Genomic DNA, 110,463 nt, shown 5'->3' with positions numbered 1-110,463 from the left:
ATAGGGAGCCACTGAAGAGAAGCTAATATAGGAGAAATATGATCTCGTTTGCTAGTTCCTGTCAGCACTCTCTTTATCCCAAAATACAATAATCCTCTTGTAAAAGTAGAAAGTTACTGGTCATCCAGGCCTTTATGTCAGTCAGACATGCTTGAAGTCTGGTTAACTGGTTTATGTTATCAGGTTTCATAGGTAGGTACAGCTGAGTGTCATCTGCATAGCAGTGGTAATTAATAAAGTGCTTCCTAATGACATAGCTTAAAGGAAGCATGTATGAGGTGAACAGAATCGGTCCTAGCGCAGATCTTTGTGGAACTCCATAACTAACTATTGTGCGTGTGGAAGGTTCATCATGGACATGAACAAACTGGAATCTGTCTGATAAATAGGACTGGAACCATTTTAATGCTGTTCCTCTGATACCAGTCACATGCTCCAGTCTCTGTAATAAGATGCTGTAGTCAATAGTGTCAAATACAGCAGGGCAAGTATAGAAACGAGTTCATTATCTGAGGCTAGGAGAAGCTCGTTAGTGACTTTTTAACAGAGCTGCTTCTGTACTATGATGTGCTCTAAATCCTGATTGAAAATCTTCAAATTGTTAATTCATGTGTAAGTGGTCTGATAGTTGCTCAGCAACAGCTTTTTCAAGCATTTTAGAAATAAATGGTAGGTTGGATATTGGTCTATAATTAGCCAAGACTCCTGGATCAAGACTAGGCTTTTTGAGTAAGGGTTTGATTACTGCAAAGGCCTCAGAAATGTAGCCTGATACTAGAGATAAATTTACCAAGTCTAATAAAGATGAGTTAATTAATGGCAGGGTGTCTTTAAGCAGTCTAGTTGGGATGGGGTCTAAGAGACACGTTGACGGTTTATATGAAGCAACTACTGATGTGAATTCAGAGAGATCGATGGGAGAGAAGCAGTCTAAACATAACTGAGGTCTTACAGATGATTCAAGAGTTACTGTAGTAGAAGATTAATTTATTGCAGCTATAGGAAGCATCTGCTGAATTTTATCTCTAATAGTTGTGATTTTATTTGTAAAGAAACTCATAAAGTCATCACTGCTGAGAGCTAAGGGAACACTGGGCTCAACAGAGCTGTGACTTTTTGTCAGCCTGGCTACAGTGCTGAAAAGAAACCTGGGATTGTTCTTATTTTCCTCTATTAGTGATGAATAGTATGCAGTTCTGGCTTTACGGAGAGCTTTTTTATATGTTGATAGACTGTTTTTCCAGACTAGATAAAATTTTTCTAAATTTGTGGAATGCCACTTCCTTTCCAGCCTTCGTGATGCTGCTTTAAGGTACAGATATGTCAACTGTACCATGGAGCTAATCTCCTCTGATTCACTAACTTCTTTTTCAGAGGGGCCACAGTATCAAGAGTTTCACACAGTGAGGTTACAGCACTGTCAACAACATGATCAATTTGGTGATGACCTTCTCAACTACCTCAGAGAACTCTGCCACAGATGAAATGAAATTTGCCATGAGTCCTCCTCAGATTACAGATTATTTGGGTTCAGGAGTACCTCTTATATCCTTCCACTGCCTGAGGTACAGATGGTATTTTCAGATACAGCCTTTGTCAAGCCCTGCTTCTGTGCTGAGTCATCAGATGGTTTTCCAGAACTTTCTTGCGGCCAAGTCTCAATAGCCTGTTTAAACTTCTCCCACACCAAGGTTTCACAGCTGCATCTCTTTTGACTCTTTTGTTATTTTTGAATATCTCAAAATCTTGAAGATAATGAGAAAAAACTTGGTAGGTCTCTTCCTTGTGGCAGTCCCCACATGATGTCTGTGTCTGCCCCTGGAATTTCATGCTCTGAGGACAGTGGGGGGTGCTACAGTTAACTAATATACAGTATGTTTAAATGGGACATCCTGTTGACATTAAAAGTTTGATAAACCATAACTCATCAACGGATCCTTTTATTTCAAACAAACTTGGGTGACTTATTACATTTCTACTGTGTTCAGTTATAGCAGGGTGTCATGCTAGCTAACATGTAGTGCTGAGCAATAAAAACTGTCATTATAAATCATTGTCATTATACAATCATTATATACTTTATCATAGTTGCAAATAGAGAAAACCAAGGCAGTGGACAAAAATGTGCGTTGCACAGCTGAAAATCAAAAGGACGTAAGAGGCTCTCGCATTATTGTGTTCTGTCAGTGCAAGCACAACTAAGCAAGGAAATATCTCGCCCCAAAATACTGGTACCATTACCACTTGTCTGAGGTTATTTTCCCTGTTCAGATAGTTTAATGTGAATTGTTTCAGAGGCTTGAATCATCTGGCTCTATCCAGTGGCTAACTATTCTCCTTAAAATAAAAGAAGATAAAAAAAAACAGCTCACAGCAAGAGAGGAGGCACTCCTTGTCCAGGACATGGAGCACTTTTCATATGTATTTACAGTATTGATAGAGCCATCCATCCATTCATTTTCTATACCTGCTTATTCCTAATCAGGGTCACAGGGATCTGCTGGAGCCTATCCCAGCTCTCTTTCGGGTGGAAGGCAGGGGTCCACCCTGGACAGGTCAATTCTTAAAATGACAATCGTAGGTAAATAGATAGGTGAAGATGTACAGTAGAGAGTAGCAGAGTATTTCTGCCACCATAAAAACTTTTCTTGTTATAGCCAGATGCCAATTTATTCACTTTTCCAAAAAACATATCATTATAGCACCACTATCTTGTTATATCACACAACTTCTCTCTATATTCCAAAACCTGTGTATCTCATTAAAACAGATATTTCAGATGTGATTCATGTCTCTTGTTTATTTTGACCATTCTGTCTGACTTCATCCAGTCTGTCATGAACTGATCCATGTTTTGTCATTTCCTACATTATTTTGAAATTTCACTCATCAGTCATAGAGATGTCAAGTTACTTCCTGTCAGTCTATTATCCACGTGGAGCTAGTTATGCTGGTCCAATTAGTGTCAGTCAACCATATATATATATACAATAGCTCAGATCCATACCAGTTGCCAGTTTGCCTGAGCTGTTACTTATGTTCAATCAGCTTACCAGCCTTCCATAGTTTCGTCAAGATTACTTGTGTATGACCTGTTCTCTCGTATTGGATTATCCCTTTTGTCTTTCGTCTGGATACTTTTGCCTGTTGGACTGATATTCTGGTATTGAACATTACTGCCCGATTTTGACTCTCCCTTACTCGTCTTGTGGACATTAAATCTTTATTATACCCAAGTCTGTCTGGCTGTGCTTTTGGGTCTGTCTGGTTGTGAGTGCTAACAAAGTCATCAGATGCCCTTAATCTTTTCTTCTGGTTTGTGTTTTCCTACTTCCACTTCCCCTGCTGTAAGCCCTGATCTTAAACGCCTACTCACACACCTGTTTTTAGTTTCCTTGTTATCTTCTCAGTATTTATCTTTGTCGCTTCCATCTGCATCCTGCTGATGTTTGTGTTTTGCTTATAACTTATGTATTTGCCTAATTACCCAAACCTGCCTGCTGTCTTTCCCGTTGGCTCATACCGGTACCATGACATAGGCAGGTCTTAGACAAGCACTGTGATATCGCATTGGTGCTAATGAGAGGCGCTCAAATGAATGCACATTGCCCTAATTTATCTGCCTGGTGCATGCTACAGTGTCTGGAGGTGGTGGGTGATAACCCATACAGGTGCACAGACAAAACAATAGCAAGCAAATTGCACAGCAATACATAAAATAACGTTTTGATTATCATGCTGTTTGTTTATTAATCGTCTTAAATGACTACTCAATGCTGGATAGTCCTAAGATTGACATTGTTTCTCATTTTAACACCATATGTAAGTTTGTGTATTTTCATTATATGCTGCTATACTGTACATAACATATAAGTTAAATGAATTGTTAATAAAAACAAATATCTGGTAAAATAGTAAATAATTTATGTAGTAAATGTAGATTCTTTTCTGCCTCCTCTGCCATTTCCCTCAGTGCCCTCTTACACTTCTTGCCAGATGCTCCAGTGTAACCTCTGCAGCCAATTTCCACTGGTAAGGTGAGGGCCATCCACCTAGCCTGGGAGCACGCAGCTGCCAGCTCAAATGCGGCCTCCAATCCCTCCTCTCATGGTACAGTCAGTTCAACCATGAAGACTGTCTTAGCAAGGGTGGACCAAAGGATGATGTCAGGCCGTAAGGAGGTTTGGGTGATCTCAGCGGGGAACTTCAACTGCTTTTCAAGATCCGCTGCCATCCTCCACTCCCCTCCTGGTGATAGGAACGACCACTCCTTTTGGCTGCTGCTTCGACCCTCTTCCCCTTGCCGGAGAAAATGGATCCGGCAGGAGCAGAGCTGGCAGCTCTCCTCTGAGCTGTACCACAGGTGGATGTTCTGAGGACTGGGAAGGATGTCATATGTCACCCTTATAAGGAAGCTAGGTCTTGCCTTAGGCATCTTCCACATGTTAGCCTATGTGATATTCCTCTCAGTGACCGCCTCCCAGGTTGTCCATCTACCTTGTTGGAACTGGCTCAAGGCTCTGACCTTATACCGCCCGTCCTCCATTTTCATCACTTCAGTGATCACCAGGTCTTTCCTCTCCTTCCTTGATGCTTTGGACCACATCCTGGGTGCAGTTCCCCATCCAAGGCCTGTCCTTCCTGACTGGGGCCACGCGACTATCTCTCGGTGGCTTTAGTTGATTTGTGGCCTGGTCCACTGCCTGTGAACCAGGACAGGTTGATGCACAAGGAGCGGGATTTCCTCACCATTCACCAAGAAGATGTTGTTGTCATTCCTGGCACCCTTACGTATTGAGAGGCTGCGCGATTTAGCTGGATTAGCCGCTTGAGGAGTCTAGTGGTGCACGCAGCCATCTGCAGGAGGGTGGTGACATCGTCCATATAGCTTCTCAGGGCTGGGAGTCTATGGCCCGATTTGAAAACAAAACATTAATTTAATAAATCTAGTTAAATCAGCATGTATATGCTGAATAAGTTTCATTAAAATAAGGTCTATGTAATATGCTGTAACTGATGTGACATATGAAGTTAGCTTTTATCATGTATCTTTTTCTAGTAGCCATTATTTTTTTATAAAGTGATTCATTTTAACATCAATAATGTCACATCATAACACACTGACCACCAATAAAAATATCATTCAGAACTTATTGATTAAAAAAAACTGATCTCTTGACTTTGGTAACTCCAGAGATATTATTGCAACTTGTTGCTGATCATAGACCTCTTCCACTTTACCATCTGCCTTGAAGTGTAAATCTAACGTTTATTCATATTGTCTTTGGACATATTCCCATGTTAGTTAGGTCACACATCATTGGACTGACAGTAGATTCTAAGTAGATGCACCAACTACAACTCTACTATAATGCAATATCCGATCAGAGGAACAACATAAATGAACAAATCCAGTACTTACTTTTTCAGTATGTGACAGACACCATAGACAGGTAGAACTGTATGTAATGTCATAATATCCAAACACCTTTTTGATCACCTGTTGATAAACCTGTTTTGAGACAACAGCATGATAAACTGCTGGTTTAACCTGCCACAGACACCAGTAACCTGAAACGTTTCAATGCATATAAAGTAATAATTCATCGCTGCATGGTTATTTATACTTTTCATGCCATATGATAGGAGAAAACAGTGAAAATGCTGTTAATCAGGGATCCACACACTGCTCTCCTGTCTGTGACTCTTATTTTTTGTGTTGTTCCTGTGGTCTCGGTATTGGTTTTCTGTAGCTTTATGTTTTCATTGACGTTTATTGCTTTCATCTGGTTCTGGTTGGTTTTTGTGCGCGCTGTTCCTTGTTTCCCCTCCCCTCTTCTCTCTCTCCATGCATGTGTATATGTTCTGTGTTGACTGCCAGGAAATGAGACACACCTAAATCTCATTGAGCCATCAGAGGGAGCCCTTATAAGACAGCACTTTACAAAACACATCTTTGCCAGATTGTACTGTGACTTTGGATGGTAATGGTAGTCTTGCCATGCTCCCTGTGTTCTCTAGACGTTCCTGTTGTTCTGTCCCATATGCCTGTTTCCCAGTGTGTGCTACTCAGCTGTTCTGTGTTTTCTGGATCCCTGTTTCCCAGCTCCTGCCACTCACCTGCTTCTACTCCCACAGTGCAGTGATCACATGCCTAATTCAATTTTCATTTTTGGGAAGATTTTAAAATGACAGAACAAATTAACTATAATTTTGATATATTGACTTAAAATAATTTACATATTATTTACTATTAATATCAATGGAACACATGTCTTTTATAACTGTCATTAGAGTTTTCTGTCTGGGCCAATAATCCTTAACACCCATGTTTATTCATCTTTTGCTCATGTTTAAAGGCAGGCATGCCATCTATTAGCTGTATCTGTGTTCTCTCATGCTGTATTATAAGATTAAAGTGTAATTACATGTTGTTTGGCCGTCTAAAAATAGTTTATCTTCTGATGTGCCTTTTACAAGAGGAAACTCATAAATGCATGTTTCCTGCATTCCAGTGGAAAGAACTGCTCATGGGTTTGTCCTGTTGTTCAAGTGAAGAAAGGAACAGAAGCAGCTTATTACACTTTAGTCCTTAAACTGTAGGTTTTTTTAAGTATAAATCTATGAAATGAACATTTGAAACAGAAATCAATTTCACACATGAAGCACAGGTGTATCCAAAAGTTTCTGTCAGTTTGAGCACAGCGGAGATGATGTTTTCGATTCTCACTGGACCCACTGAAATCTGTGAATGTGAAAGAAAGACTTTTTAAAAACGTTTTTCTGAAATAGCATATTTTAGGGCTATGAGTACACACATCTTTTGCTTACCTTTCCTCACATGTGCTGACTGACAGCAACTGTTTTCAGGTCGGATGTAAATGTCAGACCAAGATATGCCCGTGAAATCGGTGTGTTTAAGTATATACATATATACATATAGATAATTCCCTTTTTAATAATATATTTAGCAAACATATGATGTAAACAGTTTTGTAACATGGAGGGGAGCTGTGAAATGCTCTTGTGGCAAAAGTACAGACAGTCTGTTCTCTTTCCCATAGCATCAGATACAAAAACTTTGTCAAGGAGCCTTTTATTCCCATACAGACACTAAATGCTGTCTTTGGCATCTGCATGAGATCCACATTGTGTCTGTTCCTAAACTTAAGTACATATTTTTTCCTCTAAACTATTTTGTGCATAAATCCTAACCAAGTAGTTATGGGTATACCTAACCACAAAGACTTTTTTCTAAACCTAACAATGTGTTTTAAACACATGCACTGACACTTTGTTTTGTTTTGTCCAGTAGCATCCTTATATGATACCGTGGGATAAGAATGTGTTGACTTAGATGTGGTCTGCCAATCTGGATGCAGTGTACAGGAAAGGGCAGAGCTGCCTCTTCTTCTTGAGAAGGCTTGGTTCCTACATAGTCTGCAGTGACACGGCAAGGACACTGTTCTATGTTGCTGCCTGCTGGGGGAGCGGCATTACAGACAGGAACTGTAAGCAAATGGGCAAATTGGTGAAAAAGGACAGTTCTGTGCTAGGCAGAGGGCTGGACCCTCTCAGAACTATGGTGGAGCATCAGATATAGAGGAAGCTGCTGGCTATAATGGGCAATGATAAACACCGCCTCCACGACATCCTGACAGGACAGAATAGCAGCTGCAGTGGGAGACTCTCCTCACTGTGCTGCAGAACTGAGAGGTTGAGGAGATGCTTTGTCCCCACAGCCATTCGGCTTTTAACATAAACTGTTGATATTGTGTATAGCAACATTTTTGTGTAAAGTAAATATAAGAGCATTTGTGATGAGGATGCCAAAGCTGTTACTGTAACCTAACCTACACCCAATTCTATAATTAACCTTAAAGTCTTAACTTTCACACAAGGGTGTGAAAAAGCTAGTGTCCTCATTCTCCCAAAGTAGCATCACTTCAAGAGTATTATGCTCATGCTGGTCCTCTCAAAGATAGATACTGTTGATAGAGTGCAGTCAGTTGTTTCTAAGGTATAACGAGTGCTACAGATAATATGCACACTTTTATGCACTGATATTCAGATTATTATTATGTGATTTAATGACTAAAATTTGCAAGTAGCGTAGACTGTAATTTTAAATCGTTAAACAGAGTGTATTTACTTCTTGTTTCCGATGTGCCTGGATAGGTTGCAGCCACTTTGCAACCCTGCACAGAATAAACATGAAGGATGGATGTAATAAAGTGACAGCTGAAATCTCATACACCATATAAATAATCTCAGCATAAAATATTGATTTATGATTTTTTATTTATTTATTATTTTTTTATTTGAGGGAACTTGAAGTCAAAACAATGTCCTGACAAAACCAACTGTGTGCAGCGTTAAAATGTTTTCAGGCATCTGAGGTGGGTACAGCCAAGGAGGCTGATGACTTTGACAGTGGGGAATTTAGAGAAAATGGCTGGCCTAGTGCTTTCTCCACAACTGATGGATTAGACAAGCCAGAGCTGTGCTGTGAAGAAAAGCAGCCCATCACACACTGAGCAAGCCTCACTGCATGGTTCATTTTGACTGGGAATGAAAGAAACAAGGAATGTGTGCATTTTGTGTGTGTGTGTGTAGGGGTCTGCCTGTGCATGTGTGTGCATAATTTTGCTGGTCTGCCTTTATGATTGTGAGCATAAAGATGCACTGCTTGCAGAAATTTCCTTGCAGCCCCGGTGTGATGATGGCACAATAAAAGTTTCCGCAGTCAATACCCCAATTTAACCCAATAATTTGCACAGGCCCAAACATTACTGGAAGTATCTGAATTAATAATTGCCTGTATAAATAAAACCAGCGATGGGACAGTCAAGGAAATACATTGCAAGTGACATGGAGAAAGCGCTCTGCTCCTTCGGTGGCAGCAAAATTAATTTCAGTTTATGCTTCTTTGAACGTCCAAACACACAAACTGGTGAGAGTGTATCTGTGTGACGGAAAGTGCAAACTTAATCCAGAACCACATTCCTCATGTAAAAATATGCAAATGTATATTTCTACCACCTGCAGCAAAATGTTCTCTTCCAGCAAAATTGATCCTGCCACCTGCTATCAGCTCATTTTACGGCACTGTCACCACTGATGGCAAATGATCTTTGCCACAAATCAAATTAAAAAAAACAATCTAATTAATGATGAAGTGTTTTGCTAGTAGAAAGTTAATTTAAACACCCTTCTGGGACCTCTAAGGGGCAACACTGTCTTCAAAGTCTCTACAAGGTCTTTCTCAATTCAGGAGAGAAGAGGAAAGAAATGATATGGCAGGATTTGTAGCTACCTAAGACTACAACTGGTGAAAAGTAAGAGTTTAGCCAGATTACTTTTATATTTTTATTATAGTCTTTTAGTTAACAGATAAGAAGCACAACCTCAAAACTAGGTGGACTCAGCTGAGGGAGGACTATCTATCTATCTAACTAGATAATATCAAAAGTATTATCTGATCAGAATGGTCACACAGCAAAGCAGAGAGGAAGGCTACTTTCATCCATCCATCATCTATACCTACTTATTCCTTAACCAGGGTCCCAGGGATCAGCTGGAGCCTATCCCAGCTCTCTTTGGGTGAAAGACAGGGGTCCACCCTGGACACGTCCCCAGTCCATCACAGGGCCACATAGAGACAAACAACCTCACACACTCACACTCACTCCTATGGGCAATTTAGAGTCACCAATCAACCTGACATACATGTTTTTGGACTGTGGGAGGAAACCAGAGTACCTGGAGAAAACCCACACAAGCACAGGGAGAACATGCAGACTCCACACAGAAAGGCCCCTGATGGGTTTCAAACCAGGAACCTTCCTGCTGTGAGGCAATAGTGCTAACCACTAATGCACCGTGCTGCCCTGCTTTTCATCATTCGTTTTTTTACTCTATTTTTTCACAATCAGTAAATGAATACCACTGGGTAGATTTACCAGTGAGTTTCATGAAGAAGTATAATTATCAGCTTGTGCTTATATGCATGTTTAGGTGCACATCTGTCAACATATAATAGAAATAAAGGGTAAAGCCGTTTTAAGGAGTTTACCAGGAAAACCATATAAAACTCTACAGATTAATTTAAAAAAATTTGTCTGCAAGTAAAATATTTCAGAAACATAGAATGTGTACACATCAAGAACCCCTACCTCGCTCGTAAAATCAGTCATTTGGGAAGGTAAAATGGGTCACCAAATCATTCAGCTTAATAAATAATGAATAAATAAAAAAGTCTATGTATATAAAGTCTATGTATATTGTTATTTAGGTTGGAGAATTTGTTACATCTTTCATTTTCTTGGCTGTGTAGTGTTTAACGATCCTGAATACCTTGCACTTTAGGCCATGTGATAAATTATTTCAACAGGATGAATGAATGAATCAATCAGTGTGAAGTGTTGAATCATGTTCTGCACTACTTCTAGACAAAGAAAGTATTGTGGTAAAAACATATTAAATGTTACTTAAGAAGATCCATAAGGGTCAAATAAAAGCCTTCCCTTTGCCCCCTGATTAACAAATATTGAAAAGATTGGCTCCCAAACAACAGGACCATGTTTTACATGAGCAACATCCTTTAAGCTGACTGCCTATGGGTGTCCCTGCAATAATTTCCATTCTTTCTTGTAGATAAGAAAACAGATATAGGCACTGTCAGAGATACAAGCAGGGAAAAAACATGTCTTTTAAAATCAGTAATTAAGTCAGAAAGTTGAATTCAAGGAGAATCCTGGGAAAAAAAACATGCAGCCAGTGTCAATGGGTGTGATTAACCCTGTGAAGTGTAAAAACATGAGGAAGTCAGGATATTGTCAGTGTCAGAGAGGGATTTGCAGAAGTGAAGCATTAGTGAATCAACAACTGTGTGCACACACTCCTGCAGCCCAGGGAGGAAGGAAGCTGTTTTCACCCAACTAGACTGAAGTTCAAAGAAAAGGATGAGACCTGAATGGAGGAACTGAGTGCTCACCATTGATGAAGTACACCATCTGTTGTTTATTCTCCTTGTTAGCTCGTGGGCATCCTCTGTGAAGAAAATGAGGCAAACACATGGGAGCCACTATAGCCATTCACTTTTCAAGCCCTATTTTGCTTCTGTTTCCATCGTCTGATGAGCTCCTGGTTAGTTTGCACCTGTGAATTATATTTTGAAGTTAGCAGCAGCCACAAACATCTCAACTTTTTTTTTTTTCATATCACATCAACTTGCCGCGAGATTAAACACTGAAAAAACTGTAAGCAGCTCATGATCGTTTTGGCAGTCTGCCCTCCTCATATAAGGCCACAGTGAAAATTTGTCTGCAGGTCTGTTGGTGATTGGAACATGTTGTGCCTCAAATTAGACTGATGTGTGTGATGATTTGTGATGTGTTCCCATGATGGGTGTGTTGGTAGAGTATATAAATAAGTGGGAAAGTGAGGATCACCTTTTCCTGCACTAAAAGCAAAATTAAATCAGATAGTCAGGGTGTTTTAGCTACTGTGGAAATGGAATTATCTCAAATACATGACAGAACTTTAACTGATTCATACATGCACGAATTTAGTCCACAAAGATTTTATTTTATGTATTTATTTATTTTGAGCCCACAACCAGTCATTTTTAGATCAAACCATCGTGGTTACTTGAAAATACCCTGATTAAGATCATTGTGAAAAAAGAAAAGACAAAGTGGATGGAGGTGGAAACAGCACGGAGACGTCTCCACCATCGTCCAGGTGGGCAGCAGAGTTTGTTTCACGTGTGGATGCCAGTCCCAAATGACTGGAGGCACGAAGAGGGGATTTGACCCATAGTGATAGCCCAGAGGGCTGCGCACCAATGAGACAGAACCAGGGAGGACTGCAATATGCATGGGTGAAAAGCTGGAGACTGTGGTGGATCTAGAAATGTATGCTCTTTGAAGACATTCTTAATCTTACACAATAGGAACAAAACCAGTGGGTGAGCTAGTGGGCATGTTGATGGTGTTTCTATCATGCAACAAAGAGCAGACACCAAAAATATCTAAATTGAGAGACAACGAGCTCTACAAATTTTTGTTGAGAGAGCCAAACACTTGCATTCTGACCTATGGCCAATAACCCTAATCTGCATATGTTTGTACTGCATGTGCTACCATCCTGCAGTTCAACACACAGGATGATTAAACAAACTGAAATATGACCACATCAGCAAATGACCTCCACTTGCTCATGTGATCCTCATAGACATGGGATCAGGATGCTGGCGTTGATTGTTCGCTGCTTCTCTGCGCTACTCAATGATATTGAACTGTTGTCCTGATTGGAATAGTTGCTGTTCTTCTGAACTACACAGAAAGCTTATGCATCCAACGGCTGTCAATTTGCCACATTTTGTCTCTGACAACACTACGCTGTTGGTACCGTGTCCGGCTAAGACTAGCATTAGCTGCTGTAAGTTGCCTCTGTCTCCTTTGACGCTATCTTCATGCTCTGTGATCCCCTTCTGTGGAGACAGGGCTCTATTCCTGGGACTCTTGGGGTGGTCCTGTTGCTGTGGTCACCCCCAATGTGCGCCACAGTCGTCCAACTGTGTGCACTGGGTCAGTACACAATTCTACCTGCTTACACCAGGACTACATTTCACCCATCCGGTGCCATGCTCCAATATTCACCATAGCAGCTGCTGGAGCTCAACAACTAAAGCCTCCCACTTGATTTTGAAGTCATTAAACAACTGGGACTTCTCCGTCGACCAAAGAGGCCTATTCAGCTCTAAATAAGTTCTGTCCTCCTGGCTACACTTACCTCGAAAAGGCCTGTAGCATTGGCTGCGGTGGGGGACTTGCTGTAATCCACTGCTCTGATTTGAAACTGTCACCCCTCCCTCTCCCTAAACTCTCGACCTTCAAATGTGTGGCACTTAAATGTAGACACCCACTCTCTATAGTAATACTCCTCATTTACCAGCCACCATAACAACACCCAGCTTTCATTACTGAAATACATGAGCTTTTCTCAACTTCCTGTACATCATCTTCCAGGGTACTGATACTCAGAGATCTGAATATCCATGTGAATACACTCTCAAATCATGTTGCTGTAGAGTTCTTAGAACTTCTGGACCTCTTCAACCTGAAGCAGATTGTTGAGGTCCCCACTCACCGAAAGGGCCACGTCCTTGACCTAGTCATTATCGACTATCCCTATAGAAAATCTCCAAGTGTATGACCTGGCTATTGCCCAATCTCCAATCTCCTCTTTCTATCAAAAGTTTTGGAAAAGGCTGTCACCGCCCAACTACAGGACCACCTCAAAAAACAGAATTTGTTTGAAAAATTCCAGTCCGGCTTCCAGTCCTCCCACAGTACTGACACAGCCCTGATCAGGGTCACAAAATGACCTCAGGATGGCTGCTGATCGGGGCTTCCCATCACTAATCATCCTCCTGAATCTCACAGTCACAGTATCCTCGACCACAGTATCCTCCTCAGCCGTCTTCAGCACATAGCTGGGATCTCTGGCACTCCACTTGCTCATGTGATGGTTCCATTGAAATGCAAGTGTGGGTAATGATAATAATAATAATTAGACATTAATAATAATAATATTAATAATAATAATAAGTGTGGGGTGGATGTACTTGCTTACATGTAACCTTTGTTCTGTCACAGTAACTGATGCCTGGTGGATTTTCAGTATATGACATTCAGATGAATATTTCATTCATTCATTCACATTCATTAAACTAATCTTTTTCTGACGGTCAATGACAATTCAAGGGCTTGTTTAAGAAGCCTTTATAAGGAACAGTTTATTTTTCTGAACCTTGTGCCTGAAACACAATCTGTATGGACTAAATGATGCAGAAACTAAGTGTAAAAACAAATTGTAAATACATACCTTTGAAGGTCTTTGAATGGGATGTTTTTAATGCAGACACTGCAGTGGGAGACACAATGGTCACTTTATCCTTTTGAATTTAGACCAAAATATGTGTCAATTGATGTTTACTGAATGAGTTTTCTCACAAATTAAATTTAAAGGATTACACCTAGGCTGAGTGGTTATCCCTGTTGCCTCACATCAAGAAGGTTCCTGGTTTGAAACCCATCAGGAGCCTTTCTGTGTGGAGTCTGCATGTTCTCCCTGTGCTTGTGTGGGTTTTCTCCAGGTACTCTGGTTTCCTCCCACAGTCCAAAAACATGTATGTCAGGTTGATTGGTGACTCTAAATTGCCCATAGGAGTGAGTGTGAGTGTGTGAGGTTGTTTGTCTCTATGTGGCCCTGTGATGGACTGGGGACCTGTCCAGGGTGGACCCCTGCCTTTCACCCAAAGAGAGCTGGGATAGGCTCCAGCCTATCAGCCCCGTGACCCTGATTAAAGAAAAACGGGTATAGAAAATGGATGGATGGATGGATGGATTACACCTACTCTTGAAAGTAAAAGCATCTTGGTTTGGTATTTAAAATAATGAGTCATATACAGCTAAAACTATATGTTTATTTCACTTCAGTAAAAATAATGAGAAACAAAATGGAACCAAACAAAAATAATCAAAAAAGTAAAAAAAAGAAAGACATTTTAGCCGCTTTCCACAAGTTTATCTAGTACAGCAGTTTCATGAGGTAAAGTTGGAGGTCAGCACTGTTGCCACACAGCAAGAAGGTTCCTGGTTCGAGACCGAGGCCTTAACAGTTTTGCTGCAATTCCAGTAGTATGTCACATTTGCTACAAGGAGACACTAATAACATCCCGTTTGTTGCTTCTATCAATTTCTGTAACAAACTGAAGTACTCTTCTTTTATTTCCCCCTAAACCACGTCTCATAAAATGAAAAAAAAAGGTATCATGGGGGACCATACAAAAAGGCTGTAAAATTAGTGAAAAATTAAGGAATCGCTAATGAAAAACTCCTAAAAAAAAAAAAGAAAATATTGGAGCTGAGAACTTGTTCTTTAGGCCACCTGTTCCTGGCACACGGGGGGATGAGAATCACCCAACGTTAGTGTACTAGGGTTAAACACTGCATACTTTGTGTAACTGTTAAATTTTTTTTAATTTTTCTTGTTATAGCCATGGAATTAAGATGCCACACAAAACACAATTAGCCTCTTTCTTTATTCTTGGCAACATCAAACTCATCAGTATTAATAGACTGCTCAACTTTATGCACTTCCATTTACCTTAAAACAGACCGAAAATTACCACTTCCACAATATTTACATGACATATTTTTTACATGCCATAATCCATCCATCCATCCATCCATCTTCTATACCCGCTTTTTCCTGGTTCAGGGTCACGGGGATCAGCTGGACCCTATCCCAGCTCTCTCTCGGGTGAAAGGCAGGGGTCCACCCTGGACAGGTCCCCAGTCCATCACAGGGCCACATAGAGACAAACAACCTCACACACTCACACTCACTCCTATGGGCAATTTAGAGTCACCAATCAACCTGACATACATGTTTTTGGACTGTGGGAGGAAACCAGAGTACCTGGAGAAAACCCACACAAGCACAGGGAGAACATGCAGACTCCACACAGAAAGGCTGGGATGCGAACCCACGACCGTCTTGCTGTGAGGCAACAGTGCTAACCACTCAGTCACCATGCTGCCCACATGCCATAATCACATCATGTAAATCTCTAGGTTATCTTCATGAAGAAAGGAGGAATGATAAAGATGCACTTGATGTGTAATAATCTTACTAAACATTGTCTCCTTACAACAAAAGGCTGATATCTCAAATGAAACAGTCCACTTAACTTTCTCAGTAGCTGCGGCTAATTTCAGGAAACATAAATGTCATTCTCAAAGTTGCATTTTTCACAACAGATGTTCATCTGCAAAAGCATATACCTTACTCAAAACACTCAAACTTATGTTTCAAAATAAATCTATTTCAGTGAATAAGCCTACTATGTCATTGTTCAGCTGTAATTTCAATAATGTATGGAAAAAATTTCATTTTCCTCCAAATTTAGCACAATACAATTTAGTAATACTGTAAAATGGAGGCGAAAAAACCAAAAGAGAGATTATACAGATTATGCTGTCATATCAGAACTATAGTTGTGCATTTGTGATAACATTAGGATAGAAATTAGATAGAGGTTTGAATTAAATCTTTAAATTCTTTGTAGTCATCTACCAGAAGCTTTAACTCTGCTGGAGTGGACTTTGGATGCCAATGAGAAACCATCTTGGTCATGGTCTATATCCTAATCAATAAGATAAGAATGTGCACTTATCTTTTGTAATTCACAGCTCAGGTAGGGGTTGAAGAACCAAAAAAAGAAAAAGAAAAAAAAGGATAACCTTTGCCAGCACCAGAAAATCCAGCATTACCCATTTGATCTTGGAAGAACAGGGACCATGCCTCTGCTCACTGATACAGCATTAAAGGCTGACTTCAGCAAGTGGTATTACTTTAAATGAGACCCGGCAGGATTAGGTGCTTTACTTCCCCTGGCAATATCTGTTCTTACTCTGTGCCTGCCTCCGTTGTCAGTGCAGCATAACTCACTGCTACTGATGTCAAGGTGCACATCATTGTTTACATTTTCTGTTTCTGTCATAACTCCTCATTTTTTCCTAAACCTGCTGAACCCTTTCTGCTCAAGATTAGGCGTTTCGCACAAACTAGGGAGGACAGGTTTCCTCAAATGCAACAAAACCATGCTCGGATTATTCTGACACCTCTTCAGCTACAGGCTACATACTGGTTTTTAACTTAGTAGTATGGCCATGTCTCTGGCTCCCTTGTGCCTCAGAGTGTCTCCTGATGACCAGACAACTAGTCCAGTCTTCTTTCTGACACACACTCACACCCACTGGGAGGTGTGACTGCACCCTGAAAAGCAAATAACAGGATGTGTACTCAGTGCTGGACCCCAATATGGAGTGAGATTATACTTTATCTAGGTACTGTATCTGTATATTAGTTCAGGGAAAAACTTTTGGGCAAAGATTCTTTTTTGGTGCTGGGAGTGCCCTCAGTTAATCATGGAGGATCTGGCTCTAACTCTCACTTTCACTTTGTTATTGTGTAGCCTGAATAAAAAGTTGTTTTCATGTATTTTTAACCCTATTGAGTCATAACTGTGATAATCTCCCAAAATTCCTGCCTTACTTAAAATACAGTTTTTTTTTATTTTGAGTTGAGTTTTCTCTGATTTCTGTGATCCACACAGCCTCAGAGCAGAATTGCTGGATACCTCGTTTTTCAGCCACTTGCCAATATGTTTCCTGGTTGACTGTGTGGGTGGACGTATTCTGTGTATGGCTGTGTCAGTGTATTGGTGTGTTTTTTTCCATGTCAAACCCTGTTGTTTACACTACTAAATTTAAAAATGCTAGTTACTGGTCGTGCACTGGCCTGGTCAGTGTTTCATGAATTAATAAATGCATAAGTACATATATGTACAGCACTTCCTATGGTACTGGAAAAATTCCTACTCAAAGTCGGAGATAAAAATAGTCCCCCAAAACAGCCTTCTAAGAAATATTATAGTCCTCAGTTCCGGTGGTTCCTACACAAAAAAGGGGAACTTCATCTAAAGGTACTAAGAAATATGAAAAGGTTCTGGAAGCACCCGTAGTGAAGAGGACTCAAAAACAACTGTGCATTGTCTCAGATAGTATTTGAATAAAGTTGACTGTTCCTCAACTTTCTGCAATAGTGTAGCTGGGCACTTTTTGTACCTGTTGATAAGGGGGCGTGTATCACCCGCTATTGAAGGCTGAAGACTGGATTATCCTTATACCATACTTCAGAGTTCACAGCTGAGAGCTGCATCTCTTAAGCCTTTAAGTAACTGGTCTCAGAGGACGGTTTTCTCATTAGGTACATTTGTTTCCCTACAGAACACAAGCTCTGTAGCAATGAATCAGAGTACTCACCGAGACTATCATCATCTGCTTGTTTACAGCTATAAAAGCTGCGAAGGCTGTGTAGTGCTGCGGTTTCCTTTTTCAGTTGCATTTCTCAGCTAAGAGTACAGATCACTTGACCCCTCATGGACTTTGTCAACGTTGTCAACGTTTGTCAACCATTATTTTTTTGCATCAATCTTTCACCCATCCATACGTAAGTTCAGTGTTGCACTGTTTCTGTGTATATACATTATGTCATGACCCTCTATGGAGGTTCAGTAATCCTGAACATATGCTGTTGCATAAATGGATGATGTGGCCTGTCTTTTTAATAAAATTAATTGATTTGATTAAACTGACAAGGCACATGTAACATAATACACAGAAAAAAACTTCATGTATACTGGTCTAATTTTTTTTTTTTTCCTTATCTTCCTTCCTTACTGTTTCTACACCAATCAGCCATAACATCTTGACCACCTGCCTAATGCTGTATATTCCTAGAGACCAATGCACAGTATTTCTTATTCAACCAGTTTAACAAAGATCCAAACCAAACAAATTCTTTTATCAAAGGATTAATGAAATTTAAAAGCTCAATCTACAGCTGGTCAGCCTCGTCATTAGTGAGTCCTGGATGACCATGATCCTGTCACCAGTACTGTTGGTCTGGACCAACTTTTGGTTGGCACTAACCGCTGCACACCAGGAACACCCGACAAGACCTGCAGTTTGGGACTTGGGACAAGGACTTGCTGCATAATATATCCCACACACTGACAGGTGCCACTATACCTTGATAATCAGTTATTCACTCTACCTGTCAGTGGTCATAATGGCTGATTGCTGTATGTATGTATGGATGGATAAAACTTAATATACCTGTGTATTCAGACATTCATTCAAAACATTCACACTCAGATTCAATATTCTCAAGTTTCATTATTTGAACATTGACTATTTCAGAAAGTAACTGTCAACAAAAGACTTACATGATTTTGTGTAACCACCACAGTTGCTATCTGGAAAAGTCGCATCCACATATACTCTCTGTGGTCTGACAAAACTAAAAAAAAAAAAGAAAAGGAAGAAAAGGAAGATTGGTAAATAGTCCTGCTGTGGTGCAGCCATATTCCATTCCTGCTCTGATTTGACAAACACGTCATAGCTGCCTGCCTCCCACACTTTCACTTTCCTTCTAGTCTATTTGTATACTTCACAGAAGTCCTGGATACCTAATATGCTGTGTGCCAAGCTCAATTAGTCAGATTCAGCTTGTGCTATCATGCCTCACTTTTCTTTTCTTAGTATCAAAACACAAAGAAGCTTTGGAGTACTTCTCCTGGGATGAAGGAAAGAACCAAACAAATTGGCTGCTGCCAAGAGAGGAAGCAGCAGAGATGGTCAGACCAACAGGGGGCTTTTTCTCTCCTTTTTTTGTATTTATTCCTCCAATTAAAATCCATTTTCTTGGATAACTGTAGTTAACACCTCTTGGACTATGTGACCCCACCCTCCATGAACACATCGCCCGTTTTCAGTTTAATTTAGGCTTCAAAATGAAGGTGTCACTCAATGTTGTTAATGATAAAATGTTGAAAGCAGGCAAAGCGGAATGCAGACTCATATTACCATATTATAAATGAAGCTCAAAAGTCAGTGCCGTGGGAGTGCAGGTTAGTATACTCCATGCTTGTTCAGTGCAAATACAGGTTATCATCATCATCATCATCTTTCTCACAAGGTTCTGTTTTTTTTTTCCAAAACTAATGTGCTCATACATGTCTAGACATCTAACTACAGCGCACTCTCGCCATCATTTTAACCAGAGTTAACTAATCAACTTTTCCAACTCAGATCTGAGTGACTCTGACATTTAAGGGCCAAATTGTAATGGTAGATGACTGGGTCAAATTATCTCCTAAACACCAGGTCCTTTGTGAGTGTTCCCAGTCTGCAGTAGGTCACTACCAGGGACGAATGAACTGTCAACAGGGCGAAAGGCATCCAAAACTCATAGAGGCACATGTAGAGTGAAGGCTAGCCCATAGTAGAGCTACTGTGGCACAAATTGCTGAAAACCCTAACACTGACTGTCTTACCCAGGAAAGAGATATAATGCGGTGGGGAAACAATTCAGATCCATGCAAACCCCACTTAATAACTTACAGGACTTCAACTTATGTTTCAAATATCATCAGAGATCTTCAGCTTTACTGTTGCAGCTGATTAGTGTATACCTCCCATGTAGAGACAAATTGAATGACTCTAATATTCATTTCAGCAAGGTTTTGTCGTACTGTAGGGCTGGATGTTTTATTTTATCCATTTTGATGTAATTTTGAATTTGGTGTTCCTATAACTCATAAGGGGAACATCTAGTGGCTGTAATAATTATGATATGAGCACAGGAGGAAGTTAGCTAATGTAACATATAAAGCAAGAACATGGATGTTAGGATAAGGATAAAAAATACAGGACTTTCTCTCAAGAGCCCAGAGTCTGACCCCAGTGTGAGGCTTTGTGTTTTTATTCGATGACCATTTTCACAACTGTAATTGTTAGTTGCAATCATGCCAAGTAAGGACATTTAAATCTGAGGCTTTTTTTTTACACCTAACAACATAGTTTGAATGCCTGAACATAACCAAGATGGCTACAGCTAAAAAAATTATTATTATGCCTAAACTGAATGAAATCGCAGAGGGTCCATAGTCACAAAATGAAAAAACCTAATTAGCAAATGATTGACAATACTCTGTTCTCTTCTTGTAGTGGGAAGCCTGACAAAAGACATTTATGTTAAAGAGCTGAAGCAAGAACAAATCATCCCTCACTCATGGGGTGATCTGGGAAGAGGGCAAGACAAAGATGCAGAAGAGAAACAGGTGCGTCAGGGTGTGGAGAACAAAAGGTGTGAATAACATTTGTATGAGAGAAAGGAACAAATGTTAGACTGAAGGAAAAGGGATAGCGAAAGAATAAGAGCTGCACTGCATGGAGAATAAAAAAAGAAAGACGAGGGGAGAGAGATAAGAAGAGATCAGGGAAAGAAAGCCCGGCAGCAATTTGGCTTTGTATAAATGTTTCACTCTCTGTGACTCCACATGTCAGATGGGTTGGACCTGTTCTCTCTCAGGGCCTGGAGTTTGCCTTTCTTTCCACCCCTCAATTTCCAGCAGAGCAGAGTATGTTTTTCCACTTCACATTAGGGGATGATTCACTGGGTCTGCTGCGGTTTACCCTCAGCAGGATTAGAGCTGGAAGGCTCTCTTACTATCTTCTTCTGTTTTAGCTCCTCTGTCTGCTAGAAAGAGCAGTGGAGCTTAAGACAAATTACCCCCTCAGTGCCTTTCAGATGGCACCGCTCTGGCCTGGAAATGGCTCTGGGAAAGCCTGGCAATGGGGCAAATGGGAAGCATTGAGGAGAAAGAAGCTGCAGTGGGATGATTTTGTGAACGCTTAGGGTTGTTAGGATTTAATTTATGCAGCAGAATAGGGCAAAGTGAAGAGAAGGGCACTGAGGAGGAAATAGACTGGAGCTCTATATGCTGACAAATGCTCTTGACAAGAGACTTACAGAAAAACTGAAAAACTGAAAGTCAGAGCTTTTATAGATCCTTCTTGTCTTTTAGGGGAAGTGTGCTGAAGGAGCGCTGGGAAAGTTTGCCGATCTATAATGTTCACAAAATAAAGCGCTAAAACTCTCTTGGGAGTGTCTTTCACAGAAAGGGCTGGAATGTCAGTTACTGTATTTATTTATTTATGTTTTGTAGACCAAGAGGAAAAAAGTTAGCAGTTGTAATTCATTAAAAACTGAGCAAACTGAAAATAGACAAAAATTGCTAAAAATATCAGAAAATATATATACGAAAGCCCATCACTTTCCCAGAGTTCATTGCATTTTGTTCCAATGTGTTGTTTTGTTTGCAAAAAAACTATTAAAAAGCTTTTAGTTCATAACAATATAAAATGGACCAAAATTTAACAGTGTTTCTAGTGGTTGAAAAGATCAGTGAAGACTATACAGATTTATTTATATAATTTCTGGAAATAGAGAGGTAAGAGTTGTTTGGAGAAGGTTCACTTACAGCTATAATAATTAAAAATATTATAGTAAACCCACCAACCGGTGATTATCTAACTTATCTTTATTAATAACTTTTCTCACCTTTTTTCACCTTTTCTCTTCATATATATTTTTTAGTTCACTCTCTCTCTGTCTGTCTATAGTTGCCAGCCCTGGTGGTAAAAAAACTACTGATATTTACATTTATATAAAGTTACTCCATTAACCCTGCACATACCGTTAAAGCACACTGATCCACAGCAATATGAACATGGTTCACCTTTGGCTGTTTCTGCACGTTCGTTCCAATTTCAGGACCTACATTTCCTGTTCCTATTTTTTTGTCATTGTGTGCTGCTGCTTACTCACTTAATTCTCCTTGTCCTCCATCACTTATCATTTAACCTTTAGTGACCTCTGTTATAAACAGTTATTGTATTTTGTCTCCAGTCTTCCATCTTCCATCTTACTGCAGACTTATTTTGTTTGTTCTTATTTGATGTTCTCCTTTATTGTTCGTTCACGCCTTGTCAAACTCATCTTATCATTACCTTCTATTCTTCTTCTCCTTCTCCTTTCTTTCTCTTTATTTGTTTTCATCCATAGCTGTAATGTTTATTGTATTTAATATTTCAGTTTGTATGTATCTTCCTGTTTTATTGTTTTGTTTTTATGTCTGCTCCAATTATTATTTTAAGTTTTATTTTGAAGTGGCCAAGAAAACTAGATTATTGTTTTCCTAATGGGATTTTCATACCTCTGTACAAGATCTTTCCTCTGTTACCATAGAAATATGTTTATGCACTAGTACTCACTAATATTCTTCCTTTTTCAGAACTAAAATAATCTAAGATAAAAATAATCAGCAGTGAAGCCCTCTATGATTTTGACCTAATGATATCACAGTTAATGAGTTTCATTTGTGAAAAAAATGGAAAGAATTTCTGAATTTCTTCTCATTTCTGAGTCATTTACACCAAATAAAAAATGGAAAACATTGGCAAGTTTTTTTTAATGTTTTTGCATGTTTTATGTTTGTTATTATGGAGTGAACTGGTTTTGATATTTACAATTTCTTTCTGACAAAATAATGGAATTAAAGACAATGCAGTATTTGCTCTGACAAATGACTGGATGCTTTTGGATGAATTCAGACATTTGAATTTCTTGACATGTCAGAATGTCAGTCTAGTTGGACAAAGCAAAAGAAATCTCCCGCACATGAATTGCAGCATTATTTTGCTGGACTAAAGGAGAAATAACTACGGACAACAATACCACACCTTTCGAAGCCAGGTAAACAATTCCTCCAACCTCAGTGACCCAAACCGACCATTTCTCTTTGCCCTCTAATGAGATCCACAGGACTATCTCCTTAAATAGCGCTCCAGTGTCAGAGGTCTTGGGGGGGTAAAACAGTTTGTGGCTTCAATTTTACATTAAAGCTTGTGTATTTAATATCTATTTTTAATGTTTGTACAGCTTTCTGGTAAAGGAGTATGTCAGTCCATAGATGACTTCCTTTGTGAAAGTCAAAGTCTCTTGTTCTTGTCTCTCCCAGCCAGTCTCCTTAATCCTCTGTCCTTGATCAAGGAGCCTGGAATGATAGTGTGTGTGTGTGTGTGTGTGTGTGCGTGTGTGCGTGTGTGTGTGAATTTTCATGCAGTAAACAGTCCTTGAAGAGCCAACTCCTTTGACCCATAGTGATAGCCCAGAGGGCAGCACACCAATACACCGAGACAGAACGTTGGTTACGTATCATAACCCAAGATTCTGTGAATCAGGCGCAGCCCTCTGGACTGTGGGCCCCACTGGTCCCTTGAGCTGGCTGAAGAAAAGACCGGTTCTATTCTTAGGGAAGAGGTCGCCACTTCATATCTGGACGTGGACGTGGGAGCTGTGGACACTCGGTTCGGGCAAGGGGGCCCACCCTAGGTGGGCGTAAATGAATTTCTCTTCAGTGTGCAGGCGCACCATATGACCCATAGCGATAGCCCAGAGGGCTGCGCCCAATTCACAGAATCTTGGGTTACGATACGTAACCAACGATTTTGTCTATGCAGTAACTAAATTGAAGAAATAAATGGATACTGTTGACAGAGATGCTTTTTGTGTGTTTCTGTGTTTCTCCTCCCACAGTCCAAAGACATGCAGGTTAGATTAATTGGTGACTCTAAATTGCTTCTAGATGTGAATAGGAATATGTCTATGTGTCAGCCCTGTGATAGGCTGGCAATCTGTCCAGGGTGTCAGCTGAGATTGGCTCTAGCTTTACCAAAACCCTGAAGAGGATAAGTGCCATAGATAATAAATGAATGGTTATTTTTAAGTGAGAAGCCTTGCTTCTTGGCTAAATAGTTACCATTAATTCAATTCAATTCAATTCAATTTTATTTGTATAGCGCCAAATCACAATACAAACCATCTCAAGGCACTTTACAAAAACTAAAACTAAAAACCCAACAATTCCCTTATGAGCAAGCACGTGGTGACAGTGGAGAGGAAAAACTCCCTTTAACGGAAGAAACAACCTCCAGCAGAACCAGGCTCAGTTTGGGCGGCCATCTGCCTCAACCGGTTGGGGTGAGTGGATAGAGCAGAGAGAAAAGAACAGCAACAATAAACAACAAATAGACACGGCAAGTTGGTGGGGCCAGTAACTGCACATCAGCGATAAACAGCTCCAGGACCAGGGACACCTGCAGAAGGTACAGAGAGAGAGAGAGAGAGAGGGAGGGAGAGAGCACAAACTAGGGGAGAGAGAGAGCACAAGGTTAGTGACATTCAATGGTGGAATATACATGAGGTGGGAGAGAAGGGGGGGGGGGTAGGGTAGGGGAGCTCAGTGCACCGATGGTCCTCGGGCAGTCTAGGCCTATAGCAGCATAACTAACTAAGGGATGGTTCAGGGTTACCTGAAGCCAGCCCTAACTATATGCTTTGTCAAAGAGGAAGGTTTTAAGTCTAGCCTTAAAAGTACAGAGAGTGTCTGCCTCCTGAACCCAGACTGAGAGCTGGTTCCACAGGAGAGGAGCTTGATAGCTAAAGGCTCTGCCTCCCATTCTGCTTTTGAGAACTCTGGGAACCACAAGTAGGCCTGCACTCTGAGAGCGAAGTGGTTCTGGAAATGTTCTATAGATAAGTTAAAAGTATGTGTGAGGTAATTTCCAACCACCAGATGGCACAAACAAAGCACAGACTGGCTGTCAGAACTTAATGACAAGGTTAGAAAATGTTTCTCTGCAATACAGATGAGAAAACTTATGATACCACAGGGACTGTTGTGGTAAAACAAAGGAAGGCAATTTAGAAAAAAAAAATCCCCTCTGTGTAATTTAACTGTTCTGCTCAGCATGCTGAGGATATAAATGTGTTTAAGTGAAAATTATAATCCAGGGAATATTATATGCACATCTTCTGTGCAATTTCACCGTTGAATGGCAACCAGCAGGTAAGCCACAACCACTGATTTCAGAGTTATTTCTTTCTTGTTTGTTTTGACAATGGAAATGGAAATTCAGTCTCTTTGATTAATTTCTCTTTTCTTTTCCTAATGTCCTTCATTGGCATCAGTTTGATTGACATAAGGAATTAAGTAGATAATATTGTTTGTAATCAATGGATTCCTGCTCCCATTCATATGAATGTTGCAGTGAAAGCAACCATATGGAACAATTTTGTGAGATTTTCAAACTTAACGCTCAGGAACAGCATGATGAGCTTTTAATCAAAGTATTATTTCTGCAAAATAAATAAGTAAACCAAAATACTTTGAGAACACTTTGAGAAAAACTGTAATGAAATCAGAATCATCTGTAAGAACACTGTGGAGGTCAATTTGTCTTCGCTGGGAAAAGACACATTTTATTCAAAGGTTCTTGGAAAATGTTACCACCAAAATGTGTAAAACATTTTGTTTGTGTTTTGAGTCAGTGTAAACATTATTTCACTGCAGCTGGTTTAAGGATTGAGGAGATATTATTTTTACCTTTTATTTTTTTATGAAGAATACAAAAAGAATATTTACATTCATATATCACTTACTGTAGCATGATTGATCACATTTGATTTCAAGTAAGTTCAACCCAATTGAATTATCAAAACGTACTTTCAATTCCCACCCAGTTTGTAAAATCCTTTGTTTTTTCTTTTAGTTGTTTTATGTTTTGCGTTTTTGTTTTTTTTTTGTCTTCCAAAATATCTTTTTTTGTCCTTTTTACACTTGGCACTTAATGCAGATTATCAATGTCTCTTGTTCAGGACAGATCAAGCCTTGCTGCCGTCGGTCTCTGGTTGGCACGGTGGTGGATCCAAAACTAAAGGCGACTTGGTCAGTGTGCTCATCCAGGTATGGCGATGCATCTTGAGTAACATTTGACCATCTGCTGGGATATACACAGTACCATTTAAAGATTTTTTAGTCATGGCTTGCCTCTTATCATCATGAACGTATAACTGGTTTATGTTTTTTGGAGATAAAAAAAAACAGACTTACAATACAGAGGTAAAAAATGATACAAACAATAACACAATAAACGTATCAACCTGGAAATCCCACAAAGAATTACAGCATTGCCATCGGCTGTTCACGTCATGTCACATTTGGAGAGAAACTTTTTTGTTCTTACACAGACTGAAAACAGAGGCAGTTACAACATATATGAAATCTTTTAAAGATAATCCTCACCTTGCGTCAGATTACAGTCTCAATTTGATGTATCCAAATAACTTAGCAAAAAATATAAATACAGCCCATGAAACAAAGAAATAAATTAAGATTTTCCACAGATTAAACGAAAAAAAGAACACATCTTTGATTGCAGCAATGACACTTCACTTTAACTTTCACTCTCTGTTGTGCCAGAGTCATGAGCTGTATAAAAGCACGATCTCAAAACAGTGGATCAGCATTTTAATTTGTTGTCCATGCTGCGGTGAATAAGGTAGTCCTGCACTGTTGTTTTCACCTGTGGTGTAAATGACTTTACACTTTAAACCACAGCATCAGCCTGGTGGCTGGGCAAGTTAATATGTGCTTTGAAGCAGTTTCTTTTTAGGGCCCATGAAGCTGCCAATCCAGTCCATCTCTGAAGTCCCATCTCTGGGTGAGATTTAAAACCATCTCACACTGCTGCTGCTGTAAGCACCTCAGGCCTTCATGTGTGTGGAGAATTGAAGCTTTGGCTGGAACTGAAGTTTTAACAATTATAGGTGTGGATAGGAGCACATCCTAGGATTACTGTCTTCCTTGCACACATTCCATTTTCGCTTTTTGTTGGGGTATTTTGTTTAATACTTGAAAAGGCAAAGATTCTTCTGTTCTACCACGGCGGGGGACTGTTTGTGTCCAGCACTCCATACATCTCAGCAAGTTTTTTAAAGCGAGGCCCCCACTCGTTGAGATAGTCGTACTCATGGTCGGTGTTGGATGTCCCTGACTGGAGCGAGCTGAGGGATTCAGCAACAGAGCCTTCGCCCTCATAGGCATAGGTCTGCAGGGAGTCGTAGGGTGGTGCACATGGGTCCATGTCAGCCTCCAGGAGCTTCGCTAGCACATACCCATGAACGCCACCGTCCCCACCACCACCCATGACACATGCCTGAGGGATGTAGCGAGAGAGGCTCTCTATTTCCGGCAGCATGTCTTGCCTCATCTTGCCCAGGTTGGGGTGTGCCTCACGTGGGTTCCACATGGCAGCAATATCAAAGGCCTCGGTATCCTCCTCACCACCACCTTCATCGTCGTAGCGCACAATGTTCTCATGCACGTTCTCTTCCTCGTCACACAGGTAGGGCTTCTTATGATGACTTCGCAGGGAAAGCATGAGCAGAATCATCACTGTCATGAAGAAAAAATAATAACTGTCAAGGGCAGGTGGAAAAATTTTACATAAGTCAAGCTACAATAATGCATTTCTGCAAGTGGTTTTTTAATTAAAACAGTGTAAAACAGTCTAGATTCTAGTACATCTACAGTCTACATAGATTACAATCACTGGTTTAAATTTTCACCAATGCCACAACTTTGAAAATTGCAGAAAATCTTATGCCTAATGTTTAAAGATTTATTTATGTTTTTTTAACCATCAGTCCAGATGACATGTCATTACTTCTATCAGTCTGGATGATGGCCATTTTAACAAGTAAAACTTGAAAATGCGTGAATGCAAAAGAAATTCTCCACTTGAAAAACAAGATACAGCAGGAGTGTCTGAAGCAGTCAGCTGAGGCATTTGCCAGTGTGACATCATTGGTGCAGGATTAAATATGGGTTTCTTATTGCATTTTGACTAAAGTATTGCATCTATTAGCACTGGTTATCCTGTAGGAACATGCTTTTTTTTTCCCCCTGGAAGCTGATATGGACCCGATTTTATCTCTCTCTGTAGAGCACAATGGCTCAGCAGGTAGACTTTGCATAGATAAAAATACCCTGATTTGCAAATTATTATGTAAATACAATAGATCCATATCTGATGCTAAAAAGCAACTCAGAGAGCACAAAATACAGAATATAGCTGGCAATAAAAGGGCCAAAATAGCAAAATCTAAATATTTCAGTAGAAAATTTAAGTATTGTGAAGCCTACCACACTTTTTAATTAAATGTTTTTAGTCATTATTTTATATATACAAATACAGTAAAAAGAAACATGCTATAGAAATAATATGCCACCAAAATTGTGTTTTGATATAAAAACACATTTATGTTTATACAGTACATCTGTGGATCCTAACTAGCTCACTGCCAACAATAATTACTTTAGCATTTGCTTACACTTCAACAACTTGAGCAAATGTTACCCAAGGTAGTATTACAGTGAAACATGAAAACATACTTGCCACATTTTTTAGTCCATGAGCCATTTCTTTGCTCTTTGGTGCCATTCTCTGTCATTTCAGACCTGGCCACTCTGTCCTTCCCTGCAGCAACTCTGGATTCTCACTAGTTTATTCCCCTGACACCTCTTATCCCACCTTATCCACTCATCACCAATTAGTATTTATACTGCACTGTTCATAATAGTTTTCTGCAAGAATGTCTTATGTGTTTCAGTACGTGTTTCAGCTTTCTGCTGTTTTTTCATGTGTACTCCTGCTATTCTCACATAAAAAAACACAGCTGCAGGCCTATGTTCTATTTCAGATTATGCTAATGCCTGCTGGTTATTTCGCATTAACTTCTGAGTTACAGCCCTCAACTTCCCCTACACATTGTTATAAAACATTATCTTTATTCTTTCAGGCCAGGCCAAGTACTGGGAACACAATAGCGGGAAAGGCGGTCTGCCACTGGCTCATGTCCATTTTTCACCATAGAGCTCGAAAAGGTGAAAGAGTCTGATGCAAATTTGTCATGGTGAGTGAAGGGCAGTAAATTATACCATTGTCTTCCACATGGTAGCTGTGGAAATCAGCTGCAATACAAATGCCTCTAAAGTCACAGACTTTCTGGGCCTATCAGATGAACTGGCAGCAGAAGACCTCCATGTCAGGCTAAACAGTTTTACTGCACTTACCAACCATCAATTGACCCACACATGGCGACTGTCCACTTGGCAGAAAACACCAAGATCTGTCATGCAAAGTCCAACACTTCTGGCTAAAAGAACCCCAGTGTTTCCTTCACCCCAAGCACCAGAGAGGCCTCTTGAAGCTATACGTTTTGGATTTTCTTGATTAACCTCTGAAGAGAGGCAACAAAGACTTTGTGGAAATATCTGCATCTGGGCTGCCAGGTCACTATCTCACTGAATGTCCAGTAAAAGCCAGCACCCTCCCCACCCTGGACTAAATATCATTACATGACAAAACACCACTGGCTCTCTTCTGCAGATCCTCACAGCAGCATTTCATAACTCACCCAGCAGGACAAAGATACAGGCTAGAATGGCGATGAGTGCTCCTCTGCTGAGGCTGGTGGGCAGGCTGTAGGCCTCAGCATTGCAGGACATGACGTTCCCCCCCTGGTCACAGCTGCACAATCTGATGGTCAGTGTGCTGGTGCTGGTCTGGACTGGCTGCTCACTATCAGAGATGATGATGGGTAAGTAGAAGACAGTCTGGCCCTGGTGTGACCAGCCTCCACGTCGAGTTAGGATCCATGCTGTGTTGTCTGGGATCAAATCAAATCAAAATGTTATTCGTGGAACAAATTTCATACAGATTTGTGTAATTGGACTGCATTACAGATGAAAATAAGAGAATAAATGTGAAGAAAACAAAATCTGAAAACAATATGAGACTAATGCACATGGCAAAATAAATATTATCATAAAAGAACTATAATAATGCAAAATAATAAATAGAAAATAAAACAAGAGACCATGACAGAAATATAGAATATACATATATAAACAACATCTCAGCAGCTTTAACTTCATGCTCAGACTAATTTACTAGGACAAGTGAACAATATCAAAACTATGAATGAATTCACATATCGTTCAGTTGCTGTTTTTTAGTGAGCAGCATAATAACTAAAAGCCATTTCCTTATCTTCAGTGTGAACTCTGGGCATGAGTATCTGACCAGCTCCCGTAGATTTCAGAGACCTACCAGACTTATATTCAGCAAACATATCCTTGATATAATTCGTGCCTAGACCATAGAGAGACTTGTTGACCATAAGTACAGATTTAAATTAAATTCTATATTTAAGTGCAAGCCAGTACGGGGATCTGAAAATTGGAGGAAACAATTTTCTGTTCAGGTGTTGTGTTCTGGGGCCTGAATAAGCTTTTGTAAATCTTGCTTAGCCTAGTTTTTAATTTTAGCTGTCTCTAAGATGCCAAAGGCTGCTTTTTATGACTGCGTAAATATGGCTAAATTAAATTTAAATTCTCATTACAGAGATTTTGGATTTTTTTTCGATATCCTAGACACAAGTTAGGGCACCAGTCTTCTTTCCTTATTGCCAAAACAATTATTTTCAGGGAAGTTATGTTGCATCCAGTTTCATTTATCAAGGACAACTTCAAAATGTTGCAGTGCAGTGGATAAACACATTAAAAAAAAATCAGCTTTTTATTATTGTGTATTTCAGAAACTGTACTTCATGGAGCAAGTTCTTTCAGTTGTAATAATCTGCAGAGCACTGTAAATTATTGTGTATTTGATATGTTTAATCAGCCAGAGGTTTGGTCGTGCGTGATACCCTGAGGAGTTGATCAAACAAAAGATGCGTAGTACTTTTTGTTTGTGTGCGTAATGGGCCATCTGTGTGTTGTTGGAGAGTTTTGTGCGTCTCTACGTTTGCATTAGAGGTGTTCTCATTCAGAATACAATAAAAGAAATACAATCTCAGTCCCGAGTAAGCACCAAAAACTGCACTCAGCTGCCTAATCAGCATGAACAGCGGCTCACATTTGTTTGGTGCAAAAAACATTTAAAAATATACACAGATGCATAACATTGAATTTTGCCTGAGGAAAATTGCAAACAACTGTTTGCTCCAGTGCTGGCATTGTGCCTGCAGGAAAATACAGCCCTAAATCTTTCAGTATTTTCAGTATTAACCCTTAAGTCTGATTAACAGAAACACAGCTCGCCTATGTGCAGTGCACAGAGTCACATCACAGTCACTTAGTTTAATGAAAAATTAAAAATCCACTTAAAAAATAAGTGACAGAGTGAAGAAATTTAAACAGAGATCATAATCTAGCCTGTGAAAAAGGTCATTTATCAGTATAACAACTTATACATTATTTAACATAAATAATGTGAGTTTAGTACACTACTGAGCAATTAACTACGCATGATGCACAGAGGAAGGGAGTACACCTAAGGAAAAAAGCAGATAGACAACTTCAATTCATTTGATTGTAGGACAAACTATAAATTAGATCAGATTAACTTTAAAGACTTGAAATATTATATGAAATGCAGCAGGTTTGATACTGAAGGTTTTTTTTCATCCTACTTAAAAGTCCTTAAGATAAAAATTGAGGGTAACATCTGGGTTTTAGCTGTGTAAAGGGCAATATGTAAAGGGCAATATGTAAAGGGAAATTGGGTAATGCTTATAGCTCACAGTTAAGCCTGTGTGAACACCAAGAAGTGGCCCAGTCGTATGACAAAACTAATGTACCTTGGTTGTCTCTCAAAGTGAAATTGGGGTTATTGGCAGCCTCTGGAGCCAAGCTATAGTAGAAGTGTTGTCCACCCAGCGGCTCATCTGGATCCACCGCCGTCACTGTCTGGATCAGCTGGATTACATGAACACACAGAGTTGAATCCCAGTGGAAGAAAGGCACAGATTCATCTTTGGCTCTGATTGCGTCAGGCTTTTATGTTACATAAGGTCTTTTGTCAGATTGCAGTATTACAACCACTACTGTTCTTTTTGTTCAAGTAAAAATATTTATTTCCTATTTCTTATCTATGCAACTGAGATTTTCTGTTGACCTTTTCACATGACTTCAAGATAAGTATAGTACAAAGTGTAAACATATCTAGACAGCAAGACAGCAATGTGTGAGCAGAATTTAAAATTTTTAGTTGCTAGAGAAATGTTTAACTTCTGTATATACTGCATCATTAGTTCATCATAATGTGCCATATTTTAATTTTATACAGTATTTTTATGTGCAGTCTTAATGATAATTAGTACCTTTGCCTGTAAAAATGCTGTATGTTAGGTTTTAAAGTTCTGTCTTTTTCTTATGGAGTAGAGTGGAGTAGTATAAATCATCATAAAATGTACTTCAAATCTGAGTTTAAGAATATATAAATAAATAAATAGCATTCTATAAATGACTAATGAACTTTATATACAATTTTTCATGCTGTGATGTGAAATATTTTCATGTCAGAAGATTTTGTTTCTGTACCTGCCCTGCTTTGGCATTGTCACACACATAAGCCTCCAAGTAATCTGTCAGCGATGGAGGATTATCATTCACATCCAGGACCTTCACCGCCACAGATACACTCGAAATCTGTGTAGGGTTATCTGTAGGAACACACAACATAAAGTAAACACACAAGTCAGGCAAAATGAGGAAACCCAGCATTTACAACAAACTCCACCACTTTCTGTGTGGAGTCTGCATGTTCTCCCTGTGCTTGTGTGGGTTTTCTCCAGGTACTCTGGTTTCCTCCCACAGTCCAAAAACATGTATGTCAGGTTGATTGGTGTTCTTCCAACAGCAGCGTTGACAGTATATATAAAACAATGCAGAATAAGAAAAAAATCTGCTCAATCATATGAACAGCAAAAGACAGTAAAGAGTTTCAGATAAATCTTCCATGTCATTTCTATCATTTTTCTCTCTCTCTCTCCATCACATCATACCTTATGTCCTTTCTTGCCCTTTCTATCAGAATATTAATTAGACGCCACTCGGAAAATTATTTAATTAGTCATTAATTCAATTACCATCCCCTTTAATGTGTGTCTACCAAACAAAGACACAGACAGACAAACAAAGCAAAGGGGGAAGCATGACAGTGACTTTTTATTACCACCAGCTAAATGAAGATCTGCAGGGCATCTCCTGCTCTACATTACATAACTCTGCAGAAACTGTTTTCGAGAATCACTGGTTCTGTGTTTGTACCATTATAGTCATCTAATCATAGAATTACCCTTTCTGGGTAAAGTCACAAAAAAATCCTTCAATAACGTCAGATTTCTGTTCTTCACTGGGAGATTCAATATTTTTAAATACTGAAATATGCAAATGATGCCAGGCACTCCATAATTCCCACATCTGCGGTTGTCTCAGGTAGATTAAATCACTGTGTCTCATGATAAGAAGGCAGAAGGGAATACTGAAGAGATTCAGCTATTTGCTGTATGTTTGAGGCTCATTCAGACCCAGAATGATGAGGAGCCTGTTCACCAGGATCAAATACTAGCTGATGTCCCAGAGTGGTGAGTGTGGTTGCCATCTTATTTTTCTTATGAAATTAACTGTTATCTTGTAATTGGTGGCTAACACAGCCATAGTGGTTTGATACCCTGGTATATGGTATGGTATGGTTTTATACATAATAGACGCTAACAAAACCTGACAACAAACATGGACAAAACCTTTTACGTTGTTAAATTGTTGTTATGTAACTGTACAAAATAGGTATAAGCAAAATCTATAATCTGACAGTAGCAGTAACCCTAATAGTATTTTATCTGTTGACCCAAAATATAATTGACTTACAGAGAACTGGGGGACTGGGTTATTAGCAGTAGGCTAACTGTTAGCACTAGGTAGCACCAGGTCCACCTTCAATACCACAACTGAGGTCAGACCCTTGAGCAAGGCACCGAACCCCCAACAGCTCCCTGGGCGCCGCAGCATTGGCTGTGTGTTCACAGTGAGTGTGTGTGTGTGGCTGCTTTGAGACCAGTGGTTACTGGTTTAGCACCTAACTCCTGAAAATCTGCATATATTTACTGGGTGAAACAGGATTGGCTATTAAATTTGTGGCATTGTAAATTTAGTTTGTTTACTTGAGTATGATTAAAGCTAAACATCAAAATCAAGTTCATTTCTTTTGCTTCCTTAGCTACTGTACCTGCCATTGTATTGCAATACAGATAAGTTCTCAATTCCTGAAATTCCTTGAAGTAATCGAACATATCTTGGGAGCATGTTGAAATATTTTCAATGATCACTCAGTGAAAATTAGCTGTGATTGAAAAATTGCAAAAATAATTGTGTCTTTGTGTTTGAGAGCATATGACATACTCATCTCCATGGCGAGGACAGTGATATTGTGCCAGCCAACCTCCTCTCGGTCCAGCAGACGCACCGTCATCAGCGACCCAGAAGTGATCTCAATGTAGAAGTACTTCTCGGGATCACTGGACCTCTCAATGGAATATCTGGTGAAGAAAAAAAGACACATCAATGTTGAATATCATTGCACTGTTGTGTAATTAGGTAGCCTGTTATCCTAGCTGAGGGTGATATATGCACACAGCATGTGCTGCATGTATCTGTATGATAAGGCAACAGGCTGGCAGCTGAAGGCACAATAATAATAAGAGGCTCCAGTTAGGGCTTAATCAGAGTATCTGCCTTCTCTGCCAAACTTAAGCCAGGGATACACAGACCTGCAGCGTGTGCCTTGGCTCATCTTCCTACATCTATGGGCCGATTTCCAAAACGCTCTTCTGAGAGCAGCATGCAATGACAGCCAGACACACACAGATGAGAATCTAGTGAACATCCTTTTCCAGGCTGTGAAGCAGAAACCTGTTTATGTAACCATGAGGTGTCCTGTGTTTACACATGGACAGAGTTCATCTGTGGGCTGCTTCACTCTGCTCACATCTGGAGGAAGTAAAGGTGTGTAGGCTGTGTGTGTCTTATCAGTCCAAATCAAAAAAAAAAAAAAAAAAAAAACATTAGCTGGTATGATAAGAATCATCAACAATTTATTGAACAGTTGATTTATTGTTTTAAATGAGCTGATTCCTCCTTCTAAACTCTGAAAATTTGCAGCTTATATAATTAGTATTTTATTGCAAATTCTTTTTTTTTTTTTTTTAGTTTTTGTTCTTTGTTCTTCAGATGAAAGTAACAAACAAAATTGTTTGTACAAGAGTCATATCTTGCAAAATATTACATCAACCTTGTATGAAAAAATAACATCTTCCAAGATTTCCAGTGAAACTGAAATATTTTTATCTTGAAACGTGACATTGTAATCGACATTTCACGGTCATATCTGAAAAAAATTGTGTCTGTAAAGAACAATATGTTTCATTATATTTTGGCCTGAACTGTTTTAAATTCATGTATCTGGCTTTTACTCATACAGGTTTTTGATATTTTTTGACAATTAATGATTCAGACTGAAGAAATTATTCAGTCGATCTCACTAAATCTCTTCATGACGTTCAGCCAGGATGCAGAATAAGCTTTGAAGGTTTTGGTAAAACATGATATTCAGATCAGAGCTTTGGCTGCATGTGTTGCTAATTTCTCTGATTTCTGCTCTCTCCAGGAATTTTTTTTATTGTCTAGTAGTTGTCAAACAACAGCAAAAAGTCAAGAGACTGTGGAAATATATCTGGCAATGCACTGTATATAATAAATTGCATGAGCTTTCAACTTAGAAACCAATTGTGGAAAGGCTATTTGAATGGAAATATTTTGGCCAAGATAAGATAAGGTAAGAGAAGACGAGATACGAGCACAGCATTTCGCTGAAAGTGCCATATTTAGCTCTCCAATGCATACCATATATCTTAAATGAACAGGAGTGCATTATTAGAGATGGAGTTGTGTTTCAAAAGGGAGTTTTCACTCTTGATTAGGCAGAAGTAATTATTTCATTGCTGCTGTAGTTTTTCAAATCTTTCTCTGACTTGCTGATGCAAAATTCTTTCAAATGTCACTTATCTATAGAAACCAAGTGCGTTCAAGTTGTGGATCTACTGGTGATTGAATCTGATTATGTTTTTCAAGCAGAAATTACAAAAAAACTGATTAGGGCTTAGACATTAACCATTTTTAATGCCCTCTCACACCAGGCACAGACAAAACTCAGTGTAATTAACCAAGTATGTGTTTTATTGCTTTGGAATTCAACTTTTCATTTGTAAGTTATGTGTTACTTATTTTTTTCAAAGGGTGCCCAGTTTTACTGTATTTAGTTCATTTTGAGCAAACATGTTAGTTTTGACCTTACAGAAGCTCATACCTCTGAAAAGAGCTGAAGCAGCCACTGTGGCATTCTGTGTGCATTCGTTTGGCCCTAATGGAGGCTGTATAATGTACAGTTGGGACACGGTGCATCTTGAGCAACATGACAGTCACTTGCTGACACACATTGATCCTTTCAGAGGATTAACAGGCTATTTAAATGCTTTAGTTGTAATGAGTTTATGAGAGGTGCAGTCTGCAATCAGCCTACCACAAAACATGTGTTTGGTTAGATCACAGAAACATACTCTCAAATATGTCTCTGAAGAGTCTTGGTCTACCTGTTCATAGTGTATACACAAGTGTTATAGGTGCCAACTGGACCTGCTTGAGGTTTGTGAGGATGTTTCACTTGTTTGATCTTTATCAAACTGGAATAACCATCACTAAACAGAGGGGGTAGCCAATGGGACCATTTATCAGCCATTTTCAATGCAGTCCAGACACTCAAGTGAATTTAACACCCATTCATAACTTGAGTTGTCAACACTAATGACATAGTTGATTGCTGGGTTGGTGTAGTGATACACATGACCTCAGGGGCCCTCAATGTGTTAACGAATCAATAGAGGTCAAATGAGTAACACTCCCCACCACTCAGTCAAAATTGACTTTCATGAGAGGTCAAACATCAAGAACCTCAAGAAATCCAGTTTCTACCTATTGAACTTTTGGACAGTGGTGCCCAACCCTGGTTTTCGAGGCCAATTGTCCTGCTTGTATCCTGATCTACCCACTGCAGCAGTACCAACAATGCTATCGTTGTATTTCTCACTGATGACCATAGCAAGCATAGTGCATGGCAACTGTCCACCTGCAACAAGCCAACAGGTGTATGGTTGATCTATGCTACCTGTTGAGATGTGCTACTTTGAGGTTCTGCACATGCCAAGACCTACAAGTCTGGGCTCTGTTTCGCACTCAAACTTTTTATAATTATTACTGTTAAACACACTTTAATATGCCATTAAGCTCCACATACGTTATGGTTCTGTTAGTCAGTCATCTGGCAGAGTACATGGAGTGAGACATGGTGTGAGAGCAATGTAGAATGTAGAGTGATACTATACTGGGAGCAGGATATAAGGTAGTGATCTATCAAAGGACACTACCCCCTATTTATTGTTAATGATAAGAGGATCAAAACATGATCCCCACACTCTGACAGTGTACATGTAGCAAAGTTTGTAATAAAGTAAAGAAATGATGCCATCATACTGTAAGAGGACTTCATTTATGGCAAATACACAACTGGAAATGCAAATTCTTATGTTAGCAGAAATCAACAGAACAGGTAAAGAACTCCCTAAAACACTGAAACACAAACGACGTATCCAGCATGACTAGATAAGTGGATAATAGCGTGACAGAAAACTATTATATCAAAGCAATTACACTGAATTAAAGTTTCAAAAACAACAAAGATTGATTGTGGACTTGCCAGCACAAGGTTATGGGGAAAGTGAACACACTGTACATACACTTAAATCTCAGTATTCAGAGAGGCTACTTGTTAGTCAGTGCCAAATATTTGTATTTTGTTGATAACTTCCCTCCCAAATGAACATACTGGTGCAGCTAAATCTGAAACTAGTCTGGTACGTGTTACATCAGCAAATAGAGTAGACCTACAAAGTTAGTCCACTATGGATTTGCAGTTACAGAGTTGCCTGGGATGGAGTCAAACTCTCAGTTTGAGTTAATATTTCAGTCTGCCCCTGCTTCCCCCCATTCCACCCTCATCTGAGATGGTATCTTCAAGCTTCTGATAGACTGAACAAACCTGATCCAAGCAGGACAGTGGCCCTCAGAGAACATGGATTGGACACATCTCCTCTTGGACATATTCTTATAAACAGAGAGCACCTCTAGTTTTCATGTGTCAATTGTTGAATGTTGAAGCTTGGCAGGTTGTTATTAATATTATAATGTTTGTTCTCCTCATCCTCAGCTCTGTCAATTTCAGCTGTCCCACTGTGGAGCTCTGAAACACACATGCTGATTAATGTAAGTTCAATTGTGTCAATTTACTAAAGAGCCTGCAGATATCGCTTGCTATGAGAAGTTATGTTGTGATGCTGCTCCCTGCTGGTCATCGGATAATATTACATCAGTTGCATATTATTGCTCAATAAACATGTGATAAGTGTATTTTAAAAAGCATGTATTAATTAATGAAGTGATTTTAGTCTGGTGCTAAGTTTGTGTTTGAAATGTGGTGAGGGCATTTCAATGTGTTTTCTATATAATTATTTTTTTATTTTTATAATACTAACTAGTTCATTTAAATTAAAGTGAGATCAACTGCATTGCAAAATAAGTTTTTAGGACTTAGGTAGGGACAGAAATGTGTTTGGAGGGTGCAACAATTTGCAGCTCACATATTGAAGCAAAAGTGATAGCTTTGTTCCTTTTGGTGCATTTTGCTAATATTACTAATGTACATTTATATTTGAATACACAACTTTTAATTATAATGGAGTATTTTTACATTAATACATTAGTACTTCTGCTGAGGTAAAGGATGTAAATTATTCTGCCACCATTGCCTATGTTCATTCATGTATGACATTATTCATAATTATCTGGAGTTAGCTACAATAATAATTACATTTTATGGCAGCAAGAAAACAGAAGCTACATTTTCTTCTATTTTATTTTCTTCAGTGTCTGTAAGATTGCTGTATGCTTTAAACAATGCTTTGTTGTAATGTAAAATATTATGGGCGTTTAACATACAAAGTATAAATAATGAAATAAGGATCTCATTGAAAGGTTTTTTTTTGTTTTCTACTAAATACATATTACATGTAAACAAACAGATAGATAGCACACAGGTCTACTTTGCTGAATAATATATTTGAATTTGGGAACATCCTAGGATTTGTGCTTCTATATTTAGGAAATTTAATGATTTATCTGTTCTATGTACTTCCTAATTGATTTTGTTCTGTTTATAATGATTGTGTTCTAGGGCTTTGTATCGAAAGCCACAGGACAGTTGTTTGAAAACAAGGACTGAAGTTTGAAAAACCTGTATGAAACCAGGAGAGTGCTTTTTTGTTTTCCTCACCTCACAGTGTGGTTGGCAGCATCAGGATCCCTCGCAGACACCGTCTTCATCACTGTGCCGATCTCAGTGTCCTCTGGCAACTCTATGTAGTACGCTGGCAAGTCAAACACTGGAGGCTCATCCACATCCTCCACACTCACATGCACGATTGTGACATCCTTGAAGGGCCCGCGGTGGTGGAAGGCCAGGTCCAGATGTGTATTGGCACCTTCCACCTTTAGAGTGTAACTGGGTTTGTTTTCAAAGTTCAGTGGCTGGTGGGAGAAAATACACAAATCTATTAAACAGATGACACCTTTCATGGTTACTAAACTGAGTTTTAAAACAAAACAAAAGTGTAGAAATTAATTTAGACACTTTGTGTAGTTGTCAGTAAAAGAATTCAAGAAATATTTGAATTTTTCCTCCATGACTCTCTTCATTCGAGGTATATTACAGTAAAATATCCACTAAAAGATCACTAGAGGAAGTAATAAGTCATGTTATTTATTTTACTGCTTAATTAACCAAGCGACACTAAAAATGATTTGTAGACAGCACTTCATTGAGTGCGATTTTTCCACAAATGAAACTTGATTTTTGAGTCAAGTTTTGTGACCATATCCATCCATCCATCCATCCATCCATCCATCCATCCATCCATCCATCCATCCATCATCTGTACCCCCTTAGTCCTAACCAGGGTCCCGGGGATCAGCTGGAGCCTATCCCAGCTCTCTTTGGGTGAAAGGCAGGGGTCCACCCTGGACAGGTCACCAGTCCATCACAGGGCCACATAGAGACAAACAACCTCACACACTCACACTCACTCCTATGGGCAATTTAGAGTCACCAATCAACCTGACATACATGTTTTTGGACTGTGGGAGGAAACCAGAGTACGTGGAGAAAACCCACACAAGCACAGGGAGAACATGCAAACTCCACACAGAAAGGCCCCTTATGGGTTTCAAACCAGGAACCTTCTTGCTGTGAGGCCACCGTGTTGCACCCCAAACTTTTTTCTTATTTTAAATTCATGAAATAATGTCATATATATTTTTATGTAGTCTTGGTTTCCTTGTGTACCTTTTTCACTGTGATGATACCAAAAAGGTTGGTGGGGTCAGTGCTTATGTCAAAGGTGTCCCTTCCATCTCCATCAATGATGCTGTACTTCATCTCAGCGTTGACACCAGTGTCTCTGTCCTTTGCCCAGATTCGACCCACTACTGAACCCACAGGAACCGACTCTGGGACACTCATCTGGTATAGCCCTGTGGAAAAAAAAAAAACCCTGTCATACAGTTTTGTTTTATTGTCTGTTTTATTCTTCTACCCTCTAGAGGGAGCCAGGCCTCTTCCATCACCTGCACAACTATAGCTCTGCTCTTAAAATCACATCACAGGCAGCCTAAAATAAATTGCTCCATAAACACCTCACAATTGGGTTATATACTGTCTCACGGGTCGGCTTGAATTTCATCTACCATTTAACCTCAAAGAGGAAGTGACAGTTGACCAATTTGTGGCGCTCCCTGCAGTCCAAAGTGAAATGCCTGTACATTGTGCTTGACAGAGGGGAATCCCTGAAGCTCTTCACAGTCGATCAAAGTTTCATCGAAGTAATGGTGCTAATTGGTGAGAGACTAGTAATGGGAGAGGATGGCAACAGCGGTGCTGGGTGTTTTCTTTGTCTAGGAGTGAAGCTGCCCATCAGCCCTGCTGAGATGACCACAGACAACTAGCCAACCCCTGACCTCAAGAGAACAGTAATGAGAAGAGCAGAAGTGGGGATATTCAAAGAGACAGCACGCAGCGACTGGAGGCTAAAGGGAGGAGAGGAAAGAGGCCAGGGGGTAAATGACTGGGGACTGGTGGCAAGAAATGGACAGAGGGAGAAGGTCGCAAGGGCCACTAAAAGAAAAAAAGTGGATAGATGTGGTTTTGTGCAGTAGGGGATTTATTCTCAGTGGAGCTACCAATGCAAAACAGTCTGTTAGGTTAAGTCACAGTGAGTTTATGTCACTTTGGGTATACGGGTTCACACATGGCATTCAGATGCTGCAGTCCCATTTTATTTCATGATACACTGCTGCTATACTGAAGATACTGTACATGCAGACATTCCCAGTTCAAACACACTTACAAGGCAAACTGCAATTCAACACACTGTTTTTTTTAATTCAGTACTTCAGGATCATTTGAGGACACTAAGTTAAGTTTTGTCTTTAAACAGTGTTGTAGATTTAACAATGCAGTTTAAGTCAACAATGAACAGTAAAGGGTAAGCATTTAATCATTTTAACGCTAGAGTGTGTTCATAATATTTATTATAAAGGCTAAAATAAAAACACTGTGCAGGGACCATTTCAAGGCTACATGCTTGTCACCGCTGCTTACAGATTCTCTGATGTAAAGTTTTGATGCTTTTCTGTTTTGTTTAGACACCAGGAGATGGTAAAAGAAAATTTTGACTATTTTCTGACTGTTGAAAGATTATTTGATTAATTAAACAATAATTACAGACGAATCTACAATGTCATAACTGAGCATTTTTTAGTTGCACACTGTAGAATATTAATATATGGTATGTCACAATACATATCTCTGCACCTCTGGGTGCCTTATTTCTTTACTTTTGAGAGGAAGTATCTGAAGCATTTAAGGTGTAAGTACAAAGCTGGAATGGAAAAGGGTGATGTGTGTAGAGAGAACAAAGAAAAACACAAAAAAAGAGGGAAATAATGCAAAGTACAGGAAGAAGAAATTATAGACTGCCTTTACTTTGGTCAAACATGGGTGGGTTGTCATTGACGTCACTGAGTGTGATGTTGACAGTGGTGGTGCCAGCGAGCCCCCCCAGCTGGCCGCCCATGTCCTTGGCTTGGATGACCACAGTGTAATTTTCTCTGGTTTCCCGGTCCATGTCTGCCAGGGACACACGGACCATTCCTGAGGAATGAAACCAAGAGAGAGTGAGGGCAGCTAAACACAGAAGCAGGGGGTGAGTAAAAGGTCAGCAATACAATACTGGTGACACAGAATTGGGTCACATGTCCAGGCAATGGTGTCTTGGAACAAGGCAGTTGGAATATTGTCATGCTATTAAATAGCTCAGTAGGTAGTCATCATCCCACAGATTTTCAGTGTCATCATTATGAAAGTTACATCCTTAAATTTAAGCATGGCAACTACTCAGTTACATATAAACATTAAAACATGTTGGTTAGGTTTATGCAATAAAATGTCTCAGTTAGGTTTAGGCATTAAAACGTCTTGGTTAGGTTTAGGCATTAAAACGTGTGGGTTAGATGTAGGCATTACAATGTTTTGGTTAGGCATTAAAACGTCTTGGTTAGGTTTAGGCATTAAAATGCCTTGGTTAGGTTTAGGCATTAAAACGTCTCAGGTTTAGGCATTAAAACATCTTGGTTAGGTTTAGGCATTAAAATGTGGGTTAGGTTTAGGCATTAAAACATCTTGGTTAGGTTTAGGCATTAAAATGTGGGTTAGGTTTAGGCATTAAAACATCTTGGTTAGGTTTAGGCATTAAAATGTGGGTTAGGTTTAGGCATTAAAACGTCTGTTAGGTTTAGGCATTAAAACATCTTGGTTAGGTTTAGGCATTAAAATGTGGGTTAGGTTTAGGCATTAAAATGTCTGTTAGGTTTAGGCATTAAAACGTCTGTTAGGTTTAGGCATTAAAACGTCTGTTAGGTTTAGGCATTAAAATGTCTCAGGTTTAGGCATTAAAACATCTTGGTTAGGTTTAGGCATTAAAATGTGGGTTAGGTTTAGGCATTAAAACGTCTGTTAGGTTTAGGCATTAAAATATCTCAGGTTTAGGCATTAAAATATCTCAGGTTTAGGCATTAAAACATCTTGGTTAGGTTTAGGCATTAAAATGTGGGTTAGGTTTAGGCATTAAAACGTCTGTTAGGTTTAGGCATTAAAATATCTCAGGTTTAGGCATTAAAACATCTTGGTTAGGTTTAGGCATTAAAACGTCTTGGTTAGGTTTAGGCATTAAAATGTGGGTTAGGTTTAGGCATTAAAACGTCTGTTAGGTTTAGGCATTAAAACATGTCGATTAGGTTTAGGCATTAAAACATCTTGGTTAGGTTTAGGCATTAAAATGTGGGTTAGGTTTAGGCATTAAAATGTCTGTTAGGTTTAGGCATTAAAATGTGGGTTAGGTTTAGGCATTAAAACGTCTGTTAGGTTTAGGCATTAAAATGTCTCAGGTTTAGGCATTAAAACATCTTGGTTAGGTTTAGGCATTAAAATGTGGGTTAGGTTTAGGCATTAAAACGTCTGTTAGGTTTAGGCATTAAAATATCTCAGGTTTAGGCATTAAAACGTCTGTTAGGTTTAGGCATTAAAATGTCTCAGGTTTAGGCATTAAAACATCTTGGTTAGGTTTAGGCATTAAAATGTGGGTTAGGTTTAGGCAATAAAACGTCTGTTAGGTTTAGGCATTAAAACATGTCGATTAGGTTTAGGCATTAAAACATCTTGGTTAGGTTTAGGCATTAAAATGTGGGTTAGGTTTAGGCATTAAAACGTCTGTTAGGTTTAGGCATTAAAATATCTCAGGTTTAGGCATTAAAACATCTTGGTTAGGTTTAGGCATTAAAACATCTTGGTTAGGTTTAGGCATTAAAATGTGGGTTAGGTTTAGGCATTAAAATGTCTGTTAGGTTTAGGCATTAAAATGTGGGTTAGGTTTAGGCATTAAAACGTCTGTTAGGTTTAGGCATTAAAATGTCTCAGGTTTAGGCATCAAAACATGTTGGTTAGGTTTAGGCATTAAAATGTGGGTTAGGTTTAGGCATTAAAACGTCTGTTAGGTTTAGGCAAAATGTCTCAGGTTTAGGCATTAAAACATCTTGGTTAGGTTTAGGCATTAAAATGTGGGTTAGGTTTAGGCATTAAAACATCTTGGTTAGGTTTAGGCATTAAAACATGTCGATTAGGTTTAGGCATTAAAACATCTTGGTTAGGTTTAGGCATTAAAATGTGGGTTAGGTTTAGGCATTAAAACGTCTGTTAGGTTTAGGCAAAATGTCTCAGGTTTAGGCATTAAAACATCTTGGTTAGGTTTAGGCATTAAAATGTGGGTTAGGTTTAGGCATTAAAACATCTTGGTTAGGTTTAGGCATTAAAACATGTCGATTAGGTTTAGGCATTAAAACATCTTGGTAAGGTTTAGGCATTAAAACGTCTGTTAGGTTTAGGCATTAAAACGTCTGTTAGGTTTAGGCACTAAAACATGGGTTAGGTTTAGGCATTAAAATGTCTGTTAGGTTTAGGCATTAAAACAAGTTGGTTAGGTTTAGGCATTAAAACATGTTTGTTAGGTTTAGGCATTAAAACGGGTTAGGTTTAGGCATTAAAACGTCTGTTAGGTTTAGGCATTAAAACATGTTGGTTAGGTTTAGGCATTAAAACATGGGTTAGGTTTAGGCATAAAAAACGTCTGTTAGGTTTAGGCATTAAAACGTCTGTTAGGTTTAGGCATTAAAACATGTTGGTTAGGTTTAGGCATTAAAACATGGGTTAGGTTTAGGCATAAAAAACGTCTGTTAGGTTTAGGCATTAAAACGTCTGTTAGGTTTAGGCATTAAAACATGTTGGTTAGGTTTAGGCATTAAAACATGGGTTAGGTTTAGGCATAAAAAACGTCTGTTAGGTTTAGGCATTAAAACGTCTGTTAGGTTTAGGCATTAAAACATGTTGGTTAGGTTTAGGCATTAAAACGTCTGTTAGGTTTAGGCATTAAAACATGTTGGTTAGGTTTAGGCATTAAAACATGTTTGTTAGGTTTAGGCATTAAAACATGTTGGTTAGGTTTAGGCATTAAAACACGTTTTAGGTTTAGGCATTAAAACGTCTGTTAGGTTTAGGCATTAAAACATGTTGGTTAGGTTTAGGCATTAAAACATGTTTGTTAGGTTTAGGCATTAAAACATGTTGGTTAGGTTTAGGCATTAAAACACGTTTTAGGTTTAGGCATTAAAACGTCTGTTAGGTTTAGGCATTAAAACATGTTGGTTAGGTTTAGGCATTAAAACATGTTTGTTAGGTTTAGGCATTAAAACGTGTCGGTTAGGTTTAGGCATTAACGTGTTGGTTAGGTTTAGGCATTAACGTGTTGGTTAGGTTTAGGCATTAAAACGTCTGTTAGGTTTAGGCATTAAAACATCTTCGTAAGGTTTAGGCATTAAAACGTCTGTTAGGTTTAGGCATTAAAACGTCTGTTAGGTTTAGGCACTAAAACATGGGTTAGGTTTAGGCATTAAAATGTCTGTTAGGTTTAGGCATTAAAACAAGTTGGTTAGGTTTAGGCATTAAAACATGTTTGTTAGGTTTAGGCATTAAAACGGGTTAGGTTTAGGCATTAAAACGTCTGTTAGGTTTAGGCATTAAAACATGTTGGTTAGGTTTAGGCATTAAAACATGGGTTAGGTTTAGGCATAAAAAACGTCTGTTAGGTTTAGGCATTAAAACGTCTGTTAGGTTTAGGCATTAAAACATGTTGGTTAGGTTTAGGCATTAAAACATGGGTTAGGTTTAGGCATAAAAAACGTCTGTTAGGTTTAGGCATTAAAACGTCTGTTAGGTTTAGGCATTAAAACATGTTGGTTAGGTTTAGGCATTAAAACGTCTGTTAGGTTTAGGCATTAAAACATGGGTTAGGTTTAGGCATTAAAACGTCTGTTAGGTTTAGGCATTAAAACATGTTGGTTAAGTTTAGGCATTAAAACGTGTCGGTTAGGTTTAGGCATTAACGTGTTGGTTAGGTTTAGGCATTAACGTGTTGGTTAAGTTTAGGCATTAAAACGTGTCGGTTAGGTTTAGGCATTAACGTGTTGGTTAGGTTTAGGCATTAACGTGTTGGTTAGGTTTAGGCATTAACGTGTTGGTTAGGTTTAGGCATTAAAACGTCTGTTAGGTTTAGGCATTAAAACATGTCGGTTAGGTTTAGGCATTAAAACATGTTGGTTAGGTTTAGGCATTAAAACATGTTGGTTAGGTTTAGGCATTAAAACACGTTTTAGGTTTAGGCATTAAAACGTCTGTTAGGTTTAGGCATTAAAACATGTTGGTTAGGTTTAGGCATTAACGTGTTGGTTAGGTTTAGGCATTAACGTGTTGGTTAGGTTTAGGCATTAAAACGTGTCGGTTAGGTTTAGGCATTAAAACATGTTGGTTTACGCATTAACGTGTTGGTTATGCTATAAGTTGAAATCAGTCTGTTTTCATAGCAAAATTCATACAAGTTTTCACTGTAAGAAAAACTCTCAAGTACTCTCAGTCCTTGAAAAGTAATCATTGAAAAAAACCTGAGCTGGTGTCCATTGTGACTAAATTTGAATCAGAGCCTTGGTTTAAAAATGTGGTTTTGTACAGAGAAGAATGAATTTTCAACTCCTCATATAAAGCTGTGTTTGCACGGCATGTAACCCACCTTAACCCGTGCTCAACCTTCAATGAAATCTGATTCAGTTCACTCGTCCTGCTCTCTGTGCAGCATCTGTCCACTCTTATTGACCGTGTATAATTACTAAAAGCAACCATACATAGACAACAAACACCTGGCACAGTCCAAACAAGGTCAACTTATATTTTGTGTTGAAGAGGGGAAAAAAAGAGTAACACGGCTGAGACTTTGAGCTATATTTGTTCAAGTTTTACATGGCATTTCACATCAACAAAAACCTCACTGCTATGCTTCAGAGAGGTTGATTGACTAGCTATAGAGCTACTTGGGTTTCAGTGATGGATGAACCTAAAGTCTGAGTGGGTGGCTGATAGGCGACACAGCCTGTGAGATTTGGTAACAGATTTCAGTGCTGACAAACAAGAAAATGAGGCAGCTGTGGTAAACAATAGGCAGTGACTCTGCTTTTAGGAAACTGAAGGGTTTTTGGATATGATGGCTTACATTGTGAAAATTGTTACCATGTGCTCCAGTGTAGGAATTAGATGAATTATTAAAGGTTGTTGGGTTTTAGCGGCTTACACACACATACAGTATTGGTTTTTTTTTTTCAGTTTTATATTTATGCTATATATACTTTTTTTTTACTAAATACAGAAATGCATTGAGTGTGATGCTGACTGAAAAGTTGGAAAATATATTTAAAAAAGAAATCACTAAAAAGTAAAGTTGTAATTTGTGTATTTGATTTACAGTAAACAGTCCAAAGCATGCAGAATCACTGACATGGTTCTTTAAAGACAAATTGTGACTGGTCTTATATCTTTTGAATCTCTGAGCTTTCTCATATAGGGAAGTTTTTTGAACCACATCACTTTACAGTGCAGGACTGCCTGCATACTTCGGTCTTTATTTTCAACAGAGAAGTCACACATTGAGCTTTTTAGTCAAAAGGGCTTGTGTCAGAAGTTTGTGTCACTGCAAGTAACAGCAAAAGACTGCCATATTTCAAACAAGTGTTACATAGTCTTATAGCAACAACCAGAGTCATGCTGAGCTTCCCACATCCAGAGCTGGTTCTTATATACAGAGGCTTAATGTGTGGACTGTGAAAATCAGATGTGGTGTATTTACTGTTAATAAATTCTGACAATCAGTGTTAAGTTTGACTCCATCTGGTCATGTGACATCATTCATATTTATTCCAAATTCACATGGTTCCTATAAAAGAATTAAAGTGGCTGTTGAATTTGAAAATTCATGTTTATGTAATGAATAGTAAAGTTGGTTTCCCTCATTACAGACTGGGTGTTTTAGAGGATGGTTTGCATCATGCATGCAGTCGTACCGGTCTTGGCATCCACTGAGAAATATGGTTGGCCTTCCAGGATGCTGTAGACCACACGAGCACTGTTGCCATATGTGGGGTCATCTGCATCTGTAGCAGTCAGCTGGATCACAGATGTTCCTTAGTAAAAAATAAATGAATAAGTAAGGTAAAGGAGAGAAGGAGTTCCAAAATGAGAGCAAAAGGAGGAGAGGGAAGGGTAGATGGGAGATGAGGAGAAAGGGAGATGCCAATTATTTATGCCAATATAACTGCATCAAAAATGAATAAATAAAAAATATTTTGGGTGGGGTTTTTCTATCTCTGGTTAGAATAAACTATGCCTATTTACTTCAAAGTAACCAGAAAAGTAGATTTATGAACCTTGGTTGAGGCAGATGAGGAGGAGTCTAAGAACAAATTAGAATAATATCTCTGCATGACTATTTTGTCATTGTTCTTAATAGCTGCAAACTTATAGCTGCAATATTAAAACAACCACTATCAGTTTAATTTCTGTCTTCATACATCTGTGTGCTTTTATTTCTTCTTCTAATTACCTATTTTTGACATTTCAGGGACAGTTGCCTGGTAGGGTCCATCTAGAAATCTTGGCTCATTATCGTTAATGTCCTGGATCTTGACGATAAACTCAGACTCGGGCTCCAGAGGCCGGTCCGTCAGGCGATTGCGGGCCTGGGCACGGAGCACATACTGAGCCTTCACCTCTCGGTCCAGCCTCTGGATGGCATGGATGTCCCCTGTGCTGTCATCGATGGTGAACGTGGTACCTGCACCCTCACCTGTCAGGATGTACTTAATGGAGCCATCGCCTTTGTCCATGTCTGAGTGGAGCTGAAGAGATGTTTACAGAGTGAAAAAATGTTTATTCTATAATGCATATTCCCAAAGAAAAGATTCACTTTTGGAGACAGGAAACAACTCAAACATTACCAGCTTTTCAAATCAGTGACCAAACTACTAGTGCATTGGTCAAAAAAAAGTAACCGTTTTTAGAACAATGCAGCATAGTAATCCCAAACATACAGACAAGTTAACAAAATCTATATGCGGAATATAGAAAATGACCAGAAAAGCTATCCTTTAAATAAAGGAATATATGATAAGTTTAGGCTTGTTTATCTAATTAACCCTTGTCCTCAGTATAGCAACTAGTCTGTTTTAATACAGTTTGTCTGATAACAAAGTTAATAATCACATATTAAAACTGAAAATTGGCAGCAGTTGCTTCAAACCAAATTTACTGTACTGAAGGACAAAGCCAATACAGAAAAAAACATACCAATATTACAATATTTCCTATTTAAGATATTTTGTTCTTTGTTCAGCTTAATATATTACAGATATAGCTGCCTTCAGTGGAAATTTAGTTAACATTCCTTTAAATTAGGGTTTACATAATTTTTTTATTCTGAATATTTGTTGCTAATTCAATAAAAGACATACATACGATTGCAGTGTCAACATATTCCCTTCTATAGATATGCATTAATTCTAGAACCTCCAGGGTGGTGGGTGGTTATAAAGGTACCTTAACACTGTAGCTGCAAGTAGACGTCTAATCACAGTTTACACCACCTATGTTTCCATGGGCCCTGCAGTGCAATCAGAAGCATTTTGTGGCCTGTGAGAGCAAATGCCAGCCTGTTGATGTGCAATCACTCCTCACTTTGTAGTTAGAGGGGCTCTGCGTATGATGAGTACTTACTACCATCACACTGGCAGAGGGCAATTAAATGCCCCCATTGACATCTGTCTTGTATATAATCAACAGGCATGCACAGCGAGTACACCACTGAAAAAAAACTCCCCCATCTGACTCTAAATACACACTCTATTCAAATGACTTGCCTTGGCCTTTTGTCATCTGGTCCAATAAGTGAAATGCTAAAAGTTTGCAGCTATGGTTATTATTCTGGTGATAGTTCAGCAGCAATCTTCACAATAACTACCATTCCCAAGCAGCAGACAATGCAGCTTTTCTTATCTCTTCAGACAGCATGCCCACCTGCACTCTCTCTTGCAAAGTGCCATGCAACCCAGCTCTGCCCAGAATAGATTTTCTAATCAACACCCTATTGTGGGCTTTGGCCCCATGTCTCATGGTAATATATCTTAAGTTGGTACCTTCCCTTCGCCTCATCTGCCGTCTTCTGTACTGATCCTTCCTTTCCACCCAAACCAATGAAAGAAGGAAGCTTAACACTCGGGTTATCAATTATTTGCTCCGTCTTAGCCCTAGAAAGCCCTAATACTCCAACATCCCCACAGCTCTGAATACTAAGTTCCAGAGGGGGCAAGGTGGCTTGAGCTGATGGTTAAAAACCTAAGGACCAGGCTATAGTACAGCTTTCTCCTGTCAAATGGGTAGCAACCCAGTCTGTTAAAACCACCTACTTCATTCAGCTTGAAAAAAAAAATTGGATGGATGGCTGGGAAAAGAATCATTCAAGAAATGTTTAATGGGACAAAATAACAAGTAAAATAGAAGTGATAGTATGGATTTTTTTTTATATTACATTGGCATATACAATATTATATTTTACAGCTCTGGCAGCACTATAAATACATACATATATACATACATATATATCTATATCTATATAGATATAGATATTTAGATATATAGATATATATATATAGATACACTATCGCTCAAAAGTTTGGGATCACATACTTCAAGTTCTAGCTCTCAATTTTTCAAGATAATCTGATGAGATGTCACCCTATGCTTCCTGGAGTATCTCCCACAAAATGGACTGGCTTGATGGAGTCTTCCTCCGTACCATATGGTCAAGCTACTCCCACAACAGCTCATGTTCAGTCAGCTCATTCGGACTGGATAAGTGTGGTCGGATGGTAACAAAGGGAGGGAAGGTTGTCAGTACTTAAGAAATTGAACTGCCAGAAGGCAGGCGGACGTTGAGGAAAGCTACAAGTACCTTGGAATCCCACAGGCAAGAAGAAGCCACAAGGACAGCATCCACAGTCAAATACCTATAGATAGTAAGCTAAGTCCTAAGAAGACAGCTAAATGGGAAGAACAAGGTCCAAGCTAACAACAACTACGCCCTGCTGGTCATCAGATACACTGCTGTCATAATAAGCTGGCCAAAAGAGGAGATAGAGGCCACTGATGTCAAGACAAGGAAGCTCTTCACAATGCATTGAGGGTTTCACCCCAAATCCAGCATCCTGAGACTGTACACTAAGAGGACGGAAGGAGGTCGAGGACTGGTGAGCATCAGAGCCACCATCTGAGATGAAACAGTAAAAATCCGGAGGATAACCCAGAGTGATGGAATACTTAGTGAATATCTCAGACAACAGAAGCACGAAGCAGAAGAAGAGGAGCAAGAACCATCATGGCAGGACAAACCTCTGCACAGTATGTATCACCATATATCAGATATGGTCAAAGGTGAACCTACAGCAAAGCTCTGACTCTGTTTTATTTGTTTTCTATTGTATGCATATATATATATATATATATATGTGTGTGTGTGTGTGTGTGTGTTTATAAATGAATATATATATCGCATAATTTGCTCAGAAGTAAAAAGAAATTTTCCTCCACATTATACAAAGCTTTATTTCATTTGCTTAGTGTTCAGATACCACCTTCTGCTGTATGTTAGGCCAACAGCTTCATTTACTGTGCTGGCTAGTTTACGAAATTAATGTTAATGACTACAGCTGATAAAATCTGAACATGAGAGCCTTACTAAAAGTACCAATTATGCCCATTATTTTTTGGGCTCCAGCTCAAGCTCCGTAAAAATAAAATGCTTCACCAAAAAAAAAAAAAATTTTTTTGTGGTGTAATGGCAATTGCCATTGTCATTTGAAAAACCATTTGTGTCTGTCCACTGATGACGATTGGCCCCACAACTATATTGATCAAATGTTCAATTCACTTTAGAAACTAAGCCATCAAAGTGCTCCTTTGTGAGTGTCCCTCCCGTCTTCTTTTCAGACTGTGCCAGTTGTGTTGCAGATGTGCTGCCCACTTCTGTGCTTCAGGACCAATTGATCGAAGCCTCAGTTTGAGTCAAATAATTCAATCACTGCTGCCTGGCTTTGCTTTGCTTCAAAGTGAACAGAAGCTAGGATGTGTAAGTATGGACACAATACATTCAAGGAATAGGAATCTGCTATTTTTAACAGGAATTGAAATTTGCCTCTTTTGACTTATCTTTTCTTTGTCATACGTGTACTCAAAGCAGACTTTGACCTTGAGGATGCTGGGCTGCCTTATAGCTCTTTTAGTTTGAAAGCTATACTTGAAATCTATTTGCAACACCTAAATTGAGCCTCCTTTCACTTAGAGGTGCACCAAATGGAAAGGTCATGCAGCCCCAATGCTAAGCCAGAAGGGTCTTCCTCATACATTTATGTGTGTGCATATACAGAATACTCTTTCTTTTAATTTAACAATACCTTCATGAAGGGAGAGTTGATCACAGGACTGGTATATTTGACTAAATCATTTTTAGCTAGGTGTACCTAACAAATTGCCAACTGATGTATGTGTGCATGTTCATGCAGTACAGCATGTAATCGACACTGACCTTTCCAATATAAAGTGGTTCCAGTCCAGTGTACTCCTCCAGGACAAAGAACTGGTTCCACACCCAGCCTCGCTTGATCCTGTGGAGCAGTGCTGAGCTGCCTGTGTTGTCCTCCTTTGAGGACTTACCCAAAAGGCTGTGAGGCATAAGGGTCAAAACGCAGAGGGCCACAGGCAGTAAGGTACTGGTAAATGCTCGAAGCTGTAATAGGTCTCCCATTGTGAAATAAAGTTTTGAAGAATGGTTCTCTTTCTTCATGAATGCTGTCCTCTGGTTTCTTTCTTCTTGGCTGCTTTTAGTGTCCTGGAAGAGGAAAAAAAAAAACATTTAACAGTTGCATCTCAGAGTTATGTCCTTTTGGACACCTGAAGATGACACAAAGCTCTACCAGTTTTTTCTTGTGGGTCTGTGCTTGTTCAGGTGAGGTGCTTCTCTTACACTGTAGAAGTGGTAGAAGTGCATGATGGAGGAGTAATAAGCAAAGAATTGGCACATTTTCATGTGTAAAACACAAATAAGTATAGTCTATAAAACAATCTTATGATTCTATGAATATATCAGCATAAACATAATTGATTTCTTTTTGCTGGAACTACAGAAATTTGCTTAAAACTTTTAGTGAAAAGGCAACTAATGTCACTGGTTGCAGCATGGAGGAGAAATCAGAAATGATACCACCATTTCACATTGTTGGGTGATAAAAAGGGTAACAACAATCTTTTTTCTTCCTTTTCCTGTCATGGAGTGGTGAGCTCCTTCACACCTCCTGTAAAAGGCCCAGGGGTGTGATGTTCTGAGATTATGTGTTTCTGTTAACACCCCTGCTCAGCTTTACCCACATCATGCTCTACAAGTTCCTTTCGATGCTGCACACCAGTCATTACAAGGATACTGTGTATTTTTTTTAAATAAATATCTTAGATTTTGAGTGTCTCTGTGGTTGGATTGGCATAGCTGCTGAATGTTATGGCTTTAAATACTATCTATTAATACTATTACCATTTTTATACAAACATCATAGGAATCTTTAACCTCAGCCAGGTCAGTTTGTCAAATTTGTTTTCAGAAGATGCTTGTTAAGGTAACACATCGATTTAATCTAATCAGGACTTTTTCACCTGCAGTGAACAGTACCTACAGCATGCTGTCTCTGCCATCTGCATCTTGATTTTATGTATTAAGGGGACAGCCACATCTGCTCTGTCTTCCTGCATTAACGAGCTTAGGGAAAATAGACAAATTTTACGGTCAAAAGGCAGCGTGAAAGCAGAGTGGGAGTGGAAAAGAAAAGCAAAGAGGCTGTTAGCAAGTGGAGAATGGAAAGTTGTGACTGTTAAAAAACAGACAGAAAGAGAGACTGTTTGACTCATTGGTTGACTCCATTATGTTTTGTAAGAGAGAGTGCATTGTGCTGCTGTAGACTGTCTGAATGGCCAAACTCAGTTAATCATTGTTGAAGACACACAAAAGGCAGGGAAGGAGGGCGGATGTAGGGGGCTGGGGGGAGGGGGCGTGGCTGCATTGTAAGCAATAGGCTTTGCCGAGTGTGTGTGTGCATGCACTTATGTGTGTTGTATTTCTGCAGGGGCAAACTCTACAATGGCTGCTTGGCAGGATGGCTGACGCTTGACCTTGCTGCTTCCCTCTTTTCTTTCTATTCAAGCTGCCTTGTTGCAAGTATGGAGTAAAATGAGCTCTCAGTTCTTCGCTTACAGACCCCTGGCCTCCTTTCTCAGCTCCTCCCCTCAAAGGTCACAGCTTGCATTTGAGCATTTTGTTCCGTTTTGTTGTATCTAATGAGGTCACATGCTATGTAATTGTGCTGGCAAAACATTTCACACATCTTCTTTCCTGCTAATCTTCTGACATTTTACTGTTTAAAGAAAAAGCAGCTGCCACACAGTCTGGATTGAAGGGATTGAAGCTGAAGGGATGAGGAATGAGGTGGAGGGTGGAGGATGGAGCAATCACATGAAAAAGCTTTACTAAGGCGAAGAGTTATTTTCCCATCAGGTTGAAACATACCTCCCAGTTTAAAATCTGCCTTTATACTCTAAAAGAAAATGGGGAAAAGAGGAAAAGATAAAAGTCAGAATGGCTAAGGAGGTGCAAGAATATCCAAGTGTTATGTTTGTTTTGAAAAGCAGGAAAGGCAGAAGTAAGAAATGAGTGACAGTGGAAGAGACATTGATTGTCAGGGGGAGCAGGTGGTGTGACAAAATGATGGGCCATATTGTTGTATCATCTTACTCCAAGTCCACCTGCTGCTCCATTAACTGCAATCTGACAACCAACTATATCAAACTGCTGCTGCATGAGGGGAAGGGGTGACTGTTTCTTTCAAGTGGAGCAAAACAAACAGAAAACAACTGCTGCACTACGATTGACTAACCACCACTGGGCTGAGGCAGACTGGTGTGCCTACTCCACCTGTTTAGATTAATGAGTCGCTACAGCCCAAATTAACTATGTGTGTAATCATTCCTGTACCATTCTTTATGGACATTTTTTTCAAACCTCGACGCATTTAGGGTACAGATTCACACTTGGCGCAAAATTTTGGACTGAATTTCTTGAAGTCTTCACACAGACTGAAATAATGCAGGAAAGACCACAAACAATCCAACAAAAACTGTAATAATACATATAAACTTGGGCTCAGTAGCTGCTAATGTAATGCAAACGTCAAAGATTTAGATTAAAAACACTTTATTTATTCATTGAAAAAAATTGTTCACTCTAGTCTTAATGCTATCAAAAACCCACCATATATCATGTGGGTTATTTATGACAAACTGGGGCCTGAATTAGTGCTCCTACATTGGCAGGTGGGACAACAACATTGCTACAAACATTAATGACAACATATGTTGTACCAAGAAACTTACCAGACCCTCATCATCACAGAAACTCTCACAAACAATTAACAACATGTAATTGGCATGATAACCGGTTGATATAATGAATCATATTTTACAAAAGGACCTGATGCAGATATTTTAGTCCACCAAATCTCCCATTCATTGACTAAGGTTACCAGGGGTCAACTCCGTGTGTGGTACATCAGTATGGTTTCACTCTAAGTGTTAGGTGGAGCATTATTAAGTGTTAATTTCACAGTGGCAATGTCTGTACTTAACTCACCTCAGCTCTAAAAGGAGGCCCCCCAGAATGTGGAAAAGTTCCTTACAAACTGGGTGGACCCATGAAAAAGGGTTCCACCCACCCTGACAGGTCAAAACGTCATGCCCAATTTGTTAACAACAATTGATTTTGCATGGTGGAAAGTGACACGACCACTAAAACTATCTCCAACCCAGTTGAGAGGCTACATCAAAACACTTTTTTCGATGCAGAAGCTCCACATTAGAAACTGTCTTTCAGTTTTCCTAAATACAGCTGCTGGATATAATTACACTTCCTGGCCTCAGTCGTGAGCGTGACAACATTCCTCAATGAAGTGTGTTTTTTGCACTTCTGAATGCTAATATTTATTTACTTCTTTAGACATAATTTAATATACACTTTGCTTCTACACTAACTACTAATATGCAGTCTTTTAATATGGAATACTGCTATTTCTGCAATATGGCCTCTGGAATCTATTGTATGTGTATGAATTTGGATAAAGACTGAATAAAATGACCAGGTCTGGTTTCTAAAGCAAAGCCTCTACACAGTCGCTGCCTCCAGCAAGGACCCAGTTTCCTCAGCTGGCTCACAGGGAGAGATGGCAGCTTCAAGGCAGAGTCAGGCTGAGGAAGGTGTGTATTCTGACCAAACTCTCTCAAGATCACACAGTTGTTTGTGTGTGTGGGTATGAATATGAGCTCTCTGTGAATGCACAGCATGCTTCTCTGTGTGTGTTGGGCCGCTACCCTCTATCTGTCCTCATTGCTCTAACCCTGCCCCCCTCAGGACAGAGATGCTGGCATGAGGCAGGCTTTGAACCTGCCTCTGTCGAACTCTCTAATTGTAGGGAGCTCCCCAAGCCTCGGCCAATGCAGCTGTGTGAACTGCCAGTGCTGTGCCATGACGAGTGTCACACTCCCTGCGGCTCGTTTACTGTAAGGTGTTTTTAATTACTCGTCCCTGCTTCCACTCTCTATCTTGGCTTTTGTGCCAACTGAGCTTCAGATGTTTGTTCAACCCCCTGTTGTTCCCGTATCTGTGTACAGCAGTAACACATACTAAAATTAATTTTTTCTTTGACATTTTTGTCCTTTTCTCTTTGTTGACATCTATGTCAAACTTTGCACTTATATTTAGTAGTTTTAGTTTTTTAATTAAGCCTTTCTCTCCTTTTGGGCTCATTTCTCCTCCTCCTCCTCCTCAATGCACATTTAGTTCATTCATCGCTCGGTGGAGGCCATAAAAGGAGTCTTGTCATTTATGGAAAAATTAAATCACACAAACTGGCATTCATCCCAGGCACTGGTGCATGGAAATGATGTCACCATATATAAGCATCATATGGAAAAGTTTGCAATCAGTGTCACTCCACCACGAATTAAAAAGCAGTGTCTTCAGAAAAATAAATGGTTTATTTAATATTAAACATTATTTTTTTCTAACTTTTTTGCCTAGGAAGAGGTCTGGGTGGAGCTGTAGTTTTCATTTATCACACGGCTAAGACTGGTGGTGTCCTGCTCTATATTAGACCATTACCTGTGCTGCAGTGTCATTTGCGATATCTCAGCCATAAACACCATTGCAGAATGATGAAAGATTGTTAATATGGGGGCAGAGGATCCTTCATTGTTTGTCACTGACACTGATAATGGTAAGAAATGTCCTTCTGCCCTGCCAATAATGCACATGCCAGGTGTTATTTCTTGACTTAAGTTTACAAGACAGCCAATAGCTTAATGGGTTTGATGGAAAAAAAAAAAAAAAAAAAAAAAAGGATTTGTCCTCATCTTGAGAAACTAGAACCTTGGCTCAGGCTGAGGAATGAGGTCTGAATGCTAAACAGAGGTCCGTAAAAAGCAGATAGGCATTCCTCTCCTTCAGCATGACTTGTTTGAAGTAGCGACAGTGCAAACGTGCTGTGAATTGAAGCCACGCTTTGAGCCTCAGCTCACGTTCACAAAACTTTTTAATGGGCCACCAAAACCCTCCAAGCTGAAGCAGACCTCTCTGAATATTCACCGTGACCTACTTTTGACAGCCACACATAACATGTTGTTTCTGTAAATTAATCAATTAAAAAAAAAAGAACTATTGATTAGACATAGTGATGATATTGTGCTCCCACCTTGTGTCTTATTCATCTCAGCATTCGCCATTTCCAGGTTGTTTTAACACTCAGTTACAGCAGACAAACCCCAAGTCAACTTTAAATCATCATCACAATTCCTTGTGTACAGCTTTTCTAATTGACATTATTGTTTAAAAACACCACACGTGAACGTCAAAGATTAAAAAAAAATCTTACACCTTACCTTTTCAACTTTATTCCTCTTTCTCAGTTCCTCTGTGAAAAATGCTTCTTTTTCTTATCTTATCTCTTTGTTCTTCACCCTGCACACTCACTAAATTTCCCTTGTAAAAGTTGAGAGCTACTGCCTGCAGTGCATCAATTTTCCCAAAGTCACCTTGAGTCCATGCTCTCTCACTGTCCTCTTTGAAAAGTTTCCCTTCTCTTCTATATATCCTTTTGCTATCTTCTGTTCTTTCGCTGCTGCTTTCTGCTTAGCTGTGTACACACTGTCATCCCTGGTGTTGCCCGTCTGGCGAACCAATCAGACTAAAGGACCAATTGCTCCTCTCTTTACAATCAGTGGGACAGCCTACCCCAGCTCCAGCGTAATCCAGCAATCTACAACCTCAGGCACAGGAAGGAGCAGAGGATGATGAAGAAGAGAAGGAGCAGAGAGTCATAAGTGGGTGAAATGGGGAGGGGTCAATATGTTTGGAATAAATCAGGCAAGCAAGAGAAGGAGGAATGAGGAGAGGGACACATGAGGTGGTCAGTATTGAGCAGTGGAGGGAAATGCTCTTGCACGCACCACAAAGGCAATTCATTTCATCTCAGGGTATTTGCAATTGAATATAGTGAGCAGCATGGTGGGGAAAAACTAGTATATGGGGCTTTTGCCAGCGGTGCAGGGCTCTTGGATCACTTACTAGTGAAGTAGAAAATGCAAAGGATGAGAGAGAGAGAAAAAAAAATCATCCTCCCTTACATATCGTCAAACCTGCCATAATGCATTTTAATGAGCAAGTGTTGTACATGGCTGAATCTGTGGAGGGATTTATAGGCATAACAGATGAACCTTTAAACTGCATTATATTCTGCTGCTTGCCCAGTCAGAGTTAAAGCAATTAGTTTTGGCAAAAAGATCATGAAAAATTAGGTGCACGCCAATACACACACACACGCACACACACACACAAAAACACACTGGGAGATTAGTCATGGTCATGGAGATCTGATCCCTGTTCAGCACTGTGCGAGAAAATAGCAGTGTTTCATTAAAGCTATCATTGAATTAATGCAACAAAAAGAGGTTTTCAGAGTTGAATCACTTCCATATTTTTCCTCAGGAGAAAAATAAGTAGGAAAATGGAATCATATTGTAGATGTTCTCAACCATGTTTAACAGGACGGAGAATATATTACAAAGAAACAAAGTATTCTAGGCTGCCGTTGAGGTTCTTATTTTACATTTTTTCATTACATTGTCTGAGCTGTTTCCATATCACATGTATCATCAAAATAAAGTGACAGAGCTTCAGACATATGCTACCAATGTTTTGAGATTCCCACTATTTGTAGCCCATTGGGACAAACTTTGCTCTTTTTTTCCCCACTCGACAGCCCTTTGATTCTCCTTAATCTTCCTGACAGAGTAATTTGGTGTGTTGTACAGCTCTAAAAATACAGATGAAGGCTGTTGTCACCCACCAAGCCAGATGGTCAAAAGGTTGTACTTCTCTTTCGGTTCAATATGTTTTTTTTTCTCCCTTTCAATATGTCCCTTTCAATATGTCTTCTTTCTTATTTGGCAGGTCATTCTTCTTCACCACTGTGCCCACCTCCCCTCCAGAGCCCTCCTTGTCGTCTTTGTCTCTTTGAAGACCTGACTGGTTAGCGCCCCAGCCAATCTATCAGCAAATGCTTGACTGGGGCCCCAGAAAAAGGCAGGGGCTCCCTCTTTGTTGGGGCAGACTGCAGAGAGGGTGGCATTCAGGCCCACTGAACAATACCTTCCATCACTGTGGCAGAAGATAATAATTGGCAGAACAAATTGAACCTATAGGGTTTATAGAAAGACCTCTATCTGTTTTAAAGTCTGTTATGGTGGTAGGCGTCTGGAAAACAAGTCCCTTCAGGTCTCCCCACAAAGGCTTAGATCTGCCATACAAATAGATTGGATACAGTTATGTTCTGCATGTTGCTGGACTTTAGTTCTGTGGAAATATATGGGATGTTATGTGGACACGGTGCTTTAAGGCATTGGATCAAGTACGCCTCCTCTTAAGGTTGAGGGCTGTAGGTTTAAAAAAGGTCACCTCAGACTACCTTTTACCAGGACTTACAGGGACTGTCCAAGTCTTTCATTGAGAAAGCAGATTTCATGCTTGTTAGAGTTACATATCCTGTTCAGGACAAATCATTAACACTCGGAACAGTGTAAAATTTTTGGAACAGTCTTTTTATTCATTTTTTTCTAAGCACTCATTACTTAGATAGATCAGCAATGCAGTTTATGCATTACAATCTGTTGATTATGTAAGAAAAGCATGAATATATATTGAGGTATTCTGATAAAGGACAGTCAGAGTAAACCTATGTAAACTAAAGGGCAACACAAACTGACACCAGTGCTTATTTTTAAGCCTACTCTGCAAAGCATGACATTTTACTAACATTTATGTTTACAACTCATTTCTTATTTTATAAACTATCAGAAAATAGTGACAAATGGCCATTGCAATTCCATACCCCAGTGTGAAGTGTTGGAGGACAATTCAAAACACACCAATATTTAATTTACATTGGTTTAAAACAAGGTCAACAAATTGGAAAAAATGAAACAATATTTCCTTTTTTTGCCCAATAAATCAATGTAGTAATTAATCATCTTTTGAAGCAGTTGCAGGTTCTTTTTCATTCATTGTTTTCTTCTTGGCGTGAAGATAAACCTGCTCTACATTTTCATCTTTATAGTAAAAGGTAATTTGATCAGATGGGATGTCCTGTGTGTGCCACACACACACACACACACACACACACACACACACACACACACACACTCAAATCTGCACAGCCAGAGTGGCTTTACAAAAAGGTCAACAGCCACTTTTCTCCGTCTGAATAGCCGTGAGTGTCCAGCAAGTTGTTCCAGATGGATATTCCTCTGCAGTTTAGCTATAATAACTTCCCCAGACAGTTATATCTGGTGTTTACTTTACTTCTGACTCTGAGATAAGTCTAAGATTTGACTGAAATCATGTTTATTCCAAGCACCCTAAACAGGCTAACATTATTGCGCTGATGAATGCTGTTTAATACAATTTGTTGTTACATAGAATCTGTACATCTGAGGTACTTATAGTAAAGTCAGCATACCCACTTTTAGAGGAAATGCAACTTGTTTGGAGAAAAAGCCATTAAAAGTTATCCTTTAATTATTGTTTGATAAATACAGTGTGATTTTTTTATGTTGACATTGGTGATGTATTATTTTTAGTCCAATATTATTATTTACTCTGCATATTTTGTTTCACTTGTAACATGCTATTATGATATTTTCTTCAGATCCTTATCTTACTATCATTGTAACTTCTAATTTGAGTGTTTTGACAGTTTCTAACACTATTGTTGGTATGTTGGTTCACTATGGTGGTCACCAGGAGTCAGTTCACTTGACATGTCTATTGTCATTATTTTTCTGTTAGTTTATACCATGGCTGTCCCATTACATTTACTTATGATTTAATAGCAGCCCAATATGCATAAATCTATACAACATAAACAGTAAATTCAGTACTACCAAAAAAGCCTATTTTGCTCAGGTGTGTCACCACGAAAGAAAACAGAACCATGTGTTGCCACAGGAAGCAAAAAATCCTCCACTGAATAGAAACCCCTAACCTGAGATTGAGTGTTAATACTGCTGTGCATCCAATAGGCAATTAAAATAATGACAACAGTTAAATGCAATGGACTTGATGAAAAATACAGCCTAGTAAGGTAATACCCTGCCCTCTGTCTGCGCGTCTTTACCCTCACTTAAAATGTAACGGCCTTCAACCTAAACAAAGTTTAGCCAGTCTGATGAAGCGTATCGCTCTGCCACCACAACCACCACCAGAGGGAAGCATGAAAAAGAGGTAGATTTCAGAAGAACAAGATGAGAGATTGCCAGAAAGAAAGAGCAAAGTCTCTATGTCATCTAAGATAAGAGTAGCAACTCTCTGCGCTTCTGCTGAAGATTAAAACTGGCACAGAGCAGAACAAGCCTGAGTACAAAGAGCTCTTCTGTGTCTTTAGCGTGTGCAGTCAAGCCTTTTTATGTTTGATATGGCTACAGGTCCAAACAAAGAAAAATTAGGTGGGGAAGTCACTGTGTCTTTTCTTGAAGCAGACACACATATGAATTTGTATATGAAAACCGTTCAAATCAAGCAGCTGCATTTACATTAATTGGTGAAAAAAAAAGAGATGTCTGGCCTTAACTGTGAGACATCAGCATCGGCACCGTGTTGACAAAAGACTGAGGACTGAAGCATGATATTAGTGACTGTCTGGCATCATCTGACTTTCTTCTTCATGTACTCTTGTCTTAGACAAGTTTGTCTTCTAAGATCCCATTTATCTGATGACCTTTTCACCATTTCTCCCTCTCATGTCTGAGCCACACCACCTTAGCAGGGTATTGACTTTCACTCCGCCATGTTAAACTTTGCCATTCTTGTGGAGCTCATTGCCAAGCCGGTGCTGTGACAAGCAGCAGTATTCTGCTTGGGATAAAAGGCTCCCTGGGCTGTTTGATGCGGTATTCCAGCAGGGATAGGCAGGGACTTGGCCTTGATGAGTTGACAGGAGCGGAGGAGACATGGGGTCTCAGAGCAGCAGGACCACAAACCTCAGGAATGGTTTGTCTTGCTCTGATATGTACCCCTCCCTTTTCTGTCATTCAACATAGCCCCTACTTCTGTGCTCTGTCCCTGTGACCCCATACTGTTGAATTAAGGGGAAGCAGATACATTGTGACTAAAGCAAGCAGAAAACACAAATGTGAAATACCTGAATTATGAAAGCCTTCTCTCTGCAGTGTTATTTCTGCTTAATTATTTACACACAACCAACAAAAAATGAATGCAGAAAGAAGAAGGAGAAATATGTTATTCCAAATGAAAAATAACATATAATTCCACAGTAGTTCAACTCATTCAATAGTAGCAACTGGGGCGTTTTTTGTAAACTCAAATGCACATAGAAAAAAAAGTTTTTTTCTGAACTTAATTAACCTAAAGTACATTAATGACATTATATCTGTGTTTCAAAAGGTCTAATGCCCCCAATGCAACTGCACGTGTCTCATGTGAGCAGGTTTGACTGAGTCTAATTCCCTGCCCCCACTTCCCAGTCAATAGAATAACAATTAGGGGGAGTGTGCACGCTCCATTACATGTTTGGTATGCACAGGCAGCCACATCTAACCAGAAACAAACACACATGGAATAAATGTCTACTTTGTTGGTTTCTGTGTGTATGTTGATCTACATTGATGGAGTGATCAGAGCAAGAAATAGTTTAGTGGGGGTTTAAATAATATTCTTCCGCCAGTCTTCCTCCACTTTGAAATAAACCTGGATTATCACAGTGGAAAAAACTGTGGTTCCTTTCAAAGCTATGTGCATGAAATATTTTCCATCTTCTTTTCCAGCTACATAAATCTAAACAGAGGAAAGGAACAGAAGTTATAACAGGAGAAAAGGATGCTGTATTTGTACCACTATAATTATCTAAGAAGTCAACACAACTTGTTCAACACTGCAGACGCATTATTAGGAAAACTATTGTGATAGTTATGAAGTCCTCGCTCCACTTTATTCGTAAAGGCCGTAAAAGTATGCTTGATCTAATTATGCAGGGGAAGAGACATTTTTTTCTCTGTCACCTGGCAACTAAAAGCTTGAAAGGGCATACTCATCTCAGAAAGCCTTAGCTCCACAAAACTTTTGCTTTGCTGCTGGCTGACCTTATTCCAATAAACATTCAATCTGAGGGTCAAAAATCATTGGATGGTACACAGTAAACCCTTTTTACCAAATAATACGATTTTATTTATTGCACTGTTAGACTCCCATCTCAGTGACTTTACAAGGTACATATACTCATTTTAGGTGTGTTTCTCATAAACAACAAATAGCTCTTATCAGAGCAAATCTGACAAAGAAGAGAACATCATTATTAAACATCTTCTAGGAACAAAAAAGGATAAGTCAGTTTGAAGAGGGTTATACAGTGGCACAATATACCACATTACATATCAGCTACAAAATGTATGGAGCATTAACTAAATGAGTTCTGATTTCAAAAAGGTACTACCGTATCTTCTGGAGGCACTGGAATATTAGTCGCTTTTAGCAAAGACAGCCTTGTTCAAACAGAAAAAGAACACATACAAGTTGGTTTGGTGTATATACTGCATTTCTAATTATGCTATTTATAGTCTACATTAACCTATAAAGAAGGTAGACTAGGTATAACAAGAAGCAGAAGGGCATTACGAAATTCATTCACTGTGGCAACACTGGGGAGAAGGTAAAGCAGAGGGTCCACCTTCTCTCTCAGGTTTCCTGAATGCCAACAGTCACTCCAAACTTTGTTTAAGCTGCATACTTTATTATCTGCAGTTTGAAATCTGCAGTATAGCTCTTTCTTTTGGTTGGCATTTTCACTTGTGCTGTGCTAGGAGTTAGAGTGAACATGAACATAAGAATTTTTATTTTTTCAGCAGTACAGTATTAGTCACTAAATAAAGACAGTACATTATTGTACCTATAGAGGTGTGTGGGGAATTTATTTAATATTGTAATGTAATCCTTACTTAAGTTTGTGTTCAATGATAAGATAAAGATCTCTGTGTAAAAACTGAGTTTCTCAATTTATTTTTTCTATGTAAGATATATTTTGCATCATCTTCTAAAACTATAAACAACATTGAATACCTGCTGGAGGCTGTACTTAGGCAGCCTTTTGTTTTGCTCTAAATAGTAACCTGTCAAGCTTAGGTATTGGAGATGGGCCCAAATGCCGCACAAACCAGAGAGAGACAGATAAGAAGACAGAGTGCAACTAATTTTAGACAGATAATAAGGTAAGCCAAAGCCACTCCAGAGACTAAGGAACTGTGAAACAAAGCAGGCAGCGGGAACTGGAAAGAACCAGGAAACACTGGGGTAGTCCCAGACTGCAAAGGACATGGAACTGAGCTGGGAATCTGGAGACTGGCAGAAAACAGAGACCAGCACTAACTATGGAGAGTGAACAGGGAGATAATGCTCTCACAAAAGGCACTTTAGGACCAAGCTATTGTTCTAGGAACTACCCCACTTTGCAATGGACATTAGGACTACAGACCGTAAGGTCCTTTTTTCTGTTTGCATTCACACCACCAGTGAGAATGTTGAAGAAATGTAAGCCAGCTGATTGTCGGTATACCAACGTCACTTCTGCATGGCATTCAACAATGCTAGTGGAAATTTTCACATTTCCCTTTGATTTGTCAAGCGCTTCTCTGTTGTACAGGCAGGCCATAATTTGGTGTTATTTGTGGTTCCTATTATACTGAAAAATACCTACTCTGAAGAAGGACCTAAAAAAGTGAAAGAAGTCAGGGAATTGTCCCCCCGGCACAGCAACTGAGGAGCCCAAAGAGAGCTGCAATAGGCTCCAACAGATCCCTGTGACCCTAGGGATACAACTAAGAATAAGCCAGTATACATAATGGATGGATGGATGGATGTGTTGTGGACTTGATTGAGACACTCGGTTCAGACAGAATGGGGTGCACCTCAGATGGATGTAAACTATCCTTTTTCAATGCACTAGCATGGAGATGGGATAGGACCCATAGCAATAGCCCATAGTGATAGCCCAGTGGGCTGTGCACCAATGAGACACACCTAAGAAATACAAGGAGCAACTGAAACTAGGACTTGAGCTGGGGATGAGCAGAGAAATGAAGGGAGGTGAAAAGGAGGTTTAAGCTAAGGAGTAAATGGGGAGCTGGGGCAGATTGGGGATAAAAGCGAGTGATAAACGAGAAGCTTAGCAGAGGCAAAGCCAAGACTGAAGAGAGGCAGAATGGGCCTTGAGCTAATAGTAAATGATGAATGGGGAACTAAACAAAGGAAAAACAGGGCTAAGGCAAATAATAAACAGGAAGCTAATGCTAAACTTGGCAGAGAGTAGTGCATGGGGCTCCAGAGGTGAGCTGAAAATACTGACTGGGAAGAAGTAGGAGAGAAGCTGGCAAACTTCAAGCTGATGGAAGCAGGGGGTGAGTGGAGTGGAGGACTAGAGCTGAGAAGAAACCTGGACTGAAGCTGGCTTGCTCCATGGCAATGACAGGTAATCTAAGCTGAGTAGTCGGCAGGAATGACAGGGAAACAGGATAGAGGCAGGCAGGAGATAAAGGGCAGTGGCTGGTGGAAAGCCGAGTACAAAGACATGAAACAACCAGGGTGGATGGAAATACAGCAATCTGAAGCTGGAACACCCAAAAACTGGAAACAAACAACAGGGAATTGCAAGAACACTGTACTGAGAAACCATCTAGCAAAGAGGAATGGATGACTGAGATATATAAAGGGAACTGAAGAAAGCGAATAGCACACAGCTAACAACAATGACTAAAATAATGAACTAAAGTTAATCTAGAAATCAAAAGGGACAGGCTAGGGACAGGAAATTGATTCAAAAATAAGAGTCTCAAACCTGGAAGTGAACCAGGAAATGATATAACCTTAGCATGCTACCACACTAACAATGGTAATATGTTTAATGGGTATAAAATGTTTCATTTATCCTATCTGAGTATGCTAACATGAATGTATTAGCGCCAAATTCAAACTAATGCTGAGTTGTACAAATGTCATTTTTCCTGCAAGTAGTTAGTCAGAAAATGAAGTGTTGGATAACATTTAATCTAATGATGGTGCTAGATGAGAGCTAAACTAATCAGTGAAGTTGTACTTGATGGGATGTTACCCATCAAGGGTGTGATGCATTTTTTTTCCCCCCTTGTATTCCTCTGTCTTTTTCTGTGTGTGTGTGTTTTAGCTTTGATTGCAGCTCCGTCGTTTGGAGTGGTAACCTTGAAGATGGGGGCAGCCTCGCCACAGGAAGCGTCTTTGCTTGCCCAGTCATTAGAGAACTCTCCTTGAAAGGGACAGCTTTCTGATTCATGGGGGGACTGTGAATACTGCTGCATGGTTGTTAGTGTTGTGTTAGAGACTGTGTCAGCTCTGTGCATAGCCAAAAGCTTTGTTTGTTTCTTTCACTTCACTCGTCTACATATAAAATGGTAAGTTAACTAGAGGTGGGACACAGGTGAGTCTGGGGTACCCGTTACATTTGTTGTTGGTGTACGTCTATGTATAGTCACACCAGGTGTAATAGCAGTTGTCTCTTTATGTATGGTTTGGACAGGCAGCTTTTTTGTTTCTTTGATTTTACTTGTACATATTTAGTTTAGTTTCTAATTTCGGACACTGTCACTATATTTTCATTTTGCACTGTGAATAGACACACTAAGCTCAGTGAAAAAAATCACTACTTCGTCCAGCCAAAGTTTGTTTGCATTTCAACGCCGCTCAGACCATCACAAGTGCATTAAACTACACTCTTTATATTGTATCTTATTTATTCATGAGCTGACTGTATATTTAAGGTTGCTGGTAGAGGGAGACATAGCAGAGAGAAAAAATATTGAGGAAAGCAGGATGAAACAACAGTTTAAGGGGCTGTTTGATTCAGAGTCACATCTGACACCAGTTTTTCTAGCTGATTTAATAATCTTCCTATTAAGGTTACACTGGGGTTGCAACCCAGGGGTGGGTGACAGACTGCTCTGAAATCATCTCTCTCTGACGGCTCTAATGACTCTACTGATGTGCTCAGCCCAACAGTGAAGGTTCTGGGATAGTGAATCTGGAGGCAATTGAGAGTAGTTTGTGTGCTGGATAGACAGCCAAAGAAAGTAAAGGAGAATTTTAATACCTCATTTATGGAGCTGACAAAAACTATCCCAGGAATGTGGAAACATTTGGTATTGATGAAAGTAGAAGAACAGAGTCTAGAGGTACTAAAGTTGGAATTAACTGCCATCTCTGCTGTTACTGTTATAAATCTTTTTTTGAAGATGTGTCACTTCTGAGACTGATCTGGGCATTATCTGCTGCAAAATTACACCAAGCAGAAACAATTACCCATGCACAAAGTGGGGTAATATGAAATCTCCAAACTCACCAAATTGTCATCTGCAAAGTTAGTACAGACGCTGAAGCCATATCAAAGTCAGACTGACAAGGAGAATTAAGAGCAGAATATCAGGAAGTCTGTCCATTTTAAAGTTGAAAGCTGGAAAAGAAAAAGACCAAGTAACCTACAGTGCACACTGGAACTCAGAAAGCATTCTCGTTTTGATTGACATTGAGATATACTACACAGTATGTGGTAGTTACTATATGACATCACTCTTAAAGAAACATTTCAGGTTATCACAATTTTATAGTAAGGGCAGCATGGTGGCTTAGTTTTTACCACTGTTGCCTCACAGGAAAGTTCCTGGTTTGGAACCTAACAGGACTGGAGTGTGTGGAGTTTGCATGTTTGCATCCAGAGTCAGGACTAAACATGGAGAAGCAGCGTTTCAGTTTTATGCAGCTAAAATCTGGAATAGTCTTCCTGATGACGTTAGACAAGCCTCATCTCTGGCAATGTTTAAGTTCAAGCCTAAAAACTTTTCTTTTTAGCTCGGCATATGACAACTGAAAGTGTTTTATGTAAAGTAATTTAGCTGCACTCATTCTCCTTTAATTGTATTTCAAGTTTTTTTTTTACTATTTGCTGTTTCCTGTTTTGATTTATGCATATGTAGTTTTAACTTGTCTTTTATTGTTGTAAAGCACTTTGAATTACTCCGTGTATGAATTGTCCTATATAAATAAACTTGCCTTGCCTTCTCCCTGTGCTTGTGTGGGTTTTCTCCAGGTACTCTGGTTTCCTCCCACAGTCCAAAAACATGTATGTCAGGTTGATTGGTGACTCTAAATTGCCCATAGGAGTGAGTGTGAGTGTGTGAGGTTGTTTGTCTCTATGTGGCCCTGTGATGGACTGGTGACCTGTCCAGGGTGGACCCCTGCCTTTCACCCAAAGACAGCTGGGATAGGCTCCAGCTGATCCCTGGGACAATTTTGCAGTCTTTTTAGCTTTGTAGTTTTTCTAGCTAGTTAGCTAGTCATTAGTTTTAAGCAATTATCATAATCATAATTTTATTTTTATTTTTTTAATTTGATGAGAGTTCAGAACTTTCTGAACATCTAACCGCTTGTGTTCTGTGAATTGTGAGACTGTTTCAGCATGTTCCTAGACCTCAGCAATTAATGGTACCTTATAGAGTTGCTGAAAATTAAGTAACAAAGTAAAAAGTAAAAAAGTAACAAGAACTTAATAAAACTGGTGAATGAGGTTATTCATTAGCACATGTCAAGAAACAACAAATAGAGCAAAACACCAATGAAGGCAGTGTGGAAGACTAGCAAGTAAATATGCATCAAAAATGCAGGATTTTTAAAAATGATATTAAAAATGATTTGCAAATGTTTAAACTACACATCACTAAGTCCATTTACAGCCAAGTGTTAATAAATTAGAATAATTATGTTTTATAAATTATAAAAAATTATACATTTCTAAATAATAGTTCAATAAATCTTAATTAAAAGAGGGCTGTTTAATAATGATTTTTAGCCTAGTAATTCCCTGTTTTAGTCTTTAGTCTTTACTCTGCTAATTAAGCTTCACAATAATATGGCCAATGTAAGTGACACAATTCTCTGTTCAAAGGGGGACCTCATCCTGTGTAAATATAACATGAACTGGCAGCATGAGATAAAAACTTTTCACATGACAATTTATGTTGTTTAAGGGCGAGCTACGTAAAGGACTATGTAAAACTATGTAATATTAAAGCCCCTCAGAGTTTAAAGTGAACAGGTGTATCAGTAACGTCAGTAAATAATGGTGAAATAATTAAGGCCCATTGTGTTTACAGAGGAGACTTAACATAAGTTTGACAAATGCCAAATGTTTATATATCAAAATGTCTATATATTCACATGAACACCTTAGACGGAGAATGGGTGCATTTAAGTTGGATGAAGCTACTTTTAAATTATTTGCTGCCAGCTGGAAAAAACGAACATTATCCCTTATGAGTCTTTTGTGAGTTAACTCCACAAGCTCTGAAACACAACAGTTCAACAGCTCTGCCCACTGAGGTTTAACTTAATCAATGAGATTATTTCCGCCTTTAACACAGCTCTGTCTCTGCGAAATGTTCTTAGTGAAAACTCAAAACTGCTCACAGGTTGAAGTCCCTCTACAGCTGACTACGTCCATCAACATCCATTTGCACTGTCAAACTGTCCTTGGGTGAGACTCCAAATCCCAACTTGTTCACTCATGCAATATAAATCACTCTGAGCTCTGAAGGATTTCATTATCTCTATCACTGACATTATGAAGCTTAAAACAAAAGAAAAATACTGAAGCTGGAATGCTGTTTTCTCAAAAGGGCAAAGGAGTTTTCAGTTGAGTGGATATAAGGACAGCTGAACCTTTGCTAGCAGGCTTGTGTACATGGAACGCCAGACTAAGCTTTGCGCTGTAATGCAAGGTGACGCACTGCCGGAGATGAGAGAATAAACAATTGACAGAGCTTTTGTTACATCTTTAATTACAGGCCTTGTGTTTGTCTAGTTCATATAAGGAGCCTTCGGGAGAAGCAGCTCTCCCAGTCTGTTCTCTTTTTGCTTCTGTAAAATGAAAAGTCTGACCTCCTGTCTCCTGAGGAGGTATCCTTTTCTCTTTTCTAACTAAATGCATGGATGGCGAGTAGTTGTCTAATGTCAGATATTAGGTAATGCTGAGTGTGTATACACCTTCAGTGGATTTTTGCATGAAATAAACCTGCTATCCTACAACACAGACAGCGAGGGTAGTGCTTCATGGAGAGGCATGAAATGTACAAGGCAAGACTTTTCTTACTGCTGTAAACATACTCCCCCACCCTTAACTCTCTCTCCCACCACCCTCAACCCCTGCAGAGTACAGGTATGGCTCTGCACTGTTGCCAGCAGTGAGATCAACGGCTATGTCAAATGAGATGATCCACAGCTAATATACAGTTGTCTGACCCTATTACCCTCAGTGGCAGGACCAGGCTGCTGTTTCCCGGGAGAGCTCCTTGAGATTTTCAGAAGAAATTTATTCAGGCTGTAAACTGCTCTGCATTTCTGCAAACGCATGCTGCTCTCTGAACATATTTGTATGTACATGTGAACATGAAAACGTGAAACAGAAAATATGGACTTGATCTGTTAAATGCTTAAATAAATTTGATACATATATTTCCTACTGGCCGATCAAACACTGTAGGAAGAGGAGGCTTTTGTTGCAGTCAAAGGGGCCAACTACATTCATTACCTTTGGTACCTTGAGAGTGATTAATACAATGTCCCTACAATTTACTCTGAAGATGTAGTAAGGGGTGAATACAGATGGACTACATATAGGGGTGGCATAATTTAGGTGACCAAACAACCAAACATATTCTTTAAAGGGTTTTTTTTTTTCTCACATCATTCATCTGCCTCCACAATACACAATGTGTACAGTTTTTCAATCCAGCAATATTATCTGGCTTTAAAACTGTAATAATTGATTTCTGGGTCATCTGGAGGCAGCATAACAAGGTGTTTTCAAGTGAACGAATGGCTCACATAAAGAAAAACAGATGGATATTCTTGGAACTGTGTATCTGTTGCTCTCTTTCATTTTCTCCCTCTTTCCATTAGGTCATTGTCTCCTTTGACTCCTCTCCTGACTGCTGGATCTTGTTACACTGCCTTTTTCTAGAGCCACATTGTAAATTGGCTGAATACAAAGAAGCATTGTCAGAAGTCCTCCTCAGTCCCTGTCAATGTTCATCATGTGCAATGAACCACAATATCTCTGTGTAGAAACCTTATTACAGGAGTTATGATATACTCATAATATTCTTGCTGTGATGTGCTTTTTAAGTAGATTTTCTGCTGGCAGCAACAGATAAGTGGGTTTCAGCTTTTGAAAAGGACTAAGCACATATAGAGTCCAGAGTCAGGGAGATACTCAAATGTCGCCACACAACAGTATGTAAAGTTCAACTAGAATTCTTGCAAGGGAAGAGAAGCTTGTAATAGATTACTCCTAGTGCTCTGGGGTGGATTTCAAGCATTGCATACTTGGTTTAACTCAGGTGTTATCATTTGCTTCTCTGCAGCTTACACTTGGTCCACATCAAATCCATTTCAACTGTGGTTGGACAAACAGTTACAATTATCTATAGATATCAGAAACAGTCAAACAGCAGCAATAGTGCCACCATGTGGGGAGATATATGATAAAATGTGGCAATATACAATTTTGTTAATATCTCAGCAACTTTAATGAGTATTTGTATCTAGTGGTCTATCATTTCCCCAAAGAATATACATGCTAACCCTGAACCATCCCTTAGTTATGCTGTTATCGGCCTAGACTGCCTGAGGACCATCAGTGCACTGAACTCCCCTACCCTAACCCTCCCTTCCCTTCCCTTCCCCTCTCCTCATCTCCTCCCACTTCACATGTATATTCCACCATTGAATGTCACTAACCTTGTGCTCTCTCTCTCCCCTAGTTTGTGCTCTCTCCCTCTCTCTCTCTCTCCTTCTCCCTCTGTACCTTCTGCAGGTGTCCCTGGTCCTGGAGCTGTACATCTCTGATGTGCAGTTACTGGTCCCACCAACCTGCAGTGTCTATTTGTTGTTTATTGTTGCTGTTCTTTTCTCTCTGCTCTATCCACTCACCCCAACCGGTCGAGGCAGATGGCCGCCCAAACTGAGCCTGGTTCTGCTGGAGGTTTTTTCTTCCATTAAAGGGAGTTTTTCCTCTCCTCTGTCACCAAGTGCTGCTCATAAGGGATTTGTTGGGTTTTTTTTGTTTTTTGTAAAGTGCCTTGAGATGATTGTATTGTGATTTGGCGCTATATACAAGTAGAATAGAATAGAATTGAATTGAATTGAATGCTAAAGAAATCTCACTTGGTGGAGAGATGTCCCATGGGGAAGTGTTCACCATACTGTAACATGTTATAAATCTACTCCCATATTCTTGTGGCTAAAAATGTGCTTTCAGTTTTTCATTATCCAGCTAATTCATTCTCACAGCGACAGTAGCATTTTTCAGCAATCATAATGCAGATCTTCAGACACTGCACATGCTAGTTATTTGATACTTAATTACTATATGATACTTAATTGTATTTCTATTGAGTCCAAATGTATGACAATTATTAAGTATAGTTGTATGTGGAAAAACTACTGTGCACATAGACTATCAACACAACTGGTCATTTAATATTTTTATGCGGTCTTATCGACAAACAGTCTTGCCATAAATTGAGAAAATACCAAATCAGAAAAGGACAATAACTTTAAAACAACAAAGGGAGCACTTTAAGTTGATCCACAGTGTTCAGCACACAGTAAAAGACATATTCGACAAATGAAAACAAATGACAACAATAACAATAGCAGGTTTTGAATTTTATCCAAGGGTGATTGGATATTTTCTAATTTGTTGGCTTAGTATAATCTAATATGCACTCTGAGAGTATTAAGCAATTTCCATGTTTATCCCCACAACTCAGAGAGTACTAATCTGCACTCAACAGTCAGGGCCAAAAATAATGAAATTAATTGTGAGCATTAAGGCTATTCAACTACCAGAGAAAGGTAGAAATGTAATTATCCACAGTGAGACAGAAACCTCTGTCTCCCCTTTTCTTTCTGCCCTATTGTGTGTGTCTAGCTATTATACACCCAGTTCATTTATTTATTTTTTGGTTTGTAGCTTTGGTGGGCCATACCATATGTATTGGTGCACACAAAGAGATGAAGAAATGTTTTTCAGCTTTTGAAAATGTTGTAATTTATTCATATTGTAATTTTAAATGTTTCTCAACACAAATGTATAGGCTCTGACCTGCCCCATTATATTTTATATTCTTATGACTCAAAATACCTTTAGAAAGCGATGCAATTATGACCGTATTAATTATATCAGCCAACTAGCAAATATTTTTTACTTGGCTTTGGGGAAACAAGATAAGACTAAATTCAGACTCAATGACTTGTTTCTAATGGAGTTATTATGTGCTGTCCTGCATGTGGGCTACGCCACATTACACCAAGATCTAATAATCTGACATAGGGTGGAGAGTAAAGCCACTGGAGATGAGCAAATGCAGCATATTTTCATTTTTCACAAAATCTATGTTACTCAGAGTCAGAATGAGGTTTTACTGGCAAAGTCTATGACTCTGGTACAGCAGTTATGGTGGATCTACAGAGAGCATGGGGGGCAGGGGGGTGGCAGCAGCTCAAACACAGTTAGCTCACCGCACAAGTTCTTCAACATGTATGACAATGTAGATTTGTCCACTGCTATATATGTATTTACCCCACTGGAGAGCTGATATAAATACTTCCTCCACCTGATGCTGATTAAGCAACTAGGCTAATCACCAAGTTACCCCAGGAGAACACACACACACACACACACACACACACACACACACACACACACACACGCACACCCACCCACCCACATACACACACACACACACACAGGGGAAAGAAGGGACCAGGAGGAGGAGAAAACCAGGGAACAAAAACAAAACACTTGTGAAAGCAATCAGGGTAATGAAACATAAAGCTACATAGGACTAAGTACAAGGGACACAGGAAATAGACACAAAATAAAAGTCCAGCAACAGGAAGCCAGGGCATGGATCATGACACTTGTTTGAGTTTAGCAAAATATTTAGTTTTAGATTAAAATGTCTTTTCTTGTCATAGTTAAGATGGACACAGGCTTAAAGTCATGGAATGGTCTTGGATAAAAAAATTAAGTTTCACACGTTTCTTTCTTATGTTATATACGAAGTAAATGTGGGTGACACACACTTCACCTCCTCCTTTGCTCCTGTCAGAATTATTAGATATAGATATGTTGATGAAGTAAATGTTGCCCAAACACAACACTTTCTATTCTAATACTAATCTGTTCATTTCTAGAAATAAATTAGCAAATTTGATCATTTATTGCTAGATATTCCAAATTTCCTCCCTATGGAGTTGCTAAACTTTACTTACCACTAAGTATGATTTCTTAAGTATTTACCATTGCTAAAAGAAAAAAAAGTACTGATTAAAACAGTTTTAATGTTATGCACTCTTTTTAGAAGTATGTGATGGTATTAGCTCATACTGCTAATATTTGAGGCAACATGTAAGGGTAACATAAAGTCACCTATTTACAGTGTAGGTAACAGCATTTATAATAACAGCATTTATGTTTATGTTTGTATCCACCTAATAAAGTCAAATCCAATAATGACTTTTAGTTTTAAGTTGGTGTCCACCATCTGCTTTTTAGCAGTTAGATTTTCCATTTTGTTTACCTGCTAATAGCTAATTATATACTGTTTAATGTGGGAAAGCTTTTCAGTGATAAATATGTTGCATACGGCTGCTTGAAATAGGACTCAGGAGTGTGGTGTGTCTAGGAAAGAGTAAATGGGCCCTATACCCAACAAAATTAGCTGAAAAAGGCTAAAAGCATAGCTGTAGAGCTAGTTGGAGATTATTTATTTGCACGGTTTTTTTTTAGCTGAAAGCCTTTTCACATTGCTTATTACCTTTGTATTCACTGTTAATGTAAAATACATTAAATACATAAATATTGATTCAAGAGGCTTTAAAAATAGATCAAAGACTCTCTTGGAACACCTCTGCAACTCCCATCTATGTGAAAGAAATGTTGGAGCTGTAAAAAATTAAAATTCTGTCAGACTGATTAAAAATACGTAATTGCAAAGTCTTTTACAGTGACAAAGGTTAATTAAGGTCTTTTCACAAAGTTATTGACTTTTATAGATTTTTCATCATTATTTTGTTGCTTTCCTCTTGGTTCTATTTAATGCCACATCCCTAGTGGCAATTGTACATTGCGATCAGGTAACACCGGAGAGGACAAGCCTTCTTCTGTCTTACCAACCAATCCCTGGAGCTTAGGGTTTGGTTGTCATGGGAGACAGGATGTAGTGGCCTTGTATTACAGCGTGTGGCAATTGTGCTGAAACATGACTCTGCCTTCTAAAGCTATTGTTCTCATTCCTCACACCTTGCTCTAGTGGGAGATGAGCTCTGGGAAGTGGATTATACTTTCATTGGTGCACCAGCACTCAGGGATATTCTCAAGGAACACTCTCCCACTCGGACTCACTCATACACTTTACCTGTTTACTCACAAAAAGGTGCACGCATACACACGAATCACATACTTCTCTGATCCCTCCACCTCTACCTTCAGGCCATCTTGAGCTTCACAGACAAACAACTAATTCTCCAGGCACATTTTTCACACCAGCCTGACAAGAATGATGATGCTAATTCAGAGGCTCCCAGCCTGTTTCACGTCTCACATTCTCTTTTTCGAAGATATGTGGAGCACAGCACAGTGGAGTAATCTTGGCCTGCTTGACCGCAATGAACACAGGCTGCACTGGTCGTGGTGTTAATGGTCTCTCAGACAGTATGAGGGCATTGAACAGTGCTAAGGGCACCCTCTTTCTTGTTTCCTTTGTATTGTGCGCGGACACAGACGTACAGTAAATACACTCGCTCACTCTGCAGTGTTTCATCTCTCACCTGCCATTTCATTCTTTTCTAGGTCTCACAGTTAATGATTATGGTAGAAGTCTAAAGAGGGTCTCAAAATGGAGTGTATGCAAGATATCTCTTTTTAGCTGCATGTGCAGGTAATGGTAGTAGTGATGTAGTGTTTATTAAATGGCGTGGACTGTTTTTTGAGCCACCTTGTGAAACTGCAAAGAATAAGATGCAAGCTTGTTATTACGTATTGTATGAACCGAGAGAAAGGATGGGCTTATGTGAAAGAAAAACTGTGAATGCAGTTCCACATTAACTTGTTTGTGTGTTTTTTTTGCTTTTCTCTCTGAGGATAAGGAAGAGAAAGGAGTGGGAGATTGAATTAATTATGTTTTATCACCTTTTAGCTGATTGAAGTCTACCTTGCTCCTTTTAGACAGCTTGTGTTTGTGTCTTCGCCGGCGCCAAATGGATTGAGCCTGTCATCCAGTGCAGGTGCTGCCATCTCTGTTGTCAGACACTTGGACATTCAGATCTGAGTGCTGAGGCACTGTTGGTGTCTCTGCTGCTTTTGCATTTATTGTCTTCCATTTTTACTTTCATTCTTTCTTAGTAATTAATCTCCATAAAAAAGGCCCTAATTTTAACAACATTAATTTTTCATAACATGCACATGTTTTGTGGAAAGAATTGCTGGCTTTCTAAAGGTCTGTGTGACTGTCAAAAAAGGTGAGCTGCATTGCATGGTATTGTGCAAAATGTATAATCTGTCAATGTAAAAAAAAATTTCTATCAATCTAAAGCTTTTGTTCTATGAACCATATAATAAGGGAAGTGGGATGTAGCTACCTTAGTTGTTATTATATATATATATATATATATATATTTGGTGGACAAAAAAAAAAAAAAAAAAAACCTAAGGTAGCTATCTCCCACTTTCCTTATTATATGGTTCTTCATTCCTTTCTTGACCTAAAAGTCGTTTTCATCCATTACCTTTAAAACTCAAAGCTTTTATTCAAGAAAGTCAGCTAGTTATCCTGATTCAGAAGCTAAAATCAAAAGGTAAATAAAATGCTTGCACTTGTTGCCTGTGAAAATAGTAAATTATTTTCTTTTTTATGTCACAGCATTAGCTTTAACTTATTGTAAAACGAAGTACAGATACTATATTATAAACAGAACAAAACAAGTCTTACACTTCATGCACAGTGAATGGCAGTAAAGGAAAATAGAATCACAGCAAGAATGAATAATATCCATATGTAGTATAGAAATAGATGCAGCATAGATAATAGATAGCCAAGCACAATGCACAGCATCAGCAGTTTGGGTGAGGCTACTGACATTTGTCACACGTGTCTATACTCACTGTGGTTTACCATCCTGCTCTATATGTAACAGCTGAGGGTGACAATTAATTCTTCAGTTTTGAAAACTCCAAAATGCCAAAATGCTAGAAAATGGACCTTGTCTGAAGATGTTTTTGTCAAACTACCTTCTATTCTAGTCACAAAAGACGACACAGGTACTGAAGAGAGTGAGTTGAAAAAAATTCATTAACATAGATTATAAGAATACAAAAAAGAATACAAAAACAAACAAATGTGCCCCCCCCCCCCAAAAAAAAACAAAACAAAAATAATAACAACATAAAAACAAAAACTTACTAACTTAAAGAAAGTAAAGACTTTTGTACGTCAATACAATTGATTTGCTGGTGGATCACACCCAGGAATGAACTACACACTGCTAATAATTAACCAAACAGAGAGAGGATTGATCTATGTACAGCTAACCACAGAGACAGGAAAATCCTTGGTCTTAGGAGAGTAAGTAGGAAAAATCTGCTATTTGTCTGAGAGTCAAAGGTAGAAAGAGAAGAACAAAGTATAAAGGGAGTTACATAGATGTGTTGCATTGGAGGGTGATGGGGGAACAGGAAACCACCCTTGTAGTTGACATATCCCTAACTCTGGATGACACATCCCAGGTCCCAAAACACAGACTTTCTCTGTGCGCTTGTCAGTTGTTCTGCATGCTAATGTTTGACATATAGGTTCCTAGAAAATGCTGTTTACAAAAAGCTGCTGGGAGCTGGTTTCTGAATGTTTCACTATTCAAACTTGTGGTACTCCATGTTTTGCCTGTTTCATGTCTCAAAATGCACTTAAACAAATAACCGCCTTCCAGCATTACTGAAACACCCATTGTATGGGCTTGGCTTTGTCTGAATTCATTATGCATACAAATACAAAGAAGATTATCAAGGTTATATATACTTTGTTAATGTTGTTATAGCAACAACACACCAATAAGCAGCCCAAATCTGCTTTATTTTTAGTGTGATATTAAAGTGCACATTTGTCCATCTATTGTCATTAGTCTAATAAATAATGTTTGTAATACTAAATATCTCTATATATAAAATAACACAAGTTTTGAAAATAACTTAATATCACCTGTATTGTAAATATTATTTTTAATTCATATAATACAGTCCCATACAATAGTGAGTACATTTTTCAATGCACATCTGTGAGTCATTTTCTACTATGTTGGTTTAATCCACCCTTCAGTGAAACTGACATTATTAAAATCTAATGGCTATGATTAGGCAACTCAAAGCACTTACTGTTACTAGATGTTTGCTTTTGTTACTGCAAAGACAGTTGCTCATAAAACAAGAGAGAAAGGTGGAGGTTTTTTTTAACCCTCCTGTTGTCTTTGGGTCAATTTGACCCATTTAAAAAAGTTAATATGTTGGAGGAGGGACAAAAGGAAGGACAAATTTACGACACACCTTTTGTCCTCCCGGGTCAAATTTACCCGTTCTGTTTTGACTGCTTATAAAGCATGAGGTATAAAATGATCACCAATTTTTTAGTTTCACCTTTTTCTTTCCAACATATTAACATGTATTTTACACTTATAGTAGGGAACCATCCATGTCATTTTTAGTTAATTATATGGAAGAAAACCAAAGTTATCACATATTAACTTTTGAAAATGGGTCAAATTGACCCGAAGACAACAGGAGAGTTAAACCAATTTTCTTAACTGTTGTTAAGAACCGTCCAACTGTGGTTTGTTGTCTAAACATAATCACATGTAATACTGGGACAGGGTCTTCTGCATTCATCACAATCCAGTCAACCCATAGCAGAACATAGTACTTCATGGAGTGTAGCAATAGAGCAAGATTTTCCCATTCACATATAATCAGTGTAAAGATTATACTTTTTACTTTTATACCCTTAATGAAATAAATACTTCATTAATGTGTTTCAGCTCTGGCCAAAAACTGTATATTCATGTACATCGTATATTGTATTTGAGTAGTAGTTAAGGTAATGTCCAAACTGATTTGAGTGCCTGTGATCTCATTTGCATATCTAATTTTAAATGCCTGTGGAATATCAACCAAATAGGATAATAATTCTTCTTGCATATAAAAGTAGAGGAGTTTACATTTTTATATTAATCAACCATTCAACATGTCCCCTATAATGCAGACTGCAGCTTTGCTATAGATCTGATCGGACGGTTACAGCACCTCCTACATTCCATATATTCATGTTATCAAAAAATGGCACTACAGCATGTAAAATTATAAAGATATGCTCCGGTGGACTTGTTCTATGGTAGGTCATAAAGGATCAAATTATTTACATTTGCTGTGTTGTATTAAATTGTTAACTCAGTTTGAACTTCAATAATTTGCATGTCACTAATTGACATACTATAATTAAGTTGTTCCATCAATTTTTTTTCAGGGTATAAGACTGCATCAAGATTGAGAAACTCATTGAAATAGGTTTTAAATGCATGTAATTTAGCTGATACTCCTCGTTTGTACTCAGCTTTTCATATTGAACTTTTGTAAGAGGACACCTTAGCTTTTATACTGCTCTATAAAAGTCATCCTACACCTGAGGATGTTCTTCATGTAGATTATTTGGTGGTGCCCAGCGAGCCACATCAGTGCCATGAAGTCATAATCACAGTGAAGAAAACCCTCCTAGGTATTACTATGACAATGACATTTGCCAATAGACGAACAGGCAATCACTATAGATGCTTCCCTTGCAGTAAAAATGATTTATAGCTATTCTCATTGAAATGGTGATCCAGAGAGGGGAAGTTAGTAAAGGAGGACAATTAAAGTACCATGTGCATAGGTCCTTTCCAGCCAGCATGGAGCATGGTGCAACACAGCCTTGACTGGCTCGCAAACCCTGCTCCCTTGGATGACTGAGCATCCTGCCCTTCACAAAGTCTATTACTCTGTCAGATAAACGCTGCTATAAATAAAAGGGTACAAAGCCAATCACCTCTCTGTTTAAAGAGACATGCCACCTTCTTACACACAGGATCATTTGTTTGATCTAATCTCCCTAGTTTGGTTTGGGGCCATTGGGCTGCTGTTTGAGCTGGCCTGCCTGACTGATTGTTGAAGCCTGCTTCTGATGTGTTTGTTGGGAAACAGATCTCAGGCTGTGCGTGGTGTTTCCCATTTGAGGATTTTTCACTGTTTTAGACCAGATGGCCGTCAATCTTGTGTTGATCTTGAAGCATGATCTTGCCAAAAATGCCCCACAGTGGAATAAGAAGTACTGAGATGTTAAACATGCTCCCTTCCCCAAACTACTGGCTTCACTACACTACAGAGGGATTATGTTTGTATCTGGCTGGGCAGGACAAGTTGGTGTAGGTTGTAATAGAGCCCAGAGGGAATGAGGACCGGCACAGAGCAGGCTTTCAACAAAATGACATAACTAGAACTCCAAAGGGTGTCTCCTACATTACTCTTATTTCTGCCCCTCTCTCTCTCATACCAAACTAAACTGACATACATTTAAATCATTCAATCCCTTCATACATGGATGGTCACAGGATAAATCCATTAAACATGTTCTAAAAATTCTTATATTGACAATGGATCAAATAAGCACATATAATGTAAAAGGGACACTCAAATTGACAAAATCCCAGAAAATGATCAGTAACTCTGGAGATACCTGTGACACCGTGCGGCCTTAGCATCTTTCAGCTCATTGTTTTGGTTTTATGACACATAGCTTTACTGTTCAAGTTCAGTCTATTCACTGCCATCTACTGCATTTCCAGTTGCCAAAGCATATATTTAAAAAAAAAAGTGCTTTTAAACATGCTTTAATTGAACTTCAAACAGCTTAAAAGGTTTGTGAATAGCTGGTGAAGAAAGTGGAACTTTTAGCAGTCACTTATTCCTTCAGATGTTACGCTGCCAAAAGTCAGTCAAGGAATATTTAAAAATTGGTGAATTAGTGTACAACCTTTGTTAATCAAGAACTGTGATATCCAAATCTGGCAAGAAAGGTACTGAGATTACCTCATTGATCATCACGCAGTGTTGGATTGAAAGTCCATCCATCCATCCATCCATCTTCTATACCCACTTTTCCTGGCTCAGGGTCACGGGGATCTGCTGGAGCCTATCCCAGCTCTCTCTCGGGTGGAAGGCAGGGGTACACCCTGGACAGGTCACCAGTCTGTCGCAGGGCCACATATAGACACACAAAGACAGACAACCTCACACACTCACACTCACTCCTACGGGCAATTTTAGAGTCACCAATCAACCTGACATGCATGTTTTTGGACTGTGGGAGGAAACCGGAGTACCCGGAGTAAACCCACGCAAGCACAGGGAGAACATGCAAACTCCACACAGAAAGGCCGGGATGCGAACCCACGACCTTCTTGCTGTGAGGCAACAGTGCTAACCACTCAGCCACCATGCTGCCCGGATTGAAAGTCACTAGAGGCAATTCATTTTTATGACAAATTAAGTAGTTACTGATCAGCGCCTTTGTATGGCCATGAGAACTGATAGCTGATGGATGTCAGATTTTCCCAAACTTAAGTCCAGAATAGATTGTATGAATTAAGACAGTAGAACTTACTTCTTTGAACTTATTTACCCCTGTAGTTATATGAAGATGCCTGTGACTTCATCCAATATAGAGGATACAAAAACGAGGAATACTGCCACATTGAATCAGCTCTTTGTGTGTTGCAAGAAATACAATATTTACTGGTCAACGTGAGGTTTCACATTTTTGACTTTATGAATAAAAAATGTTGCTGCATTGTACATGAACAAAATCTTCCACAGTTGGTGTGAGATAGCTTTTGCACTATTCGCCCAAACATGTGGTAGCTCAGGTCACTTTTGGTGCCATCAGCAATAAAGTAGATGCCCATTAAGTAAACACTTTGGTTCTCTGGAAACTTCATGATAATGTTTTATTTCTGCCCTCATGAACAGCTTTGTCTCTGAGAAAAGGTTGTTAAACTAACAGTCTGTAACTAAACATCTGAAAAAATGACACTGAAGTGTTATAATAATACAGCCTCCTCTTTTGTTCAGCCATGATTACATTTCCACTCCTTATATAGACCTCTGTCCATTGTGTTCGTCACTTACCAACATTACTAATCACATGTTCCATGTTGAAAAGAACACGACATGATCTGCTAACTTAGCTTGATAGTTTCTCTTAGCTCTGAATTAGACATGAATACACTGCTTTGCTTTCTGATTGCAGTCCTTCATCCTATCTCCAGATACTGCACCACCAAATACTTCTCATCCATCAGTGGCCGTGGCTCTAGAGTCCACTCTGATGATGACCTGCACCTTGTTACACAAGGTAATATCCTATCTCTGCGAGGGCTTTTGTGCCCCATGGGCGCAGGCCCTAAGTTATCTGATAACTGGAGGCCTATTCTGCTACAGAGTAGATGAATCTTCCATCTCTTGCCTTCATATTAACCTCTGTGAGTTTGACAAAGAGCGGTTTGGAAAAATGTAGTAAGAACGTATTTGATCTCAATCCTCTTACAATACATCTGAAATCAACTATGGCTTTAGAGAAATTAATAAATAAAAGAAAGCTTCAGACTACAATACAAAAATAGGTTTCTAGTAAGAAAACAACATCATAATGCCTAAAAATAGGATACAATTAGTAAGAATAACAATATGTGTATTAAACTGATCTGAGTGAGTGAGTGTTCCCTAGCCTGTGAACCTACACACACATTTTTCAAATATCCAGCTTCTTCTGTATTTGAACTCCTCACCCATTGCTGCCAACATGCTCCGACATGTGCATGCATACACACAAGCACAATGTGTCGGAGGCTTGTGTTTCTTGTTGTGTTCAGTAGAGGAAAAAGATGAAGAGGAGGCAGAACAGATGTCAGGACTGATAGCAAGCTTATCTCAACATCATTGATTTTCACATGCTCTTTACTGGGGCCAGCACTGGTTGGTTTCCTTCTCGGATGCCAGCGTGTTTGACAGATTAGCCAAGAAACTTGTCAAAATGGATAAAACTGATAAGAAGATACCAAAAGCTGTCCACCCACATCTTTCCAGCTTGCTAACACACATTCCCTTTTCCTTCAGCTAGTTTTTAAAAGCTTTTAACAAGAGAATGACTGATCAGTGTGAAAAGGAAAAGAAGCAGACATGGAGCAGAGGTAAAATAATTGGCTACACCGCCCGTGTGCCCATTTCTAAACCCTGCATTGAACAAGCTCCTGCTTCTGTTAGTGTTTGACCTATCTGCCCATTTAAGAAGCTCCATCTAGGTGCATGTACACCTACCGAAGCGTGAAAACCATTACAGGCAGTGTGTTAGACGAAAACGGAGAGGTGCAAAAGGGGGCATTTGAATAGGATACTAAGCAGTGATTAACAGAATGAGAGCTGGAAAAATACTCACTTCAGCAAACAGTTCAATCTAGCAGCAAAGTCTTAAAACCTTTCTTAAAACAATTGATACAGTATATTGCGCCAGTAGGGTGAGATAATCCCAGATTTAATGTTTGAGAAGAATTAGATAATGCAATGTTGGTGTCACAGTAGGTTAATGTAAAAAAAAAAATGTAGCAGACTTTTATAATGGTGAAAACCAGACAGTTCTTTAAAGTGATACGACCATTGCTGTTTCATTTCCTAAAATGGCCCTGAAATACACACTTTGATAAGTTGTGATACCATACCAGCCTGCTTGTATTCTTCAGCAATGGAGGCATGTGCAGTGAGCTGCATCATATGTCAGACACATGTCAAGTCGTTTAAACATGGGCAGAAACATGTCACGAGGAAATTCTTTTTAATAGTTTAAAGCTGTCCAACTTGAATAATTCAGTTCCACAATCCAGTTCAATAAATTAAATTTCAAGTTAAGCAGTTCAGAATCAGTTTATTAACAGAATTAATCAAGTTGATCAATTCAAAATCAATTATTACTCAAATTCATTTTCTACTCGCACATATTTCTGCCCAAGAGAAAATGAGAAGAAATTCAAATAAGTGGCTAAATATGGATCAAAGTCCCTTGAAGCAACTTTACAGTAATGAACAAAACTCTAAAGCAAAAGCTATGATGGAATGAGATTGTTCTTAAAGCAAACAATGTCACTTCTTAATATGTAAAATATGTAAAATAATATGTAACATCCAAAGCCAGTGTTTTTAAAATTGTCACTTTCAAGATCATCTGTATCTGCAGGTAATTGTACAGGCTTAATGAATAAGTAGATCAATAGAAAATAGAAACACAACTGAAGTCTGGTGGGAAGTAACACAAAGCCCAATAAACAGAAACGTCCCAATGTCTGGTGCACACGTCTGTAAGAGTAACTGAGGTGAAAGTGACTAGTTTTGACTAGTTTTTTACATTTCCATAAGCACTGGCAGATCACAGATTTGTTTCACATAAATAGAACTTAAACATGATGACCCCTAAGATCATCAACTGCTCCTTGAAGAAGAGTCTCCATGTTCATTGTGTGTTGTAATGAAGAGGAGTAGTGCTGTGCACCAATGCCTCAGAACATAAAGCTATCATCTGACTGGCCTCTGTGTGGATGAAAATTAAATGGACTCCCCAGCGCTCCTCACCTCAAACCTAATAATGCTTCCCTCTGGAGGTCTGTCTCACTGTCTCCTCACCTGCCAGAATATTTATCATTCCTCTTCTCACATGATGTATTTAGTAGCAGTTAAGACAAGTGCTAATAGCCAAATGTCAAGGATTGCCATTGTCACCTGTTGTGATTATGTTCTCCTTCCTTCTTTCTGTTTTAGACTGTTTGTCCGTGTTGCCTTCAGGCGAGAGGACTTCTCTCATGCCCCCTGTGACATGTCCCATCTTTTAAGTTCAGATTTGACAGCACATTTGTTCAACATGACAATGAGGATTCCTCACTGCCACGCAAGATAAAAGATCCCTCTACACAGACACACTGCTGTACGTTTGTTTACATTAGATGGTGTTCGTGCTTGAGTATATGAATTTATTATTAGATTCCTTTCATATAAATGTTGTTTATTTTGCTCGCTCAAGGGTTTTGTATAGAAAAATGTACAAGACGAAAACACTTACTTTACTTGAAGTAAAAATATGAAGATCTCTAGCAATTAGCTTCTTGTTTTTATTTTATAGTGTTTTCTCGTGGATCATCAGGATTGCGAAGAAATAAAAATGGCAGTCTGGGACTAATTCTGGCACATTAAAGGATGTTTTTCTGAAATTATCCCTTTTGTTAGACAGTGAGCATGTGGACAACTGTTTCATTTTATTATGTTTTCCAGATCTGGTAATCTCAAATCTGAAAATTTCTAATAGGGGCTAAAAGTTTGGATGAATTCCAAACTGGCACATACTTTGTTCCAATTAACTATAATGAAACCCATAAAATAAAATGTTTCTCAGGGGTGTCAGTGTTGAGATTATCTGGCCAGCACCCATAATGGCCAACTTCCAAATTCGTTTATTTGCTCAGTTCTATGATAGGACATGCAATACATGATATATGTGAAATTACAAGCTCCCTTAGTAGTAAGTTTTGCTGCCAAACCTGAAGAACATAATCTAATACACTTGAAGTTGTGAATACCAGCCTCTACTAAAACCCCTTTAGAGTTTTTTTTTCATTCTGATTTCATAACCCTAAAAACCAAAATCCTCAAGCTTTTATATTTGTCTGCATGCTCATTTAGTTATATTTAGTACTTTTAAATAAATAAAAATATATAAATAAACTTTGTATTAGATAGTTTCAAGGTTGACCTCATGACATACATAAGCCTCATACATTAATGGATATAGAAATGAGGCTGGAGTGCTGAGATGACTATTTTTCCAGCTCACTTGGGCAAGAGGCATGTTACACCCTGGACACATCACCAGTCTATCACAGACATGATACACAGGGACAGACAAACAGTCACATTCACGCCAACAGACAATTTTCAGTCACCAATTCACTTAAATCTAAACTGCTCTGGTGAAAATCTCCACAGAATTGGGGAAAACATGCATCTTCACATTAAAAGCCCCCTTCAAAATGAATTTCAAACTCAGAGTCTTTTAGCTTTGAGGTGACAACCACTGCACCAATGTGCTGCCCAAACTAAAATAGTAAACACATTACTGTTTTATATATATATATAAACATATTAGCATGCCAGTGTAAAAATGTAGTTCCAAGCAACACCAAGCACAGCTTCAAAAAGCTCATAGCATGGCTGTAAAAATATATATTTATTACAACAATGTAACAGTATGTCTGCCCAGTAATACTGTGTTTACTTTTTGCAATAAGTCTCCCTGAATAACACCTGCAACAAACAACCAAGCTGCAACCTTTTCAGTTTTCTACAACTTTTGAACCTGAACTGTACCATAGTCAGTTCATTTCCTTACTGAACCGGCAGGATCAGGACAAAGCAGAGCAACAATGTTCCTGGACAAAACTACACCTGATTGCTCACTGGACCCTCATTTCCTTTTAGTGGTGCTGGAGAGAAGTCAATTATGAACTTAAATAGCCAGACTTTAAAAAGTTACCACTTACGTTGATTGCATGAGCTTTCCATTGTTTTTAGAAGAGTTTCCTGGGGTATTATAATTGTCTCAGTAATATGCACAGCCTTTTTATCTCCCTCATAAAAGCCATGTCACATTAATCAAGGTGTATTGGTGATGGTGAGCTATATGAAATGATTGGGACAATAAGTGGTGCGTGTCTTTGAGAGATGCGGGGTTCTGAAAGTGTAATCCAAACCAAGTTCCCAACCATTAAACGTTATGACTCTATCCATTAAAAGTCTGGCTATTACTCATATCTGAGCCTTGGAGAGGGAAAATGATATGTTCTGTGAAGTTCATTGCTTGGTGTCAATCTCACACCTCTGGTAATTGCTGAGCAGATCATGTATGGTAGAAGGAGAAGGGAGGGAAAATAGCTTCCTTAAAAATAAGGGATATTTAATTTGTCAGCTTGGATGAAAATTGGCCAGTGAAGAAAACAAACGACAGTTACACGGGCCGATGGTACCAATTCGTCAGGGGAAGATTGAAGAGGCAGTCTAGAGATAGCTCACATCTCTATAAATCATCTTGACAATTGACTTGAAGTGATAGAAGAGGAGGTGTCCCATAAAGTGAGCCTGAATAGGCACTGATATAGGATGTCTCTCTCCCACTGCCCAGAAATAGAACAACAGCTTGATACATTAAGGATGGCCCATGATGGCTGACTGAAGAACTGTCTGCACACTCATTTAAAGCGGGTATTGCTTTCTGTCTAACTTTGAGCACCATCTTTTGTGGTATGTCATGCCATCATAGCTTTGTTTCTGTATTGCACATTTTAAATGTCACAGTGTTTCTTCAACTATCCAATCCCTTACAATTTGTCCCTTAAGCTTCCAGTTGATTTAGGTTAGCTTTTTTTTTTTTGTTATTATCTATGGTGACTATTGCTGTACCAAGCAGTTCTTCTGTTTTGTGCAAACAAATGAGTTTTGCTGCTGTGAAAACGGACCAATTCCTTACCTTCTGTAATTGCTCTGACTCTAGCAGTGAGAGTAAAAACCCTCTTTAACTAAGAGACGTCAGTCCTGGACTGGAATTTGAAAAGATTGCCCAAAAAAGTTTAGATGTAATGCAATTACATTTTGTGCCAATTTGATAGCAGATTGTAAACAATATCAGCAGACTGCACACTAACCCATCAAAAATAAGGAAAAACATTTACATTTCTTGTCTTAGTTCCCATGAGACTAACTAATTCAAGTAATACCTAAAATGTAGTAAAATGGACCCTTTACCTACGTCCAGGTGGAAACCAAGACAGCAAATGACCTACCTACAAAATTAACAGTATATGTTTCCCAGTATACATAGCAACAGCAACTACAACCGTGGTTCCCATCGACTATCGAGTACTGTGGGTGTTTTTTGCCTGTTTTTTGACCTCATGGAGCCACAGGCAGGGAAAACAGAAATATATTCTAGTAGCATGTTTAATGGGGCAAGTGGCAGAAAAGTTTTGGTTTGGCAAATTTATATATGGATAACAGCCTCACTTGCTTAAAGCAACTGATATTAGAACTGTGTGAAAAAAAATTGAAGTCCTGCTCACGTCCTTTAAAACATCACATTTAACTTGTCCAACAGTGCACTATACTGGGCAGTAAAATACATGCAAATGCACATTTCAAGCAGTTAATTTTATTACATTTATTATGGTGCAATTATGGTATTTACCTTTCACTTCCTCATTGTATTGTAAACTGCTATATTTTACAGTTTTGGCATTTAAAATGTAACGCTGTGTGATCTTACAACTAGCAACTGTAGCAAAACATTCACTTAAACATATTGAAAAGCAGAGTTTAAAGGCAGCTGTAGGTTTTTGTCTGACCAAGGTTTAATTAATCTACAAAGAGTTTAGGTCCACTCCCCTTACCCTGTGAAGCCCAGACTGACTTTCATTTGTCATTTACTTCTGATGACGGATCAGGAACCATGTTTTCTCCTCACTATGCAAATTTTATGCAGAACATGTCATAATCATGCACCACCTTCTCCTCAAATCCCTCCCGTCCATGCAACAACAACAGTGACAGAAATCTGACACTGAAAACACTGAAAACTGTCAGTATAAAAATTTTTTAAAACTCACTGGAAAACGGACACTGGCAAAAAATCTAAAGAATATCACTGAAAATATAAAATGAAAATGAGATAATTAGATTGTAGGTACCTTTTTTTTAGCACTCAGCTACATACATTTCTTCAATATTAGCAATTTCTTTCAAAACAACTGTTTAAATGTCAGTGTTTCATTTTTAAATTTAGACCATGCCAGATATTTTATGTGTAATTTCAAAGATTATTTTCACTTCTGAAAGTTAAAGTTGCTAATGTCGTTGTGAGCTTTTGAGCTTTCCCAGATCACAATAAGTCTGTCGATTGTCTGTTAATCCGTTAGTCGTGCTATTAGAAGTTTTTCCCTCTTCCTCTATCATGCCTGAGCTCTTCCTCATATCGCTGCCTCTCATTTTCCTACCATGCATCCTCTATCTCTGCTCTGTTGTAAATGCAGCAGCAGAAACAAGGAAAACTATAGAAGAAAGACTTGAATTGGTGTAAAATTTCTGAATTATTTCTAATTCTGTATGTGTAATATGAGTCATGACCTATTGAAAAAAGCAGCAAATGTAACGTGACGACTAAAATTAGAAGTTTAATATTCTAGATAAAGGAAACAGTGACGTGATTAGTGATCCATCTGCTTTGTAACGCGTTACTTCGAACAGAACAGACACTGTGATGTGATGAAAATACTGTACCACTGCCTTCTGTTTTTCACTATAGGTGTCTCACAACAATGACACCCAGTCGACTGTATAAGGTTCTCTTTCTCCCTCACTGCCACTGTCTCTGGCTCAAAGAGCTGTGTTTATGCGGGTTACACCAGATGTTGATTCAACCATTGAACAGATGACAGACTTAGTCAGTAGCTGAGAAGACAAATCCACAGTCCAACACTCAGCAGGGTTCCACCTTGGTTTTTCTCTGTCTCCTGAGCTTTCCAAAAACATATGTCTGTCTCTGTCTCATTTTTACTTTCTTATTTACACCACGTCAGTGTTCAGACATTATTGTTTCAGCTGGGCACACACATGTAAACTGTCTAAAAACACTTTGAATACTCGTCATAGATAAGACTAAAACACTGTTAAATTGCATTATTATAAATACTGTTTATAAAACTGTAATTATCAGTGCAGGGAATAAACTGCGCTGTAGCGTTTTCCTCAAGAGAAGTAATTTACTTCAGTTGTTCTAATAAACATTCAGCCCATAAAAACACATCCAAGCAGCAATGCCAAATGTGTAAAGCTGTTGGCATTGAAATGACAGATTAGAGTGTCCACTAAGCAAATAAAACATCACTCTGAAGGTTTGGACTGCTTTTTCAAACAGTGGCTCTCCTATGGTTTCATATTTCTAGTTCCTATCACAAAACAAAGTAATGAAGAAAAGGAAAATTATTACTTTTTGCACTTTTTGGTTTGTTGACCAGAGAACAAATGGTAAGTGGATTGGAACTTTGTTTAAAGGTATTTCATAAACATAAGCCAAATTAATAAATACCATAAATAAATAATAAAAGGCCTTCTGCCTCAAACTAATTTCCTGATTTGTTCTAATCTTTAAAATAATATGCTATCACCTACAGAACAACATCTGTTATTGTTTACTGTTGTGCTTTTCATTCATGTAGTGTACATGTAGGTAACTGTGGTACATGTGTACATGTCATCTGATAGCAAGTCAATAATTTCAGCCATCTGAAGCATCAAACAGAAAAAGAGACCAACAGTAGGCTCAGTAAACCATAATGTCATACAGCTACATGCTATGGCACACTACCCAAGTCTGTCTTTTGCTTTTCTACTCTAGATCATGTAGCCCTCAGCTGCATGTGGTCTAGCCATTTACAAAAACAAGCACAAGGCATGAACAGGTGAAAAGAAATAATGGCATTTCACACCTGGACTGCTGATATTTGACAGAGCATATGTGTAATTTCCTTTCAGATAATCACCAGATTCTATTCTAATAAACGACTGTCTTTCACATCACATGACATGTTGTGTATATAACAAGATATTTTTGCTCCTGCTCACTATGCTCATTCACCTTGAAATAAATCACGAGAGGGAACAGAGAGTCGAGAGAGAGAGAGGGCATTCATTATGAATGGGTTCCTATTCTTGCAAGTCCACTGCACAGCCTTTCTTCTCCTTGTTCTTAATTTGTGTCTGCCTTTTCAAATATTTAAAGGCAGGATTTAAGAATTGAAGTGACTGCAAACATGGATCTTAGGGGCCACTTGACAAGGCAGGGTAGGTTGTTGTACAAGACATTCACTTACTCAAACATATGGCCAAAAGAGCTCGTCATCATTGTTAAGAAGGGATGCCAAACCACTGTGCTTGTGTCCCCTTTTGACATTGGTCTATTTCAATTATCAATGACATGTTCTTACAATTCATTGTTTGTGTCTTGAGTATGTAACATAACCGATGTCTCTGTGAAAGGACACCCTCTTCCTATGTAGATTTAAAAGGCTCATACTAAGTTTAAGAAAATGCAATGGTTGGTACTTTCTTGTGATTAAACACCAATGACAACATATTTCTAATAGTATATTCTGTTTCTGCTGATAAACCACTTTAAACATTAGATATTAAATCTTTAGAAGAGCAATGATAAGAGGGAATATCACAAAACATCTTTGCAAATGCAAATGCACATAATATTTAATGTTTAAAGTGATTTATTAGCAGAAACAGAATATACTATTAGAAATATGTTGTCATTGGTGTTTAATCACAAGAAAATACCAAATGTTGCTCTATGTCTGCTGGTGTGTAAACAGGCAGCTGATTGCTGGAGCATTTGTCTCCGTTAATCAACTTAATATGCTGATTTTATGCTGTGATTCTAAATTGTTTTGCTGCACAAAGTGTCCACAATTTAATCAATGCTGCTTTCATTACTGACTAAAAAAAAGTGCTCTGGTCACATTTGACCAATCTACTGTAAATTACTGAAAAACATACACTTTGAACTAACTCAATGCAGTTTTACTTTGCATGTCTAGTTGTTTTTTGTCTTATTGGGAAACAGAGAAAAGGTTCGATGCAAGTTTTCCATAACTTATATTTTGTGTCTATCATCAGACACATAAACCTCCTCGGGGGACATGTCTCTCCAGAATATAGTAGAAAGAGGAACTGATCCTTCTATCTGACTGAAAACTGATACTGAACTCTTGCTGTGGTTATTCTCCTACTCCACTCCTCCCCTACACCTTCCATCTGTGTCACCTACTACTGTTCACTCCTCATCTTAAAAAGACGATAGAGGTAATGTGATTTCAAAAGGAAGAATAATGGCACCGGGAAGAGGGATGGAAGTGAGGGTGGGGATTCAAGTATGTTTTGAAGGTATGGTTTTGACTGCATTTGAGAGGGAGATCTCTTTTGAACCAGAGTAGAGTGAGATCAAACAGCTTGTGTGTTTGTTTGTGTGTGTATGTGTGTGAGAGAGCGATAGAAGTAGCCTATATGATATGTCTTGAGCTGTGTAGATATATTTCCTTACAAAAATGCTACAATGCATATCTAAAAACATGCAGCCAAAGATTTATTTTTTTTTGATTAATCTCAAACACCAACAATACTCACGTCTCAGCAAACAGCAGGAAAGAAAAAACATGAGACTTTCCTGACTCTCTACTTCTCTGTGTACATGACTTTCTGTATAAATCAGGTACTACACAATATGGAAAAAAATGTTTTTAGAAAGCTGAGATAAAAGCTTCCCAGCCAATCAGAGAGCAACTGTATCTTGAAATGCAATATGTGCTCAACACCTGAGTCTCTTCTCTTTCACAAAAAAACAAAAGGAAAAAAAAAAAGAAAATTGAATCAACTTCCATCAATTTACTGGCAAAGTGCAATGATCTCACTTCCTTTGCAGCTGCATCTGATGTGGGTGATAACTGCAATATAGGGCCCTTGTAAACTGTGTAAGATATGTAAGTGTAAGTGTGGTTGTGTGAAGAAGCAGAGCCAGCACTCAGCAATAGATCTCATGCTTCTCTTTCATCCCTGCATCTGTGGCAGGCTGCCACGGGCCCGTATCATTTAACACACTACACCTGTTGGGATGAATTTGATACCTGAAGATAATGGATTGGGGTTCAAAGAGTAGAACGAGGACAGGAAACTTCTCCAGAGGTCATATTTCATGAGCAATCTGCTCTGATGCAAACGCACACACTCACATATACACACACAGACACATGTGTAGTCAGCAAGTTACACACACATAGAGGCATAGAGGCATACAAACACGTGCACAGATACAGTACTCCAGTAGCAGGTAACACATCATGTCCGGACATTAGAACGAGAGACACAAATACCACATTATAATACTTGTCTGAAAATCTTTTTTACATATGAGGTTACATCTAGATGTAAATAAACTCTGAGACACCTTTTGACACAGTTGATCACAAAAGTAGAAAGACATTAATTTCTTCAAAACTTTCCAAGGATCAGTTTTAGCGTCACAACTAAGTTACATGTTAGTGGTGTCATTAGGATATAAGACTTTACCACATGACTGGCTTTATTTGTGTCTTTGTTCACTGCAGATGGATTTATACACCTCATGTTTGCATAGGTTTACTATGGTTAATATAATATCTAACATGTTGGACTCATGGAGCTCTGTGCTGTGGGCTTGATAGAAGTTTACTTTTTCTTCATAATTTTTAATAATTCTGTTGTGTGTTTGGCTTTCATAACCCAAATGCAATGAGCTGCAGGCTACAGAAACTTAATGGATCTGTGGGTCAGATTTATGGCAGTTCATCCCCTCCATTGCTATAGAAAAAAAAAAAAAGTTGACTGGAGCACATCGAGTCCAGAAGCTATAATTCATTCCCCCCTATGCTTCATTTTATTTAACAGAGTATATTGGTGAGTACTGGGCTGCGTCTTTTGAGCCAATAAAATGTAATCGCACTCTGGCAGCACCAAGGTCACACTGTATTCCTTATGCGATGTGATGACAATTTCAGCTTACATTGAAATTTCAATTAGCTGTCTACTTTTCACCTTCAGAGATGGATAAATAAATGTAATTGGGATTCATAGTTTGCTTTGAAAATGTAGGCGTCTTTCCTGGTGTTCAAATTCAGCATGTGGCAACTGAGTAGGCAGGATGTTTGAACAGGTTGACACCCAGGTTGATTACCACATTTACCACCTTTTTTTTTTTTTTTTTTTTTTTTTGCTGAATGAATTAAGGTGGTCATATTAGAGTGTGCAAACAACCTCCAACCACACAGGCGCTTCTGTTGGCAGAGGTAAGGCAGTTTGACACCATGCTGTTTACTTTCATTCCTCCACTCCCAACACAGAGAGCACTACCCAAGCTCAGAGGGTGGTGATGTGATGGGGGCAACTTGGTGATCTTTAATCACGTACAAAAATAAAACAGAGCAATGGAACAAATCTAGCAACTTTCTGGACAGACATTAGCTACTTGCACAGTTTACAAGACTTGTTTTTATTCCAATGACCTACATAGGCATCCACGTTGTGCCACAATGTGGGTAGGGGGAGAGAGAGAGAGAGAGAGGGATCTTTCCATGTTTTGATCCACAACATAATCAGGACTCTTCTGAATCAGGGGTGTCAGAGGGAGAAGACTATATATTCTGCAGCTTGCTGGAGGGGTCAGGCTGCATAATCATTTCCAAAACATTGGTACAAGTGAAGCCACTACTCATGGTGCTTGCTGCTTTTCTCACCATGAAATGACCAGCAGGATGGCATGCCAGTGTTTTAAATCCACTTACCTTGTTTTTATTTAGTCTGTACTTCTCCCCATCAAAAGGCAGCAGGTGCATAAATACACTTTACTCAATGTAGAATGTAGAATCTTTTCTCTCTGAGACCTGAGGTACATATTCTGATTTTCGCAAACACCTCAGGGTCAACATGCAAAGATCTCTCTCTTGCTCACACACACACACACACACACGCTATAACATGCTGATATACAGTCTATATAAAACTCCATACAAAAGCCAGAAACTAAGTTTTCTATGCACAGGCCTGTGTAAAGGGTTAACGGGGCCACTTGGTTGTCAACAGTAAAAATCACAAATTTTACCTCTTCCCAACAGCAGAAACCACCAAACATGAAGAATACATGATTATATAGTGTCATGGCTGTGCAGTCAAAAAATGTCATTATAATGGCAGTCAATGGGGCACAAACATCCACAAACAGTAAATTCGTGAGAAAAAATGAAAATCTGATGCTCTACGATCACTTTTTATTTTGAAAATTTGTCATTTTGTGTGTTTTTTTCCCCCAAATCTGTGACATCACTTATGAAATTGGCATTTGGTAAATGGATTTTTAAAAACATTTAGTAGTTTTGATCAGAACTGAAGTCGATTAACAAATTTAAGTAAAAAAAAGTTAAAAACAATATTTATCTGATATATTTTTACAGCAGTTTATTTTAGTGGATGTTTTCATCCTGAATATAATGAAAGGGCAGTGTTTTCGAACAGTGCACAAGAGTTAAGGTCAGTTTAAAATCTTTATAAATACAACAACATCATTTGCAAATAGGTCCTGGGGAACATAGAAACGTACCTGTGGATAGAGTCAAACATTTGACCCCACCCACTGAGCACAGCCTGCTTGTACATCAAGCTTGCTGCCATATTGGTCTACGCAATTCTTTTTAACGTTTCATACACGGAATTGATTACATTTTATTAGTTAATATTAGTGGAGAGCTCCGTATATAACATGATATAATTTAACTTACACGTAAACTCTATGAATCAAAAATATTAAAAAAACAAATGAAATATTTGCATAACAGTAGCTTTGTCATCAAGGACAAGTACGACTTTGCTGATTGATAAAGCTAAAATAATGAACAAATAATAAATTGATGTGTTAGCTGAATTACACAAAATGAAAAATAATGACAAATTCTCTTTACTGAATTAAATTAAATTTCTTGAGTAATGCAACCACAGGGGGGCACAATCCAGTGTCTTCATGTACCTGTCCCAAGTCCAGGTAAATGCATAGGGTTGTGTCAGGAAGGGCATCCGACGTAAAATTTAAGCCAAATCAAACATGCGAGTCACAAATATGACTTCCATACCGTATCGGTCGAGGCCCGGGTCAACAACGACCGCCACTGGTGCTGTTGACAGGGTGTCAGTGGAAACTGGACTACTGTTGGTCGAAGAAGGAGGAAGGCGTGTTCGTGGGCAAAAAGAGAAGAGGAAGGGCAGGAGTGTAGGACTTAGAGTAGGGACTTTGAATATAGGGACTTTGTCAGGGAAAACTAGAGAGTTGGGTGATATGATGGAGAGAAGAAAGGTGAATTTCTTGTGTGTTCAGGAGACCAGGTGAAAAGGTAGCAAGGCCTATAGATTAGGAGCAGGGTTCAAGCTGTTTGATCATGGTGTGGATGGAAAGAGGAATGGAGTAGGAGTTATCCTGAAGGAGGATTTTGCTAGGAATGTTCTGGAGGTGAAGAGAGTGTCAGATAGGGACAGAGATGGAAATGTGTTGACAGGTGTCACAAGTGTGATGGAAAGATGGAAGGAATACTTTGAAGAGTTGATGAATGAGGAAAATGTTAGAGAGCACAGAGTAGAAGAGGTGACTGTTGTGGAGCAGGAAGTAGCAAAGATCAGTAAGGATGAAGTGAGGAAGGCGTTGAAGAGGATGAAGAGTGGAAAGGCAGTTGGTCCTGACGACATACCTGTGGAGGTATGGAAGTGTTTAGGAGAGGTGGCAGTAGAGTTTTTGACTGGGCTACTTAACAAGATCTTGGAGAGTGAGAGGATGCCTGAGGAATGGAGGAGAAGTGTACTGGTGCCCATCTTTAAGAACAAGGGAGACGTGCAGAGTTGTGGAAACTACAGAGGAATAAAGCTGATGAGTCACACAATGAAGTTATGGGAAAGGATGTAGAGGAGGCTAGGCTGAGGTCAGAAGTGAGCATTTGTGAGCAGCAGTATGGTTTCATGCCAAGAAAGAGTAAGTAGAATGGTGAGGTTACAGGGAGTAGAGGTGAAGAAGGTGGAGGATTTTAAGTACCTAGGGTCAACAGGAAGAGCTGGAGGTAGCAGAGCTGAAGATGTTGAGGTTCTCTCTGGAAGTGATGAGGATGGATAGGATCAGGAATGAGGACATCAGAGGGACAGCTCATGTTAGATGTTTTGGAGAAAAAGCCAGGGAAGTCAGATTGATATGGTTTGGACATGTTCAGAGGAGGGACAGTGAATACATTGGTAAAAGGATGCTGAGGTTAGAGCTGCCAGGAAGGAGGCCTAGAGGAAGACCAAAGAGGAGGTTCTTGGATGTAGTGAAGGAGGACATGAGGATAGTTGGTGTGGGTGAGGAGGATACAGAGGATAGGGTTGAATGGAGGCAGATGATTCGCTGTGGCGACCCCTGAAGGGAGCAGCCGAAAGGAAAAGAAGAAATTAAATATTTATAAATATTTATTTATATATTTGCACAGGGCAGTCAGGTAGGCTTACTTTTCAGAAGTGAGGCCACCACAAGTTGATAACTGAGTAGTTGTCATTCTCAATCTTAAGAACGTAACTTAATGACGACAGTGAAGATCTTTGGGATAATAACAACCTACTGAAACTTCCAGTAGGGGAGTAGGGACCTACTGAGCCATAACTATAGACTGAAGGGAAGCCCTAACAGGCTATTGAATAGCATGACAACATTCCAACCAGGCAGCCCAACACAATACAATATGATACCGGAGAACTATATGTATGAATGTGTTTTTGAGAACAAAGTAATAACTAACTAACCTAATGGTGATACCCTGTAGATAGATGGGGCTTGAATGGGCATATTTACTGTGCAATCGCGACAGACCTTGTTACGCGACAGGAGAAGGGGCACTGGAAGTTCACTCGAACTTGGCTGGGATTCGGCTGCCAGGAGCAGTTCTGAGCGGCTGGGACTATGTATAGAGGGAGAGACTCTACAGTGGTGGTAGTGGTCAGGTGGTTCATAAAACATTAGACTTTTCCTACCAAAAATAGGGCTTCAAGTTCTACTCAGACAACAAAGGTTTCCTTGAGTGTCAGAATAAAACACCAAAGGTACTTAACAAAGTGTCAGTATGAGAATGGACTGCAAGACCATACAACCTGAGCTGTAAAATACATAAAAAAGCTTCAGTGTTAAAAATATGTTTCTTACCTTGATGTTAATTTGCTGTCTTGCTTTCATCCAATTGAGAAACCCAACCTTGTATGTGACACGTTATTATTTTCATGTTTTATGGTTAGTCCATATAAGCATCATGTCTCATCAGTGACAGTGAGGTGACCACATACTGCATCGTGACTGAGGATTCACAGCAAACTAAAATCACATAACCTCATTCCTGGTTTATCGTTTACTGGTGATCCTGAGAGATGATTTGTTTTCTTGTTCAATTACAACGAGGAGTGAATGTACAGGCAAATACTGGCAATCATCAACTGTGAGCTTTAACATGTTTTTCATAAGTCATAGTTGTCTTTTTATAGAAAATTCCTAATTGTTCAGTGAAAACAGATGGGCTCTACAGTATGTTACCCTGCAATAATTAAGGCAATGTTGGTATATGGGCTGATTGCTCTCCTGTCCACAGTAAGGAGTAATGAGAGAGACAGCTCTGCTCTCAGATCAGCTTCATTTAAAAATTGATTCTTACATGTGGCCTTGACCATTTGAAATTTCTTTCTCAAAACCCTGTCAGAGCAGGAGGAAAGGACTAGGGAGAATCAATTCAAATTAATTTCAGAGATGAGGTGCTTCTGTCTATTACTTTAAGCAACTCTCATTTTGAATAGATCCCTTGCCTGAGAGTCGGTTCTAGAAAAGAAAGAAATGAAAACATAATTGCTTTCTTCAATCCAAGAGGGGATGGAATAATTCACTGTCTGAGTTTAGAGGGAGTTCCATGAGCAGTTTAATGAAATGAAAACCTGCATCTTCTGGTGCGTGATCAGGCACAGACATTGAGAAATTTGCTCCAACTAACACACAAATAGTGATTCAGGCACAACTCTGCATTAGACGAATATAATTGTACTGTATATACACTGAGGGAAAAGCTGAAGTACTCCCTGTGTTTAAAACTTGTAATACCCCTGGAATTAACCTATGTCTTTCTGGACATATTGTTGAAGGTTGTGAAGTTGTTTTAGTTGTATTGCTGCTATTTGAATTAATAATTCATTTTAGGTGTATTTCAGTTACTTCACTGCGTTTGTCCACCATATGCATAGTTTTTAATTTGTTGTGCTAAAAAGATACCCCTGGGACTCTTTTTTTTTTTTTAAGTTTTAAGATGCTGCAAACCTGTTTTTGCAGAAGTTACCTTCAAAGTTGAGGTTGTTTGGGGAAGGCAGCTGTCAAACTAAACAAAATGGAACAATGAGCACCAGAAATAGACTTAGCAAATAATCACGTACATGAATCGCAACACACCAAAACATATTTTTTTGTGGAATAACGAGTAACAGAAATGCTATATTTCAATTGTGTTTTAAATACCATTTTTCATAAATCCAGGTTTGACAGGAAACATAACAGTAGTGGATAGAAATATATATTAATTTACATTTTTGTCAGATCAGATTCCTTGGTTAAAATTTGCATTAGCTTTGAAAGTAATCTATAAATAAAGCAGGAGGAATTCTAGATACAGATCAACAAAGAGGCCACTGAAAATTACAGCCCTTGGTATGTGTTAAACACTTGCTGAGCCATCTGGATTTAAAAAGACTTTGTGGTGATGTAGCATAGAGGGGCCATGAGGTGCAGAAGTAAGTACAGAAAGTGGAGGAGGTATGAATGTAGGAAAAATAATGGAATAACTACAGCTTTCAAACTTATGCACACCTGGCTATTTACTGCAAAAAGTGAATGTAAATTTTGGATTGGTGTTTTTGTAATGTTACAGAAATTGACACTGTACACCCTCCCATGTCTGCATACATTAAAGGAGTTTTTTCTTGCTCTTGGACTGCCTTATTAGCTTTTTCTGAGAGAACATTTATTGCAACAAGCTTTGTGTTATAGAGTTTTTGATACAGTCCTGGTTCTTTTGTCCTGTTAAAAATGATCAGAAATCATTCATTCAACATTCAGGATGATCAGTAACAATCAAACTCCACTATACAAGACATAATCTTTCCATTTTGGACAAAAGTGATGCTGCAATGTGAAACAAGCAAGACACTCACCAAATTGACTAGAAGAGACAACAGCTTCAAGACCAGTCAATCGATCAAGACCTCAGACAGTGAGTTACAGCCCCCCCCCCCAGAAAGGGATTAATTCTGCTACAAAATACTACGAGGGAGTCCTGTGTACAGTAAACATACATCACTTTCTGACACACAGTATCCATTTCCTGACATCTATGGTTCTACCTTGAAACACTGAAGGTGGTTTTCTATCTTCAATCTTTGTGGTGCCATCTACTATTCTGCTCCCTGGTGTCAAATAACACTGCAAAAACATGCTGCACAATATTCTGATAAGAAAAAAAAGGTCTTTTAAAGGAACAAAAGCTAATTGTAGGTAATATGACACGGGCACTGGCTCAAGGGTAAGGTGGCAGGTGCACAAGCACTAACACACTTCATCCACCGCAGTCGCCTGCCAGGCCTGGCTGATTGACATGACATTGTTTCCCAGACCACAATGCCAGCGGGCTTCCTGTTATTCTGCAGGCTTTCAAAAGTGCCTTCTGGTAGCCCATAAAGCAGCATCAGGCTCCAGGCCCTGCAGTCATTTAAATAAGAATTTACTGGGCTATTGATTTCACTGCAAACAAAGTGTCTCACATCTTGGAAACAATAAGAAGCTTTTAACCAGCCTTTTACCTAGAGGGGTTGGTCTTGGTCTTTGGTGTGGACGAAGGCACAAAAAGATACTGGACTAATGCAACGGACAGATGCATAAACCACATGAATAAGGCTGAACTTCAGTCATTACTTTTTCCTCATATGGTGGTAGAAAGAAAAACATATTTAACTTTTTATTTAGTATTTGTTATTAGTAATAAAATAATGAAACAAGAATAGCAGAAAATAAATACACATGTGCTTGGATCAAACTTCAAGGCACAAATTTACTAAAATAAAATGTAAACTTAATGTACCCACACTAATTTGAAGTGTCTTTTTGGATACCAGAAGGTGTCATCAAAGTTGCAGATTTCCATCTCCTGTGGGAAATTGTAACTTTAAAACTAGACGATGAAACAATTCAATATATAAAAACATCAGATCCCTGACACTTGTAAACACAAATTATGTGCTGTTGTTGAGTAGCAACATAAATAATTATGCAAATATAAAACAAATTATGTTTCCAGTTTTGTCATATAATGAGGTTAAGCTTATACACATCAACAACTTTAGTTCACATTAATTTTAACAAAAGAGCATTTTGGATATGGATAAGCAATACTACTGTAATTTGCATCTTACATGTAGGTGGAAGCAGCAATAAATACAATACATGTATTTAAAAAGACAATGTTTTGATCCCAGCTGCATCTTAGTCCGGTCAGAAAAGGTAAGGAAACACAGCAACCTATGCAGGACAATGATTTTGATTTTGTGATGGTTAAACCTACAATAAGTGTTTGGCCATCTGAGGGCAGCAAAAACAAGCTGCTTTTCAAGATGTTATGGCAAACATGGTAGTTAGTTGCCTAATTACACATTCAGCAGAAACAGCAAAACATTAACTTTAATTTGGGGATATGTTTTGACTACATGGTAAATTTTATTTTATTTTTTTGGCACTCATTTAACCTCAATTAACACTTGATGAAAATATTTGGCTCTTTATGTGCTCAATACTCCACACCATTCTGAACATTGGGCATTACTGTATACTCCTACAGCACTTCACTTTGACATCAAAACAGCAAACACAACTGGATATCACAACCCCTTCCAGCTTAATACCTGCCACACCAGCAAAGTTGCAAAGTTTTCATGTATAAAATCTCCTATGACCCCAATATGTGTATAAAGCGACCCCATGTGGCATCCCAAAACCAAGGTTAATAAACTCCCATTTTGGGGCTATCCTTGAAATCCACTCTAAAGAGCCAGACAGTATGTGCCTGTTATTCAGTGTGAAGCCTTACAAAACACGACTATAATAATTATAAAGTATAATCAACAGGAGATTATAGCGCCAACTGAGACTATAATGAAAGCGAGAAAGGTGGAGCAGACGCTGTAGAGTACCCTCCAAAGCGAAGAGAGAATCCAGGGAGAAAAGGAGCGTAAGAGAGTTTAAATGTGGCCAGGGGAGAATACATGTAGATGCTTAATGAATCACAGCGCTACACAATGAAATCCTTATCCGTGGGGGATGAGACAGGGGACTTGGCAGAGCCCTGGCGTGTCTCAGCGAGAGTGAAAAATAGAAATCCCACTGTCCTCTGTTGGCTCTCCCTCATGTCAGCTGCCTTGGTTACTAAGTTGACTGCCAGTGAGCCCTGCTACTCTAGTCCACCTCCTATTTCTCTTTTTCTCTAATTTTCTTTCTCAGGCCAAGTCTCCTTTACGCTCGTATTTTTCTGTGCTTGCCTCCTGCTCTTTGCTGCTCCATTTCTCCTGCTGTCTGTCTTTTTATCTCTCGCTCTAGCCTTCTGATTTTCGTCATGATGCTCTGCCGAAGCTTGTAGTAACACTGTTTTTCTCTTTTCATTACTCAACTTCGAGTAATTTTCATCACATGTGGCTCAGTTAAATAAAACAAAATAATTCAAATGGCTGCTACTCACCAAACTTAAAAAATATATTCAAAATTACAGAAAGACAAACCGCAGACTCTTAAATGCATCATTTGAAAACTTACCTTGTAACAGGTTGTTGTGATCATTATGTGCAACTAATGAATATATAATGGTTATGTTATCATAATTCAGAACTAAGTACATTCATCTGCAATTTGGGATACCACCATTTTATCAAATGCCTTAAAGCTCAAGAGAAAAAATAATATTAAATCCAAATCTTACCTGTTAAAAGTAGACTGTTGAAGTAAAACTCCTTTGCTACAGTTTTCTTTTTTTACTTTTCTCTTCTTGATGTGTCGCTTTCTATTTCTCACTCTTGCCAGTGGAGTCTGATCACTGGGTTTTTTTGCAGTAAAGTCCTGCTGACCTCTGCACAGGAGAACAAAAAAAAAAAATCAAATCAAATCAAATTTAACAAAATGACCCGAGAGCCAGAGTTGGTGGTTCCTGAACAACTCAGTGCCCTTCTCCTTGTTGCTTCAACCGGCGCTCAGGGTAAGTGAAGTGCACGACAAAGTAATCTTCAGGTGAAAAACAGACTTCTACCCTCCCTCCCTTTCCTCCTGAACTCTCTCTCTCTCTCTCTCTCCCTCCCTCTCTCTCTCACTGCCTCTGTATTTGTTGCTTGTGCTTGCTTTACCTGCTCAGAGCTGCATGGATAAGCTCACACAGCAACTGCCTCTCTTCTAGCTCTCCCTCCTGTGTCTGAGCGCTGTGCTGTTGCTCCATCCATTCCCCTTGTTTCTCTGCCTCTCCCTCCCTCTTGCCATCCTTCTATAGCTCTTGAATGTTTAGACATGGCAATTGTAGCTGAAAGGCTCCAAATGAACCCACAGGACTTAAAATATACTCTGCTGTTCCAGTTTGTCTTTTGTTCCTGCTTTTGAGGCAACCTCTCACTGTGCATGTGACCCTCCTAAATAGTACAATCAGATCTTTTTAGGGGGAGTGATAGTCTATTAACTTTGTGGTCCATGCTCTCTACTGGATTTTATCAACAGACTGTCTACAGCAGGGATAAAAGATTATGGTCTAACATCCATGATGAATGTGCAATCAGGGACACCAGTCCATTAGATTTAAATGCTGCACGCATTATAAGAAAATTGGCTCATAAAATAATCATGAGCAAAGCAAGAAATATGTATGATGAATAAGTAAATATTTACCATCATTCTCCCCTGGTTAATTAATGATTAATTGTCCTTAAACGAATCTAATCTGAGCTAATTGAAATATTGGGTCATTAGAAAACAGATAAGAATCATCCAAGTAGAGTTTGTGACCCACAGGTTAAGGAGCGTTTCCACTGACTGTTGTCTCATGAATCCAGAGACATTCATATGTCAGCAAGTCAAAGTCAGAGTCAAGGCTCAAATCTCCAATGGTCTGATGTCAAGTTAAGTCACGTCCAGAAGAAAAAGAACAATCTTCTGTGACTGTGACTCTGACTTGATTGCTAGGTGAGTATGGCCAATTCTGACTATCACAAACACAATAAGATCATGTTTATGGTGAAATATTTTATAGCAACAACAACAAGGAAATTCGGTTGTTAACACATCTAAATATGCCACACAGTCCAGAGAGGGAGGACGTAATGACATGTACTCAGGGCCATAGCTAGAAGATTCAGGGACCCCCTGAAAAAATATTGTTGTGGGCCCCCACCTGGTAACGAAAAAAATGACAGTACCTGCCCGACAGCGGTAGATGGTACTTTTTCCCATGAAAATAAATCAGGCAGCGAAACGACAATAGGCTACATTAACCTGTTATGAAGAATGTCTTGATCGACGGATACAGCAGCTCTTCTGGGCAGTGGGGGCCCCTACGCTTGTCACCACCTTTCACCCCACTAGCAATGGCCCTGCATTCACTATAACAATATGTTCTATGTTGTTGTTCTCCGCAGCAAGAACACAGTGTTACTAATGCTTCCAGCTTGTAGATAGCATTAACATCTACATGGAACAGGGATCACTCTAAAGCTGGGAAACTCTGAATTTTCGAAAATTTCCAATATGTCTTAATAATACAAAAATACCTGAAACCCAAAAATTATTGCCTCACATGAGCCAAAGTCCAAAGTTGGACAAACAATTAGAATAAAGAGCAGGATAAGTAATAGCTGTACAAACAGGGAAAATGTACAGTGGCAATAAATAGCATTTGATAAAGTCTGTGATACACCACATATGTTTAGGATTACATTTAAGTGATATTCATTTCATTTTGCCTATTTTGAAGCAGTGGAATAAGCTTTAAAAAGTTTATATGGCTAATATCAGATGTGATATTAGGGGAATTCAACACACCTCTGTAGGTAATAAATGCAGTCAGTAACAGTCCAGGTCACGTTGGTTAGTCATCTGCCATTGGCTAAGGTGTAGTAGAGCCTGATGGCAGTGGGGATGAAGGATCTCCTGCATGGTTCAGTCCTGCAGCTGCTTCTCTGCTCCATCAGGATGTTGTGAAGGGGATGGTCAGTGATGGTCTCTACCTTTGTCTGTGAGCATCTCTCCACCACAGCCTCCAGTGGGTCCAGCCTCATTCCAGTCACTGAACCAGCTTCTTGCACCAGTTTGTCCAGCCACCTTGCATCCTGCAGCTTTATGCTGCCTCCCCAGCAGACTGCAGCATCAAACAGCACACTGGCTGCCATAGTTTGGTAAAACGTGCCGTATCTTCCTGTAGATGTCAAAGGACCTAAGCCACCTTTGGAGGTAAAGTCATCTTTGTCCTTTTTTATATAGAATGTCTGTGTTCAGCGACCAGTCCAACTTATTGTTCAGGTGCACATTTAGATATTTGTAGGCTGGCACCAACTCAATGTCCACAGCACAGATGTTGACTGGATATGGAGGGGACTCAGACCTTTGAAAATCTGCTGCTATTTCCTTCGTCTTAGAAGAGAATATAGAAGAAATAGAAAGCAGTTTTGCGACTCCAGTCACAGAAGGATTTTATCACACCCCTAAACTCTCTCGTTCTACATTCCTGATACATGGAAGAATAGTGGTATAATCAGATAATACAGTGGGTACGGAAAGTATTCAGACCCCTTTAAATTTTTCACTCTTTGTGTCATTGCAGCCATTTGCCAAAATCAAAAAAGTTCATTTTATTTCTCATTAATGTACACTCAGCACCCCATCTTGACAGAAAAAAACAGAAATGTAGAAATTTTTGCAAATTTATTAAAAAAGAAAAACTGAAATATCACATGGTCATAAGTATTCAGACCCTGTGCTCAGTATTGAGTAGAAGCACCCTTTTGAGCTAGTACAGCCATGAGTCTTCTTGGGAATGATGCAACAAGTTTTTCACACCTGGATTTGGGGATCCTCTGCCATTCTTCCTTGCAGATCCTCTCCAGTTCTGTCAGGTTGGATGGTGAACGTTGGTGGACAGCCATTTTCAGGTCTCTCCAGAGATGCTCAATTGGGTTTAGGTCAGGGCTCTGGCTGGGCCAGTCAAGAACGGTCACAGAGTTGTTCCGAAGCCACTCCTTTGTTATTTTAGCTGTGTGCTTAGGGTCATTGTCCTGTTGAAAGGTGAACCTTCGGCCCAGTCTGAGGTCCTGAGCACTCTGGAAGAGGTTTTCTTCTAGGATATCTCTGGACTTGGCCGCATTCATCTTTCCTTCAATTGCAACCAGTCGTCCTGTCCCTGCAGCTGAAAAACACGCCCACAACATGATGCTCCCACCACCATGTTTCACTGTAGGGATTGTATTGGGCTGGTGATGAGCAGTGCCTGGTTTTCTCCACACATACCGCTTAGAATTAACGCCAAAAAGTTAAATCTTGGTCTCATCAGACCAGAGAATCTTATTTCTCATAGTCTGGGAGTCCTTCATGTGTTTTTTGGCAAACTCTGTGCAGGCTTTCATGTGTCTTGCACTGAGGAGAGGCTTCCGTCGGGCCACTCTGACATAAAGCCCCGACTGGTGGAGGGCTGCAGTGATAGTTGACTTTGTGGAACTTTCTCCCATCTCCCTACTGCATCTCTGGAGCTCAGCCACAGTGATCTTTGGGTTCTTCTTTACCTCTCTCACCAAGGCTCTTCTCCCACGATTGCTCAGTTTGGCTGGACGGCCAGGTCTAGGAAGAGTTCTGGTTGTCCCAAACTTTTTCCATTTGAGGATTATGGAGGCCACTGTGCTCTTAGGAACCTTGAGTGCTGCAGAAATTCTTTTGTAACCTTGGCCAGATCTGTGCCTTGCCACAATCCTGTCTCTGAGCTCCTTGGGCAGTTCCTTCGACCTCATGATTCTCATTTGCTCTGACATGCACTGTGAGCTGTAAGGTCTTATATAGACAGGTGTGTGCCTTTCCTAATCAAGTCCAATCAGTTTAATTAAACACAGCTGGACTCCAATGACGGAGCAGAACCATCTCAAGGAGGATCAGAAGAAATGGACAGCATGTGAGTTAAATATGAGTGTCACTGCAAAGGGTCTGAATACTTATGACCATGTGATATTTCAGTTTTTCTTTTTTAATAAATTTGCAAAAATTTCTACATTTCTGTTTGTTTCTGTCAAGATGGGGTGCTGAGTGTACATTAATGAGAAATAAAATGAAGTTTTTTGATTTTGGCAAATGGCTGCAATGACACAAAGAGTGAAAAATTTAAAGGGGTCTGAATACTTTCCGTACCCACTGTATGTCAGAAAATATTTTCTCTCTACACATCTCAACACAATTTACATACAGTCACAGGGAGCTGCAGTAGTTTCTTGGGGTTCATTAGTATGAGTTACATCATTCACACACAAGTAGTCATGAAAACATTAGCAGTAATATAAGTTATAGCAGCTTTAAAGTTTGGTTTAGAAAGTCTTAGGTTACAAAGGTAGTTGCTAAAATAAATTTTTTATGAAACATAACTTGTAAAGCAAGTGCGTAATGACTTTAAAACACAATAATTTCTTTCAAATTAAAGCCAGAAAAACACTAAAACACAATAAAATCAACTAACTAGCAATAACTTCTCTCACAACTTTGCAAATGCCAGTTGTCAGTGAGATTATCTTAAGGCCAGGGCTAAAAGTAGCTTAAATAAACTGCACGCTCTGCATCCAAACTGATTTTGAGGATGCACTTCTGATTCAGTCAGTCTTTGATAAATTGCGTTATAAAATGTTCTGTACTTATTCAGATATCATGCTGTGAGTAATGCATCATGCTGTAGGCTTCTTACCTGTTTGGCAGCTAGAGAGTGTAATGCAGTATGTGTTATGTAAGATACAGGTAGGTTGTGTTACATGTTGTAATTAGGGACATCTAGTGTCTGTGGTAATTACAAGAGCAGAGGACAAATGAACCCTACTCTTCCCAACCTAACAAAGTCGTGTTTGTGCCTAAGTCTATTCCATTTGTTAGTGTGGCCTAAATGTAATGAAATTGTGACCGTTCCATCAGATGGTGGGGACAAAGTACCCATATGGTTTGTGTAGGTTGAAGGACTTGTTGAGTAAGGTGATCATGTTTACTTTTGTTGACACTATTTCAGAGAGGTATTAACTGAGTGATTACACATGTACAAATAACAGAAGCGTTACAGATATGGGAGTTAGCTTGGACTTCTACCCCAGACGTCAGGTTTGACTCAGATCTGTACCTCTGGCTGAAAAGCATTAAAAACATAAAGCTTTTTCAAAAAAATGACAGTAGTTACTATCAGATCTTGGTATAAATGATCTATACTTGCATAAAGCACTTAAAAAATCTGAAGAATAAAGACTAAATTGAGTGTTTGGGAGAAAAATCCTGAGTACCTGGATTAGAAGAATACTATTCCTTCCATGATGGTCTTTGGAGAAAGTAGTTTTCAGGTCTGGATTGGTCCTCACTCACAGTGAATGTGTGTGATTGATTTCTTCGGTTTATCCCCAGGAGATGAGAAAGTTTGCATGTCTCACTCTCTAAACCTATAAATCACATCGATCAGCCGGGATAATAAGGCCATGCCTTCATATCCCCGGAGAGTGAGATGAGAAAACAATTAGAGTAGCATGGTAAACCCACCCAGACACAGAGACAGAGATGAAACAAAAATAAGACCTAGATAGATAGGAAATAAAAAAAATGAAGGCAAGAAGAAAAAAGGCAAAAATGAGGATTATGCTGGTATTAACTGTCAAAGGTGCAGAAAGTGAAAGTGTCAGGGAAAGAAATCATTAAATATAGGGCAGAGTATGTTATTTTGGCACATGTATCTTTCCCAATGCTGACATTTCTTTGTAACTCTGACCTGCTTATTTTGACCCATGGAGTCTGTGAGAGTCGTCTCTACCTTCTATAGTCTCACTGGGATATAGTAGGTTGCTACTCAGTTTTCACTTTCTGTAAGACAAGAATCTTAATGCTTTTATTACAGAAGATTATTATTTTACAGCCATTTTTAAAAAATTATATATATTTCTTGTGAATAATTATTACTTTAATTTCAGTCAGATTATGTATGGTTTCATGTTTGTTTATTCTGTGCCTTAATTACTGAGATCTAGGGATGGTACTCCCTAGTAAGCAAAGAAATACATACAATCTACATATTAAGAAAAACATACAATTCATTACCCAGTCTATACAT

General features: G+C 39.0%; 1 protein-coding gene across 1 annotated transcript; it reads right to left on the bottom strand.

Annotated features, from left to right (window-relative positions):
- Positions 1 to 26,481: 26,481 nt before the first annotated feature.
- LOC113121843 (cadherin-20) lies at positions 26,482 to 82,448 on the bottom strand. Its single transcript, XM_026292681.2, has 12 exons — positions 82,394 to 82,448; positions 53,017 to 53,319; positions 48,985 to 49,279; positions 48,446 to 48,565; positions 42,438 to 42,605; positions 40,740 to 40,927; positions 39,672 to 39,925; positions 34,634 to 34,770; positions 32,774 to 32,895; positions 32,032 to 32,149; positions 29,806 to 30,057; positions 26,482 to 27,781 (listed from the first exon to the last, which is right to left on the bottom strand). Exons 1-12 carry the CDS (start codon positions 82,445 to 82,447, stop codon positions 27,264 to 27,266), a joined length of 2,529 nt encoding a protein of 842 aa, XP_026148466.1. The 5' UTR covers position 82,448; the 3' UTR covers positions 26,482 to 27,263.
- Between the last annotated feature and the right edge of the window lie 28,015 nt (positions 82,449 to 110,463).

Source organism: Mastacembelus armatus, chromosome 20 (genome assembly GCF_900324485.2).
Source record: "Mastacembelus armatus chromosome 20, fMasArm1.2, whole genome shotgun sequence".
NCBI classification, from domain to species: Eukaryota; Metazoa; Chordata; class Actinopteri; order Synbranchiformes; family Mastacembelidae; genus Mastacembelus; species Mastacembelus armatus.
This window is presented reverse-complemented; position numbering and strand designations above follow the sequence as displayed.

Excerpts from the sequence above, each read along its gene's own strand:
- LOC113121843 (XM_026292681.2), bottom strand. The coding sequence starts at position 82,447 with ATGGATGGATGGATGGATGGACTTTCAATCCAACACTGCGTGATGATC. Across the intron at positions 39,926-40,739 it reads GTATCATCACAGTGAAAAAG|CCACTGAACTTTGAAAACAA; the intron begins GTACACAAGGAA and ends TTCTCCCACCAG. Across the intron at positions 27,782-29,805 it reads CTGTATCTTTGTCCTGCTGG|TGATGATTCTGCTCATGCTT; the intron begins GTGAGTTATGAA and ends TCTTCATGACAG.